A 126,207-nucleotide genomic window follows, 5' to 3' on the forward strand; every position below is an offset into this window, starting at 1 on the left:
ACCAGTGATTTGTACTGTCATGAAACTGTACTTTTTTCTATTGCAAACTTCTAATAAATTCTTCAATCAATCAACAAAAAGAGCCGTTCAAACCGCTCCAATCTCTCTGGAACGCGTGATTCCTCAACCCGCCAGGGTTCAGTTAGGTTCGTTCGCGAACGTCCCACCTCTAGTCACGTCACGTCACGCTCGCGCACTGACGCGCAGGCGCACAGGGCTTGCTCGGCTCGCAGACGGTGGACAGCTGATAAGTCATGTCTGGATGCTACTTGTAGCTAAATAATAAAAAAACAAAAAACGCAAAAGAAAAAAAAAAACGCAGCTTGTCGCTGGTCTACAGAGTTGTTCCAGAGAGGCTCGAGCGGCGCTGCAGCTGAAAAACACCCCGAGGAGAGAGCGACTCACACAGTAAACAAACACCCGCTGTTAGCATTCTAGCATTAATAATGTCCATTAAAAGCGTTTAAAAAATACAAATAAAACCAAATGGGAGCTGTTTGTTTTTACTGCGCCGCTCGGCGCCACAAGACAAAGCTTAGCTAGCTGGGCTAGGCTAATGTGGCTAAGCTAATATATAATGGCTGAGTTGATATAGAATAGCATAGCACACAGCTAGCTTTAGCCCCCACAGCTAGCCTAGCCTAGCTTGCTAGCTAGCATCATTTTTGCACAGACTACACAACAAAATGAAACGTTGTTTGTTTGTGTTGTTGTTGTTTTGTGGTTGTTTACGTTTTTTTTACACACTTATTAATATGCGTTGTGTGTTTTTAAAAAGAGGTTGAAGCACAGCTTCCATTAGTTTGTTCCCCACGGATGGGTTTTTTGAGGCAAATTGAACGTGTTGGAATGAAAGCTCCTCCACAGTTAGCTTCAGTTAGCCTGTTTAGCATCCTCTGCTCCCTCTCTGGCTTGCCTTAATGCCCGCCATCTTTTTAAAGCCATAAGAATAATTGTTGTGTGGGGGAAACACATTATTACGGAGGTGTGTTGTTCTTGTTTATCTTATTAATAACAACAACAATATGGGGATATGATGTTTGTTGACGTGTGGGTTTGTTCTGGAAGAGTGTGGAGTTGTTATGATTTGAGGGACGAGGGGTTTAGTGATGATAATAATGATATTTGTGTGCATGATGTTGAGAGAATGTTAGTTAGCCGAGGTGTGTGCAAAACAGCTGCCCTTTTCTTTTTGCTCATTCATAAAATGTAAATATTGCATGGCTGTGTGTCCTAGACTGACTGTAAACGTGTGTTTACAGTATGAAGTAGTACATTTTTACTGATTAGGAGCTTGGTCTGGTCTGCCTGTTTTCTTAGATTAGCCAACTATTTCTTTGCATTTGATCTATTGATGTTGATGTACTGAGGTATCACGTTTGCTATGCTTATTGTAAATATCTCTGAATTAAGAGCGTCTGCTAAATGCTTAAATCGTTAATTGCGTACTTAAACTGAAGCTGATTTTGTATTGCTGATGTATTTTAGCTACACAGTGAGGTTTTAATTGAAGTACGAGGGTGGGGGGGAAGTAGAAATTGGACCCTTATCTTAATCAGAGTTAAATGGGCACTGAGAATTTAGAAATAGTTTTTACTGTGATTTCTCGCAAATACTGACAGATGTTCGACTGCACTTGAGTCTTGACTCTTTTAGTCGTGAATGCATTTTTGATTTGCTTTATTTTTTAAATGAATGTCTAATGATGATCATTTCATAATAGCGGCAGTCATGCCCTACATTCAGATATAATTTATGGTTGTGGAGTTTAATTCAGTGGCATAGTTTTACTGAGGTTAATATAAGGAATAGGGTTTGGTTTGGGCAAGGCTTTACTGAGGTTAAGATTAGGAATTAGGGATGGGACGTTAATCGTTGTTATCGCTTATCGTGATGAAAAACACTCGCAGTAATCGTATCGTAGAGATTTAAATTTATCTTGAAATTGTCCTCCTTTTCTTTAATTGGTAAAACAGACCTGGAAATTTGTGGTGTGCCGATAAAAACGTTTCCAATTCGATACGATATTCAATATTTTGGGGTCAATATCGCCGATATCGATACCGATACCGGAAGTACGGTTATATATAGCCAAAAAGACTTCAAATATTCGTTTAAAAACACCACATAGGATCGATATGCATTCCAACCTATTGATGTTTTGCTGTATATTATTTTTAATATAAAATATTGTATGTATAACTTAATTCAAACACAGCAGAAGACTATTTCTTTCTATGCGCCATCTGCATGTGCTGAGAAATGCACTCTCTTGCATGATCAAATTAATGATTCATACTTATTTTATTCTATAGCCTAATTTCAATGAAGCTGTATGGTTTATATAGGTATCGATACGTTCTTATAAGTATCGATACAATATTATTTTTAGGTTGCCAAAACACAGGTTTAAGCGTTGAAAAGGTTTAACGCCTGAAAGGTTTAACCGTTCAGGCGTAGTTTACCGAGGTTTCGTTTAGGAATACCAGGCAGAGACCGTTCCAGCGTTGCGCGGGATAGACGCCGAAGGCGACTGTGTTTTGGGGCAAGCATTTGGTGTTCTTCTAACAAAGCTGATTAGGCCTGTCACAATTATTACATAATAATAAACGTCTAACCGCAATTATTCTGTCATAATCGTCATAATAGTTTTTATGTTGAGACATGTTCATATAGTTTCAAACACTTTCAAAAAGTAGTGGAAATGGCAAGGTCACGACGCGTCGCGATGCGACACGTTGTGAGCTTGTAGATTGGCTATTTCCACTATCGATATTATTTTTAAAGTGTAAAGTTGTCAAGTATGTCAGTCATTTCTTTGTATATGTAGGTTATGTGTCATATCTGCCTTTGTGTGCAACGTCAAAGCCTACACAGGCCAAACAGAAATGCATCCTCGTCAACGTCAAAAACACGAATTATTTGAGTGACAATTAATCGTCATGTGAAATGTCATAATCGAGACAGCCCTAAGACTGATATATATGTAGTGTTAAAGCGTTAAAAGGTGTTGTGATGCTTATTGCTGTCACGATTGTGATATTTTACGTGATGATTAATTTATCACATAAATAATTGCGATTAACGATTTAATTGTGTATTTGTTGCTGAACGCTGGAGCATATGATGAATAAGAATTACATTTCTGTTTGGCGTTGAAGTTGCAGAGGGCAGATATGACCAATAACCTAAATATACAAAGGAATGACTGGCGTATTAAAAAACTTTATTTTGTATCCATTTTTAGTGGAAATGGACGATCTACAAGCTCACAGCTCATTGTGTCGCGATGCGTTGTGAGCTTGTGGATCTGCCTTTTCCAATCCTTTTTGAAAGTTTGAACCTTTATGAACATTTCTCAACATGATTGACGACTATGCAAAATAATTGCAATTACCTCAAATAATTTGTGGTTGGACGATTATGTAATAAACGTGACAGGCCCTAGTGATGCTGTTGCTGTGTTATCTAACGTTAGCTGGGGGACCCCACTTTGACAACCACTGTCTTAACTGACTTTAGTTGGGGGAACCCACAAAAATGGATTACAAAATAACGTTATTTAATACGCCAGTCATTCCTTTGTATATTTAGATTATTGGTCATATCTGCCCTCTGCAACTTCAACGCAAAACAGAAATGTAATTCTTATTCATCAAATGCTCAAGTGTTCAGCAACAAATACACAATTAAATCGTTAATCGCAATTATTTATGTGACACATTAAGGATTTAAGGATGTCTTAAACTGCCATCAAAGTATCTTAAAAGTAGCTTACCTTTGCAATTTTATAGAAAGGTATCCATCCATTATTTCCAACCGCAATCTTTTGTAAAAGACAGGCGTATCTGTCATCGAGTCGTAAAAAAAAAGAAAAAGAAAAACAGACGGCGAGGCGCAGCCAATGAGGCTGAAGTTTGTCCCTCGTTCGCACCAGTAGTTTAGAGCATAGAAATGGAGAAACTAGATCCAGGCATAGGGAAAACTACCAGAAAAGTGATCCCGCCGCCATTATTGTTTATGTGTGGTCAAGAATTGAGACCAGCGTTACAGGAGCTGCTGCTGTTGCAGAAACCCTCGACCACCCCTCATCTGCTCACAGTGCTCAGACAGGGAAAAGAACGAACGAACGACCGCTCGCTCATGGCCGTGCGCTACTTGAATAAATGGACGAGCGCGCTCGTTCAAAGCAGTAAAAGAGTTAAGATGAACGTGGCTTTCTGTGGAATGGTTGAGCAGACGATTTAACTAATCTAGTCTGGTCAGGATATGTCTTTAACTAGTTGAGCAGTTGTTTCATCTGATTAGGAGGTACTAGTTTGTGCATTTTTCTTCTTCCTTTTGGGCTTTTATGCCTTTATTGATATGACAGTATACTGACAGGTCTTTATTGATAGGACAGTAGACTGACAGGTCTTTATTGATAGGACAGTATACTGACAGGTATTTATTGATAGACTGACAGGTCTTTATTGATAGGACAGTAGAATGACAGGTCTTTATTGATATGACAGTAGAATGACAGGTCTTTATTGATAGGACAGTAGACTGACAGGTCTTTATTGATAGGACAGTAGACTGACAGGTCTTTATTGATAGGACAGTAGACTGACAGCTCTTTATTGATAGGACTGTAGACTGACAGCTCTTTATTGATAGGACAGTAGACTGACAGCTCTTTATTGATAGGACAGTAGACTGACAGGTCTTTATTGATAGGACAGTAGACTGACAGGTCTTTATTGATAGGACAGTAGACTGACAGGTCTTTATTCATAGGACAGTAGACTGACAGGTCTTTATTGATAGGACTGTAGACTGACAGGTCTTTATTGATAGGACAGTAGACTGACAGCTCTTTATTGATAGGACTGTAGACTGACAGCTCTTTATTGATAGGACAGTAGACTGACAGCTCTTTATTGATAGGACAGTAGACTGACAGGTCTTTATTGATAGGACAGTAGACTGACAGGTCTTTATTCATAGGACAGTAGACTGACAGGTCTTTATTCATAGGACAGTAGACTGACAGGAAAACGGGGAGGGAGAATGGGGAGTGATACGCAGCAGCAGAGGAAGTCGGGATCGGGAATCGAACCAGCGACACGCTGTCAGGCTACACTGAGCCTATGTGGTCTGGACCGCTAGGCCAGCACAACAGTACAGTAGGCTACAACAAGACATTCAAGACAACACCTGGTTATCCCAGTACAGCCTAACATTGTCTGGTCAGAACCACCAGCCCATTTTTTAACAGTTTATATTAAGAAATTTGTCCGTACATTTAGTCTTAGTTTTAGTCATCAGCTTAGTTTTTTATCAATTCTTTTTATTTAGTTTTCGTCAGTGCAAAAAAGGTACTACTAACATTCGACTAACATTTTTCATCTTGGTTTTAGTCTACGAAATTAACACTACTGTGTGCGCGTGTGTGTGTGTGTGCTTGTTCCAGAGGTCAGAGGTTGTGCGATGGACGAGGAAACTCTGAGCTGAACGTGACTCCACCCACAGCCACGCCCACACGGAGGAGGAGGAGGAGCCGTCCAATCATTGCTGCCCGGCCGGACGCTGTGCCGTCGTCGGTCGTCATAGCAACGTCGCTGCCGCCGTCGTCCCGGTCACCATGTCGGACGCCCCCGAGGCCGCGCCCCCAACCCCGCCCCCCGTCACTACTAACCCCACCCCCCCGGAGGTCACCAACCCCACCAAGCCTGGCAGGTTAGTACAGCACCGGACGCTCTTAACGAACTCTAATTAACAACCTCCAGTTTATTAGCCAACACTGAGGGAACTGGGAATGCCTTGTAGATCTGTTATTTCCACAGCGCAACATCCAAGCGTAAACCAAACATAAAATGACTTGTCTTTTAGTTCCACTGCATCTCTTCTCCACGAGTTCCTCCTTAACTCATTCGCTGCTTTAAAAAAAAAATGGCTGTCAATTACCAGGATGCCCCCAGTCTCCATAGACTTCCATGTAATTCATAGTGCACGGATCATGCACGCCCATGCTTAGATCATGCACCACGTATGTGCACACTGTTCACAGATTTCAAACAAAAGAATCTGCTTGGAAATCCATTCAGGCATTCATGAGATCGCAGCCATTATGTTTGTAAACAAACATGGCTGCCATGTTTGAAAGATGGGGTTGGTATGGGGATCAAACATGACATTTTGCGATCGCGATCATATCTGAAGGTCATGAGGAGGTCCAAAAATATTTTTTGGAAAGAAAAAATCTAAAAAGGCCAGGCCTGGACATATGGGATAACTTGGGAAACTCGTGGTAAAGCAGTCAATCAATTTTAGTCTAGTTTTTATTTGTTGGCGGAATTTTCAGTATATTTAGTCTTAGTTTTAGTCATCATGGCTTAGTTTTCGTCAGTGAGAAAATGCAGTCGACGACTATTTTTTGTCATAGTTTTAGTCAACGAAATCAACAGCGGGACAAACTGGTATGGCTTCATCTTTAGAACATGTTTTTCTCGTTCACGATCTACTTGCCCAAAGGTCATGCCTACTTGCCCGAAAAGTAAATCGTCCATTATAAAATGATGGGCTGAATTACCGTTCAAATTAAATGTTTCTTATACTTTCTGGGGCTGTGCGATGATAAATGCTGCACTGAATCTGTGGATATGATTATGCACAAGCACTTGGAATTGTAAGAGTTGGCATCACATTTAGTTTGACTCGATCTATTCCATTGTGAAAATAGCAGATCTATAACAAGACAACACCTGGTTATCCCACTACAGCCTAACATTGTCTGGTCAGAACCACCAGCCCAGTAGCTTTCATTTATATTTATATTTGTTCAAGAAATTGTCAGTACGAGGCGTTGTGAGCAACAATTTCTGCCTTAAATATTTGACAATTTTACCAAAGCTTGACCAGAGGTACTAAAAGGGTCTTTAAAGTCCTTACTGTTGAGTGAGAAAACACGGTTAACATCAAGTCCTTGGGGGTCCCAACCCACAGGTTGAGAACCACTGTAAATCCCCTCACTGTAACCACTTAGTTATTATTTGGGTCTTGCTTTCAAGATTATTAATATAAAAAGCTGATTTAATAGGGCTAAAGTGGTAAAGAATTGTCGCTTCTTTTGGGCTTGTTTTCATAAACCAGTTTGCTTGTTTCACTCACAAAATGTGTCAGATGTGGCAACATACTTCAGCCTCGTTTGCAAACAAACAGTGTGATGCGGTGATTTCTCTCTCCATAGCACTATTACTAGCTTGCTTTGGAGTTGATTAGAATATGAAATTGAGAGTTGAGATTGTGAATATGGTATTTAGTTCAAATGTGCGACCGGAAAATGTCTCTGGCTTGTTTAGGCTTGGTTTTGCAGCAGTAGCAAACTAATGGTCCATTCTACAACTCCCTCAATTCTACCGATGGCCAGGGGCGACTCAGCATAACTGGGAAAGTCCAGTCTTCCAGTTTTCCGCCAATACTGGTCGATAGCGTTCCCGACCCGCTGCCGAAAACCTGCCGATGAGCTCCCTGTCGGCAACGCTTTCCGCCGCCGATTCGTGGCCAAATCGGTTTGGTTAAAAGCCAGCTTAATACTTGACATTTAACCACTTGAACCCCAGCATCGCTGTTCTAGAGGGAACATTGACCCAAAAAATAGCAGATCTACAAGCTCACGATGTGCCGCGTTGTGACACGTCGTGAGCTTGTAGATTGTAGGGCCGGGGGTATTCAAAGATTTAAAAAAAAAATTGCAAATCTACAAGCTGGCAGCTGCAGAAGGAATGGAGGAAGTCCCATGGAATGGCAGCCAGTCGGACCAGCTTGTCAACAAACACCCTTTCTGAACTAGTGATGGGACGATAAGCCATATTATCATTTATCGTGATATAAAAAAAAAAAAAAAAAAACACACATGAAATCGTGAAATCGCCCTCCGTCATGCACTGGGATCAATTCACCTTTTATTTGCCGAGCTGCATATCCAGTACCATTTAAACCCTCTATAATTTGTGAAAGGTACTCATAATATACGTATTTGATAGTCTTTTGTTCACTCTACCAAATCTCTTTGCCAAAAAATAGCCGATCTATGCGTTGCGACGCATTGTGAGCTTGTAGATCTGCTATTTTTTGGCCAATGTTCCAGTTCCGCCCCACGATAATGGATGTTAGGGATATTTTGATTATCGCGATTTCTTTGGTCACAACATGAATACATGAAATCTTCATATCGTCCCATCCCTATTCTGAACCACTGCCACCTCTGTCATATAATCCACTGGTCCCCAACACACACATAGCAATACTGTTTTCTTTTTATTGTCTCGCACCAGATCGGCAACATAGCTCTTTTGATACAGCAGCGCTGTGCAATACAGAAAATAATAAACGACACGCATTTGTGCTGTCAAAGAGATAGATTATTCTCGTCTCCGTCTTTCTACTCTGCTCCACAATTCACAATTATGCACGGCTGGACACAATCTTATCGTCATTAATGTCTGCGGCGCGCCGCTACCATGTGTCAATATGCACGGTAGTTAATGGATCTAATTCACTTTATTAATGTTTTCCTTTTAACAAACGATTTGTCGACGCGTCGGATTAACCCCCGCGACTCGAGTCGACTTGATAAATCCTGAGTCGAAGACAGCCCTAAATAGTACTCGATACTACCAAAACAACCCAATAGTGCAGGGCCAAAGAATAAGTGTCCATAGTCAGTGCAAATAAATCAAGAAAAAAAATGCAAGAAAGGGTGACACAGCAAGACGCCACAAGTAACCCTTCTGGAAAAGTACTTAGAGGTCGGAGTCAGTTCAACTATTGTTCCAGTTGAGTTAGGTAACAGTTTCCTACTGTAGGTTATCCTAATTGGCCTTTTCAAGCGACCGTTGTGTGTCTCGTTGTATTGCTTGAGAGCAGCCGGCACAAAGGACTTTCCTAGTCCAGTGATGTTACTAGGTTTTCAATGTAATGGGTCCCGGGACCCACAGGTGGTCATTCAAATGGGTCCCAGAAAAGTTTTATGAGTCCGGACGTCGGTGGAATCAAAACATTGACGTTTCTATCGCCTGTTTAAGACTTTCTACGTGGATTTTATTTGTGTTAACGTAGGGTAAAGTAGGATGCTTTCACCCATGAACAATGGTGGTGTCTGTGGACAGTTTTTTTTTTCCTTTTACTGCGATGCGGTAAATTATTTTAACATGGACTCCAATGGAGGCGCATCCCCGGGACCCCAGGACCATGACATGAATGAGTCCCTGGGTGACTTGAATGAGTTTTTGATGCGGGATGCGCACATAATGACGTCACTGCTAGTCTCTCGCACCTCCGTCCTGGGTAGCAGAAACGGTTGTTTCCTCTCTTACTCCAGTAACCAAGGATCTCAGGGTAGAGGGGGAAGATGGAGAACAGCTTCCTAGCTGTACGAACCCTAGGCTACTTCCTCCACCCCCTGTAAGGAGGTACTCCAACGACAGAGCCCGCCTTCCTCACCAGTCTGTTGAGGTTGAAGGTCTCGCCCGCTCTGTTATTGCCCCCCAGCAAGATATTCCAAAAAAGAGAACACCAGTAGAACATCTGAAGCATCCTGTTGAACACACCAAACAATCTCAGTCTTCTCAGGATGAACAGCCTGCTCTTCCCCTTACTGTGAATCACCTCAGCGTTGTCAGACCAGTCCAACAAGCTGTTCAGGTGCATTCATAGGAATTTGTATTCGTCCACAAATCCAAAAATGTGTCCACATCTCCGTTTATGGTGCTTGGCACCGGGGGTACACGATTGGACGTACGAAAGTCCACCACCATCTCCTTGGTCTTACTAGCATTAAGCCAGAGATCGTTGGCCTTGCTCCACTGCACAACGTCCCTCACCACACAATTATGCTCAGCCATGTTTACAGTTCATTAGAATGACTCTGTCTGTGCTAGTGTGCTTCTGTTGTTTTTCCAATGGGACTACAGTTCATTATAATGACTCTGTCTGTGCTAGTGTGCTTCTGTTATGTTTCCAATGGGACTACAGTTCTTTATAATGACTCTGTCTGTGCTAGTGTGCTTCTGTTATGTTCCCAATGGGACTACAGTTCATTAGAATGACTCTGTCTGTGCTAGTGTGCTTCTGTTATGTTCCCAATGGGACTACAGTTAATTATAATGACTCTGTGCTAGTGTGCTTCTGTTATGTTTCCAATGGGACTACAGTTCCGTGCAGCAGTGACTACTTCCGTTACTCGCCGTTCGGGAGCTGTCATTCCAGACTATATAGCATACAGAGATTGTGGAATAGTTGTCTGGCTACGCGAGACTACGTGTGTTCTAATTGTATGGTGTGTGTGTGTTTGTGTGTCTGTGTGCTTCCTGTCCCGCCCACCCCTCCAGGAAGACCAATCAGCTGCAGTACATGCAGAACGTGGTGGTCAAGACGCTGTGGAAACATCAGTTTGCCTGGCCGTTCTACCAGCCTGTGGACGCCATCAAGCTGTGTCTGGCTGTAAGTATCTAACCCTGACCCTAACCTTAACCCTGACCCGAACCCTTACCCTTACCCTGACCCTTACCCTGACCCTAACCGGTCTACCAGCCTGTGGACGCCATCAAGCTGTGTCTGGCTGTAAGTATCTGACCCTGACCCTAACCTTAACCCTTACCCTAACCTTAACCCTGACCCGAACCCTTACCCTGACCCTAACCGCTCTAACAGCCTGTGGACACCATCAAGCTGTGTCTGGCTGTAAGTATCTAACCCTGACCCTAACCCTGACCCTGACCCTTACCCTTACCCTGACCCGAACCCTTACCCTGACCCGAACCCTTACCCTGACCCTAACCTTAACCCTGACCCGAACCCTTACTCTGACCCTAACCGTTCTACCAGCCTGTGGACACCATCAAGCTGTGTCTGGCTGTAAGTATCTAACCCTGACCCTAACCTTAACCCTGACCCGAACCCTTACCCTGACCCTAACCGGTCTAACGGCCTGTGGACGCCATCAAGCTGTGTCTGTCTGTCTCTGTCTGGCTGTAAGTCTCTGTCCCTCTCCAAATGCGTCGACCCGATCCGTACATGGATGGTCTCAAAAGATGCACATTGCTACCATGAAATCCATGCTGAAAATAGACGATCTACAAGCTCACAATGCGACGAGTGTGAGCTTGTATATCTGCTATGTTCAGAGCGCAACACCCGAGCGCAACCAAACATAATCTGGTCTCTGTCTCTGTGTGGCTGTAAAGGGCTGTCCATACTGTCTCCGACCATCAAACCTTTCGTCGGAAAGGTCCGGTTCAACTACAGTACAATATGACGTCACTCGCATCTTCTGAGAAGCATTATCCCGAATTTGAGTTGGAAAAGCTGCACGTCGGAAAGATCAGACTTTCCGAAGAAATGTTGGGTGCTTGGAGACTGTATGGACAGGCCTTAAATGTCCGTTCAGTCTCCCTTTCTCTGTCGCCGTTAGGGGTGGCTCGGTATCAACATTTTGTTATCGCGGTTACCGTCCTCCCATTTACCGCCGGTATTGCGGTAATTACCGCACCCCCGTATCTATTAATTAAGTTCGGCGATAAGACAAAATATTCCTATCATCTGCCCAAAATTCGTCTCTCCACGGTCCTATAAGCCCGACTGCTCGAGTTCCCCGTACAGCACAGTGGGTCTGGCTTTTGAAAGTAGCAGATCTACAAGCTCACAACGCGTCGCGTTCGCAACGCGTTCTGAGCTTTTAGAGCTTTGCAGTGTCGGGTTACTATAGTAACGTAGGCTACAGAGGCGTCAATTGGGTATGGCAAGCTATGGCACCTGCCATACCTAGGCTACAGGGGGAAATAATAAGATGTACTTTCATCGTGCCTGTTGCTAAGGTATGGCAACATGACTGGTGTCTGTCATGTTGCCATACCTTAGCTTTTTCTGAACTGACGCCACTGGTAGGCTACTGGGGCTTCAGACACTGCACGCTGTTTGTGAACAAACCAGATGAGACGGGTATAGTGATTGTGTACGGTCTGTGATTAATATGCAAACTCACGTCTCAAATCGCATTGATTGAGTGGTGATATAAACATAGTAAACAGGTTTTAGTTACCAGACTTGACAGAAAAGGTTGTAGTCGAACAACGACGGGTACACGCGCTACTGTAAAAGTACTCACTAGCGCTGGTTTCATTTTCGGTTTTAGTCCTCGCGCTCCGCCCGTATGAATAAAAAAGAAACAGCCACGAGGTATGTATAAACATACTTGTGTGAGTTGTGTCGTGTGGATTATGGAGAAAGTTTAACGCTGCTGAGGCTACGAGGCTACTGCACTGCTCCAGTGTCTACTGTGTCTCACTCTCTGTCGGAGACTGTGACAGGCCAAGCTTCCAATTGTTCCAAACATGTGGTGCGCGGCCCAGAGCAGAGCGGCATGAAGCGCATGCGGTCCTCGCTTCTCCCCCGTTTTAAAACTCGCTCGTTCTCAATAAAAATAGCCTATTTTTTGTCTTTTTTGACCGCGGTAAGGACCCTGACACCGCGGTAGGCCGCGATACGGCGATACGGCGGTACGGCGGTTACCGAACCCAGCCCTAGTCGCCGTCTCATTTCAGTCCCTGATCACATTCAGATGACGGTTAGTTTTGACTGCAAAGTTAGATTTAGTTTGTCAGTCTTTTGATTACAATTCAGTAAAACTTTAGTCATATTTTATTCATCTGAAATGTCTTGCAGTTATTGACACAAATTTTTTCGGGCACGTAGAGTTAACGTTCAGGTTGCCCCGACTGGGCAAGTGCTCGTTTGAGAGGGGATGCAACTGTCTATAAACACAACACCAGATATCTGTCTAAACACCTGAACCCGGCCAGAGCTATTGACCTATAATGTGCTGTTTTCGCTGTTGTTACACGTGAAAATATAGAATAACAAACAAGTGTGAACTGTGAACCCATAGCCACATTCACACAACACAGTGTTTGGCATAAAATTGTGTGTATGAAATGTCTTAATTGCACCAGAACGTACAAAAAAGGTTGAACGTAAATTGAACGCTAATTCAAATTGTACCCATGATTTTATAATGGATGATTTACCTTACGGGCAAGTGGGCATGACCTTTGCAAGTGCTTCTGAGACATTAGTGTCAACCCCTGCCTTGCTTTTACTCTGGTTTTAGTTGACTGAATACCCTAAGATGTTAGTGCACTAAATCTACACTCTACTAAAAATTATGTCGGCAGACCTTGATGGTGCCGTAATGGCCGATTTATACTTTATACTGTGTATCGAAAATAGGTCGATCTACAAGCTCACCAGATTTCATGCATTGCTCTCCACACGTCGTGAGCTTGTTGTAGATCGGCTATTTTTGGTGGGAGTCGCTCTCCATTCCGACATGTCGCCACTCCGAAATTGACTTCTTATTGTCGGAGACCAATATGTTTAACCCGCTGAGACCTGGAGTGCATCTGTGTGACGTTAGATTTGAACCACTTTTAACCCTTATTCTATACTCGCTATGAGCTTGTAGATCTGCTATTTTTGAAAAAAGATCCTGACAATTTGTGCAAGTCTTTATCCCGAATTTGAGTTAGAAAAGCTGCACGTCAGAAAGATCACTTTCCAAAGAAATGTTCGGGGCTCGGAGACAGTAAAATGTAAAACTTTCATCATTTTATAATAGGGCTGACAAAATCTGCCAAAAATGACCTTTGTATATTCCCTTTAAAATCCCCCGTTGATTCGGAGCAGTCAAAGAATTCGGAGCATTCACACTTTTTTTTACACGTTATATTCACACCAATACAGCAATTGCTGCCGTTGTCTTGGCACGACCCATAGGCCTATCTTTTTTTGCACCCCCCAAGTTCACACCTTGACAACTGTTTTAACAAAGAAACGAGCCTATATGCATATCAATAGACCTGTATAGTAGGCGAGGTTCGCGACCCCCCAAACTCCAAACCTGAAGCTATTTATTCTATTCTAGTTGCTTCTATCGCTTTACTTTGGTGGCCGTGCAGGTGTGCGTTGGTAAATGCAAGAGCGCATCGTCGGTGCGACGCGTCACAGCAGCTGTGATGGAAGTTGGAACAACCACGACATGAAATGAGCAATTATAATCAAACCAATGGATTATGTTTTGGTTTGAATCAAATTAGGTAGTCTACAAGAGTAGTGTGACGGAGGGAGTTTTACCGTGACCGTGGGCGTGTGCGGGGAAACTGTGAGACTCGGTGAGAGAAAGAGTAAACTTGAAAAATAACCATGAAAACCAACATAAAAAAGAATTGTGATAAGATTGTGTATCGTGCAGGGCATACGAGCGGAGCAGAGTGAGTAGAAATCCGGCTCCAGAGGGTTCATGTCCCACTCGCTAATCGCTCCGGTCGGCCACCGCGCCGCCCCGTCGCTCAACCTGATTTGCGCATCTCTCGCTCCGCGCTCGCTCCGCTCAGTTCGTCGATCACAGCCAAAACAGACAAAGAAATAAAAGTCTTATTTTGCTGAGTGTCTCCTTTGCCACAAGCGTTCCCAATCCCAACACAAAGAGCCTACTGCCTGTGGTAACGTGCCACGAGCCCCGGCTCCATGGACAGCTATCCTATGTTACAAAAGACACCATCTTTAGTTTCCTTTATTGGTGATAAAACTTAACTGACAGGAGTCAGGACACAAGGTATTTATAAACATATTGTGTTGATGACAGAGAAATCTTGACCAAGGAAGGAAGGACAACGGACATGAACTGCAAATTCTTTGACAGCTGTGTGTCAGCGGTGCTGTGTGCAGTGCACTCATAGAGTTATATATATATACTGTAATAGGGAGTGCACTGCGTGTGCGAGGTTCATATTATAGGGCGTGGCCCCAACAGGGTTGGCTTGGAGTGGAGGAGGGTCGGCGCTCTGAGGAGCGGAGGAAAATCTGTGGCGAGGTTAAAAAGTATAAAAATTATTGTTGCCAACAACGCCACCTGGAGGAGAGCCCAGGAACTCTATTCAATATTACTCAATAGTGTGCAAAACAGGTTCTTTTTTATCAGGTTTGAGCAGAGAAATGATCAAGCAAAAGTGGTGCAATAAATAGTTTTATTGCTAAAATTACTGAGTTATTAGAAAAGATAAAATGAACAGTGGAACATGTGCAAAAAAACAGATGAACGGGCTTCTTCTGATGTCTACAGTGGCCTACACAAAACGTTCCCGCCAGTCCTTTGGAACAGCACACACTAGAGTCCTTTTATCCAAATTGTCCAAAGTTCTCCTCCTCTCTCACAGGCCTCCTTGAAAGGGTCAAACAAAATAGCTTGTTTTAATACAAAGTCCCCAATGGCCTATTGGCCGTTTCACTCCAAAACAAACACACCGCACATTTAAAAATATAATAACTCTAATAAAACAATATTAAAGTTTAAAAGGAACTAAAAGCATGCAGTGGTTTATAATAAAAAAACAGTGGGGACCAGTAAACAAAATTAGCTAAAATGTCCCAAAAACTGAGCCGTTATACAGTGAGAAGTAACAAAATAAAAGGGCAATTAAAAGGACTAAAACGAAAGCTAAAAGCAGGGCAGCACGTGCAGATATAGGCGACTTGTAGAGGGGACTTAACTTGAGAGAGGGGTAAGTCGTAACTTAGCCCCTCTGCCCCTCACTGCTCAGGCTGCACCGTTGTCTGGCTGCTATACTGGACCGTCTTTCTGTCTCTCTCGGCTGTCGTCTCGTCTCGATTCCTCAGTTCTGCTGCTTTTCGTGCTGGCATGCTGTCTGCTCTGCTCACGTTCGGGCGTGTGGCGTGCTCTGTGTACCGTCTCTGTCTGGCGTTGTGCTCTGGGGGAATTAACTGTCTGTGCACCTGCGGCGTTTCCGCAGCCGTCGCTGATGAGTGTAATTGTCCGGAGCTGCCCATTATTGGCGTGGGAACTTTTCTAGGGGCAGTTAACACAGAAATATTGTGCACCAAAACAAATCAACACAACAAAAGTAAAACGCACAACTGATCAAATAAGCACACAATAAAAAGGAAAACATAACTTCAGTGTAAAACTGACCCCATTACAAATCATCGTTCCACCGCCGCTCAGACCCATTTTAAATCGCCGCTCGCGCTCTGCACCGCTCGTATGCCCTGGCGTCGTGATACAGCTTGGAAAAATATCGCGATAGAGTATTCTTCCATATCGCCCAGCCCTAAACCCTATGGAAATGTGTGTGTTTGTTGTTTGCAGGACTACCACAAGGTGATAAAGAACCCTATGGACATGGGCACCATAAAGAAACGGCTGGAGAACAACTACTACTGGAGTGCCAGCGAGGCCATGCAGGACTTCAACACCATGTTTACAAACTGTTACATATATAACAAGGTAACAGAAACCTTTTACAAACTGTTACATATATAACAAGGTAACAGAAACCTTTTACAAACTGTTACATATATAACAAGGCAACAGAAACCTTTTACAAACTGTTACATATATAACAAGGTAACAGAAACCTTTTACAAACTGTTACATATATAACAAGGCAACAGAAACCTTTTACAAACTGTTACATATATCAGGGGTTCCCAAACTTTTTTGTCTCAGGGCACCCCATTAATATTTTTTGAATCTGAGGCACCCCTACTTTATAATTTTCACTCCCAGCACCTTATATTTATAGCATATCGTCATTGTCAGGTGGAAACCTTGTATGTCCAAAACTATTCATTTTGTATTTATCATCTATAAAATGTACTAAACTAGTGTGTGCTTGTAGATCGTCTGTTTTCACTAGTTTTGTGCGACAGTCTTGTATGATATAGCAGGGCTTTGCTTTACCAAAAGACGTACACATTTGAAACTTGGAGATACAAGGTTTCTGCCCGACAGTGACGATATCTTAGTGATTATGTTGCGAGGAAAACGTTGAGATAATAGCCATTTTGGTTAGAACTGACTGAAAATAACTTTGTACTTCAAGTTACAAATGATATAAATATGATTTTTTCAAGTGTAAATTCCAAATATTATCAAATGATCTCGCGGCACCCCTGGACTGCCGTCACGGCACCCCAGGGTGCCCCGTCACCCACTTTGAAAACCCCTGACATATATAACAAGGTAACGACGCAGAAGCCTTTTACAGTCTTGTCTGACTTAGTGATCTTGAGACATTTATGTTTTGTAAGTTTTTAATACCTGTAAAATGACATGAACGTATTCTTGTGTTCAGCCAACAGACGACATCGTGCTGATGGCCCAGGCTCTGGAGAAGATCTTCCTACAGAAGGTGGCACAGATGCCCCAAGAGGAGGTGGCACTGCTGCCCCCCGCCCCCAAGGGCAAGGCCAAGAAGCCTGCCCCGCCCACCACCCCAGGTACTGACCCTCTCCCTAACCCATTTAGGCCTAGAACTATTGAATGCTTTAACCAGTGAAAAATAGCAGATATACAAGCTCACAGCGCGGTGCCGCGCTGCGAGCTTGTAGATCTGCTATTTTTGAAAAAGTCGTGAAAATGTGTGCAAATCTTTGAATATACTGTATGTGTTTTCAAAGCGAACGTTTGTAACTCAAATTTTGCTTCTGGGGGGGGGGGGGGGGGGGGGGTCCCTGGAACTAAATATTTTGAGATGCGGGTCTGTGGCCAAATACATATCATTTTGGGGGTCCTTCACATGAAAAGGTTTGAGAACCACTGACATAGTAGTCTCTCAAGAACAGACTAACTGAGCTCCAGTTGAAGTGAAAAGGACCTTTTCTTTGACGATGGCTAGTCAGATTGCTGACACAGAAACATACGTTTTTCAAAAAATCTTAGAAGGATTCAAAAGACACATATGGAATCGTGTCAAAATTCAAATTTCATGATTTTTCAAAAATAGCAGATCTACAAGCTCGCAGCGCGGCACTCGGTGCCACGCTGTGAGCTTGTATATCTGCTATTTTTCAATAGTTAAAGCATAAAATAATGATACACAATAATGTCTACCCGTTCTGAATGGGTTAACCTCTATGCCTAAACCTAACCCAAACCTCAGTAAAACTATGCCTAAAGCTAACCCTAAAACCTAACCCTAACCCTCAGTCGAAATAATGAAACATAGAAATGGCGAGAATTGCCCGTAAGGCTCACTGACCCTAGCCCAAGCTCACAACGTGGCCATTGCGCTGCCAGCTTGTAGATCGACTATTTTCACCAATCATTTACGATGGGACGCCATCAAGGCCCGCCAACATGCGTCTTGGTCGACAAAATCAACTGTACTTTTAGTCGACTTCGAGGTAAAACTGAACCTTGAGATGACTAAAATATGACGTCAAATGAGAGGAATATGGCACCTTTATTGAGACTGAGATTCTAGCATTGGTTTCAGTTGGCGGAGCAGATTTTGGTTGACAAAACAACCTGCACATGAGTGGCGTTTAGTATCGCTTTGCATTCCAGTCAAATGAACAAGATAACTGCTTGACTCCTTCTCAGCCACTTTCTATTGCAATCTCACTATTACGCAATTCTTTGTTGGGGCTCGTAGCCGGACGTAATTTAACGCAATTTGTGATTAAAAACGAAATAAATGATAATGATCGAAAAGTTTTGTAGGAGCAGTGTACAAAAATGTGTTTTGCAAGAATCGGCCTCATGGTGGCACTAGAAGAGGGCCATGTAAGAAATGAGGGGTAGCCAAGGGGGATGGTGTTTTTTACTGGTGTTTCAGTCCGAGTGTGGGGAAAGGGTGCGTTCGGAAATGCGCACCGGACTGCGCGGGCGTTTATCGTGGGCTTGCCCAGGCCTTACGGCCTGGGCATAAATATAACGATTGCATTCACCACGGCTTCGTAACTCGCGCGGCGCTCCGCCGGCCGCGCGGCCCTGGCCCGCTCTTCGCGGCCACTCGCGCCTGCGGCGCTCGGGGGCGAAGAGCAGGACCAAGGTCCGCTGGCCTTCGCGCCGCTTGCAATGTCGTGGACAATAAAACGAGCGCACCCTTTCATACACTCTGACTGAATCACCAGTAAAAAACACTCTCTCGTAGCCAAGGAGTGTGTGTGCAAAGTTTGGCATGGATAGGGGCAACGGTGGCGGAGATAAGGCGAAAGTGTGACGTGACGGACAGACTGACAGCCGGTGGAGGTTTTTGAAAATACTTTCCAATTTAGCACTTTGTTTTCCTCTCGAAGATCCAAGAAAATGTCGGATCCACAAGCTCACACCACGTGTCACATTGTGACGCGTGTAAATCGGCTATTTTCACATATCCCATGCATATACTGTAGGTCAAACCTTTTAGATCTGCAGAGCATCCGTGTCACTTTAGATTTAAACCACTTTAAACAATAATTTATACTTTGGCTATTAAAAAACAGCAGATCTACAAGCTCATAGCACGGCACAGAATGCCAGACAGACAGACAGACAGACAGACAGATCTACAAGCTCATAGCACAGTGCCAGACAGACAAGACAGACAGGGTGGGGTTCCAAACAACCCAAAGGTATGGTTGCCTAGCAACGTCATTCTCTTTAACCCAGAGGGGAATATCTGGCTGTCTGTCTGAACATGTATTGATGTGTTGGAAATCAGGGGTCTTCAACAGGGGGTCCGGGACGCCTAGGGGGTCCTCAGAGTTACTACAGGGGGTCCTCCAAATCTTTGTGTGATAGAAACTTTTTTTCTCCTTTTTTATGTTAATGACTTGAACCGTCCATATTCTGACGCGAGGCGTTGTGACTTGTGAGCTTGTAGATCGGCCATTTTCGGCAAAGAGCTTTGGTGTAGAGGGGAAAAAGAGCAGACTAAGTACGGAGTGAAAGGTCAAGTTTATTAAGTATTGACGGTTCAAGTGGTTAATTATCTGAAAACACAAATTGACATGAATCCAAAATACACTGTCAAACGATGAATCTATATGGAATCTCTGAAAAAGCTGTGGGGGTCCCTGCTCCTCTCTCTCAGCTAAGGGGTCCTTGGCCTGAAAACGTTGAAGACCCTTGTTGTAAATATTGCTGGTCTGGGTGGGTGGGGGTCTTTGCACACACTCTGATAGAGTAGGATTGTTTTGGGATGGGTTAGGGTCTGTTGCGCTCCGAAAATATATGCAAGCTTGTATGGATCGGCTGTTTTCAGCGTGTAAAATCAGCCATTACGTTTTTTTGGTCGACAAAATAGGATTTAGTCTACTAAAATCATCTGATATTTAGTCTGGTCCAGAGTGTTAGTGATGTATATATACTCGCGACACAATTATTATATTTAATATTGCATAAACACCAGGTCGGATGCCACTCTACGTTGAGTGACTCAGTGCGGCAATTTGTGCGAGTACGTCTCCTATTTTTTTTAAATAGCAGATGTTGATCATTTTAAATTATTAACACATGGGCTGCCATTGTTTGCGTAATTCTATGTGCTGTAGAGATCTGCCGTTCACTTACGCTTTATTTTGAAGAGCCCCGGAAGGCATGTTTGTGTTTAAAATGGACGTCAGTTTGTTTACATTCGGTTGCGAAACAAAAATCCTAACCGCGGCCGACCGTCACGGTCCAGTGTCGCAGTGAAAAAGAGCGGCTCACTGCCTCTCTTGGCGTTTTTGGAAGTAAATTTCCGAGGTAAAGCCGTTTCTTTGCATCAGCGATGAATAGGAGCCTATGGAGAATAGATGCTCCATGATGCTGAGTTGCATGATGGGATATGTAGTGTTTTCGCTCACCAGCCTGCTACCGCGGCACCTATTTAGCTGGTAACCATGGCAACAGTTAACTCGTCTGTGGACGAGATAACGCTGCCCTGGAACAGCGCCATGAGTGTTTCTTTTTTTTTCTTCTTTTTTTTATATATATATGTTACAGTATGTTTGGGTAACTCAGGACGCTAAGAGTAAGAGCGCTTGTTTTGTCGTTCACCACACACTAATCACCACCAGATGGCGACGACAGCCCATAGACAGCCATTCACTAGTGCAGGCGCTGACGTCACTCGTTTGCGACTCTCTTTCTTTATTTACTAGCCTAGCTGGGCGGTGTTTAGCCATTAGCTTAGCCATTAGCTTACTATGAGCGTTTATCGTGGGCTTGCCCAGGCCTTACGGCCTGGGCATAAATATAACGATTGCATTCACCACGGCTTCGTAACTCGCGCGGCGCTCCGCCGGCCGCGCGGCCCTGGCCCGCTCTTCGCGGCCACTCGCGCCTGCGGCGCTCGGGGGCGAAGAGCAGGACCAAGGTCCGCTGGCCTTCGCGCCGCTTGCAATGTCGTGGACAATCGAGCGGCTCCGCCTGGAGGACGTTGTTGTTGGCGACCGCTTGTTCCGCCCCGTGCGGCACCACGAGTGCTCCGTTTCTCGACCGTCCTGTTTCTCTAACAAACCGTGACATATATATATATATATAATTTTTATCCCACGATTTTGTAACCCATTTTCACCCAGTGCCAATTGCCTATGTTATCCTGGGCTCTGCTCTCCCTCTGCCGCGCCTGGGGAGACAACGGACTGACCTCATGCATCCTTCTATGCATGAGGAGTCCAAGTTGCTTCTTTTCACCTGACAGGGGGGATTTCCCCTGTTTGGACGTAGCGTGTGGAAGGAACACGTTATTCCAACCAGTTCCTTACCCCTCCATCAGGCGCCTCGGCTGGCCAGGGGGAGGCATTATTGAGACCAGGATTACTGCATGTTTTTGTGAGGGTATCAACCCAAGGAGACACGGGGAGAACATGCAAACTACACACACCATGCGCCATGAGTGTTAATATCTGTCTGTCTTTCTCTTCCAGTGAGTCAGCAGGCGGAGTCGTCGGCGTCCCCCGCCTCCTATCCCTCCCCCTCGCCCTCTCAGACGCCCGTCATCTCGGCCACGCCCACGCCACTCCAGACCACGGCGCCCCCGGTGGCCGCGCCGCCGCCACAACAGCCACCGGCCACCATGATGCCTTCAGCGCAGCCCGTCGTCAAGGTAACCACACTAACATGATGCCTTCAGCCCGTTGTCATGGTAACCACACTAACAACCACGCACCAAGGACCCCTTAGCTGAGTGTGAGATAAAGCAGGGACCCTCTCCTACATACAGATCATTCTCAGAAAATAAGAATATTGTGTAAAAAAGAATTGCAGATGCCATATAACCCCAGATCACAACTGACTGAGGAAACTTCCCACTGGACTTCAAGCATCTCTGACTTCAGAAAGTTGACATTTCTCAAATATAAATACTTGTTTTGAGTGGTCTCCTGTAATATTGTAATATTTTGAAATATGGACGTTTGATATGCATAAGCTCTAACCTCAAAGCCAGCTTATAACCTTGATATTATCTGCTAATTACGATTAGAACTATCAATGATATTATTATATGTTAAAGATTATTAATGATATTAATTAAGCGGTTGGACAACTTTAATAAACTTTAAAAAAGGGGTTTTATTTGCGACCGTAGGTCGCTACTTAGTATGAAAGCCACCACATCCTGCCCGTCACTCAAAATCCCTCATTAATTTGTCACTCTTCTTTGTGTCTCTAACAGAAGAAAGGCGTGAAGAGGAAAGCGGACACCACCACGCCCACCACCTCGGCCATCTCGGCGGGGAGGGCCGACTCGCCGTCGTCCAACCAGGACAACAACGGGGCCAAGCCGGCCAAGCGCCGAGAGGCCTCCGCCCGCCCCGCCAAGACCTCCAAGAAGGAGGCGGGCGGCGGGGGGCTGGGGGTGGCGGCCGAGGAGGGGCTGGGGGAGGTGGGGACGGGGGGAGGAGGAGTGGGAGGAGGGGGTATAGGAGCAGGGGGTGGAGGCGGCGGGGGGAGGAAGGGGGCGAAGCTGGGCGAGCAGATGAAGCACTGCGACGTCATCCTGAAGGAGATGCTGTCCAAGAAGCACGCGGCGTACGCCTGGCCCTTCTACAAGCCTGTGGACGCCCAGGCTCTGGAGCTGCACGACTACCACGACATCATCAAACACCCCATGGACCTCTCCTCTGTCAGGGTAAATATTAATTATTATTATTATTATCATATTATTAACACATCTGCTGCCGTTGACAGTCCTCACCGTCATTTAAAGGGTTAATATCATGGTGCCGTTGACGACGCTCACCGTCACTGTTACTGTAAATACATTAAAAGTATTATTACTTACTGTACGTCGCGCCGGTCCAGCCCACATCGGTAATGTCCGCGATTTGTTTACAACGCACATTGGGCGTGCACGCGAAGTGAAGCTCCTCCATAGCAAATCCATTGAGAGGCCCATAAAGAGACTTCATTTACTAAAAAAAAAATACATTTTGATCCCAAGGCTAGCATGTAAAAGCATCTTGATTTTTTTATTTTGCAAGTCTTTCAATATATCTTTTTAAAAGAGAACATTTGTAACTCAAATATTTGCTCCTGAGTGGTCCCTGGAACAACATATTTTGAGATGGGGGTTCACGGCAAAACACATATTTGTAATAACACATATGCGTAATTTTGGGGGTCCCTTGACATGAAGGAGTTTGAGAACCACTGATATGGAAGAAGGATTTACAAGACATTTATAGAATCTGGTCAAAAATATTCAAAGACTTGCACTCGGTGCTGCGCTGTGAGTTTCTTTTTACTCTGCCAACAGATAAGCTCCTTTCTCTCTCTCCAACATGGTTGGTATTATATCGTAATAGAATTATAATAATGTATTACTGTTGACTTGGGTACAATGGATCACGATGGGAACCGTTTATAAACGTTAAGGACGTCCACAATTACAACACCAGAGGCAGCGCCACAGATCATGTTCAACCCAAAGTCAACTCAAACAAAGGGTCAAATTCGTTCTTCTGCTATACAACCAAAATGTGGAACGCCCTACCGAAGGCCTTAAAGGAGTGTGGTTCCCTAGCATCCTTTAAAATCGCCCTGAAAAACCACTTACAGCCGGCTGCCATTCGCAACTGGCAATAACAAACCTAGCCCAGCCTCCCCTGACCCCCCTTTGTATTTACCTACTGTATTCTTTTTTTGCATTGTTTATTTTATTATTTACTTTTTTTTTTTACTATATCAACTGCATAGTACTGTGTTCTATCCGTCTGTCATTCAATGTTATATGAGATACTTCAATGGTTTCCTGTGTAAATAAGCCAAGTGCTTTTCTAGGATCTCCTTTTAGTTGACCTTGTACCAGTGAACTGTACCGTCATGAAACTGTACCTTCTATGCAAACTTCTAATAAAGTCTTCAATCAATCAATCAATCAAGCCCTGCCTAGGGTGCTTTGCCTTATCCTTTTAGCCTAACCTTTGTACTTTAGTGTCTGCACCGTTAATGATGGTGTCTAATGAGGTCCTGTTGTTTTTCACCCGTAGAAAAAGATGGACGGCAGAGAGTACACGGACCCTCAGAGCTTCGCCACAGACGTGCGGTTAATGTTCTCCAACTGCTACAAGTACAACCCACCTGACCACGAGGTGGTCGCCATGGCCCGGAAACTACAGGTAAACACACCTTAATACTTCTAAAAATACAGGTAACCACACCTAAAAAAAACACTACAGCTCATATGACTTTTAACATGTCTGTCTGTCTGTCTGTCTGTCTGTCTGTCTGTCTGTCTGTCTTGTCTGTGTGTCCGCAGGACGTGTTTGAGATGCGGTTCGCTAAGATACCAGACGAGGGTTCAGAGGCCTCGGTCCCGTCGACAACGCCATTGGTCAGTAAAAGCACCGCCTCCTCTGACAGTAGCAACAATTCCTCCTCCGACGAATCGTCTGACTCTGAGGAGGAACGGGCCACCCGGTTGGCCGAGCTGCAGGAACAGGTTGGTTGCTATCGACCAATCGACCTTCGAGTTTCTAAGCCCCCTCCCCTCCCCCCCTCCCAGCCAATCGAATTACGGGGTGATGTTACCGATGTCACGTAGGTCGTGTAGTAGCGGGAGTTGTTTAACTATGACAATATCTTTATTATTAGGTCTGTCGCAATTATTACGTAATCTTCTACTTCAGGTGTCTTCAACAGGGGGTCCGGGACCCCTAGGGGGTCCTCAGAGTTACTACAGGGGGGCCACCAAATCCGTGTAGAGGTAAAAAAAAAAAGAGCAGAACAAGTACAGAGTCAAAGTAAAATATAGACGATTTAAGTGGTTAAATGTCTGATAAAACACATTAATACGAATCCGACATAAACTGATGACAGTGTGGTCAAACAGGTCTATGAATCTATCTATGAAATCGATGGAAATCGCCAGCACATTTTTCTCTGGGTTCCTTGCTTCATATCTCTCTCAGCTAAGGGGTCCTTGGCCTGAAAACGTTGAAGACCCCTGTTCTACTTGCAAATATTTAAAATAATCACACTTATCGTTTCCGTGTTGAAAGGTACATACATAAAAAAAAAGCAGATCTACTAGCTTACAACTCTGTTATGATATTGTTCTGGTATTGTCCTTCTATTACGTGAGGGCCCTGTGCTTTTTTCAATTACGCTTTTCATCTATTTTTGGAGCGGTGGAACGGCCCCCCTAATGGATAGCTTTGTGTGTCTCGTGCCCCCTGTCCTGTTCAGCATAAATAGCTGCAATACCGCATATCATAAAACACAGTATCATTCTATTAGAAACACAGCCCTTATTTATTACTACTAGTATTGTTATAAAACACATTAGGGACGTATCGTTCCATTATTTATTACTCCTAGTATTTGTTGTGTTTTATTCTATTATAAAACACAGTATTGTTCCATTAGGAACACGTTTTATTCTATTATAAAACACATTAGGGACGTATCGTTCCATTATGTTTTACACATATTTTATTCTATTATAAAACATATCGTATCGTTCCACTAGTATTTGTTGTGTTTTATTCTATTATAAAACACAGTATCGTTCCGTTATCTATTATAGAGCATCGCAGTGAGGTGTCGGAAGCAAGCTGGCCATTCATATTTACCATAGGGTTTTTGGAGCGGTGTGTGAAACACAGCAGCTCCGCTATAGGCAGTAATGTGTGTCTGTCCTCACTAGTCTGTCCTCACTAGTACAAGTCTGTCCAGTCAAGTTTGAAGAGGATCTGCGCATGCGCGATTTTACCACACACACACACACACACACGTGCGCACAGCAGTTACACAACATTTCGGTACCTATCGAATTGAGTTCCCCTCCGCCCGGATGCATGGAGGCTGATGGGATTTATGTCTCTTTGAAGTGAGCCGGTTCTCTGGGATCCGTTCCTTTCAAAGAGCCGTTCGGAACGGCTCCCTATAGTGCGAACCGGATCCCATCGTTCATTTCAAAGAGCCGCTCAAAGGACTCAATTCGTTCGCGAACGTCCCATCTCTAACATAGACTACTGTTCATCGCAGCAGAAGTGGAGTGGAGGAGCAGTCACAGTTACGTGAAACACAAGTGGATTGATTGAATCTAAAACATAGACCTGGAACTGCTTAAATTCACCGCTCCACTTCGAACCAGGTTTGATTTTTCATTATCAGCCACAAAGTCGTAGCAATTCAATGTACACTTACCACTAGGCTGGTGGTTGTAAAATGGTTCCATATGCTCCTGTAGAACCCCTGAGTATGTATGCAATCACTCTAGTTTTAGTAAAAACACGTTTTAATCAAGATCGCACAGAGAAGAACTGCATTTCCCATGCTGCTAAACGTAAAAACAACGTCTGTGATTGGTCTAGCTTCTTCTTTCACATATCTTGCGGTTACCGCGGAAGTAGCTTACTGCCCCCTGTCTGCCCGGCAGATTATTGCACTTCAGGAGAAACTCCGTGAGTGAATACTTTCTTTTACAAATATGATGCACTATGTTAATGATGACGATAAGAGCGTCCACAGAGATGACAATCACTACATTTCAGGCCATATGCTGGCCTGGATAACTAAACTGAGCGTGATTTAAGAGCTATATTTCAGGAAACAAGATTGTAATTCGCAATGCATTCTGGGAGTGTAGTTTCCGCAATTTTAAAAATAATGATGTACACAGTCTTGTACCCTGCCATTTTTTTCAGCTTGCGAATTAATCTTTGCATTCAAAACAATTTGAATATTGTCATGATTCCTCTCCAGCCGAGGTGGCTTTGTCCAAGGCTTAAAAACGTTTAAATAAATACTTTATGAAATGTCTATGCAAGAAATGAATGGAGAAAACGCTTCCGACACCAGAGTGAGGACGGGGTGGGGCTTCAACTGCGATGCTCTATTCAATTATAAAACATATTATCGTATCGTTCCACTAGTATTGTGGTGTTTTATTCTATTATAAAACACAGTATCGTTCCACTAGGAACGTATCGTTCCATTATCTATTGTGTTTTATTCTATTATTGTTTGTAGTTGAAGGCGGTCCATGAGCAGCTGGCTGTCCTCTCTCAGGCTCCCGTCAGCAAACCAAAGAAGAAGAAGGAGAAGCGCGACAAGGAGAAGAAGAAGAGCGACAAGAGCGGCGACAACAAAGGAAGCAACAACAAAGGATCCAAGATGGCCGCTGGCGGAGGGGTTGCTGCGGACGACGACGGCGGCGGCGGCGGCAACAAGAAGGCCAATAAGGGATCGGCCAATCAGCAGCAGCAGCCCGGCAGCAAGCCGGCCAATCAGAAGAAAGCACCTGCCAGGAAAGCCAACAGCACGGTGACAGCCACCAGGTAAAGAAAACAATACAATACATTGAGTGTGTGGCAGAGCAGTGATTCTCAACCTGTACAGGTCACAACCCCCAAACTAATCATATTTTAACTGGGGACCCCCCACCCTGACGAGCACTAAGAGTTGAGGCATTACATTTGGTATAACATGGTTCTATTGTGAAAATAGCAGATCTACATGTTCACAACACCTTGCGTTGTGAGCATGTAGATCTGCTATTTTCACAATTTCTGCCTCTAATATTTGACAATTTGACCAATGTTTAATTTGTCATTTTAGAGGTATTAAAAAGTCCTTCAATTGTCACTTTAGAAATGTGCAGATACCCTGCATACACTTAAACTTTATGTTGGTTTGTTTACTGTTGAGAGACAAAACAATGTTGCAGTAGTTGCACATTAAAGCTATACTGTGTAAGTTGCTCAACTAGTGGTCTGTAGCAGTATAGCAAACCGCGGTCGCGTCTGCTTTTTTCGGCCGTTTTTCGCCGCGGACCGGGCCTTCAGACCACCGCGTCCGCCTCGCCGAGACGCATCCATAGAGGTCTCTCGTGTCCCTCTACGAGCAGCGGTTGGGGAGTTACATGCTAGACTTCTAGACCAGCGTAAACAAAGCTGTTGAAGCAAGCTATATCCTGAAGAGACGCAAGATGAACTGTAATTGGCCGGTAGTGTATCATGTGTGTATGATCCGCAATGTGATTGGCCAACGTATACACAACGTATACGGATGATGCAGATGACGTCATTTTTCCGCGAAATCCGGACCCCGGCAAGGATCATAGAAAACATATAAAGAGAAGGCTTTAGAAGCTGAAAATAACGGAGTGGGTGTTCTAAAACTTTAGCGATTTAACAGTTAGGACTATTTTAAGATTTGTTTTATAAAAAAAGTTACATGGTATAACTTTAAGTTAACACTTAAGTTGCAATCAATTAGATCTATTTGAAGGTCCAAGATGCCATGGTCTCCATAGACTTCCATGTAATTCATAGTGCACGGATTGCACAGCCATTATGTTTTCTTCAGATGTAAACAAACATGGCTGCCATGTTTGAAAGGATGGGTTGGTATGGGGGCTAAACATACAATTTCGCGATTGCGATCATGCCTATTACATTTATGGAGGTCAAAAACGGCCCAAACTCGGGAAACTTGGGGTTGGCACAGGTATGGTACCTATACAAACTCGGGAAACTCGGGGTTGGCAACAGATGTGTTAATCATCTGGCGACCTCCCAAAATAATTTGTGGCCCCCGACCCACAGGTTGAGAACCACTGTGGTAGAGGGTTGCACGGGTCTGCCAGGACCCAATTACTCGAGAGCCGAACCGAGACGGTTATAAATATTGACTTATCCCTCGGGGCAGGGTCGGGTAGGGTCAAACTGCTGCGGGTCTCGTTCGGGGCAGTCCGAAATGCATTTACCGCAAGGATCCGAGAGGACCTGAGTTTAAAAAAATATACTGTGTATTTACCCTTCAACTTTAAAATATATATTGTTTTTAATGCTTTGTAATTACGCTCCCAAATCCATATTATCGTCTGTTCTCGCACATTGAATGAGTTCCATGGTGTTTTTCTTAGCAAGGTGAAACACAAACAAAAGCCACTGTCAAGATGCAGGTTGGAATATCATTTATGGAGCATGTTTCTGGACATTATCTGTGGGAACAGGCGACAAATTTGGCGAAAATCCTGTATCTGCCACACAGAGCAGAACGCACGCGATGTAGCTGAGTCTCGTCTCAGTCTGTGATTACTCTGGTGGGGGGCAGCCAAGGAGGTGGAAACTTGTGGAGTCGTGGACAGTGACTAGGGTTGCCAGCTTTCAGAAATTGAAATAAGGGACACCTCTTTTTAATTCCACACCACTCTAAGTTATATTAATGACATAGTTCAATATTGAAAATGGGTGGTCTTCCCCTTTAAAGACCTTTTTAGTATCTCTGGTCAAACATTGGCAGAATTGTCAAATATTAGAGGCAGTGAATGTGAAAATAGCAGATCTACACGAGGTATTGTGAGCATGTAGATCTGCTATTTTCACAATGGAACAGATGGAGTCAGACTAATGTAATGCCAACTCCTACAATTCCAAGTGCTCGTAAGGGTTGGGGGGGTCCCCAGTTGAAATATGATCATTTTGGGGCTGGCAGCCTGAAAAGGTTGAGTAGCACTGGTCTAGATATCATCACTTTATTAAGAAATAGTCTAGTAAATCTAGGGAAAAGATACTCAGGTTGGACAAAATTGTATTATTTAGTTTTTCAACTGATTATGTTAGGAAATTAGGTCTACTAGCCAGGATAAAGAATCTACCATGATCTGCTCACTGCAAATACCCACAGTGGCCAAATCAAGTTGGGCTCCCATCGACTTTCTATACAGGAGGAAAATACCCAGAAAAAAATCTGCTTTAAGTAGGATGTGAGGGGTCTAACTAGGGGTTTGTCATGATGCTAAATCCATTGCAAGCATTTGTTTTGCACAAAAAAAACATTCCTTTGGCTAAAAATGGCCCCAGAAAATGATGGTTTAGTGATGAAAAGTGATGAGTCATCAAAAAGATCATCTTTTGTTGGCGTTTTCTGGGGCCAATGAATGTTTTTTTTGTATAAATAAAACAATTTTGTCCAACCTCTGCCTTAATTTTATCGGACTAAAATATCATATAGTTTTGTTGTGGATCAGTTTTTGATTTTCTTTCCTGAAAACCTTTAAAAATGATCAGTCGATGAGTTAATAAGGTGACAATATGTTATAACACTTATGCTTCCCCCCCCCCACACACACACAGACAACCCAAAAAGGGCGGCTCCAAGGCGGGGGGTGGCGGCGGGCCGGCCAACGGCGAGGAGGGCGAGGAGCCGTCGCTGCCCATGTCGTACGACGAGAAGCGCCAGCTGTCGCTGGACATCAACCGGCTGCCCGGGGAGAAGCTGGGGCGCGTGGTGCACATCATCCAGTCCCGAGAACCCTCCCTGAGGGACTCCAACCCCGACGAGATCGAGATCGACTTCGAGACGCTCAAACCCTCCACGCTGCGGGAACTGGAGCGCTACGTCAAGTCCTGTCTGCAGAAGAAGCAGCGGAAGCTACTGCGTGAGTTGTCTTTGTTGTTAGAATCCAATTATTATTATTTTAACCTAATCTGACTGCGCCAGATGGTGGCAGCAGTGTGTATGCCTGCATACCGCTCTGCTTTTACCATCTGGGATTGCTCGGGGAGAGTTGATAACACTCGTAAAGTCCCGGGCCGGACGAATCGGCGGCAGCTACGGGCGGGCTCTGAGCGGCTCTGAGCCAATAGAGTCTGACTGCAGACCACGTGGAAACCCAGGAGGCGGATTCTGGGTGTAACGTCATGCAGACAGGCCAATATGAGTGGTTGGAGTTGGCACTCCCAGATCTGTGATAGAGACGGCCCCATCCAATCACCAGCTAAAGAATTTTAAAAAATGGCCCGCCCCTTACATCGGTTCTGCCCGAGCGATCCCAGATGGTAAAAGCAGAGCGGTATGCAGGCATACGCACTGCTGCCACCATTTGGCGCAGTCCATTTTAAATCTTGAAAGTGTGTGCAAATCTTTGCACGCACACTCCCAGTAGGCCGAGGAAAAACCTTTGCCCCGCATTTTTTACATCGGTTATAACGCCACTCCTACAGATTTTGTCCAAACCTCACTCAAGTCACTATAAATCAGTGGTTCTCAACCTGTGGGTCGGGACCATCAGGGGGTCCCCAAATTATTTTGGGGGGTCCCCAGATGATGAACATAATGTGCAACAAACCAACATAAAGTGTAAGTGTATCCACCTCTTTCCGCGGGAGTTTACTGGAGATTATTTGGACCACACGGTTTAACAGCAGACATACAAGCTCACGTCGCGTCGCAGATGCAGCCCGTTGTGAGCTTGTAAATCACACTCGGCTGCGGCGCCGGAAGCTCGGTACAGCGTCTGCGCCAGGCCTGGAATTTCGTCATTTTAGGGGCAAGGCCACTTGGCCTTTAGTGTTGTCAAATTTTTGAGGGCACAAAGGCCAAGTGCCAGGGCAGGAAGGCCATCAATTAAAACAATGATTTTAAGTCCACGCCAGTCATAATTAATTTAGCTTAAACATTAAGGAAGATTACATTTTTAATTAGGCTAATGTAATACCTTTCAATTAAATAAATATCAAAAAGCTGTTTATTTATGTTTTTCCATGTGCAGCGGTGTAAAGTAACTAAGTACATTTAATTAAGTATTGTACTTAATTTGTTATTGTAATTTTGAATAACCTTTAGTTACTAGTTACTTTGTATATATAAATTATAATATTATTATATACATGAACCACTATAGACCTATTTAGGCTGTTTTTCAAAAGCTGTAGGATCAAAACTAATTTATTGTATTACATAAATTTAACTTAAACATGTTGACAACAGTCCTTATTAATCATAAAAACTAATTAAGTATCACACATTGCTTTTTCTTAGTTTCCTAGGCCAATTACCAAAAAGCAGACCATTTATCTGACTTCACCCTATACTTTGCGCTTCCAAAAAGTGACCCAATTTATCTGACTTCACCCTATTGTTTTACACGTAACAGCGTAGCCTACTTTGCCCTTCATTGCAGAGCTGCTGCTGTACAGTCTCAGTCTTCATTTGGATCAACGGATTTACAATCTTTTCTTTCTTGCACAAACATGTGATTTAAAGGGGAGCTTTAGCAACACAGAGCACATTGGATATACAGCTCGTTTTGTGTTGACGGCACGGCACTCACAGCAGGCAGCGGCTTGAAAAAAAAAGAAAGAGAGAGAGAGAAAAACTTTCACTCTCTTGCTTGGACACAACGGGAGACAAATATGTGTCCGTCCATGCAGTGAGCAACTGGAAAGCTGGCGTCTCATATTATCAAAACTAACTAGCACAGCACACAGGTGCAGCCAATGACAGTGTGACGTTAATGCACATTGTCGTGAAATACAGACTAGCAGCAGAGCTCCGTTTGAAGGCATTCGTTCGCACATCCGTATTTATTCAACAGGCTGCGTTAGATTTAACTCCCGTTTAGCCCGGTGATGCTTTTGTGTTGTATAAACACTGTGTCGCGGGACTCCGGCGGCTGCTACGAGCATAAATCGAATCTACTACTGGTCATATAAGCAGCTCAACCAATCAGGCACTGCTGTCACCGTAATGACTGGAAAATCGCGCAGATGGAAAACGGTGAAATGAAGTTAACGGACTGCTGTGGGCGCCGGGGCACCACGGCCACTGTGGCCGTTTGGGCCGTGAATTTCCTGCCCTGGTCTGCGCAATGCACTATGGGGCGTTGGAAAGCCGTGGATAGAGGGTATCTGCACATTTCTAAAGTGACTATTCAAGGACTTTTAATAAAATGACAAATTAAACATTGGCCAATTTGTCAAGAAATCAGAGTCAGAAATTGTGAAAATAGCAGATCTACATGCTCACAACGCGAGGCGTTGTGGAGGGGTCCCCAGTTAAAGGGCCAGTTCACCTCTGGGACAACCAGATCTTATTTTATTGTTGTTTGGGACACGATCAACACAATCCTGAGTTATTTTTTGTGTTCAATCTTTGTTTTGAGATATTTTTGGATTTCAGCATAAACTAGAAGCAGTGTTCTTCCGAGCACAGCAGGCCAGGCGTCCTGGTGGTGCTATAATAGGCCAATGTAAAAAGGGTGGCATGTGTTCTTCGCCGACCTTTCATGGCAGTCGGATGCTGCATGCATAATTTGAGGCATTGTGTGTTTTGCTAAAGTCTACCTGCTGGTGGCGCTATAACAGGCCAATGTGAAAAGGGTAGCATTTGTTACTTGACGTAGTGGGAATATGTGTGGCAAATTTCACAGTAATCGCAAGCTGCGTTGATGATTTGAGGCATTTTGTTCAAAAACGGAGCAATCCTGCCAACTTTGGAAGCCAATCACATGACTATAGAGATACTGTGTACTAGGGGTGTAACGATATAGTAACTGTATCGAAATATCATTTTTAACTTAACAAATCGAAGTATATCGAAATGAAAACAGCTAAAATCGAATCGTATCATTTTATTTTGTATCGAATCGGCAGTGCAAAGAATCGATTGTATCGATACCACCTACTTGTGCATTGTATTTAGCATTTTTAAGAAGAAAACGTTTAAAGGAGGGGTTTAATTACTTTTCCTTTCCATATAGCTACACTGGTCTATCGATAAATGTGTTTAATCTCTGGGTTCATGTCAAGGTGCAGGTTTGTCAATATATAATGTCCATGTATTTGGCAGATAATCACTGTGTTTACTTATTTATATCCATAATAATACACGTTTCCCTTAAAAACCTGCACTATCCACACCTTTCACACAGATTTAATGTCTTTGCTAAATAGTTACTATATCGATTTTAAATCATTGAATCGAATCGTATCGTATCACCATGAATGAACCAATATCGTCCATGTATCGTATCGTCAACCATGTATCGTGATATGTATCGAATCGCTATTAAAATGTATCGTTACACCCCTACTGTGTACTGATTCGCATGATTGTTGGAGAAAATCTGATGGAGTAATAGCAAAGAATGTGTTTTACATAAGTTGTCCTCCTGGTGGCGCTATAAAAGGCAAAAGTGAAAAATGCAGGGCAAAGGTTTATCCTTAGCCTCTTGGGAGTGTGCATACAAAGTTTTCCACTTATCGGTGGAGTTAAAGGTAAAAACACAAACAGGATTGTGTTGATCGTGTCCCAAACAACAATAAAATAAGATCTGGTTGCCCCAGAGGTGAACTAATAGAAGAAGTTAATATGATTATTGTGTGGGTCGCAGGCTGAAAAGGTTGAGAACCACTGCTCTACATGATCTGTTTAGTCATGTGATCAAGACATATCTGTCTCATTTTCTGCGCCACACATCATGAACGCAGCGCCCGATGGCTGGGACATTTCACACATTCCCGCCAAGCCATGGAAGAACGTCCATCCCAGGTTTTTCAAACGTCCTCATGGTGGCGCTACTACAGAACACTTCACATTCCGGCCTATAACTCTGGAACCCTGTGCGATCAGCGTATATATGTTATATATATATATGCAAATTCTAGGCCCCGTTTGTGCCAGATTGCATTTCCTGCCGTAGTGCGTTTATTTCAAAAACACACTCTCTAATGCACATATGCGGCGCGGTCTGTTGTCACGGTTACGGTCCGGCCAGCCCATGGGATCTGTTAGCTCACTACTTTCTACTTTTCTGTTTCACCTCAATTGGCCGCCCAGTCGCGTTAATATTCCCCTCAAATACCTGTCATCTACAATGCGAATCAAACATTAATCTCTCTCTCTCTTTCTCTCTCTCTCTCTCTCTCTCTCTCTCTCACAGAGAAAGCAGCGGGAGGCGGGTCGGGGGGCGGAGCTAGTCGTTTGAGTGGCAGCTCGTCTTCCTCCTCTGACTCCTCCTCCACTGGAAGCTCCTCCTCCTCCGACTCAGACTGAACACACACACACACACACACACACCAACCCGGGAACACAGTTAACACACACTCTTCATATAAATTATATCCTGTCTTTTAAATCCAATGAATACTCATAGATCGCACACACACGCACACACACACACACACACACACACACACACACACACACACACACACACACACACACACACACACGTATGACAGACAAACACTGAATGTTACTTTGCCACACACACATACACACAGACATTGTAAATATTGGGAGCTGTTTATTTTAGCTACTAGTTGGTGGTTGTGGAGGACTATACAGACAGACAGGAAAGCAACGACAATTACAACCACAGAAGAAGACTGGATCCCGACGTATATACGAAACAAAAACAAACGAAACGAGGATGTGGCGACAAGACAAACTGTCAGACAGACAGACAGGCTACCTGTCCATAGGGATGGGACGATAAACGATACCGTTTATCGTGATAAAATAAAATCGTATCGTGGAGATTTAATTCATCGTGGAAATCGCCCTCCCGTCATGCTCTGGGATCAATTCAACCTTGCATATCTCTCAAACCAAAATCTCTTTGCCAAAAGAAAAAAGAAATAGCAGATCTACAAGCTCACAACGCGTGGCGTTGATTATCCAGCAGGGGAGAACAATGAACACGTGATTCCACATGTCAGTGGAACGTCAGCTAAAAAGAAACCTTAGAGTATACGCCTCACTGAAAAGAATGCATCTTTTCTCTGGATATTCTAGTTTTATTAGATTAGCCTATACAATATGTACGGAAAATGCCACAACCATTTGTCGTTGCGATGCGTTGTGAGCTTGTAGATCTGCTGTTTTTTTTTGGGGTGGGGGGGCAAAAGTTCCACCCCCAGGATAACAACTGATGTCGGTGGGATATTTTGATTATCGCGATAACATCGTAAACGACGAGTATCTTTCGGTAACGATAACGGCGATATGAAATGTCCGTGTCGTTCCCATCCCTGGGACGGACGTCTGTCTGTCTGTCCTTTTAGGAAAACCCTTCTTAGGAACCCTCGGTTGCCATAGAAACCGTGTTTCTTCTGGGGACGGCCCACAGCTTGACCTTTTGACCTCTGTCAACATTCCACAAAACGTCTGCAATGCATCATGGGAGAAAAAAAACTAAAAAAACCAAACAAAAACACGAGTAAACAAAAACCACCATGCTGTCGGCCGAACCGAACAGCCTCTCCCCCTCAACACTACGGTTTCTTCTTCTTTTTTCTTTAGTTTATTATTTTTATTTTTATTTCCAGGTTGTGTGTTGTTGATACTCGTTTTTCTTGTCTGATAAAATAAATCTTTGTTCCACAGCCTTGCCCCGCCCCCCCCCCCCCATGAAAAAAAACAACACTCGCTCATATACTGTAAGTTGCAGCGCTCTGTCCACCAATAACTATCAAATACACATATCTATGAATACGTCCCAAATGATCAACTATCTGCACCGTAGTGCACTGGTTCTCAACCTGTTGTTTAGCTTAATGTTAACATTCTTTTCTCACTCAACAGTAAACAGATCCACATACAGTATAGGTGTATAGAGGGTATCTGCACTTTTCTAAAGTGACAATTTAAGATCTTTTTGGTACCTCCGGTCAAACATTGGTCAAACTGTCAAATGTTACTGTCAGAAATTGTGAAAATACCAGATCTACATGCTCACAACGCCGTTGTGGCATGTAGATCAATTTGGCCAATGTTTAATTTGTCATTTTGAAAGGTATTAAAACGTCCTTAGATTGTTGTTTACTCTTGAGTGAGGAAAACAATGTTGCCCAGATCACAAAGTTAATCATCTGGGGACCCCCCAAAATAATTTGGGGGACCCTCCTTGGGGGTCCCGACCAACAGGTTGAGAACCGCTGCTTTGGAGGACAGAGCAAAGGAATCAAAGTGTTTATTTTGGAGAACCGGATTTCTTTTTTATTTTTTTTATTTCAAGACAGACAGACAGATCTTCCTGTGTGAGGCGAGCTATTCACCACGTTCAAAAAAAAGGAAAAAATGTTTTAGTTGATTGTTCAATCAATGCTGATAATAATAATAATAATAGTTAATTTTTGTATTTTAATAAGAAAGGAAAAAAAATATTTTATGTATCTGCATGCACTCCGACCGTTGTTCTTTCTCTTGCGTATGTTTTTATGTTTGAGCACTGTACAGTAGCGCTATGGATATAGAGTTAGACAGACAGACAGACACAGAGACAGACCGGACGGACGGACGGATGGACGGATGGATGGATGGGGACAAACAGACGAGACGATTAAAAAAACAAAAACTGAAAGAAAAAAAACAAGTGAATTATTTGATGTAATTTTACTTCTGGGATTCTGTATTTTCTGAGTTCCTTTGTTTTCATAAATAAAAACGTAAATACATGAAAAAAAAGAAAAGAAATGCATATCTGGAGCGTCTGTGATAAGCGAATGAGTGCACACGCGCGCGCGCGCGCGCGCGCACACACACACACACACACACACACACGCACACATCAATATGTCCTTGACTTAAAGGGCTTTTGTGAACACCCTGGACAGATTTTAATTTGCTTGATTCAGTATTTAGATATTTGATATGCATTGTATCAGACACTCCCCATCCCGGCCCATTCCCATACACACCCATTGTAACTTCAAACTCTATTTTAACCATAGATTAATATGGAGATAGATTCATCAAAAACACTCGTCTTTTGTTCTGGTGACTCATACTGCCCTCCTAATAATGTGTTGCCAGAAAAAGATGAATTTATCATAGTTAAAATGGAGTTTGATGAAATGAATATCAAATATTGAATCAAGCAAATTCAAATCTGTCAACTCAACCGAGAAAGATCTTCAAGTGAGGAAGGCACTTGCATGGAGGGCCTTGAATGGCATGAACAGTGTATGGAACTCCAACCTCCCCCGCCAAATCAAACTCAGCTTCTTCTTTGCAACGGTGGAGTCTGTTCTCCTCTATGGCAGTGAATGCTGGACCCCGAAGCCAACCCTGCAGAAGTCTCTAGATGGGTGCAACACTTGAATGTTGCGTGCAGTACTTAACATCAGCAAGAGGGCACATGTTACCAACAAGAGCCTGTATGAGGGAATACCAAGGGTGAGTGAGAAAATTGCTGCCAGAAGAATGAGACTTGCAGGACACTGCCAAAGACACCAGGAGCTTCCTGCCAGCAAACTGGTGCTGTGGGAACCGGTCACGAGGACGTCCCACAATAAGATACGTGGATGTACTCAAGAAAGACGTAGGAGCACAAAGTGTTCACAAAAGCCTGATTGGAGGATAAAATGAGCAGGAGTTTTTGTGTGGAATGTCCCTTTAATGAATCTGTGGTTAGGCCTGTCACAATTATTACATAATTGTTTAATTGAAATTATTTGACAAAATTGCAATTATTTTGTCAATCATTTAATGTTGAAAAATGTTCATCTTTTCAAAAATAGTGGAAAATAGCAGATCCACAAGCTCACGTGTCGCGATGCGACGCGTTGTGAGCTTGTGGATTGGCCATTTCCACTACCAATGTTGAAGTTGTCAAATGTGTCAGTCATTTCTTTGTATATTTAGGTTATGTGTCATATCTGCCATGTACAACTTCAAAGCCTAGAAGCCAAACAGAAATTTAATTGTCAACGATAAAAAACACGATTAAATCGTTAATCGCAATTATTTGAGTGACAATTAATCGTCATGTAGAATGTCATAATCGTGACAGCCCTATGCGTGGCGACACTTGTCCGTGGAATATATGTTATTGTGTTTTTACATGACGATGTTCTAATTTGTATCATCAGACCCAATGTTGCTGAATGTCAGTCCCCAGGATTTCTTCAGAACATGTTAAACATGTGCAGGGGTTGACCTAGCTCTGGTCCGCTAGGTGGCTCGAGGTGGGTGCGTTTTATTTCATGACAAAAATAATGTATTTCACAGAGTAGGTGGGGTGCTGAGGGGTTCACCACCGTGGAGAATAGACTTTCAACAACGCAAAACTACCTTTGGTTTGGTGAGTAGTGAAGTAGTTTTGTTTATTTTGACTCAAGTTGAGCGCTCGTAGGGACTGAGAAATCGCGGTCTAGTCATTTGCCAACGGGACCAGAGCGAGGGTGGACACCAGCAAGCACATCAGGACCTGGGCCAATCAGAACATACCCAGCAAGCACGGTCAGGACCTGGACCAATTAGTGACGTCTGGATTGGGGCCAGATCACAGCCCATATGGCCTATATGGGCAACTGGTGGCCCGGGGGCCACATGCGGCCCCCACCTTCACTTAATGCGGCCCGCAGGTTGATATTGAAGTACTGATCTATTATTGATTTCAGCTGTTCCAATTCAAAACATGGAAAAATTAACCGCTTCAATTAGCCTACTTCAGTTTATATCAGTACAGTATCTAAATGACTAGTATTAAAATGTTATATGTGTTATGTACAAAGTATGTGTATTTAAGTACATACATTAACATAAGAACATATAAATGCATTTGAAATTAAAACAAAAAGTTACTTTTCAAGATTCCAATTAAAAAATGGCAGATCTACAAGCTCAAAAGATTCCAATTCAAAAATAGCAGATCTACAAGCTCAAAACGCGTCGCACTGTGACACGTTTTGAGCTTGTAGATCGGCTATTTTTGCTATGTATATGCAATGTGGCCCTCTGGAGTGAGTGTGAAAATGTAGTGGCCCTCTCCATCATCAAAGTTGCCCACTACTGCCATATGGGGATGATCTTGACATCATTGCCAGTCATGTGGACTTTTTTCTTTTTTTACAGGATTATTGTTATTGTTTGTAATGTTAGTTGAAATATGAGCATATAAGGTTATATTCTGGGACATATCTGACGAGTTATATTTATCTGGCCTAGACTGATCAGCTGATTTCAACCAACATAAATCCTGTCAAAAAAAAAAGTAAATATGGCGTCCTGGTAATGACGTCAAGATCATCCCCATATGGGCTGTGATCTGGCCCCAATAGAGACGTCACTGATTGGTCCAGGTCCTGACCGTGCTTGCTGGGTAAGGTCTCAGAGGCACGTGCCTGTCGGGCAAGTACAGGTCATGTTCTACTTGGCCAAAGGTCATGCCCACTTGCACAAAAAGTGAATCCGCCATTATAAAATGATAGGTTAGATTTATATTACCACTCAATGTAACACTTGTTTCTTTACTTTCTGGGTCTGTGTGATAAAAAATGACTCGACGCAAAAATAAAACCTGGTGAATCCCAGCCTCGAACCAGATGCCAAGATGCCAAGTATGCTCTGTTCCCCGGTGTAACGCCCCACGCCACAGACCCCGACGGAGCGGCGCGGTATTGGGCGCCGATGACCCCCGTGAGTCGCCACCGAGGCGAGCGCTAGCGAGCCGAGTTGCCGCGACGAGCGGTGGGAACGGCGCCCAATCCCACTCAGCCGCGTTACCGAGTTATGTGCCGTTATGGACAGAATAGTAAATATTCAGTCCCTCACTATCCACGCCTACCCCACTATCCACGTCAAAGATAAATGCACAAAAAAGGAGTCACATCATCCGTTCATTAGCTCAGTCAGTAGAGCACGGATGCAACAAACCCACGGTTTGGGTTCGATTCCCCTGAGGGGAATAATATTCAAGGCGAGAGATATCGGCGCATGCGTACTTCAAAGTGCACAGAGAACAGGATACCGTGGATACTCCTCCGTGGATACCCAGTGCATACTCTCTGCATTCAAACGTCTGAGAAATGGTGAAAAAGTCGGATTGAATGCGAAGAGAGCAGTCGAAGCCGGTGCTCCCAATAGACAGGTATGTCCGTGGGTATGTGGGTGGCTGGGTGGCTGGCTGGCCGTGTCCGTAGCCTGGCAATACCTTGAGTGGCCACACACAACACACTAGTTAAAGGAGGGGTGCTGTTTTGTGTTACTGTTTATAGACGGTTGCGTCCCCTCTCAAACAAGCACTTGCCCGGTCGGGCAACCTGAAAGTAAACTCCACCTGCCCGAAAGGTTTATGTACCTGCCAGGGGCAGGTGGGCAACCCTTAGTGTCAATCCCTGATGTGATTTCCTGTGACAAAACTCACATTAGGAGTCCACTAGGACAGTGGTTCCAGAACCTTTTATTTATTTATTTTCATTTCATCATTTTTGATCCCACAATTTTGTAACCCATTTTTCACTCAGTGCCAATGGACGACTACCGGCTCCGCCCCCTCCAAAAGCTGCCTCCGCCACTATCACAGCGCGCCGCTATTGGCTTCATTCACTTCAATGGGAAATACGGTGGATTGTACACACATTTTACACATTAAATATTAATTCCGTTTTGGACCCAGAGCTTCGAAATCTCTTCCAATCCATCAACAAGGCCTGGATCTGCATTGGAAAAAATATTTAGACCTTTACACTTTTAAAACAATACGACATAGGAATATATAAGGTCGCAGCAGAGGAATAAGGAACATGTCCATGGTTGCTGGACCACAGAAAGCCGTTTCAAACCAATTTAAATATGAATGGACTGTATCGGCCTAAACGACAATAACCCATGACTACAAACACCTTATTTGTTATGTTAAATAGCAACTGATATGTAATGTACGTCTGTGAATGTCTGAATGAACAGGGGTAGCGACGCGAAGTGTTGTATTTCAACTCTGCTTTCGACTGCAGGCTGTGGGTAGGGGCGTCACAAGGGGGGGAAAAGTGGGACTGACTTACCAGGGCCCACGGTGGAAGGGCCTTAATTATTTTAGACTTTATCGATTGAAAAATAGCAGATATACAAGCTCATAGCGCGGCACTGAGTGCCACGCTGCGAGCTTGTAGATTTGCTATTTTTGAAATCCCACGATGAAGAACATTCATGTGGGCCCACAGCGAATCCTTGTACCCAGGGCCCAGAATTTGATGCGACACCCTCTCCCTCTGCGGCTCGGCAGCTAAACTTGTCAGGAATCGCGAACATTTCACGCCAGAGATATCAAATGTTATAGATAAGATTTATAAGCAATCGGCATGATAAGAAACATGTAGCCTACATTTGAAGCAGTTTATTCTGGTTGGTTGTTTGTGTAATGGAGAGTAATAGCCTCTAAACTAATCAGTGAAAAGTGAAAACGGCTCTGTATAGGTCCAGCAGACAGGCGATTTCCTCATTCTGCTGTTGCGTCCTTATATATTCCTTTGTCGTATTGTTTTAAAAGTTTAAAGGTCTATATATTTTTCCAGTGCATATCCAGGCCTTTGTTGACGGATTGGACGAGATTTCGAAGCTCTGGGTCCAAAACGGAATTAATATTTAATGTGTAAAATCCGCTGTATATCCATTCAAGTGAATGGTGCGGCTGTGATTCTCGTCGGAGGTCTCGGCGGAGAGGTGGGGGCGGAGCTCCCGGTAGTCATGAATTGCCTATGCTGTAATCCTGGGCTCTGCTCTCCCTCTGCCAACCTGGGGAGAGCCCTGAACTGAGCTCATGCTTCCTTCAGGGCATGAGGAGTGAGCATGCCGCTTCTTATCACCTGACATGGGGGGTGGGGGAGCTTAACCGGCTAGGACGTAGCACGTGGAAGGAACACGTTTTTCCAACCAGTTCCTTTCCCCTCCATCAAGCGCCCCGGCTGGCCAGGATTACTGCATGTTTTTGTGAGGGGGACACAGGGAGAACATGCAAACTCCACACAGAAAGGCCCTTTCTCCCTCCTTGGGTGTGGGCGCTGATGACGCGGAGGAGAGAACGCGGCCCCAGTGCCCACAGCTAGAAGGTCCTGGGTTCGATTCCCAGGACCGTCAGGCTGTGCCACCGTGCCCCCTCACCCCACAAATCCAGAGAGGACACATTTTTATGGGTCCCTTAATCTTTTGTATTTCCTTTGTTTTGTCAAAACATGAAAAAGATTTTCATAAAATGTTAATGAATAAAATAAAAATCAACGAAATTCCATGAACTCGAAAATAAACAACTAGAAAAGAAGTAGTGAAAAATAGGCGATCTACAAGCTCACGACGCAAAGCAACGCGCTGTGATCTGCTGTTTTCACTAGTTTGGGTCCTGTGCAAACGTCTTAAAGGAGTAGTTCACCCCAAAATAAAAAAAAAATCTATTGATTATCACACCATGGAGACTTGAGTTTTTTTTTCTTTTTTTTTTTTTCGCACCACTAAGACAAAAATTATAATCAAAGTACCCTGATGGCTTCCCCATCCAGGGCCATGCATTTGGGTCTCCATACGGAATCAATGGGGATAAATTTACTATAATCAAATTGTTGTCTTAGGAATGTGACAAATACAAATGAAAAAAAAGTGTATTGAACTCAAGTCGCTATAGCATGAGTAATCAATAGAAAAAAGGCATTTTGGGGGGTGAACTACTCCTTTAATTTCTCTTTTGGGTCTCGACTTGAAAGGTTTTGGAACCGCTGTACTTATGGAGCCAAATCATTTGTACACTCTAGAGTTGCAGACCTGTAAGGAAGGGTTCATTTGCACCTTCAAGGTCCCCCTCCACGCACAGAGTCATTCCATTTATGCCTAGAAACCTTTAAAAAAAAAAAGTTTTTCAAAAAAGTATTTTAACAGTATTTTCTGAAAGAGGGCATGTATGTTCAGCTGTCAGAACAATTTACAGCTTAATTAATTATTTCCTAAATTCCTTGACCAAATGCATCACACATGAATGGGACACTTTATGTTTTTTTTTTATTATTTATTTTTGTATTACTCATGTAATGAAGAACATGGTAGCACATTTCTAAAATCACCAAGTTTCTTTCATTTTCATGAATTATGGGTTTTCAGAAAATTTGACCCAATCTGCTGGGTCCAAAATATACAGCAATGGTGATATGAAATGTGACCAAATCAGCCGAGTCAAGAATATACACAGCAATGCTAATGTCCTTTGGCCATGTAGAAAGTTGTGTCAATCAAATAAGCAACTGTGCAGCAATTGTTTTTAAGTATAAACCGTCCCACTGGGAAGAGACCCCAGGACAGACCAAGGCAGGGTTCCCACGGTCATGAAATTCCTGGAAATATTTTGAAATTAGAAAAATATTTTTCCAGTACTGGAAAAGTTTTGGAATTGATCAAGGGTCCTGGAAAGTCCTGGAAAAAATAGCCATGCATTGTCTTTTGTTATTGATTTTGTTAATGCCTCTGAAATGACAAATTAAACACTGGCCAAATTGTCAAATATTAGAGGCAGAAATTGTGAAAATAGCAGATCTACATGCTCACAACGCCTCGCGTTGCAAGGCGTTGTGAGCATGTACATCGGCTATTTTCACTGTGTTATACAAAATTCCTCTACTCTTAGTGCTCGTCAGGGTGCCCGGGTCCCCAGTTCAAATATGATTATTTTGTGGGTCACAGCCAGAAAAGGTTGAGAACCACTGCCATACACTACTTGTCTTTGGGCATTGTGCATAGGAGTAAGCGACTCGTTATTGAGCTGAATTATTGTTATATAGTCATGGAAATCGGGTTAAATATTCTGGAAACGTTTTGGAAATTAATTGGTAAAGATGTGTGGGAACCCTTCCAAGGGCCAGATGGGTCGATTCTATCTCCACACTGGCCTGGGAACGCCTTGGGATCCCAAAGGAAGAAGTTACTGATGTTGAGGGAAGTTTGGAACCCCGACCATGGGGTCAACATGCGTGTCTGATCCTAAGGTGAGACATGACCTTTGACACCATCTAAACGTCTCAATAGAGGGTATGTGCGTGACATCATCATCATACCCGGAGGTTATGCGGGAACGCCTACTGAGTGGCAAAACAACTACTTTTCTGGCCTTGACAGCCATAGACAGAAAGGTAGACGCCTCCTCGGCTCTGGGGCGGTGGTAAAAGAGGACTGGCAAGCTTCCCGGAATTCTGAAGGACGCTTCCTTGTGCGTCACAGAATGGGATGCTCGGTAGGCCAATCAGATGCAGGACTCCCTCTTTCCCACTGCAGGGGGCAGCAGAGTGCCTTCCAGTTCCACACTTCCGCCAGTCCTGTTTTACCAGTTACACCAATGAACTGCAGCGGCAGATGGGGTATCTAGCTTTTGAGCGGTGGTCACAACACTCCTATACGTGGCCGTGTGTGTGGGTCTGTCTGTCTGTCTGTCTCCGTGTCCGTAGCGTGCAGTAACCTTTTCTGAGATTCTGACCACACATGTTAAGGGAGGGGCGCTGTTCCACGCACACACACACACACACACCACCGCTCAGTTCACACGAGTGTGATTTTTTATATCTGTGTTGACAGCCCATACAGCCAAACAGAAAAGTCCAGTCTGATTGCATTAAACAACGTTAAACTCACTTTGCCACTCACTGTATGCATGCGCATAGAAGAGCAGGGAGACCAAATATAACCAGCCCATGATAACCAAATACAACCACCCCATGATAACAAAATATAACAAGCCCATGTGTACAATATGTATTATGTTGCATTAACATGCACGACCATGAAGACTGGACACACACATTTCCATTTTATTCATTCAGGGATGAAAAAATAAAATATCCCCGTCGTACCTCCGAGTACCCCTTGGGATATCCCCATTAGTACCTCCCATTTAAAAAAAAAAAAAAAAAACACTGGTTTTTAATAGCGCTAGGTAAACATCACCTCGTTTTCCCAGGCGACCGTGAGTACTTATGGAACACTTTCACTACCGTGAGGAAATACTAGGTTTTGATGTTACTGTTGGGTAAATGTATTCATTAACTAACTGTTGGGTAACTTTATTAACCCATTAAGACCATTATTTTATACTTTAGCTATTGAAAATAGCAGATCTATAAGTTCACAGTGCGGCACTTGGTGCCACGCTGTGAGCTTGTAGATCTGCTATTTTTCTGAAAATCTGAATATTTTTGACCTGAATCTATAATTGTCTTCTAAATCAGTGGTTCTCAAACTTTTTCATGTCAAGGACCCCCAAAATTACATGTATTTGACAGGTACAAAAAAAGGAAAAAAAAATATTACTCAACTCAAGTCTCCATGGCGTGAGTAATCGATAGAAAAAAAAGTCATTTCGGGGGTGAACTACTCCTTTAAAGCCCAACATCTGTATTGTGTGAGCTTGTAGATCGGCTATTTGTTTAAATAACTGGGTCACTTCTTTCCAGGCTTGTTTTCACAGACCCAGAAGAATTTCATAAATAAACAGATATAAAAACATCAAAAATATTCAATACATAAAAAAATAAAAACACTTGTAAGAATAGGTGAAAATAGCAGATCTACGATCTATCCACACAGTTTGTGGATTTTGTCTTTTGGGTCTTGAGCAAAAAATAAAAAATACTTTGTGGTGTATAGTGTAATAGATGAATGCTGGATCCAGTTCCGTGCTGAGTGATCCACTCCAGTGTCCACCACCAGCAGTGGTCTTTCTGTCTACAGCAGGCCAAGGACCCCTTAGTTTAGAGAGAGATGAAGCAGGGACCCCCACAACCTGTTCATAGATTCCATATAGTTTCATTGTTTGACAGCACAATCATCAATGTATTTTGGATACATGTCAATTTGTGTTTTCAGATATTTAACCACTTGAACCGTCAATACTTAATGAACTTGACCTTTCACTCTACGCCAAACCTCTTTGACAAAAAGGCGTTACTGCGAGGCGTTGTGAGCTTGTAGATTGACAATGTTTGGCTGAAGTTCTCAGAATATGGACGCTACGGTTCAAGTGGTTAAAGAAAAAAGTGTCTATCACACAAAGATTCGGAGGACCCCCTGTAGTAACTCTGAGGACCCCCTAGGGGTCCCGAACCCACTGTTGAAGACCCTTGGTCTACATGATAGAGCAGATGCTTGATCCAGATCCGGGTCCGGGCTGATCCGCTCCAGCGTCCAGCACCAGCAGTGGTCTTTCTGTCTACATGACAGAGCAGATGCTTGATCCGGATCCGGGCTGATCCGCTCCGGGCTGATCCGCTCCGGCTCCCAGAGCCCTCCGGTCCCGGACCACCACAGGCTGGTTGCCATAGTTACTGTACAATGCCGACTGGCTGCGCTGCAGGTAGGAGAGCGGTGGCGCCGCCTGCAGGGGAACAGACACAACTGCAGCTGAATTGTTTTTGCATTCAGGCCTGGAATTGTGTAATGCTTTAACTATTGAAAAAAAAAAGCTTGCAAGCTTGTATATCTGCTTTCTTTCTTTTCTTTTTTTTCCAAGTCTTTGAATATATCTTTTTAAAAGCGAACATTTGTCACTCAAATATTTACTTCTGGGGGGTCCCTGGAACAACATATTTTGAGATTGGGGGTCCGCGGCCAAATGCATGTCATTTTGGGGGTCCTTGACATGAAAAGGTTTGAGAACCACTCATTTAGAAGAAGGATTTAGAAGACCTTTATAGAATCGGGTCAAACATATTCAAAGAAATGATCATGTTTTTTTTCTCAAAAATAGCAGATCTACAAGCTCGTGGCGAGCTTGTATATCTGCTGTTTTAATAGTTACAGTAAAGCATTAAATAATGGTTAAGGTGGTTCAAATCTAGCCTGGCGGGGCCTGACGTCATACTGCGTTCACTCACTCATTCCTTCCCCAGTATAACGTCTGGCCTTCGGCCTATAGGCAGCTTTAAAAGTGGGCGGGAGTACTTGCCTTGACAGACAGACTCCTCTAACCAATCAGCGTAGCAAAACATTGCTCAGCCAGTCGGAAGAACGGCACGCATACTCCTGTTCCTTTTTAATTGTTGTAATTGATTCCAACTCTGAAATAACTGCACGTATTGCTTGTTTTATCGTTAGAGCGTTAACTGTTACACTTGTTGCATCGCGAGGGCAGCCATTGTTGTTTTGAAAATGCTGCAGCATGCACCTACGTCACCGTCTACACATGGACCAATCAGGGAAAGCTTTTCACTTGTTGTCAGGAAGACTGATTGGCCCCGGTCAGAAAATAATCAGTATACTCGCTGCCTATACCCAGAAGGCCAGACGTTATACTGGGGAAGGAATGAGTGAGTGAACGCAGTATGACGTCAGGCCCCACCAGGCTAGTTCAAATCTAACATGACACAGATTTGCGTTCAGACCTAAATGGCTTAAAGGTGATACACCATGAAATTTCACTTTTCCTATTTTAAAACCTTTTCTTGGGGTCCCACTAGCACCTTCTATCCTCACAAGTCCCATTTCTGACCGTTGTGTCTTTCTCTGGTTTTGGGAAGGCGGAGGTTAAAAGCATCCCACGGGTTCTCAAAACAGGCAGTCCAGATTTGCTGCCGTTTTTTTTTTTTCAAAAAGGGGGGGGGGGGGGGGGGGGGCAGTTCAGGCCAAAGGTGGCACATAAACAATATGACATAAATACTTTTTAAATGCATGGTGTATCACCTTTAAAGTAGCACTAATACACTTTATCTTGTTATTGTTGCGACCGTAGGTCGCAGTTACTTGCACACTATCCAAACCTCCACCGGCTGTCCCTCCGTCACTCCCTCCGTCACTCCCTCTGTCACACGTCACACGTCACACTTTTGCCCTGCTCATATCTCTGCAACCGTTGCCCCGATCCATGCCAGATTTTGCACACACACTCCTTGCCTGCCAAACTACAACCTCCAAGGACCCCCGGAGTTTCGGGGACCCCCAGGTCCCTGGGGGACCCCCAGGTGTAAAAAATTACCAAATGTGCAAAAATGACCAAATGACCACCCCAACGGGGCTGCTCTCTCTGTGTCACACACACACACACACACACACACACACACACACACACACACTCTCTCTCTCTCTCTCTCAAACATAATGTGTGACCTGCCAAGTGGCAAGGAATGTTGCCACTGTCCTCTCTCTCTCTCTCACACACACACACACACACACACACACACACACACACACACACACACACACACACACACACACACACACACACACACACACACACACACACACACACACACACACACACACACACACACACACACACCCCTTCACACCAGGGAGTCCAGGAAGGATGAGCCTCCATGCTTAAATAAACAGACCTGGGTCCACTATCAAGATCTGTTAGTGCTTCATTACTTGCAACAAGCATGGAATATGAACACAACATTTATTACTTTCTAAAAAAATTAAAAGTGTGGGAGAACGCAGAAGCACTATGCCGGAGAAGGAAAAGACAAATCCTCAATCATTTCCCACATATCTTCTCAGGTGTCTGGAAAATTTAAGTTTGTAAAAACTGTCTTTTTGAGATGTCTTGAGCTTGAGACAAGCTAAGTATAACTTCAAATTGAGTTGTTCTACTTTCAATTTTCTTTATTGGGCTAGACATTTTCGTTTTCTTTTTTGCAACTATTTTTAAAGAAACAAATCTATGTTGCATTATTAAGAATTGAGTCTCCTTTTTTTTTTTACATGCCATTTTTGTACATGTCTCCATTCAATAAAACAAACTTAACTGAGTTCATTGTCTTGAGTTAAATTGCTGAAAGTAGGCCTGCCTAATACAAGTGTAACTATACACGCTGAAACTCTGGAGTGTCAGGTGATCATTGCTGAAACCTCAGAACAATAGCCACATATTAGCAACCATAAATACAGATGCCCACCCTTTAGCTAACAGAAACTGCTTTTGTAAATGCTGGAATGTTAAAAAGGTCATCTCTTTCACTTTCAATTGTATACATTAGCTATTGTTCATAACTACACAGTCATGTCATCAAAATGCATCTGTCCCATCTAGCGCCACCATCTGGCTGATTTTTAAAAAACACATTTTTGGACACTGCTCCTACAGAATTTGCCCTAAAATCACACAAACCACTACACAGTATCTCTACAGTCACCCTGCTCCTACAGATTTTGCCCTAAAATCATGCACACCAGTACACAGTATCTCTACAGTCATGTAATCACAACGCATCTGTCCCATCTAGCGCCACCATCAGGACGATTTTGCACAAACTACTTTTTGGCCTATTTATGGAGATAAGCGACCAACGGTCGCTTATCTCCCGATTAGGGAGTCTTACTGGTTTAAAGTTGTTGCACACTTTTTTTAAATTCCTTTATACTACTGATGCACTGAGCCGATATGCTGATTGTACCTTATCTTACCTAACCTGACTCAATGCTGCCACCATCTGGCGGAGTCAGGTTATGTCTTACCCTGAACTGTCATATATGTGTGGTCTCTCCCTGACATTTTGTCTAGTTCTTTTTTTATTTGTTTGACGAAATTGTCACTGTATTTAGTCTTAGTTTTAGTCATCATAGCTTAGCTTTTATTTTGTTTTAGTCGCAGTGAAAAAAGGCAGTCGACGAAACATTTCCGTCATAGTTTTAGTCCAGTGGTTCTCAACCTTTTCAGTAATGTGTACTGCCACAGACTGCCAGTCTGCCAGGAGTTGGAAAGAGTATCTTGTAGTCTCTTTGGTGTGGAGGAAATGGACCCTGACCTGCTTGGAGATCTGTTGAAATGGACCCTGACCTGCTTGGAGATCTGTTGAAATGGACACTGACCTGCTTGGAGATCTGTTGTTGCTGCCAGATCAGCAGAGAGGTGTCTCTGTAGCGCAGCCGGACGTAGGCCTCCGACAGGGCCTTCTCTGCCAGGGGGGGTCTCCCTGCTGCTGGGGGGGTCCCCGGGGGTCCCCCTGCTGCTGGGGGGGTCCCTGGGCCGGGGTGGTCCCCTGGTTCAGGGACAGGGTACAGAGAACGTTAGAGAGGCAGGGGCTGAAATCGAAATATCGAAAATAGCAGACTTCCAAGCTCACAACGCGTCGCGCTTGGAGGTCGGCTATTTTCGGTACTTGACACCACACTGAACCAAGCATAATCAAGTCAATACTGGAGATGTGCCGTAACGGCATGGATTTCTACACAGAGAGGACAGTTCAGGAGAGTGTGGACATTCTCTTGAATGCTGCCTTCAGGTATGGCATGGGAAGAGGTTGCATTTCTTTCACCATAGTAAAAACTGCATTCATGGTCTGAAAATAGGGCTGTTCGATTTGGCCCAAAATAAAATCCCGATTTAATTCAATTTTCGATTTTGATTACATTTATTTGGTAAAAAGAACACATTGTTTCAAAAACGTTTTCATTAAAAAATACAAACAAATGTATTTTAGTTTTTTTGTTTTTTCCTATTGGAAACAATATGTTCGTGCAGGGCTCTAATGAGCTAGATCTTTATCAGAATTTCTAATTAAAGTGAAAATAGAATTTACAAGCACGCCAGGTTTTCCACTACAAGGACCTGGGTAGAGTGGTGTGAAAGTGGTACTAAAAGTGGTACTAAAAAGTATCCACTCCAGAGTAGGTCTGAGCTAGGCCAAACAGGGCCAAACACTTCATAATGACTGATCACTCACTGACTTTTCATTTAGACCATCAGGATATAGTTGTTGTTACATGATAATAGATTCTATTGTGTTATAACCACTATTATAATCTATTATAGTGTATTATAGTTATTGCGACCGTCAGGTCGCACTTACTATCAAAACCTGCACAAACTGTGAGTCAGTCAGTCCGTCAGTCCGTCCGTCCGTCTGTCTGTCACACCTCACACGTCACACTATTGCCCTGCTCATATCTCCGCAACCGTTGCCCCGATCCATGCCAAATTTTCCACACACGCTCCTTGGCTGCCAAACTACAACCTCCAAGGACCCCCGGAGCTCCAGGGACCCCCAGGTCCCTGGGGGACCCCCAGATGTAAAAAATGACCAAATGTGCAAAAATGACCAAATGACCACCCCAACGGGGCTGCTCACGGGTAATTCCCGGTGACCACCGACTCCTGGTGCTCCAGAACGGATGCAAAAGTGGTGGCGCCCCCAGTGGAGGACCCCCTCCACTGCAGCTCACATAAAATGCCCTAACTCGGGCTAGGAGCGTCCGGGAGAGCCGGGGCCGGTACCTATTCGTCCGGCAAGGCAACGCGGAGACCCCACCCCTCATTTCTCACATGGCCCTCTTCTAGCGCCACCATGAGGCCGATTCTTGCAATCAGGCCGATTTTTGGAACCACATTTTTGGACACTGCTCCTACACATGTTGCCCTAAAATCACGCTGCGACCTGACGGTCGCTTATCTCCCGATTAGGGAGTCTTACTGGTCATAGTAATACATTAATACTTTATAGTGCATTATAATGCATTATAGTGCATTATAATTAGGATAGTTGTAATACAATTTTATATTGTATTATAACCAGTAAGAGGGCCATGTGAGAAATGAGGGGTGGGGTGTCCGCGTTGCCTTGGCGGACGAATAGGTACCGGCCCCGGCTCTCCCGGACCCTCCTAGCCCGAGTTACGGCATTTAATGTGAGCTGCAGTGGAGGGGGTCCTCCACTGGGGGCGCCACCACTTTTGCATCCGTTCTGGAGCAGCAGGAGTCGGTGGTCCCCGGGAATTCCCCGTGAGCAGCCCCGTTGGGGTGGTCATTTGGTCATTTTTGCACATTTGGTCATTTTTTACATCTGGGGGTCCCCCAGGGACCTGGGCAAAAAATGTGTGCAAAATTTGGCATGGATCGGGGCAACGGTTGCGGAGATATGAGCAGGGCAATAGTGTGACGTGTGAGGTGTGACAGACAGACGGACGGACTGACTGACTGACTGACTGACTGACTCACAGTTTGTGGAGGTTTTGATAGTAAGTGCGACCTGACGGTCGCAATCACAGTTAAAAGGGTCAATTTGTTTCTTACCGATAGGTAGAGGTCTTCACGGGGGCCCCGACCCCGAAATTACCCGAGGACCCGAGAGACCCGTACGGGATTCGGTCAGCGTTTTATCATAGTCACTCGGAATCGGGTCAGAATCGGTCGGAATGGCCGCATCTCCCTCGGACCACAGGGCTGTCAATCATTATGTGTATTACCTGAGTGGAACCGAGAGGTGTGATGTGTGTGTACTTTCTGCTTTTTTATGCAAACTGTTAATAAAGCAATCAATGTGTGTGTGTGTGTGTGTGTGTGTGTGTGTGTGTGTGTGTGTGTGTGTGTGTGTGTGTGTGTGTGTGTGTGTGTGTGTGTGTGTGTGTGTGCTCGCTGGCGTGCACTGCTGCGCTCTGATCAGGATAAGGAACTGTTTGACGTGTGTGGCTGTGTGCTTGGAACCTCGGAAATAAACAGATTTCGGGACAAATGTCACAGGTTACAGTCTGTAAAAAAAGAAAGAAAAAAATTGAAATAGGCGGAATGGGACGAGAGCGTTCTCGGGTTTGGATTTGTAATTTGATTATTATTTCGGAACAGGTCGGAATCGGACGAAATTTGACAGGCCATTTCGATTTCTGACCCGATTTTTGGACCTCTACCGATAGGGGTACTTTTGTGTAATGGAAAATGTAGATGTGCACGTGCCTGCCGCTGGTGGGAGTTCCCCTGAGACAGGCTGGTCCATCAGAGCTGGTCCGCTGCTAGTGGGTCTGGCATGACGGGATGGACGGAGATTAGCCTCACGTAGCCAGGCTTACTCATCTGTGAAGAGAAAAGCCTGGTCAAGATATGACGCAGAGAGAGTTCTAGGGCGCCCGTGTCGTTTGAGAATGAGGGGGGAGGGTGGCTCCATTTCATTCTCAATGAAGGTCACGCGGTTTTTTGTCTCTTGTAAATCTCTTGGCCAAAAGACAGCCTTCGGTTGAGCAAGAGACACGGCAACGACATGAAACCACGTGACTTACATAGGAAATGAATTGCCCCCCCCCCCCCCTCGTCCCCTCATTCTCAAACGATACGGAGAAGATATCTCACGCATATGTGTGATTGCGGCCTAGGAGGTGGGGCTGAATTGCAGCTAAGTGTAAATAATATATAGACCATTCGTTTTGTTTCTTTGATTGATCTCTCCCCTCTTTTCTTCTTCTTCCCTTTCTTTTTTTCCATTCCAAATAACAAGATGATAGAACGAAATAACAAAAGGCTTCTGTAAACCTCTGATGTGTCAATAAAAGCTGATTCTGATACGATCTACGTAAGCTTGTAGATCTAGCTATGTTTGTGGATTTTGTCTTTTGGTTACCTCGAGTCGAGACCCAGAAGACAAAATCCACAAACTTAGCAATCTGATCTACAAGCTTACGTAGATCTTAGATCTGCTATTTTCACCTCTTCTCACAATATTATCGTTGGATAAAGATTTTGTCCACAATTCCATGCTGTATTGATGTTGGTGCCACAGGAGAGATAACAGAATCACCAAACAAAATAACAAGTCTTCTGCTTTCTCTTATTGTGTAGGCCTATATTTAACAATATTTTATTTGGTTTCATTTTACACTCTCAGGAGGTACAGATCTGTAAGGGTCCATTTGGTTAATCAACTCTCCATCATTTAGCTGGGGTCTGGGGACCACCTACCCCTCAGGGACCACTGGTTGAAGACCACTGACAAGACGAAACAGTCCATTTTTGTTACGATAACAATAATAATGAATAAAACCTTCTAGTTTGTCTGTTGTTGTTTTTTTCACCTGCAGCAAACCGTCTTGAGAAGCTGTTGGTCCCCCCCGGCCTGGCGGAGCTACACTGTTAGCCTCAGTGTTGCTAATCTGTTAGCCTCAGTGTTGCTGACTGTCCAAACGAACCGCATTGAATGTGTTGTTGTTCTGATCCACTGCTGGTCCGAGCCATGTTTTTACATTCACACAACTTGTTGTTGTTGTTATCCTGAGGTCGTTGTGTTGTTTATGTTTATATGCGTTCTATGGCAACGGTGCGTCGGTTAATTCTGTCCGTGTGGGAACGTGAATGAAGGAGATAAGCGTTCCGGGTGGGAGTGTCTAACGGCTGTGTGGTTCATGTTTCAAGGAACTGAACTTTGAGCAGATTTGATTCATAATTGAATACATATATCCTTATATCTATTCATATATATCAGTGGTTTCCAAACCTTTTAGCCCGGCCGTGACCCATAAGAGAAATTGACTTTTGCCCGGGACCCAAACTAGTGAAATAGACGATCTACAAAGTCTCACAAGTACAACGCGGTGCCGCGTTGTGAGCTTGAATATCAGCTATTTTCACTACTTCTTAAAAATGTGTTTTCTAATTTATTTAATATATTAGATTTTTCTTTGATTTCTTCATGAAATGTGTGTGGGGGGGGGGGGGGGGGGAGGATACAATTTATTTTTATTTCATGATTTATTTTTAATGAGCCATGAACAGAGCAGTGGCTTATAGGAATGTGGAAAAAAGGGGAAAAAGTATCAACACTGCCATTTAGAAACACTCTGTTAGCAGTAAATGTCCGGAATTCAAAATGTACTTAATTACAAAGTCATCTGTATTGAAATGTACTTAAAGTACCAAAGGTGGAAAGTACTCATTATGCAAAAGGTTAAATTTCACAAGTTTTCAAGATGTATAAAAGTCTTATATTATAGCTTATATTATATAACATTGCAGATCTACTAGCTTCCATAGGCTTGTAGAGCTTGTGAGCTTGTAGATCTGTTATTGTCAAATGGCCAATATATATAGGGCTGAAATGTTTAAAGGACGTAAAAATAATAATATAGTATCCACTGATAGTAATCATCATCATCATGCCTGTTGCTAAGGTATGGAAGGTATGGCAACATGACTGGTGTCACGCACACGTGCGTGACACCAGTCATGTTGCCATACCTTAACTTTTGCACGACCTGGCATTTTCCAACGGGTCTGAGGCCTTAAGCTAGATGCAGAATAGACACGCATTTCTTAACTCAAATCTTTGTTTCCAGGGGTCCCCAGAACAAAATATTTCTAGATGGAGGACCTTGGCCAAACACATCATTGTGGGGGTCCTTGACATGGCCAAACACATCATTTTGGGGGTCCTTGACATGGCCAAATACATATCATTTTGGGGATCCTTAAAGGACAATTATTATTATAGGGTTAGGGTTCATATTTTAGATGAAAATGTTTTCATTTGCTGCTTTCTATTGTTCTAGTGATTTTAATATTTAAATTTCAGTGGGTACAAGTGCAGGTACAAGTGGTTAAATATGTATTTTTAGACACAATAAGCCGGCAATTTCTTTGTTACTATTCACACCAGCCCCCATACGTCACACCTGCCCATGAAAGATTGTGGTGCATCTTGGGAATGGGCTTATTGTGTCTAAAAAATACATATTTAGCCACTTGCATGCATGCCCCCAACCTGGGAGCATGCATGCAAATCAGAATCGTTAAAATCACTAAAACGATAGAAAGAAGTAAATGAAAACATTTTAACACTCATCTTTTCTCTAATGATTATCTAAAATATGAACCCTTGTTGTACAAAAACTAAGTTGTCCTTTAACCACTGATATACTGTAGGCCGATTCTACAAATGTCTTCTAAATCATAACAGTTTCTTTAAAGAAAAAGGACCCCCAAAATGATATGTAGGCCTATTTGGCCCCGGACCCCCATCTCAAAATATTTGGTTCCAGGGACCCCTAGAAGCAAAGACTTGAGTAAACAAAAGTTGACTCTAAATGTGGGTCTATTCTGCATCTGGCTTAAGGCCTCAGACCCGTTGGCAAACACCCTGCAGGTGGCAGCTGGTGCTGAACCGACGCCACTGGCAGCGAGCAGCAGCAGGAGGAGTTATTTATAGGGGTTCTACCGGAACGGAGCGAGACCCGATCCTCTGCCTCACTCATCACTATACACACTTAGAACTAACACACACACACACACACACACTGAACAACACACACTTTGGGGGAGTGAACACACATTCAGAGGTGAACGCACGCGTCTTACAAGAGCTCTATTAGAACACACCTGCGTAGTAAAGCGATAATTGATCCCTCCATAGGAGCTGGGCCGTCGGTCAGACAGACAGACAAGCAGACAGACCGACAGACAGGCAGACAGACAGACAGACGGACAGTGTGTGTGCATGTGTCGTCGCACAGAGAGCAGTGGGGGAATTGGTGGACCGAGCAATGGTTCGAGGGTCCGTTGGTCCGACCAGGTTAACATTCACCACCAGGTTAGCATTGACCAGCGTTAGTTTTACTGAGGTTAGGGTTAGGGTTAAGGTTAGGTTTAGGTGGTCGGCATACTGACTTGGACCCGGGAATTGAACCTGTGTCAGAGGGGAGACAGACAGACAGACAGACCTGAGCTACCCTGAGATCTTCGGTTACTGAAGTAAGAGAGGAAACAACCGTTTCCACTACCCAGGATGGAGGTGCGAGAGACTAGGAAAGTCCTTTGTGCCGGCTGCTCTCAAGCAATACAACGAGACACACAACGGTCGCTTGCCAAGGCCAATTAGGATAACCTAGGACAACCTAGGACAACCGTTACCTATAACTCAACTGGAACAAAAGTTGTACTGACTCTGACCTCTAAGTACTTTCCCAGGGAGGGTTGCTTGTGGCGTCTTGCTGTGTCACCTTTTCTCGCTTTTTTATTCTTGATTTATCTGCACTGACTATGGACACTTATTGTTTGGCCAACTACTATTGCTGTGTTGACATGGCGGTGAGATACTTGTGTTGCACTGACTAGCATTGACTGTTATGATAAATTGTGTTTGGCACTGCATGTTTAGTTGTGCTTTAAGTATTGCTATGTGTGTGTGATGTGAGCATTGAATTTATTTTGGGCACTTTATGTATAATATTCTTCTTTTATTGTGATAGCTTTTTGACACTTTATGTAGGCCTATATATTCTTCTTTTTATTGTGCCTTGCTTTTTTTGACTGTACACAACAGTAGCTTTTTCTTTTTCTTACTTCTTTGTAACTTGTAACCTTAAACTGCTGACTGTGCTGCCTCTGGGCGACTGATTTCCCCCCTTGGGATAATGAGGGTGTCTATCTGTCTACCTACAGACAGACAGACAGACAGACAGACATGCCTGCCAGCCAGACGCGCGTGCGTCACCGGGACCTCCGGGCCGCGGCCGCCGGTCCGCTGGGCCGTCCAGAGTTCCTGTCCCTGAACCAACCGTTGAGACCCCCGGGGGTCCCCCCGCCCCGCAGGGCCTCGATGCATGGACACGCCTGTTCCAAGGGGGGCGGGGCCTCCCTGGACGACAGGTACAACTTTCACTCATCCAGGGATGGGACGATAAGCGATATTATCGTTTATCGGGATAAAAAACACTCGTGATAATCGTATTGTGGAGATTTGATTTATTGTGATATTTCTTGTCGAGCTGCATATCCGGTACCACTCAAACCCTCTATTGGTAAAACGTACTTATAATATACATACTTGATACAGTCTTTTTTCCACTCTCTAACAAACGTCTTTGCCAAAAATGGCAGATCTACAAGCTCACAACGTGTCGCAACTTGCAACACGTTGTGAGCTTGTATACCTGCTATTGTTTTGGCAAATGTTCCGCCCCAGCCAGGATAATGGATTTTGATTATCGCGATAATATCGTATTATTTATTTTGTCACACAATAATCGTGATATGAAATTTCATATCATCCCATCCCTACTTCACTCTTTAATCTTCCTCCTCTGGAGCATAGATATAAAACACTAGATACCTCATCATGTTTTATCCATAAACGCTAGATGCCTCATCTGCTCGAAAGAAGGATTTATAATACAGAAATGTCAAACTTCTGAAAGGTTTTTGTTAATTTATGCACTCAGTACTCGGTGTGGAATACTTTTGAACAATGTCTTCATCAATGGGGCGTGGCCTTAAGGTGGTCAGCCTGTGGTACTGCTGAGGTGTTATGGAAGCCCAGGTTTGCTTTGATCGAGGCCTTAAGCTCATCTGTGTTGTTGAGTCTGGTGTCTCTCATCTTCCACTTAACAACGCAACACAGATTCTCTGTGGGGTTCAGGTCAGGCCAGTTGGCTGGTCAGTTAAGCCCAGTGATAACATGGTCATTACACCAGTTACTAGTAGTTTTGGCTCTGTGGGCAGGTGTCAAGTGCTTCCGGCTATAAAGGAAATCATCATTTCCATAAAACTTTAAAGGAAATCATCATCTCCATAAAGCTTATCAACCTATGTAAGCACAGAGTGCTCTAAAATCCCCAGGTAGATGGCTGTGTTGACTCTGAACTTGATAAAACACAGTGGACCAACACCAGCAATACAATGCAATGCTACACAAGCTGCTTCCACTGGTCTCTGTTGCTCATTGCCACACCAAGTTCATTCACAGTCAGTCCTGTGTCACTACTCAGAACATCTGGAAATGTGAGTGGTCTAGTTCCCCTTGATGAGCAGGGTAGTCTCTCCACAGAAGAATATCCGAGATGACCTTTGATTGATTGATTGAAGACTTTATTAGAAGTTTGCATAGGAAAAGGTACAGTTTCATGAGGGTACAGTACAAGGTCTACTAAAAGGCGATCCTAGAAAAGACTAAGCTTATTTCCACAGGAATTAAACCATTAAAGTATCTCATATAACATTGAATGACAGCCAAATAGAACACAGTACTATGCAGTAGATATAGTCAGTAAAATAAAATAAAAAATAAAAATAAATCAAGGAACAAAATACAGTAAGTCAATACAAACAGTAAGTATAAAGAAGGGGCAGGGGAGGGTATAGCTGGGCTAGGCTAGGTTTGTTCTTACCAGTTGCGAACGGCTGCTGCCTGTAAGTGGTTTTTCAGGGCGATTTTAAAGGATGCTAGTGATCCACACTCCTTTAAGACCTTCGGTAAGGCACTTTCTTTGAGTTGACTCTGGGTTGTAATTGTGGACATCCTTAACGTTTTTTAAGTATTTAGCCAGGTACATGGGTATCTTAGTGGTGTAGTGTATCTTGTACACCAGGCCCATTGCAAGTTGCTGTACTCTGTCATCTACTCTGAGCCACCCCACTCTTAACTGGTGAGTAGCGGTGAGGTGAGTCTGATAGGGAACAACCTGGTCCTTTGCTCTGTGACAGTGTCCTGCAAAGCGAAGTCTTCTTTGTGCCACCACAACTGAGATGGGAGGGATGCCTCCATAAATCTGAGCTTTAGTTGGATGGTTCCTCCATGAAAGGTTCTGGACACGCATGAGGAGTCTTGTGTATGTTCCGTCAAGACCATCCCGAAGCTCCTTATTCATTGTCCATGTTTCAGCACCATACAGCAGGATGCTTTCCACACAGGCTTTGGACAGGTTGATCTTGGTAGCTCTTGAGATGTCTGGAAGTCAGGAAGTCCTTTTTGCTACTGACTACGTATGATCCAAGGTATTTGAATTCCTCGGTTTCTTTGATGTCACTGCCGTCTATGGAGCGGATGGTTGCGGATGGATGGAGTCTTCATTCAGAAGCAGGCATTCTGACTTGTTGGTGTTCAGCAAAAGACCAATTTTGGCTGCTGATGTTTCTAGAGTGTTAAAGGTGATACACCATGAAATTTCACTTTTCCAATTTTAAAACCTTTTTTTGGGGTCCCTTCTATCCTCACAAAGTCCCATTTCTGACCGTTGTGTCTTTCTCTGGTTTTGAGAAGGCGAAGGTTAAAAGTATCCCACGGGTTCTCAAAACAGGCTATCCAGATTTAGCCTGATACTTCAGTCCGCACATCACCACCCCCTGTTGGTGGGTGGTGTGTAGTGTGGACTGAACCCGCAGATATTTTATTTTATTTCAGGCTCGCCTGAAGAGCGGGCGAATTGAATGGGCCAATCAGGGTTGTATGCTTGGGGCACGTGGTTTGACTGCTCCGGTCCCAGCCCCCTCCAAACAGAGCTCTTCTGCCCACGTCAGAGCAGTGTAGGCCCACGTGAGATTCACTAGTGGACTCTGATTGGTGTCCTCTGCCCACGTGAGAGTCTAGTGGACTCTGATTGGTCCGTGAAGACTGTCATGGCGGAGTCAGACTCGACTCGAATTATTTTAATAAACTATACTATAGTGCCGTTTCATTACGTTTTAATACCATTTTGCACTAACGTAAACATGCAGTCATATATATGTTATGAGAAATAACGTATTTTTGCAATTTTTGAAGATTTTTTTTTTTTTTTTTTTAAACATTTTTTTTTTCAAAAGATTTGGGGGGGGGGGGTGGCGCAGTTCAGGCCAAAGGTGGTACTGCAGCTGAAAATTCTCTGAGAGCCATTCAAAAATGAGAGAGGCTCTCTATTCAGGAGTGGTAATTTAGCCTCAAACCTTTTGAAAAACGTTTTTGGGACATAAACAATATGACATAAATACTTTTTAAAATGTATCACCTTTAATAGCTCTTGAGCAGAGGATGTGTGTTCAGCTATCAGTGCGATGTTGTCTGCATAGTCGAGGTCGGTCAGCCACTTCTGACTTTGACTTTGATGGTCTAGGTTTTTATATCTGTGGTTCTAACGTGTTTTGTTTGTTTTTCTTTTGGGGGGGGGGGGGGGGGGGGGGGGGGGGGGGGATCACAGGGGAGCGAGGGAGGTCCCGGAGGACGGAGACACGGCTCCCCTTAGGGTCCCGGAGCAGGACTGCATGCAGCTCCACCCCACGGTCCGCAGCATCGCCTACAGCTCTCTGCTGGCCATCGACATCAGCCTGTCCAAAAGGATGGGGGTGTGTGTGAGCCCGCAGTCGTCATGGGGGTCCATCAGGTAAGCGTTGAGGAATTACATTTTCTATTACACGGTTCTATTGTGAAAATAGCAGATCTACATGCACATCTACATAGACACAACGTGTGTGTATGTAGATCTTCTATTTTCACAATTTCTGCCGCTAATATTTGACAATTTGGCCAATGTTTAATTTGTCATTTTAGAGGCATTAAAAAGTACTTAAAGGTTCTACATCATGCCTTTAAAAATAATTAATATCATATTGTTTGTGTCCCAAAAACGTTTTTCAAAAGGTTTGAGGCTGAATTACCACTCCTGAATATAGAGCCCCTGTCATTTCTGCCTGGCTTTCAGAGCATTTTCAGCTGCAGTACCACCTTGTCCTAAGTGAGAGGACTGTGCTATTGAGCCCAACCCTCTCCCAGCTCCTCCCCGCCTCCTGCTCAGGCCTTCCCACCTCCCTCCCCAACCCCCACTCAGCACAGCAGTAGCAGTAGGTCCCACGGGTGATGTCAACAGAGGGAGAAAATCAGACAGCCTGTTCTGAGACCTGCTTAAGCCCCTATCAGAGTCGGTACAGCGGTGAAGAGCTATCCACCGCGGTGTAGTCTTTTTGAGTCATAAAACTACAACGTTACGTCATTCCTAAGAGCTTTCCACCGCGAGTCCCGACACATCTCTCTGTTTTTACTTTCAGACAGATAGGCTCTTCACCCCGTTCAGTGATTGGTCGATCTAGACCAGTCAGTCACAGTGTTAGGACTTCACCGTGACTGACTATGATGGCCTTCACTTATTTTCTGACTTGAGGTGGAAAGCTTTCCACCTAAAATTTGCGGTGGATAGCTCTTCACCTTGGACTATGATAGGGGCTTAAACTTAGGCTTAAACTTAGAAAGACACAATGGTCAGAAATAGGACTTTGTGAGGATAGAAGGTGCTGGTGCATGGGATTCATGTAGTCCCTTTAAATTGTCACTCTAGAAATGTGTAGATACCCTCTATTAGGCTACACTTAAACCTTATGTTGGTATATTTACTTTACTGTTGAGTGAGAAAACAATGTTTCACATTAAGTTAATCATCTGGGGACCCCCCTGGGGCTCTGCTCTCCACCATGCAGGTACCTGGTGAGCATGTTGGCGCTGTCGGGACACGGGGTGACCTGGGTGTGCGGGACGCTGATCTGTCTGAGCTACAGCAACACTACGGCCGGACAGGAAGTGCTGCTCAACCTTCTGATGGGTGAGGTGGGGGGGAGGGGGAGGGTATACTACTTTTTGCGACCGTCAGGTCGCAGTTACTATCAAAACCTCAACCAGCTGTCTGTCAGTCTGTCAGTCTGTCTGTCTGTCTGTCTGTCTGTCACACGTCACACGTCACACTTTTGCACTGCTCATATCTCCACAACCGTTGCCCCAATCCGTGCCAAATTTTGCACACACACTCCTTGCCTGCCAAACCACAACCTCCACCAATCAATTCACACATGACCCTCTTCTAGCGCCACCATGAGGCCGATTCTTGCAAAACACATTTGTGGACGCAGCTCCTACAATTTTTGCCCTAAAATCACACAAATCGGTACACAGTATGTCTACACTCATGTCATCAACGTGGATCTGTCCCATTTAGCGCGACCTTCAGGACGATTTTTTAAAACACTTTTTTGGACACTGTTCCTACACATTTTGTCCTGAAATCATGCAAACCGGTACACAGTATGTCTACACTCATGTCATCAACATGGATCTGTCCCATTTAGCGCCACCTTCAGGCCGATTTCTTAAACACATTTTTGGACACTCCTCCTATAGATTTTGCCCTACACAGTATGTCTAGACTCATGTCATCAATATGGATCTGTCCCATATAGCGCCACCATCAGGTTGATTTCAAACACATTTTTGGACACTGCTCCAACACATTTTGCCCTAAAATCACGCTGCGACCTGACGGTCGCTTATCTCCCGATTAGCGATTCTTACTGGTATATATACTGTATTTTATTTATACTTTGGTCGGACAGATCAGGGTCCCATGCACACACCCAGGTGACCCCTGCCCCCTCACTCTCCAGCTCTGGTGTTAGACATAATGACCTCTCCTCTCCTCTCAGCTCTGGTGTTAGACATAATGACCGTAGCGGGGATACAGAAGTTGACGAAGCGCCACGGCCCCTGGGACCTCCCCCCAGGCTTCCTAGACTACGTGGCCATGGATCGCTACTCCTTCCCCGCGGCCCACGCCAGCCGAGCAGCCATGGTGACCAAGTTCCTGTTGAACCACCTGGTGCTGGCCGTAAGTAACTAAGTAGATTTACTTAAGTACTGTACTTAAAGATGATCAGGTATGATTATACTAGGAGGAAGATTTATTTCCAAAAAAGTGTAGAAAGGTAGTTTCTGCCATAGTAGGAAGGTCTGTGACCTGACGGCAGGTAGGTTTATCTTAGCCTGATTTCAGACGCTGGAGTTGAGTCTGACATTGTCCCAAGAGATTTCAAAGGGGAGGGGATTTAACATTTGAAATTCCCAATCACAAGAGATCTGGTGGGAGGGGTTGTGTTTGACTTGTGTACACAAAACATTCCCCCCTCCCCCTCCCCTGTATGACAGGCATCAAACAAGTTGTTGTCTTTGATGCTTCATTAATTAGAGAGAAGCACTAACGAGCTATTGACACTTGTATGGCTCAATCAATTACTACAGTTCAGAACCCCTTTGAAGTTCAAAGGGAGCAATTAAGAGCTCTGGTGAGCCACCCCTCCCTCCACTGTTTCTGTTGATTTTCAAAAGTTAGACCCACCCCTCCTCCGTCTTGCATTGATTTCATTGGTTGGTTTGCCAAGATACCATAGAAAGAGGCGCGTCATATGCCAATTTTAGACCAAGAGAAGCAGTCCTCTCAGAGAGTGGGCGGGTCTATTGGCTGGAGCCAGGCAAGGTTTATTTATTGAGCACTGATACCGTAGCGGTCATTGCTTAAAGTCATTGCTTAAAGTCCCTATTCTCTACCATTCCCTGCAGGTGCCCCTGCGCATCCTGCTCCACCTGTGGGTGGTGCTGGTGGGTGTGTCCCGGGTGATGCTTGGGATGCACCACCTGTCAGACGTGTGCTGCGGCTTCGCTCTGGGCCTCCTGCACTACGCCCTGGTGGAGACCGTCTGGCTCTCTGGCGCCACCTGTGAGAGCCTGCTGGCACTGGCGGCGCTCTGCTGGAGCCCCTCTAGCTATGGACAGGGGGAAGCTCCGCCCATATAAGGCAGTGGTTCTCAGACCTTTTTTTGTGCAAAGGGTATATATATATGTTACAGTATGTTTGGGTAACTCAGTACGTTCATTGTAAGAGCGCTTGTTTTGTCGTTCACCACACACCAATCACCACCAGATGGCGACGACAGCCATTCACTAGTGAAGGCGCTGACGTCACTCGTTTGCGACTCTCTTTCTTTATTTACTAGCCTAGCTCGGCAGTGTTTAGCCATTAGCTTAGCCATTAGCTTAGCCATTAGCTTACTATGAGCGTTTATCGTGGGCTTGCCCAGGCCTTACGGCCTGGGCATAAATATAACGATTGCATTCACCACGGCATCGTAACTCGCGCGGCGCTCCGCCGGCCGCGCGGCCCTGGCCCAAGGTCCGCTGGCCTTCGCACCGCTTGCAATGTCGTGGACAATCGAGCGGCTCCGCCTGGAGGACGTTGTTGTGGCGACCGCTTGTTCCGCCCCGTGCCGCACCACGAGTGCTCCGTTTCTCGACCGTACTGTTTCTCTAACAAACCGTGACATATATATATATATATATATATATATATATATATATATATATATATACAGATCCATCTGAAAAATGAATATTGTGTAAAAAAGCATTGCAGATGCCATAGAACCCAAAATCACTGGACCCCACTGGACTTCAAGCAACTCTGACTTAAGAAGGTTGACATTTCTCTTATAAAATATAAATTGTTTTGAGTGGTCTTGTGTAATATTGTAATATTTTGAAATGTGGACTTTTACAACTATATAGTACTAGGACATTGCAAGTGTTGTTGAACTTAGGCGAGTATAACAAATAAAATCTTCCAAACCTTGCACATTTTTATTCCAAGAGTTGTTTTGAAAACAGCCCATGCAGGTTTTAAATTGTGCTTGTGTGGCCTAATCTTTTGGCTTGTTCTCCTTATTCCTTATTTCTCTCCCCACATGCGGCGGAATACTGATATATTATTGATTTCAGCTGTTACAATTCCCCACACTTTAATCACTTACAGTAAATAGCTTAATGACTAGCAATAGTCTTTTTTGTGTCCAATGTATTTGTATTTATGTTCATAAAGCTAAATTAAGAACATATCAATGCATTTGAAATTACATTAAAAATGTAGGCCTACTTTTCATAATTCCAATTAGAAAATAGCAAACATATACAGGCTATATATTCTGGTTCCAATTCAAAAATAGCAAGTGAAAAGTAACATATTTTTATAGACTTTTGACTGTACATGCATTGTGTCCTCCTGGAGTGAGGGTGAACATATGGTGGCCCTTTCCAAACTTCTAATAAAGTCCTCAATCATACTACTCTGTCATCAAAGTTGCTCCACCTGTCTCACATAATCTTGCAACCCTGGTGGAGTATCTGTGACAAGTGACAACAGTAGGTGGCGCTAATGCACTGGCATGACAACCAAACCCTACAGGAAGAAGAAGAATGGGATTTATGGCTCTTTGAAGTGAGCCGGATCTCTGGGATCCGTTCCTTTCAAAGAGCCATTCAAAAGACTGGTTCATTTTAGTTACTAGTTACCATATTTACTTTGTAGATTTTGATTATAATGACAAATCACTTCAACCCTATACGTTTCGGCCATATATAGACTACATTCCTGCCATTTATGAAAAACGATATTTTCAAATGATTTTCTACATTTTATTCATTGGGAAAAAACGGGACATTATAGCCTACAGAATGAGTTCTACTTTTGGTACTTTTTGATACCGATACTTTTGTACTTTTACTCAAGTACATTATGATTCAGAACTTCTACATTATTGTAGCAGAGTATAAAGGAACGGCTCCCGGGAACCGGATCCCATCGTTCATTTCAAAGAGCCGTTCAAAAGACTCGATTCGGTCACGAACGTCCCACCTGTGAGAACAGTGTCCGTGACGTCACGGGGAGCAGCACATTGCTGTGGTTGTGTTTAATGTTTATCATCTTAACTTCTCCTTTAACTTCATGGAAACACATTAATTAAAGCCTCTGTAGTGACATTCAGCTCCGCGCGGTGGCGCTCAACACGGTACGTTTCACACAGGCGTTGTTTTGGGTTTACTTTATTATGAATTCTTTTGAGAATTAAACCACATTGCAGGCTTGCAGCTAATAGCTTTAGCATGTTTAGCATTAGCTTAGCATCCGTCCGTCCACACAAGCAGCGCAGTGAGCTAATGCTAATGCTAACAGTAGTGTAGTGTTTGTGTGTGTGTGTAGTGTTTGTGTGTGTGTGTGTGTGTGTGTGTGTGTGTGTGTGTGTGTGTGTGTGTGTGTGTGTGTGTGTGTGTGTGTGTGTGTGTGTGTGTGTGTGTGTGTGTGTGTTACTGCTGTCACTCAACGACCAATAATACAGCATTGGTTCTCAAAGTGGGGTCCAGGGACCCCCAGGAGTCCTTGAGGGAGTTCCAGGGTCCTTGAGGGAGTTCCAGGGGGGTCCCAGCTAAATGATAGTTAGGAACCAAATGGTCCCTCATGGGAATGTAACTCAGAGAGTGTACACATGGAACTACACTCTTAAATACATTTTACCATATAATGTTGGGGTCTCAGAGATAGAGATTCCATTAATTGGGGGTCCGTAGCCTAATGAATGTCAAACCGGGGGTCCCTGAAATTAAAATGTTTGGGAATCACTGCTAGAGCCCTAAAACAATCTTCTCTTATAGGCCAGGTCAGTGGCCTTGTGGTTAGAGTGTTCGCCCTGAGACTGGGAGGTTCAGGGTTCAATTCCGTGGCCGGGTCATACCAAAGACCCTGAAAAATGGGACCCAGTTCCTCCCTGCTTGGCACTCGCCATCAAGGGTTAGATTGGGGGTCCCTGTGACATACTAGCGTCATGTCCAAGGGGTGTACTGGTACATCAGGCTGCCTCACACTACAGAAACAGGACATAGGCTCCTGTCAAAGTTACTTACTTATTGGGGTCCCTCACCCTGGCATATCTTTTCAAATGGGGGCTAATAAGTGTCAATTTGGGGGTCCTTGACATGAAAAGGTTTGAAAACCACGGCCAATACTGGACTCAAATAGCTCTGTGTGTGTGTGTGTGTGTGTGTGTGTGTGTGTGTGTGTGTGTGTGTGTGTGTGTGTGTGTGTGTGTGTGTGTGTGTGTGTGTGTGTGTGTGTGTGTGTGTGTGTGTGTGTGTGTGTGCGTGCGTGCGTGCGTGCGTGCGTGCGTGTGCATCATAGACATCATATTCTATCGAGTCTGACTTTAGCTTCCATATCTATGATATGCAGATCTGGGACGATATGAAAATGTCACAACGATTATCCTGACCAAACAAATAGCTGCTACATCCATTATCCTGGGGTGGGACATTTGCCAAAAAAAAACAGCGGATCTACAAGCTTGTAGATTGGCTATTTTTTGGGCAAAGAGATTTCATAGAGATTGCAGAATGCAGATGCTTTTTTTTATCATCTGTACTGTAACCCACTTTTGAGATTTGTTTCAAATGTAAAGTGCAATATAAATACTAAAATATGATTATTATTATTATTATTATTAGATGTCTGCAGAAGACAAGAAGCAGGAGCACCAAGAGAATGTAAAGTCTTCGTCTGGGTCCAGCAGTAAGGTGCGTGCGTTACTTAACCCATTTAGGCCTACAATTGTTGAATGCTTTAACTATTGAAAAATAGCAGATATACAAGCTCGCAGTGTGGCACCGAGTGCCACGCTGCGAGCTTGTAGATCTGCTATTTTCATAATAATATGATCACAAAAATATGTAGTCCCTGGAACTACATATTTTGAGATGGGGATCCGTGGTTAAATACATATCATTTGGGGGTCCTTCACATGAAGAAGTTTGAGCACCACTGACATAGAAACATAGGCTTTTCATAAACCTATATTCGGATTTAGGAGACCTTTATAGAATCTGTAACATGTCATTAGGTCGAACACCCTTTGGATCAACCACCAAAACCTAACCTTAACCCTAACCTCAGTAAAACTATGCCTAAACCTAACCCTAACCATAAACCTAACCTCAGTAACCTATGGGGCAGTCCCCATAGAATCGGGTCAATAAATGTAAAGACTTGCACAAATGTTCACGATTTTTCAAAAATAGCAGATCTACAAGCTTGCAGCGTGGCTGTGAGCTTGTAGTGGTTCAAATCTAACATTAGGCCTACACAGATTTGCGTTTAGGTTTAAATGGCTAGGAATAGTTCACCCCCAAATTTACTTTTTTTCTATTGATTACTCACGCCATGGAGACTTGAGTTCAATAATATTTTTTTGTATTTGTTGCATGCATTGTTGCAAGACAAAAATTACAATAAATGTACCCCCATTGATTCCGGATGGGGTCCCAAGTGCATTTGGGTCTCCATCCGGAATCAATGGGGGTAAATCTCCTTTTTTTGTCTTAGGAATGCGACAAAAGACAAAAATATATTATTGAACTCAAGTCTCCATTGCGTGAGTAATCGATAGAAAAAAAAGTCATTTTGGAGCTGAACTCCTTTTGTTCATTTATTGTTCAGCTTTTCCTTTTTGCCATTCTAAGCTATTCTCAATGGCGTCCTAAAATGTTGATGTCTTCCTCACGAGTATGGTCATAGGCCTGTCACAATTATTACATAGTCGTCTAATCACAATTATTTGTCATAATCGCAATTATTTTTGCACAATCGTCATAAACGTTTCCATGTTGAGACATGTTCATATAGTTTCAAACACTTTCAAAAAGTAGCGGAAACGGCAGATCTACAAGCTTGTAGCTTGTAGATCGTCTATTTCCACAATTGATGTTCTTTTTTAAAGTATATAAAGTTGTCAAGTGTTGTGTGTTTCTTTGTATATGTGTTGCAGTCCAGCCCAGCCAAGCCCAACTACACAGTGAAGTTCACCCTTGCCGGTCACACCAAGGCAGTGTCTTCTGTCAAGTTCAGCCCCAATGGAGAGTGGCTGGCCAGCTCCTGTAAGTTCACCTTTTACAATGCATCGGGCCAGGGTTTCTCAAAAAAGGGTTCCGTGAGTTGTGAAGTAGGGTTCATGTACTCCTACATAAAACACTGGGTGCGAGTGTGTTTTGGGCGATTGTTCCGGTTACCTCAGCAGCGTACTCTCTTCTCGTCGCGTCGTTTCGCGACGGGCACAGTGTATTCTGGTTGGATAAACACCTCACGGAAAACTTTCACCACGACAACACTAATATAGTACCTTGGCATAATAATATCTTTGGCTATCATCTTGGAGTTGGCTGTCAAATCATCTTTTCTGCCCATGCAGCACACAAGTTTAGCGAAGTTTCGTTTCACGGTTAGCTCTGATTGCTCCACAGCGTTAGACCACTACAGTAGTTTCAAGTCTGCCACTGCTCTCTGACCGTGTGTCTCGCATTAATTTGATTTGACAACACTGATGTTTGATTTCCAAGCGAGCTCAAGGCAAGGAGGAGAAGGAGGAGGAGGAGGAAAAGAAAACAAAGCAGTGCGCGACACCAAACCAGCAGTCTTTTTAACAAAATCACATCCCCATAGTCAAACAACACTTTCCAGGACCAGGACAATGTGATCATGTTATTATGAAAATTAACCGTTTAACTGTTAAGCATAACCGGTCATTTCTTAACGGTCGGTCAACCGATTAACCGGTTAACCGCCGACACCCCTACTGTGAAGCGCAGTAGACAAGGCAGGATTTCAGATAGCTCTGGTCCAGAGAGTCCACTGACGCTCTGACAGGTGGCTGACTCAGACAGGACCAGGATCTCTCTACCCCTACGATGGCTCAACTTCAGTCAAAATAAACTAAACTACTTCACTACTCACCAAACCAAAGGTAGTTTTGCATTGTTGAAAGTCTATTCTCCTTGGTGGGAAACCTCTCAGCACCCCACCCACTCTGTAAAATACATTATTTTTTGCCATGAAATAAAACGCATCCAACTCGACCACAGTTTATTTCCGGGCTCTGTTTGCGGTGGCTCGCTCCCGGCTCGAGGTGGGTGCGTTTTAATTCATGATAAAAATAACAAGGTTATAAAGGTGTGTGTGTGTGTGTGTGTGTGTGTGTGTGTGTGTGTGTGTGTGTGTGTGTGTGTGTGTGTGTGTGCAGCTGCGGACAAGCTGATAAAGATCTGGGGAGCGTTCGACGGGAAGTTTGAGAAATCCATCGCCGGTCACAAACTGGTGAGTTCCTGCACTGAACGTCACTGAGCTAATGACTTAATTAATTACTAATTAAACTGATGCAGTGGTTCTCTACCTGTTCAAAAAAAAAATATATATATATATATATTTTTTTTTTCTTCAAAAACCTTCGCCTTCCCAAAACCAGAGAAAGACACACCGGTCAGAAATGGGACTTTGTGAGGATAGAAGGTGCTAGTGGGACCCCAAAAAAAGGTTTTAAAATAGGAAAAGTGAAATTTCATGGTGTATCACCTTTAATTTGTCATTTTAAAGGTATTAAAAAGTCCTTAAATTGTCACTTTAGAAATGTGTACCAGATACCCTCTATAGCAGTGGTTCACAAACTTTTTGGTTTCAGTACACCTTATACTGGTTTCTGAAGCCGAGTACATCCTCCCCTGACTACAGCATTTTGCTTATAAAATGTACTTCAAAAGTCCAGTTCCCACGCCAAAATGTTCAAAATAGAACAACATAATGGCAAGTAAACATTGTTCCTATTCAATAAAAGTTGTATTAGTCAAGGTTATTGGTGTAATTTGGTTTAACAAATTATGAGAGGTTCACACAAAGACTGTCGAGGTTTTGTCATTACCCATAACGGTAAAATACATATTCCCATTTTCTCCTGTTCCCCCTGCAGTACCCCCGCGTACCCCTAGGGGTACACATATCCCCATTTGAGAAACCCTGCTCTATAGTATAGATTTAGTGCAGGGGTGTCTCAGGGCACCCCATAAATATTGTTTTAATCCGAGGCACCCCTACATTATAATTTTCACTCCCAGCACCTTATATTTATAGCTTATCGTCGTTGTGGGGTGGAAACCGTTTGTTTTGTATTCATCATCTAAAATATGTACTAAACTAGTGAAAACAGCAGATCTACAAGCACACAACGCCTCACATCGCTAGGCGTTGTGTGCTTGTAGATCGGCTGTTTTCACTAGTTTTTGTGTTTTCACTAGTTTATTGTAACTTGGAAATAGAAGGTTTCTGCCTGACAGTGATGATATCTTAGTGATTATGTTGCGAGGAAAACGTTGAGATAATAGCCATTTTGGTTAGAACTGACTGAAAATAACTTTGTACTTCAAGTTTTAAAATGATACTAAATATTTATATATATTTTTTTCAAGTGTCCAAATAAATTCCAAATATTATCAAATGATCTCACGGCACCCCTGGACTGCCATCGCGGCACCCCAGGGTGCCCCGTCACCCACTTTGAAAACCCCTGATTTAGTGTACTGGGAGAGAGGCAGCCTGTGATTACTGTGATGCCTTTATGATCAACCAGTAGATCATAATCTACTGGTTGGTTAGCCCTGCTCCACTATGCACTCACACTTACACTTACTGTTGTGAGAGAAAACAATGTTGCACATTAAGTCAATCATCTGGGGACCCCCCAAAATAATATTTTCGACATTTCCACCAAAAGGCCCTTTTAGAAATGTCAGCCCCTGCCTCTCTAACATTCTCTGCACGTCCCTGCTATCCAGGGCATCTCTGACGTGTCATGGTCTTCTGACTCCAACCTGCTGGTCTCCGCCTCCGACGACAAGACGCTGAAGATCTGGGACAGCAGCTCTGTAAGACACACACTCAGATATTTTGAAGGGCCTACGGAAGTCACTAGTGTGACGCACTTTGTAGTGTACACACTGTTTTAAAAAATTGTTACCGTGACTTTCCATCGCTTTAGATGGCCCATGTTTATTTGTTGTTTGATAAATCTATACTCCTGTCTGTCTCTGTCTTCAGGGGAAGTGTCTGAAGACGTTAAAAGGACACAGCAACTACGTCTTCTGCTGCAACTTCAACCCTCAGTCCAACCTGGTGGTGTCTGGATCGGTAAGAGTGTGTGCGTTGCGTGTGTGTCTGTGTGTGCGTTGCGTGTGTGTGTGTGTGTGTGTGTGCTAAGGCTGGGCGATATTAGAAAAACCTTCAATATTCGATAACGTTGTTGAATACCTCGATATCGATATTACTCACGATATTAGTAAAAACAATTTCATTTCGTTTTTAATGTTTTTCTGCTTTAGGTCCACTGCCTGCCTAACCCAGATAATGAACAGCATATCCATGCATGCACACTGCACCGTACACATAAAAGGTTTAGGCAGGTTTTATTTTAAAAACCACACCTGGTAACAGATGGACTGCTTTTTTGCATGTGCTACGTGCAAGTCGTGCATGCATAGTGTGTCTGTTAATTAATTTGACACATAGACCAATACCTCATTTCAAGCCGTCTTCGCCGATATGTATACCTTGCATGTTGATACCTCGATATCGATACATGTTCAATATATTGCCCATTGCTTTGTGTGTGTGTGCGTGTGCGTGTGCGTGTGTGTGTGTGTGTGTGTGTGTGTGTGTGTGTGTGTGTGTGTGAGCGTGCGTGTGAGCGTGCGTGTGAGCGTGCATGCGCGTGCGTGCGTGCGTGCGTGCTTTCACTGTCAATGAATAAAAGCTGGTCAGCACTCAGCACAGGTGTCTCTGCTAGCAAAGCAGATGTGCATGCTGTCTGAGACATTCATTGCCGTTGTCGGCCACTAGATGTCCTCCTCTACACACCCAGGTGGAGCCTCGTCACAGAAATATTGTATAGTAGTGTTTCTCAAACGTTTTGGGCTTCAGTACTAGGGATGGAGCTCGTATTTTTTGAGCGGTGGTAGACCGCTCCATAGCATGGCCGTGTGTGTATCCGTGTATGTATCCGTGTATCCGTGTATGTATGTGTGTATGTAGCCTGAACTACCACTCAGTGACCAGAGAGGGTGCTCTTGAGTCTAGTCTGAGCATCAACTGCAATACTCTCTCTCTCTCTCTCTCACACACACACACACGCACGCACGCACACACACACACACACACACACACACACACACACACACACACACACACACACACACACACACACACACACACACACACACACACACACACACACACACACAACCACCGCTCAGTTCACACGGGTGTGATTTCTTTATTGATAATGAGCACCTTATCGATCCTGCTTATTGAGCCAGGCTTTTATCCAGCCCACTATTGAGTGTTTTCTAATATTTTGTGGAAAGATGTGAGATGGGAAATTCTGAACATAACTGGTATCTTTTTGTATTGGCCAGTTGTTGTGACTGCGAGTTTGTGGCTAATTGACAAAAGTAACAAATATCATTAAATATCATTAAAACAATCATTCATTAGTGTCCAATAAGTGTAAAATGGCTTTATATTATGAATAGTCTCTTGTCTTGATTGTTTAAACATGACCGCTATGCTCGATAACAAGCTTGATAAACCCAAAGCTTATTGATAGCGGGTAGTCAATAAATATTTTATCAGGTTATCGAGCTACCCTTGTTTCTCCATCCCTATTCAGTACCCCTTTTCCTGATTGCTGAATCCAAGTACCCCTTTAATCGATAACATCCTTTTGACTAGAAAATACTGACATAAAAAGTCCAGTTTTTATGACAATATGTTGAAAATAAATTATGTTTTCTACTCAGTAACAGTAAAATGAATACTTCATTTGGTTTAAAGCTTTACAGAGCAGCACATTCATATGCAGGTGTCAATGTTTTTGTAAAATGTATATTTCATGAATGAATTAACTTACTGTATTCTTATCCTGCGTGTGTGTGTGTGTGTGTGTGTGTCTGTGTCTGTGTGTGTGTGTGTGTGTGTGTGTGTGTGTGTGTGTGTGTGTGTGTGTGTAGTTTGATGAGAGTGTGCGTATCTGGGATGTGAAAACAGGAAAGTGTCTGAAGACGTTACCTGCCCACTCCGACCCGGTCTCCGCTGTAAGTCAATTAAACAACGATTAAACAATGGTTTAACGAGCTAATCAACCGTCTAGTTCAGGGGTTCCATTTGGTTTCATTTGTATACTGTCAGAGTTAAAGGAGTCATCCAGGCCAAAACACATATAGGGTTAAATCTGTCTTTTATCATACCCCTTCATACCAGCTTTAGTCAATTTTTTTCATAGCTGCCCCTGTTGCTAGATTTCGGCTGCCCCTGTTGCTAGATTTCACGGGCTCTCTCATAACTAACACAGTGGATTGTCCTTAGGCTAGTGCGGTTATTTCTTCAGCTTCAAAGTTAGTGTTTTTTTATTGGATTGTGTTTACACAACGTCCTGAGACCAACCAAACCGCTGTTTTGACCTCACAGGCACCCTTACTTGTCAAACGGCTTCTGCTCTGCACCAGAGCAGGGAGAGGAGAGGCTAGAAAGGGAGGGGAGGGAGGGGTCGGTTTGACAAGTAAGGGTGCCTGTGAGGTCAAAACAGCGGTGTGGTTGGTCTCAGGACGTTGTGTAAACACAATCCAATAAAAAAATACTAACTTTGAAGCTAAAGAAACCAGTAAGACTCCCTAATCGGGAGATAAGCGACCGTAGGTGGCTTATCTCCACAAATAGGGCAAAAATTTGTTTTTCCAAAATCTTCCTGATCCATGTTGATGACATGAGTGTAGACATGCTGTGTAGTGATATTTGTGATTTTAGGGCAAAAACTGTAGGAGCAGTGTCCAAAAATGTGTTTTAAAAATCGGCCTGAAGGTGGCGCTAGAATAGGGCCATGTGAGAAATGAGGGGTGGGGTCTCCGCGTTGCCTTGGCGGACGAATAGGTACCGGCCCCGGCTCTCCCGGACGCTCCTAGCCCGAGTTACGGCATTTTATGTGCGCTGCAGTGGCAGGGGGTCCTCCACTGGGGGCGCCACCACTTTTGCATCCGTTCTGGAGCACCAGGAGTCGGTGGTCCCCGGGAATTCCCCGTGAGCAGCCCCGTTGGGGTGGTCATTTGGTCATTTTTGCACATTTGGTCATTTTTTACATCTGGGGGTCCTCCAGGGACCTGGGGGTCCCTGGGGCTCCGGGGGTCCTTGGAGGTTGTAGTTTGGCAGGCAAGGAGTGTGTGTGTGTGTGTGTAAAATCTGGCATGGATCGGGTCAACGGGTGCGGAGATATAAGCAGGGAAAAAGTGTGACTGACTGACTGACTGACTGACGCACAGACAGCCCGTGGAGGTTTTGGTAGTAAATGCGACCTACGGTCGCAATAACCGCACTAGCCTAAGGACAATCCACTGTGTTAGTTATGAGAGAGCCCGCGAAATCTAGCAACAGGGGCAGCCGAAATCTAGCAACAGGGGCAGCTATGAAAAAAATCGACTAAAGCAGGTATGAAGGGGTATGAAAAAAGACAGATTTAACCCTATATGTGTTTTGGTCTGGAATCTGGATGACTCCTTTAAGGGGAGACCTTGACATTTTAAAGGGCATTAACGAAAAAGTCGACAAGTCGACTCAGTCGACTTCATTACACAAGTCGACTTCACTACCAGAGGAAGTCGAAGTTGAAAAGATCTACATGCTCACAACGCCTCGCATTCATAATTTCTGCCTCAATATATTTGACAATTTGGACAATGTTTAATTTGCCATTTTAGAGGTATTAAAAAGTCCTTCAATTGTCACATTAGAAATGTGCAGATACCCTCTATACACTTAAACTTTATGTTGGTTTGTTTACAGTTTAGTGAGAAAACAATGTTTCACATTAAGTTAATCATCTGGGGACCCCCCAAAATAATTGGGGGGTCGTGTGTGATGTGATAACGTCATCAAACGATAAAGTCGACTTCAACTCAACCTTTTACTGAGTCGAGTCGACTTGCAAAAATCACAAGTCGTTAATGCCCTATTGTGAACTACAGTTTACCATGAGAAATGTCACAGCTTGTCCACGTGTAGACGTGTGTACACATTTTTACAGTCTATGGGTTGGTTCCCTTGACACATCACTGTGACATCACAGGTGATATCACAGGTGACATCACCTATGTAAAAGTCCATATACTGTATGGGTATTCCCCAGAATCCCGCTTATGCCCATATATGAAGATCCCTGATGTCATCGATATATATATATATATAGATATAGATATAGATATAGATATAGATATAGATATCACTGGCTAGATGGCCAAGACATGGGCCATATCTGTGTGGCTGGTTCAGATGGAGAATCTCCATGTATGGGCATAAAAGATATTTTATGTTGTGATGTCATGGGAACCACTCTAACAGAATCCCTTTTATGGCCATATACAGTATGCAGATCCCTGATGTCATCAATATTAAGCCCATATCTAACAGGACTTCATATGGGAATGACCATATTTGGAGGAAGACAGCCCATATCTGTGCGGCTGGTTCAGACAGGGATCTCCATGTATGGGCATAAAAGGGATGTACTATATACAGTACATGGATCTCCATATATGGGTAACTGGTCCGATCTACATCACTGGCCAGATGGCCAAGAACCTCACCCTTTAGGGCGAGGTTGCATGTCGCCCTGAGGTGTCTTACTAGTTTAGACAAAAATGCAGGTTTAAATAGATTCTGCAATGAATCTCTGTATTAACTATTCAACAGGATCATTTATATTTTAGATTGTATCACGATATATACGAGAGCTCTGAAAAGGCATATCGTGGCATATCTGATTGACTGTGTGTGTGTGTGTGTGTGTGTGCGTGTGTGTGTGTAGGTCCACTTCAACAGAGATGGTTCGCTGATCGTCTCTAGCAGCTATGACGGGCTCTGGTATGTACGCGCGCACGCACACGCACGCACGCACGCACGCACGCACGCACACACACACACACACACACAGGTACACACAATTACAATTTAGGCATATATAGCAGCATTTACCACACACACACACACACACATGGGACCACTGGTCTAAACTAATAAAAATAACAAAAAAGTTTCAGATTCTTAAAATTTGACAAAACTAAATGGAATTGAATTCAGAAGACAATGACTGAATATGTGTTCTCAGAATTAACGTACGTGTGTGTGTGTGTGTGTGTGTGTGCGTGTGCGTGTGTGTGCGTGCGTGCGTGTAGTCGTATATGGGACACAGCGTCAGGCCAGTGTCTGAAGACGCTCATAGGTGAGTAGAAACTGCTGATTCATAAAAAAACATAAGTCATATCTTACAGCAGGGGTCTTCAACGTTTTTAGGCCTTAACCCATTTAGGCCTAAAAACAAATATGTTGCTACATACTGTACTGTAAGCCCCTCCCAAACAGCAAAATGTGTTCCCGGCCTGAATGGGTTAAAGGAGTGATACAGACCAAAATAGGACCCCCCCCCCCACAGACCTTCTTACCTGGTTTTAGGTTGATATGCCTCATTTCTGCCCCTGTTCTGAGATTTGTAGATTAGTCCCCACAGCTAAAACGGGCTTATAGTCACTATCCAAAAGCGCCCATTTCATTTTTTTTAATGAATCGTCCAGACATGCTTCCTACAGACACCACACATGGTGTTTTAGCGTCTGAAGGGTTAATAGCTTGTTTACAGTGCAGGCCACTTCCTGCCTCGGCTCCAAGAGCTAGAGCGGAAGTCTCGCGAGAATCTCGTGAGAGCTCGAGGCAGCATTCTGCTCCGGTTTCCTTATCCCTAAATTGACGATACTCAGCAAATTTGACCTTTTCACTCTCTACAGTCTACACCAAACCTATTTGCCAAAAATAGCCGATCTACAAGCTCTCAACGCCTCGTGGGTTAAGATATACTCAGGATCAGTGCACCTGATGACCCTGTACCCTGTATATACATAACCACAAAATGTGACACATAGCTCTGTTTACGCAATGCTGTACCTCCTGCAACCGTATTTATATACGTTCCCCTTTTTCAACTGTTTTTATTATGTTTTGAAACTTGCTTTCGCAATGTAAACGTATGTTTTCTCATGCCAATAAAGCTCCTCTGAATTGAAAATTGAATTGAATTGAAATGAAAGGTTGTTCCTGTGTCTCCAGATGATGATAATCCTCCGGTGTCGTTTGTCAAGTTCTCTCCCAACGGGAAGTACATCCTGGCCGCCACCCTGGACAAGTAGGTTCTGTCAACACTAGGGATGGAGCTCCTAAATTCTTTTTGATAATGAGCACCTTATCGATCCTGCTTATCGGCTTTTATCCAGACCACTATTGAGCGTTTTCAACTAGTTTGTGGAAAGATGTGAGACGACAAATTCAGAACAGAACTGGTATCTTTTTAAGTGTGCCTGCCATGCAATGGCAAAACACTTATTGTAATCCGCCATACTTAAGTCAGTAAGTAAGTCATGTTCTTGCAAATTTCTGCTCGTAATAACTGCCGCACAATTTACGCCACCCACGCAATATATACATCAAAAAAAAAAATGTTTCTCAATTTTTTTTTTCTCAATTTTTTTTTTCTCAAAAACCTTTTTTTTTTTCTCAAAAAACTTTTTTTTCTCACAAAACAATTTTTTCTCAAAAAACTGTCGTTAAAGTGCGACCCGTGATAACGGCCAAAAATGCGCCAAAACGCCACTAATTAGTCGAAATGGCTGTGGGTGGTGTCATATGAAGAACCATAATGTTAAAGCTTATGCAAAAAATGCTAATGTTAAAAAATGTAACGCTAATGCTAACACCAACCGCTACACAAGGTTGCACAGACTTAGCGAGCTGCAGGCACACTTAAAATTTCTTGGAAATTTTCTTTTCTAGTTTTTATTTATTGGCCAGTTGTTGTGGCTGACCGCCATCTATGAAGATGACAACTGACAAAGGGGGGGGGGGGGGGGGGGGATTAGAATTCTCAAATTCTGCCCGAACCCGATCCTACCGAGTCTTGGAGGATTTCCCTCGATACGTGGGCTTTTTGAGACATAGCTAACCTACTCCATCTTTGCCTCTGGTTACCCATACTTGTGCAACTTCCTGCTACTCAGATTCTGAGCTGGGCTGACTTCCGGCCCAGAGATATAATGGTTTCTTCCCAGAAGTTCTTCTCGATCCCCTAGTGGTGAGCAAAAATAACTTCTGGGAACTCAGATTAGATCCTACCTGACCCTACCCGATATTTAGGGTAGGGTAGGGCCTAAAATGTAAAATGTGCTAATTAATCGGACCGGGCCTTCATTTTCAGGCCCGCTGACAACTCCATTGTCTTCTAAATGTGTTTTACTAACATCTCAATCCCACTCAAACCTGACATGCAGGGATGGCTAAGCTTCGTTTGGTTTACTTACAGGCACAAAACTAAAAAGACAAGGGTTTGGTAGTGGTTACATTATGGACGGTGGTATGATGGTGCCTAATTTCATGTTAAAAAAATAATAATAATAAAAGTTTCGTATGGGGGACAAAAACGAGATCATCTGGCTTGAATATTTTTAGGAAAGGTCATCTGAGAGCTTCATGAGCAAAGATAGTCGGAATGAACCTTATTAGACACCTGTGTGTTAACAATTTCTCTGCCATTTTAAACATAGCTGTAGTAAGCAGCTGCCAAATTGTCCTTACCTTTTAGCGTGGGCACGCGCACGCATCGTGCACAATCTGTGCGCGACTCATCTAGTAGACGTGTAGACTCGGTGACAAGCTTTCGAATACAAAAAACCCCATTGAAAAAGACATATCCGTTGCCACGCTGTATCCCTGCTTATCAGCCAGTGTTTACATGAAAAAACATTGAAAAAAAGCCAGGCATGCGCTATGGTAACACGTGGACACGTTCGCGCACAAAACGCACGATATGTGCGGGGATCCTAATCCAGGCGTGTAGAGACTGGATCAAAGTTTCCAAACGCAAAAATCCGATTGAAAAACGAGCGTTCCATCGCCGAGTAGCTTCCACTTCTGTTACACAGTAAACCAATGGAGGCGGGACTATGTCCCAGGCTCAGACTGGATACGGAAAGCTGGATCCGGTCCAGACCGGAAATGACCGGATACAGTTAGGGGGGCGGGCCTAAAGAGCCAGAATCAGCGAAAATCTGCGCTAATACTTTTAATCCTTTCATAATGATTAAAGCTAATTAAACTTTACGGGCTCTACGGGCATGGCAGCGCGGTACAGCGGGAAATCTACGGTTTCTACGGGGATCGCGAGGTATGAGTTAAGGGTCCATTTGGTTCCGTTTGTTACACTCAGAGTTACTGTGATTTTAGACTGTTGTTGATGTCTGACTGTCTGTGTGTCTTCTATCTTCAGCACACTGAAGTTATGGGATTACAGCAAAGGAAAGGTACTGTCTGTCTGTGTGTCTGTCTGTCTGTCTGTCTGTCTGTCTGTCTGTCTGTCTGTCTGTCTGTCTGTGTGTGTGTGTGTGTGTGTGTGTGTCTCTGTCTGTCTGTCTGTCTGTCTGTCGGTGTGTCTGCCTGCCTGCCTGCCTGCCTGCCTGCCTGCCTGCCTGCCTGCCTGCCTGCCTGTCTGCCTGCCTGCCTGCCTGTCTGTCTGTCTGTCTGTCTGTCTGTCTGTCTGCCTGCCTGCCTGCCTGCCTGTCTGCCTGCCTGCCTGCCTGCCTGCCTGCCTGCCTGCCTGCCTGTCTGCCTGCCTGCCTGCCTGCCTGCCTGCCTGTCTGTCTGTCTGTCTGTCTGTCTGTCTGTCTGTCGGTGTGTCGGTGTGTCTGTCTGTCTGTCTGTCTGTCTGTGTGTGTGTGTGTGTGTGTGTGTGTGTGTCTCTGTCTGTCTGTCTGTCTGTCTGTCTGTCTGTCTGTCTGTCTGTCGGTGTGTCTGTCTTGCATTTCAGTCTTTTTCATCTGCCTGTCTGTCTGTTTGACTCTTGTTTATTTTATGTTGTATTTCTTCAGTGCTTGAAGACCTATTCGGGACACAAGAATGAGAAGTACTGTGTGTTTGCAAACTTCTCTGTCACTGGAGGGAAGGTGAGTGGAGTCGCTGATCCTCTGATAATAAGAATAATAATAACGGCTAGATAGAATCAGTCGCCCGGAGGCAGCACAGCAGTTTAAGGTTTACAAAGTTGCAGAGAAGTATGAAAAGAGAAGAAATAACAGTGTACAGTAAAGAGCAAGGTACAACAAAGAAAGGGAACGAAGAATATATACATAAAGTGTCAAAAAACAGTCAACGCTCATAAGTGTCACGTCACACACACATAGCAATACTTAAAGCGCCACTTAACAATGCAGTGCCAAATAAAAGTGTTCATAACAGTCATTAGCTGCGTATACATGACAGCATCATTCCAATCTGATCTAAATAAACCCGATTGAAGGTATTGGATCAAGTGTTTACATGGGGTGAGATCAATCCGATCTGGTGTTTACATGTACCCACTTTTAAATCGTGTTGTGACGCAAATGATTAAATAGATCGCATTTCCCTGTATCCATTAATAATAATAGTAATAATAATGGAGCCTAGCCTATGCTATGCAAATGCACAGCCCCACCAAAGTGAAAAAACAAGCTGCAATGCTCTTTTAATTAGATTACTGTATACATGTATTAGGCCTATATTATCATTATTATAATCATCACCACGTCACAATCCATATTTGCTCCCGACGGCCCATAGAACATAATAGGCTTCATGGACAAGTGTATTCACGATAATAACAAAAAAGTCTGTAATACTTTTAAAATTGACTCTCTTAGCTATATATCCCCTTACCCCAGTCCCCTTTAAATATTTATCTGATTAAGAATATATGATATTTTGCTGGTGGTTTCTTAGGCTATTCTGGTCGTGGTCAAAGACGCACAGGACTCGACAGGAGGATAGATGAACGAAGACGTAGCGTCCAGTCGCGCTAGAATATCTTTCTCTTTCTGAACGAACTACTGGAGTTCTGTTTAACGTGTGTGCTGTGTTTAGGCTGACCTAGGATCAGGTCTGTTAGCCGCAAGGCAATCTGAGTTTCCAGAGGTTCTTTTTTTCGCCACTAGGGGGGCGAGAAGAACCTCTGGGCCAAAACTATGATATTCCTGGCCAGGAAGTTGTCCCAGGCTCAGAATCTGAGATGGGACAATACAGGAAGTAGAGCCCTGTGCAAACCTTCAAAACATTCAGAATAGAAATCAACCAAAAACACTACAACAATATGCAGCCCATGTTTCAAGGTGAATCCTACCAGACTAGCCGCAAGGCCGCGAGATGAATGGCTGTGTAACAGTGAGATGATAATGCTGGTCTAGGATCAGTTTAACAGCGGAGGGAAAAGATCTTGGTGCGTGCATAATGCATGCGTGAAGCGTAGCCAGCTGCCAGGGTTTGCGATGCGTTGTGAGCTTGTAGATCGGCTATTTTTGGATAAGAAAGCACCTGCGACCGCGTACAAGTTAAACCATGTCAAACAAACCGAAAATTACTTATCTCTGTAGTAAGAAAATAGCCTAAAAGTATTCCTTTATCCCTGGCTTTTGTTTCGATCTTAATATTATAGATTCTTTGGCAGCCTTCTTCTGCCTGTCAATGAGTTAACAGCCATGCTGCACGGCTGCAGTGAGTTACATAAAATATGGTTTTAATAATGATTAAATGGTCGGGTCTCTCGGAACCTCGGAAATAAAAGGATTTCGGGACAACATGTCACAGGTTTCGGTCTGTAAAAAAAGAAAGAACGTCGGAACGGGACGGAATCGGACGGGGCCACTCAGGTTTGGTTTTGTAATTTGATTATTATTTCGGAACTGGTCGGAATCGGTCAAAATTTGACAGTCCTTTTCGTTTTGGACCCGTGAAGATCTCTAGCCTACTGTTCTCAATCGAGACAGGAGTCTTGGGACTCGCGTGAGCACACTCACGTAGGCAGGCTACGCAGATATTCTGCACATTTATAGATTGATTAAAAAATGCGTTTATAAACTAAATAGACTAATGTGGTGAAACATCACAAAAAGTGCCACAATAAATGGCCAGGAAGCCTGCGCTGAAAGAACATGTCACATTCTAATCGGGTTAGGTGTATACATGGAAGGATTTTCCTTTTGATCGGGTCGTAAAAAAGTCTAGACCACCCCTCTGCATCCGATCAGAATTTAAATCGTGTTGGTTTTGATTGGGTTTATTTAGGTGTATACATGCAGAATTAGATCGGGTTTATCTAAAATCTTGTTTTTAATACGATTAGAAGCGTGCATGTAAACGGGGCTAATGCCTAGTCAGTACTAGGGCATTCACGAATAGTGATTTTTAGTATTCGAATTATTCGACCTCAAAGTATTCGAATAGTCGAATATTCGACAGGACTGGCCAAACTGGCAAATATTGAGTAAGTAAGAAGTGCACATTGTGAAAATAGCCGATCTACATGCTGAGCATGTAGATCTGCTATTTTCACAATATTTATCTGCGGAACTGAGTCACATTAAATGTAATACCTACAATTCCAAGTGCTTGTCAGGGTGGGGGTCCCCAGTTCAAATATGTTTATTTTGGGGGTCACGGCCTAAAAAGGCGTTTGAGAAGCCCTGGTATAGAGCATTAACAAATTCATCCACCAGGGGCATTGACAACTCATTCTTATGACTTCCTATCTCACACAACCCAATAGTGCAGAGCCGAACAAAAAAAGTGTCCATTGGTAAATATTAATAATAATATGCTATTTTTATATAGCACTGCTCATCCTGTTCAGCTATGCACACTCACTTCACACAGGAGTCAAATGAATGAGTCGCTCTTTCTGTCTGGGCCTGAGGTGTGCGGTTGTTTGACCTGTGTTTGTGTGTGTCTGTGTGTGCGTGTGTGCGCATGTGTGTGTGTGTGTGTGTGTGTGTGTTGTAGTGGATTGTGTCGGGCTCAGAGGACAGCATGGTGTACATATGGAACCTTCAGACCAAAGAGATCGTCCAGAAGCTACAAGGACACACAGGTACAATAATAAGAATAATACTGCTTCATCTATGAGTGTACGTTTCCCATCTAGAATCCAGATCACGGGGTCTTCAGTAGAGTTTAGTTTAGTTTAGTTTAATTATTTATTTTTTCCATGTAAAAGACACATTGAATTTCATAAACACACTTCAAAATCACACTTCAAAAACACATTTCATACATTTCCTTTCCCTGGAAAAAAAGGAATAGACTGAAGCCTAAGCTTATTACGTCTACCCTAAAGTTGTTTTTAAAACATGTAAAACATCATTAGTATAACAGTTATTCAAACAATTCTTGTACATTTATATAACATGATTCCACTCGATAATACAGCAATCAAAACGATTACGATACAAAAGTATAAAAAAAATAAAATAAACATTTTATTTCTCCTAAATTAAGTAGAGGGTCCAGTAGCCGTAGGGTCTAATTCATGTCGAGAGACTGAAATGTATAAATGCCTGACTTTGATTTTATGTGTGTGTGTGTGTGTGTGTGTGTGTGTGTGTGTGTGTGTGTGTGTGTGTGTGTGTGTGTGTGTGTGTGTGTGTGTGTGTGTGTGTGTGCGCGTGCGCGTGCGCGTGCAGATGTTGTCATTTGCACAGCGTGTCATCCCACAGAGAACATCATCGCCTCCGCTGCCCTGGAAAACGACAAGACCATCAAACTGTGGAGGAGTGACTGTTAGACCGTCTGTCTGTCCCTCTGTCTGTCTGTCTGTCTGTCTGTCACTCACACACAGTCTGGGCGCAGCCAGATATCTCACGACTGTGGCGACGTGGTGCTACCCCCTTACCTTTGATCTTTCACACGTGTGAGCGTCAACAAAGTGACGTTCTTCCAGCGTTTAGGTCTGTCCCATTGGTCAGTGAGTGTCCAATGGGCTGAGGTTTTGGACAAGGTTGACGCCCCCCTAGGCTCGCGATGCAGAAGGGAGAGTGAGAGTGGGAGACCTCCTCTTGTATCAAGCGCGTCTCCACTGAAAGCACAGTGGTAGCGGTCCCCCTCTTTTCCTGCATAGTACTGCGTTTTGTTTGTCTGTCATTCTATGTTAAATGTGCGTCTCCGCAGAAAGCACAGTGGAAGTGTGTGACGTTTAGATAAAAAGAAATAAACTCTTCTTTTGTATGAAAATGTTGCTACACTCAAAACTCAATGTTCCCTGCCATGAAGGGGGCGTAGCCAGAAGCTCCCAAGCCGCGAGGGGGCGTCGACCTTGTCCAAAACCTCAGCCCATTGAGCTCCTGGCTTCTCTACCTGGTGAGAGTACAGCAGTGCTGAACCATGAGCTAGGGCATTCACCAAATATTCGAATATCAAAGTCACTATTCGACGTTGTTCACCGAAGTCGAATATTCGCTTCTTTTTATTTTTTGTTTTCTCTTTAAAAAATATATAGTTTATAAAGCTTGGCTAGATTAGGAAGTCATAAGAATGAGTTGTTAATGCCCCTGGTGGATGAATTTTTTAATGCTCTATACCAGGGCTTCTCAAACCTTTTTAGGCCGTGACCCCCAAAATAAACATATTTGAACTGGGGACCTCCACCCTGACAAGCTCTTGGAAATAGGTATTAATGTGACTCGGTTCCACAGATAAATATTATGAAAATAGCAGATCTACATGCTCACAACGCCGTTGCGAGGCGTTGTGAGCATGTAGATCGGCTATTTTCACAAAGTTTGCCTCTTGCTTACATAATATTTGATAGTTTGGCCAGTCCTCCTGTCGAATATTCGACTATGCGAATACTTTGAGGTCGAATAATTTGAATACTAAAAATCACTATTCGTGAATGCCCTACCATGAGCCTGTATTCAACCCTTGAGCTTGAGACCCCACAGAACCTGCAGGCTCTTCCATTCCATCACAAAGCTAACGCTTCTCCCGGGTTTTTCTTTTAACATGGGAGCTTGGATTGGGGTCAATGTGTCGGTCACCATATCTGGCTGCGTCCTTTGTCCGTCTGTCTGTCTGTCTGTCAGCCAGAGCCACGTCGTCGCCCAGTCAGCAGTGACATCTTGACAACGTGGTTATGAGTTAACGTTTCGTTCCCTTTTGTAAAGTCTTTGATTTGGCAGGAAGTGGCTGTTCAGTCCTGGTCCCATCTCACCAGGACTCTTAAAGGACAACTTAGTTTTTTTCATATTTTAGGGGGGGTTCATATTTTAAAGTGTAATTAGAGAAAACAAAAGATGAGTGTTAAAATGTTTTCATTTACTAGCCTGATTTCAGACTCCGCTCACGCTTTAGAGAAACAGTCCACTCTGAGAGTGGGCGGGGTCTATGGTCTGGAAGCAGGCTATTCATTTACTGCTTTCTATTTTAGCCATTTTAGTTTTTTGATTTCAGTGGTTGGGGGCTTGCGTACACGTGGCTAAATATGTTTTTTTAGACACAATAAGCCGGCAATTTCTTTGTTACTATTTACACCAGCCCCCATAAGTCACATCTGCCCATGAAAGATTGCAGTGCATCTTGGGAATGGGCTTAATGTGTCTAAAAAATACATATTTAGCCACTTGCATGCATGCCCCCAACCTGGGGGCATGCATGCAAATCAAAATGGTTAAAATCACTAAAACGATAGAAGTAAATGGAAACATTTTAACACTCATCTTTTCTTTTCTCTAATGACTATCTAAAATATGAACCCTTGTAAAAAAATAAAAAAATAAGTTGTCCTTTCAGACCCCGTTTACCCTGGCAGTCAAATCCAGCCTGCCCTGAATTCCATTTATTTCTGCAGTGACCAGATCTGATCTGTGTGTTCAGACTGATTTTAACAACGTCAACCCAAAAACGCCCTGCGTCAACATATCTGCTTTGGTTACCGTGGTAACGACGTAGGCGTCATGACTTTTCTCTATAATGTGTCCTTTAAATTCTTAATTTTCCTCTGACATGGCAGATAGGATCTTCTGCCATGCCGTGAGATATTTATATTCATATTATTGCCTTGTTCCTGTACTTTTCTCATGTACTGAGGCATCCCCCCCAAAGACGTTTAATTTCTCCGTCTGTCCACTGAATGCTGCTCCCCATTTCTTCTGTAGCGTAAAAGGTTCTGCTGAAATAAATGGGATTCAGGCTGGATTTGACTGCAGTCTGGGACACAAACTAGTGAAAATAGCTGATCTTCAGAACTGCTATTTCCACTGTTTCTTAAAAAAGGTTATTTATGTATGGAATTCCTTTGATGTAATGACGTCTTTTTGAAAAAAGGTTTGGGAGGGAAAGATTGTTTTATTTGTATTTTTTATTTTTAAAATGATTAAAGGCATTGAAGGAAATGGAAGGGGGAAATAATGATATTTATTCACAACCAATAATTATCTTTTTACGAGCAGAATGGACCAGAGTCTTCATTAGCATCATTGGTAACACTGACTCTGTTTGAGCAGAATGCTCTAGGGGTGTGTATCCATCCCTTACAAGGCGATTCGATACGTATCCGATACATGGGCTACGATTCGATTCAGAGACGATACATCTTACATACAGAACGATTCGATACGATTCGATACGGTGCAATTTCGATACGATTCGATGCGATACGGTGTGATCTGATACATACGTTTAATGAAACATTAATTTTCCATTCAATTAACTCATTCTGTGCCAATCACGTGTATACACGTGATATATTAGCGCATCCCACAGTGCCAATCACGTGTATACACGTGATTTAAAAAAAAAAAAAAAAAAAAAAAAAAAAATTTTTGGAAATTTTTTTTTGAAAATTTTTTTTTTGGACCCCATCAAAACTAGTGAACATGATTTCAATCGCGATTTTGCATGTTTAACCCCCATACAACCCCCATACAACTCAGGTAGCAGACCTCCAAGCTCACAACAGTGTAAAACATAATGGCTATTATCTCAAGAATGCCTGAACGGATTTCCAATCGGATTTTTTTGTTTGAAAGCTGTGAACAAACTGCACAAACCCACAACAATGCAATCCAGGATTGCATTGGATTTTTTAGAGCTCATTCTTCTCTGTTTTTTTCCCATGCATGAGGTGTGCAAGGTTTAATCATGGCTAAGTTGACGAAAATAAGGCTTTTAAAATGCTTGGTAGCCAATAGCTAACTTCAAGCTAACTTCATCCTCTTCCTGTACATGCACAAAGGAAAGTGTTTAGGCAAGTCATGGCTGCAGGGCTTCTGCATATACCAGCATATCTCTATGGGATTGTCTGTGGCACCTGGGGCACCCTCTAGTGGTGAAAGGGTGGCATTAAATGAGTTAAGAAGCTATAATCTATAAAGTAGCATTGCTGACCTTCAAATAATGGATATCTCATAAAAGACCATGGAATAACAGAAAATTGTAAAGAAAGATGGATGACAAATCATTTTAGTATCATGTCATTGTTGTGTTCATTCTAAATAGACACAGACATGTAGATACAAAAAATAATTAATGTAAACTACAAAGCCTACTGACATGGTTTGAAAATCTGTCTCACACACCCATTTCTAAGAACTTCACTTTAGCAGTTACAGTTGGTCAGGTGGAGAAATATAAAACAAACACACAAAAGGCCTGGCCCTTCAGGCTTCAGTACAGTGCAATAATTGTACTTTGCAAAGCTGCTATAATAACAATGAAAAACTAAAATACATCCTCACCAATGCCACAGATCAGATCAATCCTCAGCAATGCCACAGATCAGATCACCAAATAAAACTAGTAAAGGAGCCTGCTGTTATTTAGTCAATAAGATCATTTCAAAGAGATCCACTTTACAACAGTAACAACAGCAGTATAAAGTAGGCTAAGTGCAACATTTGAAGTCTGGCACACATCATGTCTACTTGTTATCTTATGGCTCTACTGCAGTAGTTCTAAAAAAATCAATGTCAAGGACCCCCAGTTTGACATGGATCAGGCTGTCTTAAGTTTAAATGGAACCAAATGGACCCATTAGGGTCCATTTGGTTCCATTTGTACACTCCCCTGAGTTACACATACCCAAGGGTCCATTTGGTTCCTATCATTTCGCCGAGGACCCCCTAGAACTCCCTCAAGGACCCTTGGGGGTCCCCGGACCCACTTTGAAAACCAATACTCTATAGTAGCCAAAAGCTGATGCTGTGATTATTACCTTTGCTGTCGACAAGCGCGGGGACTTCTGATGGTTCTAGTAGAACCGGGTTCTACTGGGAAAAGTGTTATAATCCTATCCGTTACTGTCGCATTCTTATAAAATCCAAACTTGCGTTTCTCCACTGGAATAATGAATCCATAGTGATGGAACTCAACTACCACGTTGTTGGTTTGTTTACAAGTCGCTGTGTGTCGCACATGCGAGCGTCATACACGCTGCATCGGAAGTAGCAGATCTATAAGTTTACAACCCATACACATGCAACACCCTGTGGGCTTGTAGATCTGCGGCTTCCCGCAGGACAGTGACTGCAGTACGCAGAAACCCAGCTCTATTTGTAGGACAGAGCAGCAGGCAGCTTTTTATTTTTTTTCTTTCCGTTGCACTGCAGCACTGACTGTGCTAGCAGAGCGCTCACTTTTGAAGTAATGATTTGTAACAGTAAACGATGAGTAAGTAAGTTCAGAATTTCACAGCAGGTTAATTATTTAATGCTAAAATCCGATTAATCCGATTAATTACTTTAGGACCGATACATCGACCGATACGGCCGCGATTTGGACCGATCCGGGTAAACGCGCATCGATGCGGCCGTATCGCTAGTGTTGAAACCGATAATCGATTCATATCGATTTTTTCCGGCACCCTTAGAACAGAGCCTTCATCAGTATCATTGGTAACACTGACTCTGTTTGAGCAGAATGGAACAGAGCCTTCATTAGCATCATTGGTAACACTGACTCTGTTTGAGCAGAATGGCGTTTCCGTAAAGCCTCTTAATGCGCATTAAGGCTTTTGCGCATAAATCTTTTCATGGAAACACTTCAAAATTCAAATAAACTTTCATTATCCGCAAAAACATGTATGCGCTTGGCATAAATGCCCTCCGTCCGTATTCCACCCGTTTTCACAACGTGCCAGGCTGCCAGCTGTAGCTCTTTACAGACTGTTGTGCAAAGACAGCCTCCGACAGAACCAGTGGTGGGCAAGGAGGTAGGGAGCGCTTCGCTGTGTTCAGCTGGACCACTGAGTCGGCTCATGCGACCGTCGCCAATTCGAATGACACCCGCAAATGGAAACAGGCTAAATTCGCTTTGTCTTAATGCGCATTTCGAATAGGTTTATGGAAACGCAACTACACCTCAAAAAACACCTAGAAACTCCATTCATACTTTTTATAATTCATCTTACTGTGGACACACATGCTTGAGCGTTTTACTTTCAAATGTTTTGTAGTTTTTGAGATATTTAACTTTTAAAACTTAAATCTGAAAACCTTGGCACCTCGCTTTTCCTTCATACTTTAACCTAGCAACTTGATTCACAATTCAAAAATCCCACCTTACTGTGGACATGCATGCTTGAGATTTTTACTTTGAAGTAATTTGTAGTTTTTGAATATTTAGCTTCAAGCGCTCAATGCATTGTCAATGACAATGGCCATTTAAAGGAGACTGCATTTTAAATGAGCCATCAGTGTTTAAAAAAATCGCACCCGTGCGAAGTGAGCGGTGCAAACTAATTCCTGCGCAAATCAGTGTTGATAGGCATGCATGGCAATATTCTTTTTGTTGTGTATGATGTCAGTCTAGAGGTCTGCTCAGACTATATAAGTCTTTATTGTCATTTCTCATCAGTTAGTTGACCAAGCTACAGATTGTAGCTTGTAAGAGTGTCATAGTGTAATGATAAGTGACCTTATTTACCTCCAGAGAGGCGAGAAGAGGCCAGAAGATAAATATTTTAGTTTTTCAAAGTCTGTTCATTTGTATTTTAAACTTGTATTAGCTGCCTATCATTTATAACCTGTAAGATTCTCCACAGTCTGTCTAAAAGTGTGGTTATTTTATCGCTTATAAGTGATATTCATCTAATATAATTTTGAAATTCAAGGTTAGCACCGCTCAATAATTTTTTATGACGTATTTTACGCGGCCTAAACGCGTTATGACGTATTTTACGCGGCCTAAACGCGTTGTGATGTATTTTACGCGGCCTAAACGCGTTCTAAATCAGGGTGAACCAATCGAGTGCCTCTGTGACTATGACATCATGGACAGATCAACAGAATCGAAGTGTTTCATTGGTCTAGCGAACTCATGTCATCATCATTTGTGACATCATAGTTTTGGTAAAAAAGCGGTCTATAGGAGCGGTTAGCACAGCTCAAAAAATAAAAGTGTTACAAAATAGTTACTCAAAAGCACCAGAGGTTCCATATTCAAAGCCAAGGCCTTCTACGTTGCTTTAGTACTTTGATGTTTTCAAGGTTAAAATACAAAATAATTACTCAAAATCACCTAAAGAGTCTAGTAGTGGGAGATGGTCTTAGTGGCCTAAAGTAGTATTTCTCAACTGGGGACCTTTGGTGTGCCCCTGAGAAGGGTCAAGTGTGCCCCTGCTTGAAAGCCAGTATTGTATTTATCATTTTTAAAATGATTTTAACTAGTGAAAACAGCCGATCTACAATGCGAGGCGTTCGTGTGCTTGTAGATCGGCTGTTTTCACTACTAGTGCGGTATGCTATGTATTCCCGTAGGATTTTTTTGCCAAAATTGATTCAGAAAATGACGGGGTCAAATTTTCAGACCCCTCCCTCATTTCCTGGGGGTGGGTCCATTCAGTTTTGGCCCTATTCGGCCTTATTTTCCCAATTTCCCATAGGATTTTTTTTGCCCAAATTGATTGTTTTGCTGTTTTGGCTTCTATAGGGACCAACCTATCAGAAAATGACAGGGGTCATATTTTCAGACCCCTCCCATCATTTCCTGGTGGCGGGTCACTTCAGTTTTGGCCCTATTCGGCCTTGTTTTCCCAATTTCCCAAAGGAGTTTTTTTGCAAAAAAAAAATGATTTGTTTGCTGTTTTGGCTTCTATAGGGACCAGACTATCAGAAAATGACGGGGGGTCAAATTTTCAGACCCCTCCCTCATTTCCTGGGGGCGGGTCACTTCAGTTTTGGCCCTATTCGGCTATGTTTTCCCAATCTCCCATAGGATTGCTTTGCTAAAACATATTTTTTCTTTTGTTGTTTTGGCTTCTATTGGGACCAAACTATCAGAAAATGACGGGGTTCCAATTTTCAGACCCCTCCCTCATATCCTGGGGGGAGGACTTTACAGTACTTTATAACTTCACAGTATTTTCTGAGGTTATTCAATAGTTTAGGTAGGAACAGTTCAAGTGAGGAGGATGGGGTAGCATTTATACTTCTGACCTGTTATTATTCTTGTCAAATACAGGATCTATTAATGATCACTGTTATCTATGTCCTACCTGGTTATTCAATAGTTTAGGTAGGAACAGTTCAAGTGAGGAGGATGGGGTAGCATTTATACTTCTGACCTGTTATTATTCTTGTCAAATACAGGATCTATTAATGATCACTGTTATCTATGTCCTCCCTATGTCCTGGTTTTACTCTTACCTAACAGGCAGAAGCTACTTTGTTAATCTAGCTGACTTTGAGTCAAACAAACACAAGATCTGTTCTGGTATTCCACAGGGCTCAATTCTTGGACCTTTATTATTCTCCCTCTATATACTGCCGCTGGGAGAACTTATTTCCGCTCACGGTGTGAATTTCCATTTCTATGCTGATGACACCCAGTTGTACCTTTCGGTGGCTCCGGATGACCCCTGTGCTCTAGACCCATTGCTGACGTGCGTGTCTAGCATAAAATGCTGGATGAGTGAGAACTTTCTCAAGCTAAATGAGGACAAGACAGAAGTTCTCATAATTGGTTCTACTGCCCAAAGAGAATCAATAATAAGTAGACTTGGTAACCTGGCTAAAGAAAGTAACACCTCTGTAAAGAACCTGGGGGTGATCATTGATGCTGAATTAAATTTTAATACACACATTAATCATGTCACGAAGATTGCCTTCTTTCACCTTAGAAATATTGCACGAATTAGAGCTTATCTGTCGCTGAACGATGCAAAAACGCTGATCCACGCTTTCGTTTTCTCTCGGCTGGATTACTGCAACGCACTTCTCTCTGGTCTGCCAAAGAAAACAACTGACAGACTACAACTTGTTCAAAATGCGGCAGCCAGAGTTTTAACTAAAACTAAGATAAGAGAACATATTACTCCAGTCTTGGCGTCGCTACACTGGCTCCCGGTTGTTTTTAGGATTGATTTTAAAATACTTTTACTTGTTTATAAAGCTCTAAATGGTCTGGCACCTTCGTACCTCTATGACTGCCTGCATAGATATGTTCCAACCCGCCCACTCAGGTCCTCTAGTGCAGACCTACTTGAGGCGCCAACAATGAAATATAAAAAATATGGTGAAGCAGCTTTCTGCTTCTACGGACCGACAGCTTGGAATAAACTCCCACTACACCTAAGACAGGCAGCATCTGTGGATAGCTTTAAAGCACAGCTCAAGACCTATTTCTTTACTCTTGCTTTTAGCTAAATTTTTAAATCCCTGTGCTGCTAATTGACGTCCGCACTGTTCTGAAATTGTTATTTCTCTGCTTAATTGTAATAATTTTAATTATTTCTTTTTATTCTGTATTTTTTATTTTATTTTACTGTTTCTCTGTTAAGCACTTGTGCTTCATTTTCTGCTCTGTAAAGCGCTTTGAGCTGCATTTCATGTCATGAAAGGTGCTATACAAATAAAGTTTTATTATTATTTATTATTAACTCAATGAGTGCCAATCACGAGATATCTCGGGATATATCATCGCATCCCATAGTGCCAATCACGAGATATCTCGTGATTTAAAAAAAAAAAAAAAAATTGAAATTTTTTTTTTTGAAATTTTTTTTTTGGACCCCATCAAATCTAGTGAACATGATTTCAATCGCGATTTTGCATGTTCCACCCCCATACAACCCCATCTAACATACAGGGCGGCCATGTTTGTTTACATAACATGTAAAACATAATGGCTATTATCTCAAGAATGCCTTAACGGATTTCCAATCGGATTTTTTTGTTTGAAAGCTGTGAACAAACTGCACAAATCCACTCCAATGCAATCCAGGATTGCATTGGATTTTTTAGAGCTCATTCTTCTCTGTTTTTTTTCCCATGCATGAGGTGTGCAAGGTTTAATCATGGCTAAGTTGACGAAAATAAGGCTTTTAAAATGCTTGGTAGCCAATAGCTAACTTCAAGCTAACTTCATCCTCTTCCTGTACATGCACAAAGGAAAGTGTTCAGGCAAGTCATGGCTGCAGGGCTTCTGCATATACCAGCATATCTCTATGGGATTGTCTATGGCACTCTGGGCACCCTCTAGTGGTGAAAGGGTGGCATTAAATGAGTTAAGGCTCATTCCCACTGGGCCAGAAAAAAAAATATCTGTGACAGATATTTTCTTTTATCTGTATCTTACCATCCACTTGAATGGAGAAAGATATTTCTTTATCTGTTAATCTGGCCCAGTGAGAATGGGCCTTTACCCTTTATACTGTTGGCAAAGTCTCCAGTCCAGTGCCATAGCACTTGCAGAGACTGACTGTCACCTGCTTTGCAGCCACATGTGATGAGCTCAAGTATTGCCTTTGGAGCAGGGAGGGCAAGACACCTGACTGGAACATACCCTCCACTCTCTGAATTCCACCAATTCTCTTCAATTGGTGGAAGCTCAGGGCAATTGGACATCGGTGTCAGCAGCCTCTTCGATGTGTGCACCTCCTCAAAATCATGTCCCTTGATGAATGTATCATATATGACAACGAGCATGAAAGAACTGTCCCTTGAGAAATACTCAAGCAGTCCCTGACTCCCTGGCCTAACACATGTCAACTTCTCCTTGGTTGATCACACAGTCAGGATTCCTTGATGGACATAGTGAGCTTCATCTCTGGATGAAGACTTCGTATTTATCGACTGATCCATATACCTAATATTACCTATCAAAGACAACTCGACCCTCAACATAGCCAGCCATCATCGTTATGATGTGTTTGTTGAATGCATCCTGAAGATCTGACAGCTTTTTGTCTTTGTCATGTTCTGAAGCACACCCATGGCATCAACAATAAGAACTTTGATAGAATAATCGTCCTCCGTCAGATCATGCTATGGGACACATGGAAGATCTTCCTACAGGGGCTCTGCCCTGGCATCTTCAATTGCATGCAAAATCTGAACCCCCTCATTTTCTGACAGTTTGGTCCCTAAAGAAGCCAAAACAGAAAAGAAGAAAAAAAAAAAAAATCTATGGGAATATAGAGCCGAATAGGGCCAAAACTGAAACCCCCCCTCGCCGCCTCAGGAAATGGGGGAGGGGTATGAAAATTTGAACCCTGTCATTTTCTGATAGTTTGGTCCCCATAGAATCCTAAACAGCAAACAAAACAATTTTAGCAAAAAAATCCTATGGGAAATTGGGAATACATAGCTGAATAGGGCCAAAACTGAAGTGAAATGAAATGAGGGAGGGGTCTGAAAATGTGACCCCCGTAATTTTCTGATAGTTTGGTCCCTATAGAAGCCAAAACAGCAAACAAATCAATATTAGCAAAAAATACTATGGGAAATTGGGAATACATAGCCGAATAGGGCCAAAACTGAAGTGACCCGCCCCCAGGAAATGAGGGAGGGGTCGGAAAATTTGACCCCCTTCATTTTCTGGTATGACATCATTTTGTAGGCAGAGGAGAATTTCTGCCCCCAGTTTCCGTGAATCTTTTTACTATTTTTACTATTTACACATTTTTCTTCTCTTTGTTGTTGAAAGGAAAGTGTTAGAATTATACTTTAGTCGTTATTTTTTAGTCGTTGTTTTTTTGAAATAGCGAGGGACAGAAAATGCTCTGGGGGCAGATTCTCCTCTGCCTACAAAATGATGTCACGGCTTAAAAGCCCCTGGCACAAAAATCCTACGGGAGCTGTATTTTGGACATAGCATACCACACTATACTGTTGTGCGACAGCCTTGTATGATGAAGCAGGGCTTTACTTTGCGAAGAAACGTACAAATTTGAAACTTGGAGATACAAGGTTTCTTCCCGACAGTGACGATATTTACACCCCGGTATTATGTTGGTGTGCCCATGGATTCTTAGGACATGAAAAGTGTGCCCATGCAGAAAAAAGGTTGAGAAACACTGGTCTAAAGATCTGACCCAATGCTGAGTTTCAGGGTTCAAAATCATAGTCTTTTCTGCTGTACTTTGACATTTTCAAGGTTAGAATACAAAAGAGGAACTCAAAAGCACCTGAAGAAATCGTCGGGGTGGGGCCGTTGCTGAGGTTAATCCGTCCCTGAGTGGTCTAATGATCTGACTTTCAGCAGAGAGGTTCCATATTCAAACCCCAGTCTACCTGTAGTTTGATGATGGAGTACTTTGGAATGTTCTTACAGTTTAGGCATTTAGCAGGCGCTTTTAATCCAAAGCGACTTACAATAAGCAGGTAATACACATCACTATAATAAGCAAGATATGTCAGTACATTAACAACAATATAACAAATGCATCTTTGTAATATGCATGAGTAACTCAAAATGTCTTTGAAAATGCACTGGGCACCCAAGGTATTGTGTGTGTGGTGAACAGAAGAAAAAAAATCTCATTGACGTGAGTTTTGTGGTGTTTTGACTGGACACCCTGTGGAAGTTGCCAGCGGTTGATCAGCCTTCATTACAAACGGGCCACAGGACTTTCTATAGAAACTCACAGCAGTTTTATTGTTACCCCTATTACTATTATTATTATTATTATTATCATCATCATCATATATTAATGGCACTTTAAATGTTGCCAGAGTGATGTTTGATCTCTTAACCTTGAGATCATCAGATGAGGATTTGAACCCAGTTTTGTAATTTCACTAACAGCTGCACTAATGCACCATGCAGACATGCATCTATATGTGTTAGATTTATACCAAGATCATGTTTGTGTGTTCTTCAGTCTAAGATTAGATAAATGTTAAAAATCCAGGTAAAATTTTTAGAATTGTCATTACTGGTTTTGAACTCAGAACCTTCTATATTAAAGGTCTGTATCTGAACCACCATACCATTGAAGTTAAAGCTATACTGTGTAAGTTGCTCACCTAGAGGTCAGTAGCTCTATAGCAAACCGCGTCCGCGTCTTTCGGCCGTTTTTTCGCCGCGGACCACCCCCGCGTCTGCCTCCACCTCGCCGAGATCTATCTTTAGAGGGGTCCCTGGTTCCTGTGCGTTCAGGCATTCCGGAGAAACTGACTCCTTCGCCGAGTAAATGCTGTTGTTATGTTGAGGCAAGCTACACGGGCGCCTACAAATATGGCCGAGGTATTGTGATAGCGACCCCACTTCAAGATGCGCTATGATTGGCCGGCAGTGTATAATCCTCGCTGTGATTGGCCGGTAGTGTATGATGACGCAATTTTGCCGCAAAATTCTCCCCCCCTCACGGCTCATAGAAAACATATAAAGAGAAGGCTTCAGAAGCTGAAAATAACGGAGTGGGTGTTCTAAAACTTTAGCGATTTAACAGTTAGGACAATTTTAAGATTTGTTTTATAAATAAAGTTACATGGTATAACTTTAATATATTACTGAGTATGTGAATATCTGAAAGATTAGGTTACAAGCGCCAGGTAAAACTGATCGCAAGCCCTGTATCTCAACCACTGCTTTAGAAGAAAAGAAACGAAAAAGGAATCCACAAATAGTTCTGCTTGTGGTAGTTCCAGTTTGAACTTGGAAAAACATGCTCAGTGGATTTGAACCCAGAACCACCAATATATGATACTTGTATCTGAACCACTACTCCACCATGGTTCCTGATGGATTGTTCTCTTGTATATTCTTCACTAAAATATTAGGTCATGTAAAATTATTAGAACTACTCTTGCTGGGATTGAACTGGGGAACTCCTGGCAGAAAGTATATCGTAACCACAACTACTCCCTCAAGGTTATCTCAATGAGACTACTCTTGTACGTTTTTAAAGGGGCCCCAGCATGCTTTTCAAAATATATATTTTATATAAATATTGGTCCATAATACGGTTTTATACAGGTTTTAGCCTAAATAACCACTCGGATATTTAAATTTCATGTTCTGTCTGTCTCTAATTCACCCTTTGTCAAGTCCCGCCCGTTGTCCCGCCCCTCTTCACACCCATTGGTTGCTATGTCTCGGTGGGACATTCGGTGGGACACTCCATCCACTACCATTGTAATTCAGTTGCTTTGTATTGTTAGTCTGTGTATTCAATTCTCATTTCAAACTTGGTGTCAGTAAAATGGAGCTGCTCAGTGGCATTATAGTGACTCAGAATGTTTTTAAATTATTGTATTCCTCCAAAAATTATGTTTTAGCAAATTCAACATAAAAAAGGCAGAACCAGGGCGGGACAAGGCAGATAGAGCCTTCTGGTTGGTCAGTCAGGGACCAACCAGAAGGCTAACAAAGGGTGAATTCCAAGCCATTTCAGATGCAATACCAAAATGCCCTTTGTTGGCTACGGAGCGCTGTCTTTGGGCTAAAATTGGAACGATACAGAGAAGATTAGCATGGTACCACATACAGTATATATCGTATATATATAGGTAACACATGTACAGTATATCTGCTGTACATTATATGCTTCTATACAGTACAGATATGCTTATGCATAGCAGCAGATGTGTGTGTACTACTGTGTACTGTGCTGTGTGCATGCTAATCTATGCTTATGGACGTTAGTTAAGGTGCTAGGAAAAAAAGCACAAAAAGACAAATCAGTGCATGTCAGTACATGGGATTACGGTTAAACACCCTTAACCAGCACAATCATGACTGTCATGACTATGGGGACCTTACTATAGGGGGTCCTCCTAATCTTTGTGTGATAGAAACCCTTTTCTTTCCCTCAACCACTTGAACCCTGGTTGACCCTATATTCCGAGAACTTTAGCCAAAAATAGCAGATCTACAAGCTCACAACCACGCCTCGCGCTTGTGATCTTATAGATCGGCTACATTTTTTTTAGGTTTGGTATAGAGGGGAAAAAGAGCAGACTAAGTACAGAGTGAAAGGTCAAGTTTATCAAGTATTGACGGTTCAAGACAATTGTGGTTGAATATCTGAAATTGACATAAATCCAAAATATGCTGAGGATATATAGTGCTCTCAAAAAACCGACAATCAGACTATGAACTGATTGTGGGGGTCCCTGCTTCATCTCTCTCTCAACTAAGGGGTCCTTGGCCTGAAAACGTTGAAGACCCCTGTCCTATAGAGACTACAGATGTTTAGTCTCTATGTTTAATGTTTAGAACTTACAATCGCCTCCTGGAGTCTACAGATTTATAAGCCTAAGAGACGACTATGGCTACCTGACTTATTGCCATATTCCTGTTGTATTTTCAGCCATGATTCCATGCTTGATAACAGTAATCATTACACAGAATAAATACACAGGCCATGCAGAGCAAATAGGAGAAGGACATACTGTCAAACAAACATGTCAAAGTGCAGTGGATGCCATCATTTGCTAAAAGGGAACGTCTTTGTCTGTCTCTCAGCAGTCTGTGGTGAGGTGTCTGCACATTAGGAAGGTGAGTAATGTACTAATGTACTTCAAATGATGAGCCAATGTATAATGTATTGCTTACCGAAATAAATATAGGCTATATATTCTTCTTTATTAAATCACATTCACTTGAAAAAAGAGTATACATTATACAAAAATAATACATTTTCTTTGAGTGACCCTGCCATACTTGCATTATCATTTAGTACCTGTTTCAGCTTTTCCTGGTTATTGAGGTCTTTTATGATACTTGGTTATTGAGGTCTTGCCAGCATTAACGTTGCTTCAATTTAAGATGTTTCACTTCTGAATATTAGAGAATCCTAGAGCGCTTCTGTCCATTTAAAATGGGAAAGTGCAATGGCCCAATGAAAACACCATTTTATATGCAGGCTCTTTACTTCATTATGGCTTGGGAATGGACTACAACAGTGGTTCTCAACCTGAATGAACTACAACAGTGGTTCTCAACCTGAATGGACTACAACAGTGGTTCTCAACCTTTTCCATATCAGGGCCCGCTTGACAATCTTTAATCCAGAGACAACCTTTTTGACATGGTCATTTTCTTGATAGTCAGTGTTGCTATTATTAAATTAACATTAAGTTAAAGTATGACACCAAATCAAAATGTAATATTTCCATTTTGATTGTCCATAGGGTATACAACAACCTTGATTTCTCTATATATTTTTTATTCTTTAGAAATATTTTCTTTCACATCAGGATGTATTGATCATTAAAATCATTCAGCAATAACATCGCCTACACTACAGTATCTCCCAGACTCCCTACAATTTAGGCATTTAGCAGACGTTTTTAATCCAAAGCAACTTACAATAAGCAGGTAATACATCAATATAATAAGCAAGATAATATGTCAGTATACATCAACAACAATACAGCAAATGCACAGGAATATCAATCTAGCAAAAACAATAACATAGACCACACACCTAAGCAGTAAAAAACTTTTCTAAAACCTAAAAAAAGCTATCTAGCTTCATGTGTGCTGGGGCCAGGAGGACGAGTGGATTATTGTCCTGTGTTTTTTTTTAGCAAGGGTTCTGTCAGCATCCCTGTGTTGGCTGATCTGAGCTGATCCTTCCCCAGTCAGAGTTAGGAGAATGAATGAATGAAGAATTACGTGCAGGATGTAATTCGTATAAAGATTTGAGGGGACTTCATTTAACTGACCAAAACTTTTTTGAATATTTAGATTTTAAGAGAAAAATCCTCTCTCACACTTAATGCCAGTCATCACCCTCCCCTGTGCCAGTGTTGGCACCCGCGGTGCCCAAGGTTTCCACTTAAGACAGCAGCAGCATATTTATCCATATCACAATGACAACCCACTTCACAAGGTTTTAAAGAAAGAAAAACTATGACATTTATTTTGTTTGTTTAAAAATATTAATGTTATTTTATCATTAAATGAAGGGTAAGTGTTTTTTTTTGTTTGTTTTTTTGTTTTGTTAAATAAATAGCTCTATATTGGGATAGTACTCATTGCTATAGAGTGTTTGTTCAGCAAGATAATATGTCAGTACATCAACAGCAATACAACAAATGCACAGGAATATGAATCTAGAAAAACAAAAACATAGGTAGACCACGCTGAGGAGACCCCTCTTGCTGAACAAACAGAGTGCTGTTAGAACTTTAAGCTCTTAATAAATAAAATAAAAAAAAACATCACTTGACCCAACCTTTAAAATGTTTTGTTCAATTTATTTGGGGGCGTACTTGCAATATCCTCCAGGCCCACAAGTGGACCCCGGGCCACATGTTGATAAGCGCTGGACTACAACACATTCATGGTAGTTGTAGTTCCAGACAGAGAAGCGTCTGTTTAGTTAACAGTGAGTGAACTATTGACTGATGGAACCTTGTGAACCTCAGGTCACCATGATGCAAGGAGCTGTGGGGGTGTTGATTCTATCAGTGCTGGTTTGTCTGGGTTCAGGTCATCACCATGCAGGACATGAAGGTAAATATTCAGGTCATCATCATATACAAGCTTGTAGATCTGCTATTTTTGAAAAATCGTGAAAAGTCTTCGAATATTTCAAATCTAAGGTTTTTTGAAGGTTCTATGTCTGTGATGCTCAAACCTTTTCATGTGAAGGACCCCTAAAATACCCATCTAAAAATATTTAGTTCCAGCAGCACGGTACTCTGTGCCACATTGTGAGCTTGTATATCTGCTATTTTTCAATAGCTAAAGTATAAAATAATTAAGGCCCCTCCACCCCTAGTAACTCAGTCCCACTTTGAAACAAATTCCCACTAGACCAAGGATGAAATACCACCCTACAGTTTTTCAAATCAGCCTCATGGTGGCGCTATAACAGGCCGCTTCACGTGCTTACCCATAATTGGACCGATCTGCATCAAACTTTGCACGCATACTCCTGAGAGGCCATGGGTTTTCCATAGCATTTTGTTTTTATATTACTCGTACAGATTTTGTCCAAACACATGGACACATGTGATCAAGACGGTTCTGTCCGATTTCTCATATTCCATACTGATTGGCTAAAATTGGCAAGAGAACCAGCGAACCAGGGGTGTTTCACTTTGAACAAAATGCCCCAAATCCTGAACAGCAAGCGCCACAGCAAGCGTCCGATTGCTGTGAATCTTTGCACGCACACTCACACTATAGGCAGAGGAAGAAATGCCACCCAATGTCAGCCGTATGTTTGCTATTTGTCGTAGGAGGGAAAAGTAAAGTGTTTAAGTGTTTAACAGATCTATCTCATCACCTTCAGATCATGCAGATAACAATAAAGTGTTTAAGTGTTTAACAGATCTATCTCATCACCTTCAGATCATGCAGATAACAGCGCAGACAGCGCCGCAGCCAGCCTCTCTGCGGTGACGTCGGCAAACAAAGGTTTCGCCTTCAGCCTGTACAGGAAACTGGCAGCTCAGGCGAACAACCAGGGCAAGAACATCTTCTTCTCCCCCTCCAGTGTCAGCATGGCCCTGGCAGCCTTGTCTGTAGGGGCCCGGGGCCAAACCCACCAGCAGCTCTTCAGTGGTCTGGGCTTCAACAGCTCCTTGCTGACCCAGGCTGACGTAGACCAGGCCTTCCATGGACTTCTGACCGCAGCCAGCAAGACGTCGTCCGAGGACATTAACGCAGGAACCGCCGTGTTTGTGGACAATAAGTTCAAGCCACAGCCGGAGTTCCTGCAGGCCCTGAGCCAGTCCTACCACGCGGACGGGAAGAGTGTGGACTTTACCAATCCCACGGAGAGTGCTGCTACCATCAACAAGTATGTGGGCGAGAAGACCCACGGCAAGATAGACAAACTGGTGGGAGACCTGGATCCTGCTACTGTCATGTATCTCATTAGTTACATCTACTACAAAGGTAAGATATGTCCATCTATTGTCTGCATTGTTTTATATCATTTTATACATTAAAATAACTGCCAGTAAGACGCCCTATGTGCGAAAAGCAGGACGGAATTAAGTGTGATTCGAGTTGCGGTTGGTTGTTTAAGTTGGACAAAATGTGGATAAAATATTTTCCCAGATATGGATGTGACTGACGTCTGACATCATAGATGTCTTGTTATAGACCACACGAGACTCACACAATGTGTCCATATGGGCATTCCAAGCTATGGGCTTAATATTGATGACATCAGGGATCTCTCTGTATATGGGCATACAATGGTAGCCTGATTTCAGACTCTGCGCTGAGCTTGAGTCTGACATTGTCCCATTGACAAGAGATTTCAAAGGGGAGGAGATTTGAAATGTTAAATTCCCAATCACAAGAGATCTGGTGGGAGGGGTTGTGTTTGACTTGTGTGTACACAAAAATATTCCCCCCTCCCCCTCCCCTCTATGACAGGCAACAAACTTTCTTTGATTGGGAGCAGTTTACTATGAAAACCTCCACCGGCCGTCCGTCCGTCCGTCCGTCACGTTTTGTGACCATCAACAAACGTCACACCTTTGTTGATGTTTAAATCGAAGAGTCTTGGTCAAATACTTCTGTTGGTTTCTGCACTGATCATTTATACAATTCAGCTGTGTTTGCTCGTGTCATCATGATGAGGTCATAAATCAGCCATGCCCAAATATAGATTTTACGGGTTTACATGCTTACTCAGTTATTCGTTATGTGAAAGTCCTATGACGTCTATGATATCTGACATCATCATACATACATTCCCTTTTATGCCCATAAATGGAGATCCCCTCTGTAGAACCAGCCACTGACATCACTGTAATGTCAGGGGAACCAAATCCCTTTTATGCCCATATATGGAGATCCCTGTGATGCCAGGGGAACCAAATCCCTTTTATGCCCATATATGGAGATATGGAGATCCCCGTGTTGCCAGGGTAACCAAATCCATTTTATGCCCATATATGGAGATCCCTGTGATGCCAGGGGAACCAAATCCCTTTTACGCCCATATATGGAGATCCCTTATGTCATCAATATTAAGCCCATATCTGTGAATATCTTTGGGTACCAGATGTCTCCATATATGGTTAAATGGTCCGATATACATCACTGGCCAGAAGACCAAGAAATGGTGCAACCTCGCCCTTTGCTTTTCTCCCTTAGGCATCTTACTGGTAGGTAGTTTAATGAGGAATGCAGTATGGTGGTAGGTAGGTAGTTATGGCCTTTGATGTAAGATTTTCACTTTCTAGGATAACTATATTTGCTATTCCCAGATGATGCCCTTTTAGGGTACCCCTCATGCCCATATATGGAGATCCCCAGGCTTTACTAATTAACATAAGTTTTATGCCCATATATGGAGATCATTGTCCCAATGTCATCAGATATATGGGCATAAATGGACACAGGCAAACTAGATGGGCTGTATGGATATCCAGATGTGTGATGTAAGTGTTTTATTCCAAATGTGGCACCCCACAGACATATTTCCAGAAACAAAATCCCTTTCATGCCCATATATGGAGATTTCTGATGTCATCAATCCCAGGCCCTGTAAAAAACATGGTTGCTATGGTAAACAGTTGGTTGCTAGGGTAAACAGTTGGTTGCTAGGGTAAGAAAACATGGTTGCTATGGTAAACAATTGGTTGCTAGGGTAAACAGTTGGTTGCTAGGGTAAAAAAAACATGGTTGCTGTGGTAAAAAGTTGGTTGCTAGGGTAAACAGTTGGTTGCTAAGGTAAAAAACATGGTTGCTATGGTAAACAGTTGGTTAGTAGGGTAAACCTTCAATGATTTTGACATCTTGTTACTAATCTGTCGGTAGATAATGCCGGTCTTATATAAGGGTAATTTGTGTACGGTGTGATGTCATACTGATGTCAGCAGTGTGACAGGAGATAAGCGACCAAAGGTCGCTTATCTCCCGATTAGGGAGTCTTACTGGTGCTAACGAGGTGTGCACAACCCCCCTTTGAAGTTTAAGTGCTTTGGCTGAGCTCCCCCCTCCACTGTTTCTGTTGATTTTCAAAAGTTAGACCCACCCCCTCCTCCGTCTTGCATTGATTTCATTGGCTGGTACGCCAAGATACCATATCAAGTTAACAAGAGAACCAGTCCGCTCAGACTCAGAGAGTGGGCGGGTCTATGGGCTGGAGCCAGGCAAATACAATGGTCAAGGACGGAATTCATTTGCAAGTGTGGTTAGACTGACACAATAATGTATATATATGGGCATTCCCAGTCAGATATGGGCTTAATATTGATGACATCAGGGATCTCCATATCCTCCATATATGGGCATAAAATAGATTCTGTTAGTGTGTTTCCCCTATCAGGGCATCATCTGGGAGCGTCCATATATGGGCATTCCCAAATAATGGGTCAACAATGTGATGTCACAATAATGTGATGTCACAACTGGTCACGTTCAGTTAATCAACTTTAATAGTTTAATCCCCATTTGGCCCTGTTGCAATTAGTTATTAACCTTACCATGGTTAGGGTTAATCTCTAACTCAGTGATTCTCAACCGTTTTCAAAGACCCCCAGTAAGACATACATTAGATTCATTAGGCCATGGACCTCCATTTGATAACTTGAGTCAGGATAACTCATGAATGGATAAAATGTATTATTGATATAAAATGAGCAATATATTTATTTTAGTTTGGCGATGATTCATAGCATCTTAAAGGTGATACACCATGCATTTAAAAAGTATTTATGTCATATTGTTTATGTCCCAAAAACGTTTTTCAAAAGGTTTTTGAAAAAAAAAATCTTTTTTGAATAGAAGGTGCTAGTGGGACCCCAAAAAAAGGTTTTAAAATAGGAAAAGTGAAATTTCATGGTGTATCACCTTTAAAGCATTGCCAAGAATGGCTACCAATCGTGACGCGTTCAGTTATTCAACTTTAATAGTTTAGTCCCCATTTGATAACATAAGTCTAATCCCCATTTAATGTCCTTTTCTTCTTTGTGCCCCTGGTGGTCACACAGAGAACACAGTCATCTTCTCTCATTTCAATGACTTCTCACTATTGCCATTGTGGTGTCTACATTGCTTTCTGTCAAACAGGGAAATGGCAGACTCCGTTTGAAGTTGCAGACACCAGGGAGGATGTGTTCCATGTGGATGAGCAAACCCAGGTACCAGCGCACACCACCGTCTTTTATGTGTTTGTTTGGTGACCACTGATTGCACCAACATTTCAGTGGCGTCAGTTCAGCGAAGGCGACGTGCAAGACATCAGTCATGTTGCCATACCTTAGAAACATGCATGATGAATTTATTTTAAGAAGTACATTTTATTTGTTTCTCCTGTAGCCAAGGTATGGCAGCTGCCATACCTTGTCATACCCAATTGACGCCTCTGGCACCTATTTGTATTGTACAGTACCTTATTGCGACCGTAGGTCGCATTTACTATCAAACCCTGCACAAAGTGTAAGTCCGTCCGTCAGTCCGTCAGTCAGTCTGTCTGTCACACCTCACACGTCACACTCTTGCCCTGCTCATATCTCCGCAACCGTTGCCCCGATCCATGCCAAATTTTGCACACACCTTCCTTACCTGCCAAACTACAACCTCCAAGGACCCCCGGAGCTCCAGGGACCCCCAGGTCCCTGGGGGACCCCCAGATGTAAAAAATGACCAAATGTGCTAAACTGACCAAATGACCACCCCCACGGGGCAGCTCACGGGGAATTCCCGGGGACCACCCACTCCTGGTGCTCCAGAACGGATGCAAAAGTGGTGGCGCCCCCAGTGGAGGACCCCCTACACTGCAGCTCACATAAAATGCCGTAACTCCGGCTAGGAGCGACCGGGACAGCCGGGGCCGGTACCTATTCGTCCGCCTTGCCGGCGCGGAGACCCCACCCCTCATTTCTAACATGGCCCTCTTCTAGCGCCACCATGAGGCCGATTCTTGCAAAACACATTTTTGGACACTGCTCCTACAATTTTTGCCCTAAAATCACGCAAATCGGTACACAGTATGTCTACACTCATCCCATCAACATGAATCTCTCCCATATAGCGCCACCTCCAGGCCGATTTTTAAAAACACATTTTTGGACACTGCTCCTACAGATTTTGCCCTAAAATCACGAAAATCACTACACAGTATGTCTACACTCATGTCATCAACATGGATCAGGAAGATTTTGGCAAAACACATTTTTGCCCTATTTGTGGAGATCAGTGACCTACGGTCGCTTATCTCCCGATTAGGGAGTGTTACTGGTATTTTACTATAGTTATGCTTTGATTTTCACTGTTCATGAAGATAATATTCAAAGAAGAAATAACGCACATCCTGGGTTTCTTGGTGCTGTAACTGCAAAAAACAGAATCTATTATTATTATTATTTTACAGCAAACGGCAGCACATACAATGTTTCGACCCTTGCGGTCTTTCTCAAGTATAAGATAATAACCACAGAGCTTGTATATCTGCTATTTTTCAATAGCTACTGTAAAGTATAAAATAATTAAGGGCCCTCCACCTTGGTCAGTGTTAATTTCGTCGACTAAAACTATGACGAAAAATGTTCGTCGACTGCGTTTTTTTCACTGACAAAAACGAAATAAAAACAAAATAAAAAGTAAGCTGTCATGACTAAAACTAATACTAAATATATTGACAATTTCGTCAACAAAATAAAAACTAGACTAAAATGTTATGAGGGTCTAGTGGAAAAGACTAATTTTATGTTTGGTTGCTCTCAGGTGTTGCCTGTTGAAAATAGCACATCTACAAGCTCACAACACGTGACACTGCAACGTGTTGTGAGCTTGTAGATCTGCTATTTTCAGCACACAACCAACCAAGTGAAAAATCTGTCATTACGATGCTAGTTGACTAAATCAACACCTATGATATTTAGTCGACTAAAATTAGACTAAAACTAAAACTTCACAGGTGACTAAATTATGACTAAAACTAAATGACATTTTATTCAAAACTAAATCAAAATTTGCTGTCGCCCCGCCCCCCCATTGTGACGGCCCTGGTTGTTGCAGGTTCCAGTCCAGATGATGAACGTGGAGGCCGGTTTCGACGTCTACATTGACCAGTCCATCTCCACCACTGTCCTCCGTCTGCCCTTCAACAACTCCTACTCCATGCTGCTGATGCTGCCTGACGCAGGTCATCTGACCGAGCTGGAGGAGCACATCTGCCCCATGCACTTGGCCAAGTGGCTCAAGTGGATGAAGAAAAGGTTTGACATGATGACACTGTTGCAAAGAAGGTTTTCACAAATGTTCATTTCTTTTGAAAATTGCCTATCTGGATGTCGTGGCGTGTTGTGAACCTGTAGATTAGCGGCTATTTTGTCAAGAAAGCGTGACATCGGCGAAATAGGAACGTCAGGTTAAGTGGTTGCGTTTTTTTAAAGTTGATAAGAAACGTTGTACATAACATGTTACTTTAAATTAAAGCAAATTAATAATACTAGCCCTTACCCGTTCAAAGATATGAGCTCCAAAATGATGTGCAGTGTGTGGGTTATGGGATGTGCACTGTGCACACAGTATATGAGGGATGGAAAGTAACTTTAACTGGTGCTTGCATGATGTAGGAGCATCAATGTAAGAAACCCGTTTCGTTTAATGGCTACAGAGATTTTTATCTAAATTTCGAATCCACTGGGCCAAGCAAAGCGCTCTGATCGGCTACTTCTCCCTTAGCGTTTGTTGTCTCTTCTTGCATCACTATGATCAGTATGCCCGAAACTGAAGGTTCTGTGGTGCAAAAACGAAGTGCGATTAAAATGCGCAATTTTTTTTAATCGCGTACATTTTCTGTAATTAATTAATTGCAATTAATCAGTTAAAGTCACAGCCCTAATTAGAATATTACTTTCTGTGCCAAGTATTGACTTTTACATTACTTTCACATTTTAAAATTTGCATTTCCCTTTCAGGGAGTACAATGTATTTGTTCCCAAGTTTTCCATCAAGACCAAGATGAGCCTGAAAGATGTGCTGAGTCAGATGGGGATAACGGACGTGTTTGGTGCTGCAGCCGATCTTAGTGGCATTGGAGAGAACTTGGCCGTGTCAGAGGTAAGAGCCGTCACAGAGGATGATGGTCTGACTGTCAATTTTAATCCGAGGCACCCCTACATTATAATTTTCACTCCCAGCACCTTATATTTATAGCATATCGTCGTTGTCGGGTGGAAACCTTGTATGTCCAAAACCGTTAGTTTTGTATTTATCATCGTGCCTCGTGTTGCGAGGCGTTGTGTGCTTGTAGATCAGCTGTTTTCACTAGTTTTGTGCGACAGTCTTGTATGATGAAGCAGGGCTTTGCTTTACCAAAAGACGTACACATCTGAAACTTGGAGATTGGGCAGGTTTCTGCCCGAAAGTGACGATATTTTAGTGATTATGTTGCGAGGAAAGTGTTGAGATAATAGCCATTTTGTTTAGAACTGACTGAAAATAACTTTGTACTTCAAGTTTAAAATGATACTAAATATTTTTTTCAAGTGTCCAAATAAATTCCAAATGTTCTCGCGGCACCCCTGGACTGCCGTCATGACACCCCAGGGTGCCCCGTCACCCACTTTGAAAACCCCTGGTCTATTTGTCCCTTCTTTTATACCACAACAAAGGACAGTCAGTCCATCAGTCCAGCAGCCATCAGGCTCCTCAACCAAGCCTGACCCTCATATGTTGTGTTCTATTCTTGGATTAAAGACTCATGTTTCACTCTGACACATTCACACATGGACTACTGGGATGTGCACTGCACTGCAGCACTGCTTCTCAGACATCTTCATGTCAGGGACCCCCAAATTGATGATGTATTTGACTGTGAACTGGACCCCCATTTGAAAAGGTTTTGTGCCAGGGACCCCAAAGGAAAGATTGGTCTAGAAGTTAGCTATAAATAAATAGCTAAATATGCTATGTCCCCTGCATTTCCCCATGCGTATCATTAAAGACTATCTTATCTAATCCAGTGGTTCTCAAACTCTGTCCTTGAGGGGTTTCCAGGGGGCTAAATGATAGTTATGGGGTCCGTGGTCTAAATCATGCATACCAAGAACCTGGGGGTCCTCCACTCGTCCTAGACAATTTGCCCTCCTGGCCCCCAAACTGTGGAATAAACTCCCTATCGCACTTAGAACTACAGACTCACTCCCTAGCTTCCACCGTGGACTGACGACTCACCTCTTCAGACTCCACCTAAACCCATAGCACTACTGTAACACTCAATGACCAATACATGAAGCTAGTTAGCATTGTTATGTTTCTTTTTTAAATAGATTGATATTCCTATGCATTTGTTATACTAGCCCTTACTCGTTCAAAGATATGAGCTCCAAAATGATGTGCAGTGTGTGGGTTATGGGATGTGCACTGTGCATACAGTATATGAGGGATGGAAAGTAACTTTAACTGGTGCTTGCATGATGTAGGAGCATCAATGTAAGAAACCCGTTTCGTTTAATGGCTACAGAGATACTGTCCCCCCCCCCCCCCCCCAGCCCGCCCGCCCGCCCACCCGCCTGCACACACACCCGCCTGCCTGCACACACACACACACACACACACACACACACACAGAGCTGGTTAAACATTTTGCCTCAAGCTAGATGCAGAATAGATGTGCCTCATGCTAGATGCAGAATAGATAGTAGATACAGCATAAAAATGCTAATATACAGCATACGATTTGTGAAAGTGACAAACGGGCTTCACAGTTATGTCAGGTGTGTTCATATGCTTATGGTGATGCGATTTCAGAGCAATTGCTCCAGCCACTGAGGAGAAACGCTGTTTCAGACAGACAGACACTCACTCACTCACTCACTCACTCACTCAGACAGACATTCGCAAAATTATAGTATAGATTGTTAATGTACTGACATATTATCTTGTTTATTATAATGATGTATTATCTGCTTTGGATTAAAAGCGTCTGCTAAATGCCTAAACTGTAAACTGTCCTCCAAATGAAGAAGTGTGATGATCACTGATCTTCTAATCCTCCCTGCTGGGTTGATCTTCAGGTGGTCCATCAAGCCACGCTGGACGTCGACGAGAGCGGAGCCACCGCCACCGCAGCCACGGGCATCGGCATCACACTGTATTCTGCCCGCATCGTCCCCCAGATCAAGTTCAACCGGCCCTTCATGGTCCTCATCGCCGACTCGGACAACATCCTGTTCATGGGGAAGATCCTCAACCCCAACCTCTGAGGAGGGTCTGCTCACCTTCAAGCATTCAAATACAGATGATGACCTGTCAACGCATTAAACCCTCTCAAAAGCTGCTTCTCCTGGTCTCTTCTTTCTACAACATGTGTAATGTTTGTATGAGTGGTTTGGTCAGGGAGAAACCTTGTATCTCCGTGTTGTACGTTTTTAAGCGTTGAAAGCCCTTCTCCATACCAGATCAATTCATGCCTCGACCACCCGCGTCAAAGACACGTTCTATCCTACAGCCATATAGTCGGGGGATATCTTAAAAAGTCCTGGAATAAATTCCTTACCAAAAAATGTCTTCACCAATGTGTTTGTAAAGGTGTCTAGTAACACATCCCACAAAGACAAATTCAGTTTCCCTAGAGAATCCGTGACAGCTGCTGAAAGTTGGGATCCCATTACTTAACTATACAGAATAAAACACACCAAAATAAATATAATTTAAGTAGCATGTGAGGCGTCAAACTAGGGTTTTTTAATGATTCTGAATCCATTGAGAGCATTTGTTTTGCACAAAAGAACATTCCTTGGGGTGAAGGCGGCTCCCACAAAACTGTGAAAAGTGATGACTCATCACTAAACCATAGTGTTGTGAGGCCTTGTTTTAGTCCATAGATGTCTTGTTATAGACCACATGAGACTCACACAATGTGTCCATATGGGCATTCCAAGCTATGGGCTTAATATTGATGACATCAGGGATCTCTCTGTATATGGGCATACAATGGTAGCCTGATTTCAGACTCTGCGCTGAGCTTGAGTCTGACATTGTCCCATTGACAAGAGATTTCAAAGGGGAGGAGATTTGAAATGTTAAATTCCCAATCACAAGAGATCTGGTGGGAGGGGTTGTGTTTGACTTGTGTGTACACAAAAATATTCCTCCCTCCCCCTCCCCTCTATGACAGGCATCAAACAGGTTGTTGTCTTTGATGCTAACGAGGTTTGCACAACCCCCCTTTGAAGTTTAAGTGCTTTGGCTGAGCTCCCCCCTCCACTGTTTCTGTTGATTTTCAAAAGTTAGACCCACCCCCTCCTCCGTCTTGCATTGATTTCATTGGCTGGTATGCCAAGATACCATATCAAGTTAAGCGTCATATGACAACACCAGACCAAGAGAACCAGTCCGCTCAGACTCAGAGAGTGGGCGGGTCTATGGGCTGGAGCCAGGCAAATACAATGGTCAAGGACGGAATTCATTTGCAAGTGTGGTTAGACTGACACAATAATGTATATATATGGGCATTCCCAATCAGATATGGGCTTAATATTGATGACATCAGGGATCTCCATATTCTCCATATATGGGCATAAAATAGATTGGGCATTCCCAAATAATGGGTCAACAATGTGATGTCACAACAATGTGATGTCACAACAGGTCAGCTAGACATTGAGGCGTTATGGAAGGACAGACAGGATGTGCCGGTTTTCATACTTAAAGGGATATTACACTTTCAAACAAACTTTTAGGTCTAATCAGGCTTGTATGAACACCCTGAACAGTTTTTAATTTGCTTCATTCAGTATTTAGATATTTGATGTAAATGTTACCAGCTCCAACACGCCCAGGCCCTCTCCACATACACACCCATTGTAACTTCAAACTCCATTTTAACTATGATAGATTCATTAAAAACACACATTATTTTTTCTGGTGACTCATAATACCCTCCTAATACGTGAGCAGACCGTGTTTTTTCAATAACCTTTTTCTTTTATTTGTAATAATTCTTTGGGAAAATGGAAAACATTAAATACAATAATATTTTATTGAAAATAAATGAAAAAAGTTATTGAAAAAACACGGTCTGCTCACGTATTAGGAGGGTATTATGAGTCACCAGAAAAAATAATGTGTGTTTTTAATGAATCTATCATGGTTAAAATGGAGTTTGAAGTTACAATGGGTGTGTATGTGGAGAGGGCCTGGGCGTGTTGGAGCTGGTAACATTTACATCAAATATCTAAATACTGAATGAAGCAAATTAAAAACTGTTCAGGGTGTTCATAAAAGCCTGATTAGACCTAAAAGTTTGTTTGAAAGTGTAATATCCCTTTAACTGCGACCTGCGGTTGCAATTAGTTATTAACCTTACCATGGTTAGGGTTCATCTCTAACTCAGTGATTCTCAACCTTTTTCAAAGACCCCCAATAAGATATAGGCCTACATTAGATCCATTAGGCCATGGACCTCCATTTGATAACTTGAGTCAGGACAACTCATGAATGGATAAAATGTATTATTGATATAAAATGAGCAATATATTTATTTTAGTTTGGCGATGATTCATAGCATCTTAAAGCATCGCCAAGAATGGCTACCAATCGTGACGCGTTCAGTTATTCAACTTTAATAGTTTAATCCCCATTTGATAACATAAGTCTAATCCCCATTTAATGTCCTTTTCTTCTTTGTGCCCCTGGTGGTCACACAGAGAACACAGTCATCTTCTCTCATTTCAATGACTTCTCACTATTGCCATTGTGGTGTCTACATTGCTTTCTGTCAAACAGGGAAATGGCAGACTCCGTTTGAAGTTGCAGACACCAGGGAGGATGTGTTCCATGTGGATGAGCAAACCCAGGTACCAGCGCACACCACCGTCTTTTATGTGTTTGTTTGGTGACCACTGATTGCACCAACATTTCAGTGGCGTCAGTTCAGCGAAGGCGACGTGCAAGACATCAGTCATGTTGCCATACCTTAGCAACATGCATGAATTTATTTTATGAAGTACATTTTATTTGTTTCTCCTGTAGCCAAGGTATGGCAGCTGCCATACCTTGTCATACCCAATTGACGCCTCTGGCACCTATTTGTATTGTACAGTACCTTATTGCGACCGTAGGTCGCATTTACTATCAAACCCTGCACAAAGTGTAAGTCCGTCCGTCAGTCCGTCAGTCAGTCTGTCTGTCACACCTCACACGTCACACTCTTGCCCTGCTCATATCTCCGCAACCGTTGCCCCGATCCATGCCAAATTTTGCACACACCTTCCTTACCTGCCAAACTACAACCTCCAAGGACCCCCGGAGCTCCAGGGACCCCCAGGTCCCTGGGGGACCCCCAGATGTAAAAAATGACCAAATGTGCTAAACTGACCAAATGACCACCCCCACGGGGCAGCTCACGGGGAATTCCCGGGGACCACCCACTCCTGGTGCTCCAGAACGGATGCAAAAGTGGTGGCGCCCCCAGTGGAGGACCCCCTACACTGCAGCTCACATAAAATGCCGTAACTCCGGCTAGGAGCGACCGGGACAGCCGGGGCCGGTACCTATTCGTCCGCCTTGCCGGCGCGGAGACCCCACCCCTCATTTCTAACATGGCCCTCTTCTAGCGCCACCATGAGGCCGATTCTTGCAAAACACATTTTTGGACACTGCTCCTACAATTTTTGCCCTAAAATCACGCAAATCGGTACACAGTATGTCTACACTCATCCCATCAACATGAATCTCTCCCATATAGCGCCACCTCCAGGCCGATTTTTAAAAACACATTTTTGGACACTGCTCCTACAGATTTTGCCCTAAAATCACGAAAATCACTACACAGTATGTCTACACTCATGTCATCAACATGGATCAGGAAGATTTTGGCAAAACACATTTTTGCCCTATTTGTGGAGATCAGTGACCTACGGTCGCTTATCTCCCGATTAGGGAGTGTTACTGGTATTTTACTATAGTTATGCTTTGATTTTCACTGTTCATGAAGATAATATTCAAAGAAGAAATAACGCACATCCTGGGTTTCTTGGTGCTGTAACTGCAAAAAACAGAATCTATTATTATTATTATTTTACAGCAAACGGCAGCACATACAATGTTTCGACCCTTGCGGTCTTTCTCAAGTATAAGATAATAACCACAGAGCTTGTATATCTGCTATTTTTCAATAGCTACTGTAAAGTATAAAATAATTAAGGGCCCTCCACCTTGGTCAGTGTTAATTTCGTCGACTAAAACTATGACGAAAAATGTTCGTCGACTGCGTTTTTTTCACTGACAAAAACGAAATAAAAACAAAATAAAAAGTAAGCTGTCATGACTAAAACTAATACTAAATATATTGACAATTTCGTCAACAAAATAAAAACTAGACTAAAATGTTATGAGGGTCTAGTGGAAAAGACTAATTTTATGTTTGGTTGCTCTCAGGTGTTGCCTGTTGAAAATAGCACATCTGCAAGCTCACAACACGTGACACTGCAACGTGTTGTGAGCTTGTAGATCTGCTATTTCCAGCACACAACGAACCAAGTGTAAAATCTGTCATTACGATGCTAGTTGACTAAATCAACACCTATGATATTTAGTCGACTAAAATTAGACTAAAACTAAAACTTCACAGGTGACTAAATTATGACTAAAACTAAATGACATTTTATTCAAAAGACTGTTACTAAAACTAAATCAAAATTTGCTGCCGCCTCCCCCCCCCCCCCCCCCCCCCCATTGTGACCCCTCTGGTTGTTGCAGGTTCCAGTCCAGATGATGAACGTGGAGGCCGGTTTCGACGTCTACATTGACCAGTCCATCTCCACCACTGTCCTCCGTCTGCCCTTCAACAACTCCTACTCCATGCTGCTGATGCTGCCTGACGCAGGTCATCTGACCGAGCTGGAGGAGCACATCTGCCCCATGCACTTGGCCAAGTGGCTCAAGTGGATGAAGAAAAGGTTTGACATGATGACACTGTTGCAAAGAAGGTTTTCACAAATGTTAATTTTTTTTCGAAAATTGCCTATCTGCATGTCGTGGCGTGTTGTGAACCTGTAGATTAGCGGCTATTTTGTCAAGAAAACGTGACATGCGCAAAATAGGAACGTCAGGTTAAGTGGTTGGGTTTTTTTTTAAGTTGGTAAGAAACGTTGTACATAACATGTTACTTTAAAAGTATCCCTGGCTAATACGACAAATGTGCCTTAATACATTATAATTGTTCTCTATAACTACAATGTAAAATTTAAAACACCTCAAATATTGTATTTCTTCTAGAAATAGCTAATCTTTCACTCAATAAGGGAAATGCCTGTCACAAGTTGATGATGTCATAAATGTCATGTGTAATTTTTATGGCATGCATGTGCAAAAGATTTACACAAACACATTTGAAATTTTGATTTCATGCTCATATTAACCATTGAAGTATTACGTTTGTTTTTATTTGCACATGCATGCCATAAATTCCATAGGGATAGATCACAAATTACATTTATGACATCATAAACTTGCGACTGGCATTTCCCCATTGAATGAAAGATTAGCTATTTCTTGAAGAAATAAAATATTTAATGTGTTTTTAATTTCACATTGTAGTTATAGAGGACAATTATAATGTATTAAGGCATATTTGTCGTATTAGCCAGGGATCCCTTTAAATTAAAGCGAATTAATAATATAACACTATATGGCACTAATATACTGTAGCACTTCTCAAGGTTCCCAATGTCGCTTTGGTATGGTACTGTATATTAGAATTAGGGCTGGGATGCGATTAAAAAAATGTATCGAATTAATTACAGGCTTTGAAATTAATTAATCGCAATTAATCACATTTTAATCGCATATTAATATTTGACCCGAGAAGCATTTTTTTTCAAGTAAAACACATTTTGTTGTACGAGTGAATCAAAGAGTGAGTTTTTTTTATCTAAATTTCGAATCCACTGGGCCAAGCAAAGCGCTCTGATCGGCTACTTCTCCCTTAGCGTTTGTTGTCTCTTCTTGCATCACTATGATCAGTATGCCCGGCCGAAACTGAAGGTTCTGTGGTGCAATTAAAATGCGTAATTTATTTTAATCACATACATTTTCTGTAATTAATTAATTGCAATTAATCAGTTAAAGTCCCAGCCCCAATTAGAATATTACTTTCTGTGCCAAGTATTGACTTTTACATTACTTTCACATTTTAAAGTTTGTATTTCCCTTTCAGGGAGTACAATGTATTTGTTCCCAAGTTTTCCATCAAGACCAAGATGAACCTGAAGGGTGTGCTGAGTCAGATGGGGATAACGGACGTGTTTGGTGGTTCTGCCGATCTCACTGGCATTGGAGAGAACTTGGCCGTGTCAGAGGTAAGAGCTGTCACAGAGGATGAGGGTCTGACTGTACTATTTGTCCCTTCTTTTATACCAGGGGTTCCCAAACTTTTTTGTCTCAGGGCACCCCATGAATATTTTTTCCAAAACCGTTAGTTTTGTATTTATCATCGTGCCTCGTGTTGCGAGGCGTTGTGTGCTTGTAGATCAGCTGTTTTCACTAGTTTTGTGCGACAGTCTTGTATGATGAAGCAGGGCTTTGCTTTAATTACCAAAAGACGTACACATTTGAAACTTGGAGATTGGGCAGGTTTCTGCCCGAAAGTGACGATATTTTAGTGATTATGTTGCGAGGAAAGCGTTGAGATAATAGCCATTTTGTTTAGAACTGACTGAAAATAACTTTGTACTTCAAGTTTAAAATGATACTAAATATTTTTTTCAAGTGTCCAAATAAATTCCAAATTTTCTCGCGGCACCCCTGGACTGCCGTCATGGCACCCCAGGGTGCCCCGTCACCCACTTTGAAAACCCCTGGTCTATTTGTCCCTTCTTTTATACCACAACAAAGGACAGTCAGTCCATCAGTCCAGCAGCCATCAGGCTCCTCAACCAAGCCTGACCCTCATATGTTGTGTTCTATTCTTGGATTAAAGACTCATGTTTCACTCTGACACATTCACACATGGACTACTGGGATGTGCACTGCACTACAGCACTGCTTCTCAAACATCTTCATGTCAGGGACCCCCACATTGATGATGTATTTGACTGTGAACTGGACCCCCATTTGAAAAGGTTTTGTGCCAGAGACCCCAAAGGAAAAATTGGTCTAGAAGTTAGCTATAAATAAATAGCTAAATATGCTATGTCCCCTGCATTTCCCCATGCGTATCATTAAAGGATATCTTATCTAATCCAGTGGTTCTCAAACTCTGTCCTTGAGGGGTTTCTAGGCGTCCCCAGCTAAATGATAGTTATGGGGGTCCGTGGTCTAAATCATGCATACCAAGAACCTGGGGGTCCTCCACTCGTCCTAGACAATTTGCCCTCCTGGCCCCCAATCTGTGGAATAAACTCCCTATCGCACTTAGAACTACAGAGTCACTCCCTAGCTTCCATTAGAACTACAGACTCACTCCCTAGCTTCCACCGTGGACTGAAGACTCACCTCTTCAGACTCCACCTAAACCCATAGCACTACTGTAACACTCAATGACCATACATGAAGCTAGTTAGCATTTTTATGTTTCTTTTTTAAATAGATTGATATTCCTATGCATTTGTTATATTGTTAATGTACTGATATATTATCTTGTTTATTATAGTGATGTATTATCTGCTTATTGTAAGTCGCTTTGGATTAAAAGCGTCTGCTAAATGCCTAAACTGTAAACTGTCCTCCAAATGAAGAAGTGTGATGATCACTGATCTTCTAATCCTCCCTGCTGGGTTGATCTTCAGGTGGTCCATCAAGCCACGCTGGACGTCGACGAGAGCGGAGCCACCGCCACCGGAGCGACGGGCATCGGCATCACATTGTATTCTCCCCGCATCAAGCCCCCCGAGATCAAGTTCAACCGGCCCTTCATGGTCCTCATCGCCGACTCGGACAACATCCTGTTCATGGGGAAGATCCTCAACCCCAACCTCTGAGGAGGGTCTGCTCACCTTCAAGCATTCAAATACAGATGATGACCTGTCAACGCATTAAACCCTCTCAAAACCTGCTTCTCCCGGTCTCTTCTTTGTATGAGTGGTACGGTCAGGTAGAAACCTTGTATCTCTGTGTTATACGTTTTTAAGCGTTGAAAGCCCTTCTCCATACCAGATCAATTCATGCCTCGACCACCCGCTCAGGGCTGGATTAACCATTGGGCCGGTGGGGCCGTTGCCAGGGGCCCTTGGCTCTCAGGGGCCCTTGTGGCCCTTGTGGTCTTTAACAATTTACTAAAATTAAATGTATATGTTAATTCAAAATCAATTGTGTTGGGCTCCTCCTCTGTTGTCTACAGGTGCTTTCTTGGCGATCATCATCATCATCATGGGGCTTTTAAGCCGTGACATCATTTTGTAGTCAGACCTCCAAACAGATTTATTATCAATATCTGTCCCTCGCTATTTCAACAGATCCGAGACAAAAATAACGACTAAAGTATAATTCTACCACTTTCCTTTCAACAACAAAGAGAAGAAAAATGTGTAAATAGTAAAAATAGTAAAAAGATTCACGGGCGCTGGGGCAAAAAGTTCTCCTCTGCCTACAAAATGATGTCAGACTTAACAGCCCCATGGCTTAAAATCCGAGCTGGGTAGTGCGCGTCAGGAGGGATGGAGGCTTATGGTGGAGGGTGGGGGGGGGCCTAAAAGATTATCGGCCAGGGGCCCTCGCGGGGGTTAATCCGTCCATGCACCCACTTCAAAGACACGTTCTATCCTACAGCCATATAGTCGGGGGATATCTTAAAAAGTCCTGGAATAAATTCCTTACCAAAAAATGTCTTCACCAATGTGTTTGTAAAGGTGTCTAGTAACACATCCCACAAAGACTGAAATTCAGTTTCCCTAGGAGAATCCGTGACAGCTGCTGAAAGTTGGGGTCCCATTAACTTAACTATACAGGATAAAACACACCAAAATAAATATAATTTAAGTAGCATGTGAGGCGTCAAACTAGGGTTTTTTAATGATTCTGAATCCATTGCAAGCATTTGTTTTGCACAAAAAAAAAACATTCCTTGGGGTGAAGGCGGCTCCCACAAAACTGTGAAAAGTGATGACTCATCACTAAACCATAGTGTTGTGAGGCCTTGTTTTAGTCCAAGGAATGTTTTTTGTGCAAAATAAATGCTTGCAATGGATTCAGAATCATGAAAAACCCTAGTTTGACCCCTCACATGCTACTTAAAGCATATTTATTTTGGTGTGTTTTATCCTGTATAGTTAATTTAATAGTCTACTTGCCAGCCCATAGAGCCCCATTGTGAACCCGGACATATTGAGTACAGTAAGGTTTTATGTTAGAAATGTTGAGTATGGGTCCCCAGCATGTAGAAACTGCCGGATGCTAACTTGCATATGTTGAGCAATTTTCATAATTTGCATAATTCGATTTATTTAGCATAATCCCCCATAATAATGGATAATATGTCAAAAACTGATTGGCCGATTTGAACAATATTAGAGTGGTTTTGGGGGTTATTGAGGATGCTGAATCCATTTTCTAAATTCAAAATGGCCGTTTTAAACCGGAAATGGCCTTATACCAACTTAAAGTGGGTGATTTTGATACTTTTTTGTTGATTTTCCAGTTGGTATATGGCCATTTCCGGTTTAAAACGGCCATTTTGAATTTAGAAAATGTCAAAAATGGATTCAGCATCCTCAATAACCCCCAAAACCACTCTAATATTGTTCAAATCGGCCAATCAGTTTTTGACATATTATCCATTATTATGGGGGATTATGCTAAATAAATCGAATTATGCAAATTATGAAAATTGCTCAACATATGCAAGTTAGCATCCGGTAGTTTCTACATGCTGGGGACCCATACTCAACATTTCTAACATAAAACCTTACTGTACTCAATATGCCAGGGTTCAGATTCTGGCAAGCTGTCAAGGATTCTCCTAGGGAAACTGAATTTCAGTCTTTGTGAGATGTGTTACTACTTACTAGACACCTTTACATTGGTGCAGACATTTTTTGCACCATTATACACTATTATAACACACAAGATATCCCCCGACTAATAGGAACCCTGAACTCCCCCAGTACACCACTCCCTCTCCCCCCTCAGCGTAACCAAATGGCTGTCTGTCTTGTTCTTGTTGGTTCTTGTTGATTCTATGTTTTGGTGTCAGGCCGATTCGACTAAAACGTATTCGCCTAAACACATTTGGGCCATTCGCCCGGCACTTTCGCAGTGGAGGCGAGTCTTTTCACCGCCGTTGAAGAGCCATTTCGCCATATAGGCTACCCTCAATACTGCTGTGAGACTGTCCACGTTTGCATATTATCCCTTTGTCATTAAAATATTATAGTGACTGTGACAGTGGTGTTACCTGTCAAACGGTGACCATTACACACGGCTATCCTATGCTCTCCATAGTAATCACATCGATACAGATTAGAGCTATTGGAATCAGTTGCGTCCAAATAATTAATTAGACTAATTGATAAGCCTACGTGCACTGCGCAAATAGGTCATGTCCTGATATACATCATAGCATTTGATTTGGAAGACTATCATACTACTGCTGCTATGCTTTATGGTGAAGAAGGTTTGTAAAATATATAGGCTAAGGCTAGCCTATGCAGCAAAATTGTTCTGGTGGGAGGCGTGCAGATCCTCCCGTAAGTATAAACTTTCCTTGTCTGGTTCTGGTCAATGCGCTCTCCTCTGCTCTGCTCTGTGCCAAATTCTATCTGTCTGTCTGTCTACTTGTCTGTCTGTCTGTCTGTTTGCCCACAGCATGGCAGCCCGGCCAATGTGCTGCACCGTGTGTCATCGTTGCCTAGTTAAAGACACCCGACATAACATTTTAAGGACAATTTGGCGAAATGGCTCTTCAACGGTGATGAAAAGACTCTCCTCCACGGCGAAAGTGCCAGGCGAAAGGACCAAATCTGTTAAGGCGAATAAGTCTTAGGCGAAAGTGCTGGTGACCTACTGTATGTTGGTAATGGTGTAAAGGGGGAGGGGAGTTATGGCTAAAAAAAATAATCAGGGGCCATTGCTGAGGTTAATCCGTCCCTCATGGTCTAATGATCTGACTTTCAGCAGAGAGGTTCCATATTCAAACCCCAGTCTACCTGTAGTTTGATGATGGAGTACTTTGGAATGTTCATACAGTTTAGGCATTTAGCAGACACTTTTAATCCAAAGCGATTTACAATAAGCAGGTAATACACATCACAATAATAAGCAAGATAATACGTCAGTAGGCCTACATTAACAACAATATAACAAATGCATCTTTGTAATATGAGGATTTGAACCCAGTTTTGTAATTTCACCAACAGATGCACTAATGCACCATGCAGACATGCATCTATATGTGTTAGATTTATACCAAGATCATGGAAGCAATGTCAATCAACTCTAGACAAGGCAACCTAGCAGTTACAAGAGGGGGTGGGGCTAAAAGAAGCAGGAAGGAAAACAATCTGACAGTGCAACCATGCATTGAAAACAGAGATGTTTATGAATTAAATCATCTGGTAAATGTTGTCAGCAAATGAAGCAGGCCAGGGATAATAAGCTAGTGTGGATGTATCAGCATGTTAGTGTGTTTGGAGCTGGGGTTTCACTCAGTATTTCTACCATAACCAGCTGACATTAATAACCAGTAAGACTCCCTAATCGGGAGATAAGCGACCGTAGGTGGCTTATCTCCACAAATAGGGCTAAAATTTGTTTTTCCAAAATCTTCCTGATTCATGTTGATGACATGAGTGTAGACATGCTGTGTAGTGATATTAGTGATTTTAGGGCAAAAACTGTAGGAGCAGTGTCCAAAAATGTGTTTTAAAAATCGGCCTGAAGGTGGCGCTAGAATAGGGCCATGTGAGAAATGAGGGGTGGGGTCTCCGCGTTGCCTTGGTGGACGAATAGGTACCGGCCCCGGCTCTCCCGGACGCTCCTAGCCCGAGTTACGGCATTTTATGTGCGCTGCAGTGGCAGGGGGTCCTCCACTGGGGGCGCCACCACTTTTGCATCCGTTCTGGAGCACCAGGAGTCGGTGGTCCCCGGGAATTCCCCGTGAGCAGCCCCGTTGGGGTGGTCATTTGGTCATTTTTGCACATTTGGTCATTTTTTACATCTGGGGGTCCCCCCGGGGGTCCTTGGAAGTTGTAGTTTGGCAGGCAAGGAGTGTGTGTGTAAAATCTGGCATGGATCGGGTCAACGGGTGCGGAGATATAAGCAGGGAAAAAGTGTGACGTGTGACGTGTGAGCACATTTGGTCATTTTTTACATCTGGGGGTCCCCCAGGGACCTGGGGGTCCCTGGGGCTCCGGGGGTCCTTGGAGGTTGTAGTTTGGCAGTCAAGGAGTGTGTGTGCAAAATTTGGCATGGATGGGAGCAACGGTTGTGGAGATATGAGCAGGGCAAAAGTGTGACGGACTCACTGACTCACTCACTCACTCACTCACTCACTCACAGACAGCCGGTGGAGGTTTTGGTAGTAAATGCGACCTACGGTCGCAACTACTAGATGGACTGTGGCTGGTCAACTAACACACTATCCTGGAGGAGAAGAGCGTGTGGGAGACATTTCAACAGGTTTCTGTGACAGTGTGAGTATGGATGCTATCTGACAACTTCAGCCCTAAAATGGCTGTGATGATATCACTTACATTTCACAATGTCACCGACACAGGAGGGCATAGGAGTAATCTATGGATTTATATACTGTATATAAAATACATTAAATGAATGTAATATCACAGCCACTCTAGGATTACAGTAGGACCTTTAACAGTGTTGTGGTGTTTTGGATTGTGTGCTTCAGGACCTGCTACCAAAGCTGTGCCGTAGTTTTCTTTACATATCTACTGCATAGTACTGTGTTCTATTCGTCTGTCATTCAATGTTTTATGAGATACTTAAATGGTTTCCTGTGGAAATAAGCTTAGTCTTTTCATGGATCTCCTTTTAGTAGACCTTGTACCAGGTGATCAGTCACTGCATATCAGAGGATCCAGGTTCAGCCAGCCAGCCAGCCAGCCAGCCAGCCAGCCAGCCAGCCATCCATCCATCCATCCATCCATCCAGCCAGCCAGCCAGCCAGCCAGCCAGCCAGCCAGCCAGCCAGCCAGCCAGCCATCCATCCATCCATCCATCCATCCATCCATCCATCCAGTTGGGAAAGTGGTTGCAGGCAGCAGTCTTTCTAACAGTGGAACTCTGAGCACAGACAATGCTTTCATTGAGGATTAAAAATCCAAGCATTCAGGATGTGGTTTCTGGTTTGTGAAGCTAACTGTTTAAAATGTTCTTTTGGACAGGGTGGGTCCTTCATGTCATTAAGAAATTAAAGCAGAGTGATTCCCTCTTACATCTGTGATGCTGCCTTAATGATATGTACATCACATTAGATGTTATTGTTACTATTGGTTGGTTGAAATGTCACTGATAGGCCTGTCACAAGTATGATATAATCACCTTCATAATCGTCTCCATGCTGCAAAAAATTATACAGTAGCTATGTACTGGACGGTATAGGCCTATCTGATCTATAAGCTCACAATGCATCGCAATGCGACATGGTGTGAGCTTGTAGATCGGCTACATCCGCTACTTTTAATTTTGACTATAAAATGGTTTAAAAATGGCCTATTTTGGCCATAGCATAATATTTATTTTTGAAAAGCTAAACAGAAACATAATTTATATATTCCTTCCAATGGACAAATTAAATTAAATTGTTGTGCAATTATATGGGGAGACGTTTGTCTCAATATTAATCGTGTGTCCAATACCATACAGCACGAATATTTCCAGGATTTGCATATTACAAAGATTCATTTGTTATATTGTTATATTGTTGTTAATGTGCTGACATGTTATCTTGCTTATTATAGTGATGTGTATTACCTGCTTATTGTAAGTCGCTCTACTACAAGACTGGGGTTTGAATATGGAACCTCTCTGCTGAAAGTCAGATCATTAGACCACTCAGGGACGGATTAACCTCAGCAACGGCCCCTGGTCGATAATTTAATTTTTTAGGGCCCCCCCACCCTCCACCAAAACTCCCCTCCCCCTTTACACCATTACCACTACCAACATACATTAGGTCACCAGCACTATCGCCTAAGACTTATTCGCCTTAACAGATTTGGTCCTTTCGCCTGGCACTTTCGCCGTGGAGGGGAGTCTTTTCACCACCGTTGAAGAGCCATTTCGCCTAATTGTCCTTAAAATGTTAAGTCGGGTGTCTTTAACTAGGCAACAATGACACGCGGTGCAGCACACTGGCCGGGCTGCTACGCTGTGGGCAGACAGACAGACAGACAGACAGACAGAATTTGGCACAGAGCAGAGGAGAGCGCATTGACCAGAACCAGACACGGAAAGTTTATGCTTACGGGAGGATCTGCGCGCCTCCCACCAGAACAATTTTGCTGCATAGGCTAGCCTTAGCCTATATA

General features: G+C 43.1%; 6 protein-coding genes across 9 annotated transcripts; 5 read left to right on the plus strand and 1 right to left on the minus strand.

The window, feature by feature from the left end:
* The first annotated feature begins 300 nt into the window (after nt 1-300).
* brd3b (bromodomain containing 3b) lies at nt 301-37,492 on the plus strand. 4 transcript variants are annotated; one of them, XM_080738230.1, is made up of 12 exons: nt 301-408; nt 5,456-5,721; nt 10,374-10,485; nt 16,205-16,342; nt 17,193-17,337; nt 21,736-21,914; nt 22,485-22,940; nt 24,301-24,429; nt 24,570-24,752; nt 27,287-27,594; nt 30,397-30,701; nt 34,986-37,492. In XM_080738230.1, the coding sequence occupies exons 2-12, from the start codon at nt 5,627-5,629 to the stop codon at nt 35,096-35,098; spliced, it is 2,163 nt and encodes a 720-aa protein (XP_080594356.1). In that variant the 5' UTR covers nt 301-408; nt 5,456-5,626; the 3' UTR covers nt 35,099-37,492. The 4 variants fall into 4 exon arrangements, with proteins under 4 accessions (XP_080594356.1, XP_080594357.1, XP_080594358.1 ...); XM_080738231.1 differs by having other exon boundaries at nt 27,326-27,594; XM_080738232.1 differs by lacking the exons at nt 301-408; nt 5,456-5,721; nt 10,374-10,485 and adding an exon at nt 10,576-10,605.
* A 9,511-nt stretch (nt 37,493-47,003) lies between these two features.
* Nucleotides 47,004-54,504, minus strand: brd3os (BRD3 opposite strand; the record flags this gene model as incomplete). Its single annotated transcript, XM_080737925.1, has 3 exons — nt 47,004-47,168; nt 50,603-50,772; nt 54,456-54,504. The coding sequence occupies 3 exons, from the start codon at nt 54,502-54,504 to the stop codon at nt 47,004-47,006; spliced, it is 384 nt and encodes a 127-aa protein (XP_080594051.1).
* Nucleotides 54,505-57,948: 3,444 nt separating this feature from the next.
* Nucleotides 57,949-64,845, plus strand: plpp7a (phospholipid phosphatase 7a (inactive); the record flags this gene model as incomplete). The annotated part of the gene is made up of 6 exons (XM_080737926.1): nt 57,949-58,133; nt 61,481-61,618; nt 62,008-62,088; nt 62,706-62,827; nt 63,702-63,883; nt 64,612-64,845. The coding sequence occupies 6 exons, from the start codon at nt 57,949-57,951 to the stop codon at nt 64,843-64,845; spliced, it is 942 nt and encodes a 313-aa protein (XP_080594052.1).
* Nucleotides 64,846-66,755: 1,910 nt separating this feature from the next.
* Nucleotides 66,756-88,015, plus strand: LOC308296034 (WD repeat-containing protein 5-like). Its single transcript, XM_080739150.1, has 14 exons — nt 66,756-66,890; nt 68,377-68,445; nt 69,693-69,801; nt 70,941-71,014; nt 72,523-72,612; nt 72,785-72,874; nt 74,752-74,835; nt 77,595-77,650; nt 77,962-78,008; nt 78,887-78,962; nt 81,096-81,129; nt 81,694-81,768; nt 84,635-84,722; nt 85,315-88,015. Exons 2-14 carry the CDS (start codon nt 68,377-68,379, stop codon nt 85,413-85,415), a joined length of 993 nt encoding a protein of 330 aa, XP_080595276.1. The 5' UTR covers nt 66,756-66,890; the 3' UTR covers nt 85,416-88,015.
* Nucleotides 88,016-100,249: 12,234 nt separating this feature from the next.
* On the plus strand, nt 100,250-112,058 carry LOC308296347 (alpha-1-antitrypsin-like protein GS55-MS). The gene is made up of 7 exons (XM_080739605.1): nt 100,250-100,348; nt 102,226-102,313; nt 103,157-103,705; nt 106,841-106,911; nt 108,791-108,990; nt 109,696-109,837; nt 111,796-112,058. The coding sequence occupies exons 2-7, from the start codon at nt 102,232-102,234 to the stop codon at nt 111,982-111,984; spliced, it is 1,233 nt and encodes a 410-aa protein (XP_080595731.1). The 5' UTR covers nt 100,250-100,348; nt 102,226-102,231; the 3' UTR covers nt 111,985-112,058.
* A 1,903-nt stretch (nt 112,059-113,961) lies between these two features.
* On the plus strand, nt 113,962-119,777 carry LOC308296348 (alpha-1-antitrypsin homolog). Its single transcript, XM_080739606.1, has 4 exons — nt 113,962-114,579; nt 116,483-116,682; nt 117,942-118,083; nt 119,512-119,777. Exons 1-4 carry the CDS (start codon nt 114,457-114,459, stop codon nt 119,701-119,703), a joined length of 657 nt encoding a protein of 218 aa, XP_080595732.1. The 5' UTR covers nt 113,962-114,456; the 3' UTR covers nt 119,704-119,777.
* The last annotated feature ends 6,430 nt before the right edge of the window (nt 119,778-126,207 follow it).

Source organism: Nannobrachium achirus (assembly GCF_963921795.1).
Source record: "Nannobrachium achirus genome assembly, chromosome: 12".
Taxonomy (NCBI): domain Eukaryota; kingdom Metazoa; phylum Chordata; class Actinopteri; order Myctophiformes; family Myctophidae; genus Nannobrachium; species Nannobrachium achirus.

Excerpts from the sequence above, each read along its gene's own strand:
- brd3b (XM_080738230.1), top strand. The coding sequence starts at position 5,627 with ATGTCGGACGCCCCCGAGGCCGCGCCCCCAACCCCGCCCCCCGTCACT. Across the intron at positions 16,343-17,192 it reads ACTGTTACATATATAACAAG|CCAACAGACGACATCGTGCT; the intron begins GTAACAGAAACC and ends TCTTGTGTTCAG. Across the intron at positions 30,702-34,985 it reads GAAGCAGCGGAAGCTACTGC|AGAAAGCAGCGGGAGGCGGG; the intron begins GTGAGTTGTCTT and ends TCTCTCTCACAG.
- LOC308296034 (XM_080739150.1), top strand. The coding sequence starts at position 68,377 with ATGTCTGCAGAAGACAAGAAGCAGGAGCACCAAGAGAATGTAAAGTCT. Across the intron at positions 72,875-74,751 it reads ACCTGGTGGTGTCTGGATCG|TTTGATGAGAGTGTGCGTAT; the intron begins GTAAGAGTGTGT and ends GTGTGTGTGTAG. Across the intron at positions 77,651-77,961 it reads AGCAGCTATGACGGGCTCTG|TCGTATATGGGACACAGCGT; the intron begins GTATGTACGCGC and ends GCGTGCGTGTAG.
- LOC308296347 (XM_080739605.1), top strand. The coding sequence starts at position 102,232 with ATGATGCAAGGAGCTGTGGGGGTGTTGATTCTATCAGTGCTGGTTTGT. Across the intron at positions 102,314-103,156 it reads TCACCATGCAGGACATGAAG|ATCATGCAGATAACAGCGCA; the intron begins GTAAATATTCAG and ends CATCACCTTCAG. Across the intron at positions 103,706-106,840 it reads TAGTTACATCTACTACAAAG|GGAAATGGCAGACTCCGTTT; the intron begins GTAAGATATGTC and ends TCTGTCAAACAG.
- LOC308296348 (XM_080739606.1), top strand. The coding sequence starts at position 114,457 with ATGACTTCTCACTATTGCCATTGTGGTGTCTACATTGCTTTCTGTCAA. Across the intron at positions 114,580-116,482 it reads ATGTGGATGAGCAAACCCAG|GTTCCAGTCCAGATGATGAA; the intron begins GTACCAGCGCAC and ends TGGTTGTTGCAG. Across the intron at positions 116,683-117,941 it reads CTCAAGTGGATGAAGAAAAG|GGAGTACAATGTATTTGTTC; the intron begins GTTTGACATGAT and ends TTTCCCTTTCAG.